The 144,179-nt window shown below is 39.8% G+C and overlaps 1 protein-coding gene across 1 annotated transcript; it reads right to left on the reverse strand.

The window, feature by feature from the left end:
* Positions 1 to 12,024: 12,024 nt before the first annotated feature.
* CA8 (carbonic anhydrase 8) lies at positions 12,025 to 107,276 on the reverse strand. The gene is made up of 9 exons (XM_046642689.1): positions 106,921 to 107,276; positions 105,558 to 105,749; positions 92,042 to 92,166; positions 56,787 to 56,882; positions 49,523 to 49,585; positions 46,303 to 46,351; positions 44,803 to 44,915; positions 33,224 to 33,393; positions 12,025 to 13,036 (listed from the first exon to the last, which is right to left on the reverse strand). Exons 1-8 carry the CDS (start codon positions 107,018 to 107,020, stop codon positions 33,259 to 33,261), a joined length of 873 nt encoding a protein of 290 aa, XP_046498645.1. The 5' UTR covers positions 107,021 to 107,276; the 3' UTR covers positions 12,025 to 13,036; positions 33,224 to 33,258.
* Between the last annotated feature and the right edge of the window lie 36,903 nt (positions 107,277 to 144,179).

The following is a 144,179-nucleotide window of genomic DNA, read 5'->3' on the forward strand; positions in this document are numbered from 1 at the left end:
CTATTTTATACCTCTTGGAGTTGAGGAGCAATGTAGAAAATTTTCAAATGACTCCCCCCAAAAAGTAAGCTGAGGCGCAGCAGCTTACTTACATCTGGACACACCTACTTGTTAGATGAGTGACTCATGAAGTGGAGAAGAGCTTGGGGGAGGAGAAGGAGCCAGCCTTAGACACCAGCTCTCAAGCCAGGAGGCAGAGCAGGCACCTCTCCTCCCCCACCTGCTTCCCCTGAGCTCTCCCCGCCTGCCCACCCCTCTGGATGACAGGCTTGCCAGCCCCTGGTTTTCATGCATTCCAAGGCGCCATGAATGATGTGTGGGGCTCATCTCCAGAAAACATCAATCTCATGTTCAAAACTCTTCTGGGCCTTGTTGCTGCCTGTCTGAGCAAGTGGCTCTGTCTTATTTATCCTCCAATATCTCCAGTGTCTGTTGCAGTACCTGCTCCTTCAGTGCTCAATGATTAACTCGTATAATGATCCATTATCTCCTGTCAATAGATAAAGGTCAAATTTCATAATCTAGCTCTCAAAGTACCCAGGCTGATTCCTTCACCCTGTCTTTCATCTCAACATCTCTCCACTTTTTTGTATATGTTTAGATTCAGCTAAAACGCTCCATTCATCAACCCTGTGTCAGGACCCCTGTCTCACCCTCCTCTCACTCTTTCTCCTCCTGGTCTACATATCTGGATCCCTTCTCCTCACCCACCTCTCTAACTTTCCTCTCGAACTTTCCAGTCCTATGCCACCCCTCTGTGAAGCATTCCCGATTCACCTCAGGATGGTTTTTTTCTTTTTGGAACATATAATTTGTCCCATCCACATGGCTTTTAGAAGATTCTCTCAATTGTAATTAGGTATGTTTCAGACAAGAATTGAGTTTTTCCCACCACCAGGGGAAATCTCTACATCTCCAGAAAAAGCTAATGCATCAATTAGAAGCATTCATGAAAATAATTTCCTTCAGGAATAGTTTCATAATATTATATAAGGATATTTGTTAAGTATTTCTGATGGGTAGAAATTGAAAGGCATATAACAATATGTTACTACTTAAATTTCACTGCTCCTGACTAAAGAGTGGGCCTGGAAATAAATAGAATGTGTACACTGAGAAAACTTATCAATGATAACACCATCATTTTGTGATATAAATAAATGTATAAAGGAACAAAATAAGGCAGTGGTTCAATAGGGTGGGATTAATTAGGAATGTGAGGGAATAGAATTCACAGGACTGCTGTTAACTCACACTTATATTCTGGATCTCCTCCCATAAACCAACATCCTGTCCAAGTAGTGACTTGTCCATTGTGTAAGTGAAGGAGAGCTTCAGTCCCAGAGTGACCCTCAAGTGTCCTTGTCACTTAACTCTGTACTCATTGTGCTGCTGCAAAGGCCCTGTCCATTTCCTCACTATGCAATTCAATAATTCAGTAATTGCTGATGTTTTTTGGAACCTTGTTTAAAATCCGGTTAAAATAAAACTATTAAAATTTTAATGTACTAGAACTGGATCAAATTCAGTAGCTTATGGTTAATATTAATCAAATGACCACCTATTTTATCTGCTTCAGATTCTCTTGCTAGACTGTTTTCAGACAGAAACATTGGAAAGTTCTGTTCTTGTTGTATAATTGCTTGGTGGCTAAAGGGCGGCTGACAATCTACCTCTGCACAGGTTTAAGAGTTTTTTGCATACACCAAGATGGAGCAAATAGTCCATCCATTGCATTTGTTTGCCTTTGATGCTCTATCATTATGAAAAAGTCTGGATTATCAATGTAGACAGGCAATAGAGGAGCTTCCTTTCGGTCACTCATCTGGCCCTAAGAGATGCCTCATTGATGTGGGCATTGTACAGACCACAGACAAAGTCCAAATGCTGACCCTCCATTAGAGTCAAAGCAATGAGTGCTGACAGTTAGGGAATATAAATTCTCCAGATAGCAACAATTCCACCTACCTTCACAGTGTTTTCAACTCTTTCTTATCTAAGTGGCTCTTGGAAACTAAATATTCTATTTCCATTCAAGATAAGAAAAGCTAGGAATTCTTAACCTAATTATCTAGCACACACAAAACTGGAAATAATTGATTAAAAAATATTGTCCCATGTTATCCAGATTTCATGTTACCAGATAGGAAGTCTGGTGTATTATGAGGGAACATGGGAGACTTTTCCAGTCCGGTTACAAACAGAAAGTAGCTTTTTCCAATCAGAGAGGTGATAAGCGTGACATCTATCATTACACAAGGGAGAATGCTGATATCTCCCGAGAGAAAGAAGTGCCATAGGGGACAGTGATGCAGCCTATGGAACAGGGGAAGGCAGACAGCTATGGCCTCATGCGTCTGTTTCCATTAACAAGTCCACACAGCAGCGATCATCTCACAGAACACGATGGAGGAAAGGGAGCTTCCTGAAGGAATCCACTGAAAAAGACTCAGGACTTCAAGACTGCACTTTGAGCAAGTACATAAGCAAAAACCTAAAAATTATCAGTGCTGAGAAAAAATTATAATAAGGAAAAAAGCAGTTGGCTTAGAAGAGAACAATCTGTCACGCAAGGAAACGATCCAGAGAGAACCACATTTGTTCCCTTTGCCACATCGCTTAAGGGCTAATAGCACTTCCTTAGTGAGGAGGAACTGGAGATTTACATCTGAATCTACTGTGTCTTTTTTATAGTTTGTTGTGTGTAAATAATGAATATGACTTCCTTTACCAGCTTGGGCAACAAAAATGGTCACACAACTCTTATTTTTTTTAGTGAGGCACTTGTACCTCCACATATCTTTATTAGTAGGAATTCTAAGCACCTTTTTGGGAGAGTTTCTCTCCCCGAGGCTGTCCAAGCATCCAAGATTTTTGTTCAAAGGGAGCCAGTGCAGTCACTCCAGGATCATTGCTCCCACAGCCTTCAGGATCACTCACATTCAGCATTGTTATCCAAAGCTGTGAATGGTAGAGATCTTGACAAGATTCCAGCCTCAGCCCCCAAATACTGGAAGCAGTCTTGGCCCACAATCCTTAGGCTTTAGCATCAATCAGGTGTCACCAGATTGCCCTGCCCCTCCCCACATCGTGCACTGCTTTGCCAGACCTTGGCATACCCTTCCCAAGCAGTTAGCTCCAATAGGTTTCCCTAACTTTAAAACTCACTTAAGACTCTTAGTTTTTCCCTCCCAGAAAGACTCTAGCTCCTTACAGAAATAGCTTCAACTCCACCCCAGAGCTCTCATTTTCCAAGAGAGATTCCCTTTGTCAAGGTCAAAACATTCCTCTGAGCCCATTCTCCCAGCAATGAGTGCCTAGTTGCCCACATTTGTATGTTTAAGAGAGGTCCCTCAGCAACTCTGAAACACAAGAAAGTCATACCTTTGGGTGACTATCTCTAGCTAACTATCGAAGAGGCGGGCAGAGTCAACGTTCTAAATTATTTGTCTGCATCAACAGACAATAGCACACAAAATTACAGATAGTAAACACATATTGACTCCTCATTTCAGAGTATGGTTTCACTCATCCTTCATGAATTATTTTATCATCTTCCTTCAAGTATTTTGATATTCAGTCACCTACATGAGGTTGATCCTTTCTAAGGAATATAGCTATTTTTAGTTACTAGTATGTGGGAAGAATAAAAAGGATGAGAAGCACCTCAGGAGGCTGCCTTGGGGAGTGATATTCCTGTTTTGGTACTTGAGCATGTACTAATGTAGGCATATGCTGCAGAGAGATATCCATGACTGTCCATGCAGAGGGCCCTGGTGGAGCCAATGGCACAGGAATGATTATCCTTGCAAAAAGGGAAAAGAGAATGAGAAAGAAAAGAAGCAAGGTGACTATGTTGGGCAATTCTGCTCTAACATCCCAGAGCTCTTGGCCACTGGTGGTGTGAAGTGCCTCCTTCTTCCGCAAACACATGGACCTGCCAACCATCACTAGGAAAGCACAGAACCATACGGATGATCCATTCCAATCTCGTGACAGAGTTAACACACGTCATAACATGGTGAGGCAATGAAAAAATGAGACAGTTCTGGTTCTTCAGTCTTTATATCTTACTCAATGTTGTGAGAATTTCTAACGTTTACTATTTGGTCATATCTCTAATAAAGCTTAGAGAAAACCTACCTCTCAGTGTTCTGAGGAATGAAAACCTGTAACTGGATGTCATCACTATCAATCATCTTGGATCTGAAATGAGATCTGGGGAGTTCAGTGTGGCTCTGGTATGCTGAGAGGTTGAGCACAGAGACATGTACACTGTAAAGTCTCCAGGAAAAGTGGGGAATGGGTCAGCAAGCTGAGGTCACCAGGCAGCCTGCCCACTTAATGCCTGTCAATTCCACAAGGACAGAGATTGCTTCTGCCCCAGTCAGCACTATGTCACTATTGCCTAGCACAGTGCCTGGAACTTTTAAGAATGCTCAATAAACAGTTATTGAATAAGTGAATGCACTCTTTTATAAACTATTAAAACATAACTATATAGTAAAAGGGCTTCTCCAATGTTTTAGTCATTCCTATAAGCGATGGCACAATAATAGCAAACACATTCAGATATTCCCATGAATACTAAAATAATAAAAACAAACGTCTTAAGATTTGTCTTGAGATTAAAGATAAAGAAACTGAGGCCCAATGAGATTAAGTATATTGCCTAAGGTCACACACCATTGGCAAGAGTCAGATCCAGGATTCAAATCAAGGATATGCCTTGAAGCTCTATAATGCTGCGCTCTGATCACATGACATGATATGAACACATACGCTGGAGTTAGTCATAAGACTGCCCAGAGAACAGTGTTATGAATACCACTTTGATTCACCTAAGATATTGGCCTGTATCTACTACAGTCATTACTCCACTGGAGGTCTGGCTTCACTGAAATTCTCTGCTCCTTTTGTGAAGTCTTCATGGCTTCTTTCATTTCTGCACCTACCCCAGGTACATTCTCTTATTATATATCAGTTTCTGCTTGGAGGCACTGTTTGCCCTCCACTGGGCTGTGTTGTGGCACTGTTTCCACATTTCAACTGCAGAAGATATGCCATAGCTTCCTATGACTTATTTCCCTGCCTCCCAAGGTGATAGTGGGAACTAATGCTGTTGGGGAAAGTTTGTTTTGTTAAGAGTATTGTGAAATCAATTGGAAATATTCTAAGGAAATTCAAAATAAAAATAATTCTTCATCAGATGCATAAGTTTGACCACATACATTCACGACACATTTTTCTTTCTGGTCAAAAAAAAGGAAAGAAGGTTTCCCTTCGCTAAATCAGAGACAGAATTAAGAAACTCCAGATCAGTTACGTTATCCTATCTGGCCAGAGGTTTTGAAAAGGTGATTGAAAAAGAAAGAAGTTTCTCCTGGCTTAAACATTGTCTGCCTCCTTTGAGCTAACTCTCATAATATAGTGATTATGATGATTAAAATGTACTTCATACAAATGCATGAGATGGTAAAACTACAGACCAATGGTCAGTAATCCCGAAGTAGGAAAAGGCCTCCAAGGATAGTATTGAAAGTAGTATTCTCCTGCCGAAGATGTCTAAGCTAGCGACAATGGATCATATTGTCTTCTCAGGGAGGCCCTGAAACAGAGGCACGCAAGCTGGCCCAAAGGTCGGAACTGCACTGAGAAATAACAGGTGTAATCAATGTCCATAAAATGTTTTCAAATACATAGTTTTGTGCAAGGACTAACAGTAATAATGGTCCTAACCCAGGTGAGATGTACTGCTCTTAGAGTTACCTGCTCACCTGCCACTTGTCTCTCACAACAGAGTACCACTTAGGACATTTTCTCACACTTCCATAAATGAGAAAATCACGGCCTTGGTGCTCTATAAGTATTAGTTCCTGAGAAGACCAACTTACCCACAAGAACTGTATTCACATTGCCTTTCTGTGGACTTACAAAATAAAACTCTGTGGAATTACAGGCTTTTTTACCTGGTCCCTGTTTTCTCCAAATTGCTTTGGGTTTCTGGTTATGTATGAAGGTTAAGCTTGGCCGTCGTAACTGCTGAGCCTAAGAGCGGAGGCAGTTCTCTTTCTGCAAAACCATCGCAAGGGACTTCACTAGACTTGCATGTGAATTTTTTCTAATTGGGCCCAAAATTTATTTACTGAAAATTGGAAACTATTTCATATGAAGATAACTTCTAAATATAAGTAGAAAAAAATGGAAAAGAAACCACGTGTACTATAGGGTTTTTTGGTATTATTTAATTCAGATGAGATTTGTTCAAAAAAGTACTTGTAAGGAAATTTATTTAATATGACTAAAATGTCAAGGGGTCGATTTTCATCCCATCTTGTGCTGTTATAACAACGTAGATTTCCTTTATGCCATAAAGAAGTGTCTCCATGTTATAAAAGACAAAATGTTTTTCATGCATGTATAGACTTTAATCTGCATTTTTAAAAAAATTCCTTTGAGCCAAATTCTAATAAAACTTCACAGGAAAATTCCTACTGAGGCTGATCGAATTCCAATATAATTTGAAAGCAATTAAAGTTTATCAAAGGAATTGTGCAGTAGAGTTATCCTGGAAATGAATCCGGCCCAAAGGGAGTAAAACAAGCATACCTAGGTCTGGAGCAGCCCTAAGATATTCCTTAAGTTCCATTGACTCACTAAGACTGTGGTGTTCCAGGGCGGGGAGCGGGGAGGTAAAGCACTACAAGGCAGTAGTTTATGCAGATTCATTTACATCTCAGAAATTGAAGTTTCTTAAAACTCAATAGCTTCATTTCCAAACGGGCATTCCTGTACAACCTGTAGTATAAAACTTCTAGAACGCTTTATTACAATGTCCTCTAAGTCTGATACAACACAAAATTTCCAGTTTAAAATCCTTTCTTCTGTGTTGTTTTTATCTTTCTTAAAAATGTCCAAAGGGCCATTATCTCACACCTCACTCCCTCAGTAAGTACCAGTTAAGAGCTTATTGCAGAAGCAGCACAAGAAACAACTCTACACAAAGGCAGGGAACATGTTTAAAATAAGGAAAGAGTGTTTCTGTGTGCATATCCTTAGGAGTTGCCTTACATCATCAGTGTATAATGCTTCATGTCTTTTTATAATACTCAATACTAAGACCCAAGATAATATTCTGCATTAAATTACTATAGGTTGCTTATTGTATCAATATTTGCTATACTAATATGTTCCAATAGAAGTGGATGGATTCTAAGAAAAATGAGGTTTATTGAATGTCTATCTATGCACATGCCATCTTGGGGTTAAGTTTGTAAAGTTAAGACTTGAAAATCATTAATCAGCAAATACTAATTAATCACTTTTAATTAATAAGTTAGAAGAGAGAAATTGGAGAAATAAAATTTCAGAGCAATTAACTCAATAAGTTAATAACTAATATTGTTATGTCAATTTCATTGTCATTTTAAGAAACTTTATCAAACAGCATGAGTCTGCCCTCAATCACAATGATGATATTTGACATAAAATTTTGAAAAATATGCTTACCCAAGTGAAAAATTCCAAAAGGGAACTGATTGCCTGACATTTTGAATAATGCACTACCTTAAATAACAGAGAATTACATCCAGAATGGCAATGTGAGGAACTCCACAGCCCTGCTGCTCCCCAAAGAAACAACCATAACTGGCAGAATAAAAAAGAAGAAGAAGAGGAAATTTAAAGTACGAAATTAAAATATTAAAGACTGTTAGCTGTATGAGGGTAACTAGGTCAACCACCAGCTATTTTATAAGCAAGAGCCAGGGAAAGAGATAGCTAAGAATTATTATCCTGGGGTCAGAACAAACATCGAAGCTGACCTCCAAACTACTCCTGCAAAGAGGCCTGGATTTTTTTTCAATTATTTTATTGAGGTCATAATGGTTTATAACGTGTAATTTCAGGTGTACATTATTATCTATCACTTTCTGTATAGAATGCATCATGCTTACCACCAATAGTCTAATTTTTATCTGTCACCATACATATGTGCCCCTTTAACCCTTATGCCCAATCCCCAATCCCCTTCCTCTCTGGTAACCACTAATCTGTCCCAAAGAGGCCTAAATTTAACTGAATTCTATATGGAGTAATTTATGCCCCAAGGCATTGTCAAAAACAATAGAGCAGAGCAATCAGCTAACAATTAGTGGACCTAACAGCTAGGTGTGATACCAATGGAGGCAAAGAGCTTAGTGACAGACCAAGGAAAGGGACAATCAAAGAAAACCCGGTTAAATCATTCTCATCTGAGGGTGACTGGGCACATGCCCAGAGCTGCAGCTCTCTGAGGAGCCACATCATAGGCTTCACATCACATGGAAGAGTAGATATGATGAAAACAGTCCAGCCAAACCACTAAACAAATAAACAAGCAAGCAACCACCAAAATAAGCCCCAGAGGGGGCAAGGGGAGGAAGAGGGTAAAATGAACAGACACTAGAGAAATATGGAACACTATTAAGTGCACTAACATAGGCATAATAGGAGTACCAGAAGGAAAGGAGAGAAAGCAGCAAGAAAAATGACTTGTCACGCAGAAAGGAACCCCATTAAATTTAATAGTTGACATCTCATTAGGAAGAAGAGGCCAGAAGGCAGTAGGATGTCATACTCCAAGCACTAAAAGAAAAACTGTCAACCAAGAACCTAATATCCAGCAAAACTATCTTTCACAAGTAAAGCTGAAATAAAGACATTCCCATATAAACAAAAACTAAAAGAATTTGTTGCTAGCAGACTTGCCCTACAAGAAATATTAAAGAAAGATCTTCAGCCTGAAACCAAGTAAGCCCAAACAGTAATCTGAATCCACACCAAAAAACAAAGAGCATTGGTATAGGTAACTATGTAACTGTAAAAGATAGTATAAATCCATATTCTTTCCTTTTTTCTCTTAATTAAAAAATAACTGTATAAAACAATGTTATATAGTTGTACTGTTAGGCTTAGAACATATAGAAATGTAACATATTTGACCATAACAGCACAAAGGAGGTAGGTAAGAACAAAGCAATATTGGAGTAAGAAAATGACACCAGATGGTAACTTGAATCCATAGACTCAAATTTAAAAAATAAGAAATGGTAAATAATAAGGTTAATATAAGAAATTTTATAAATATATACTTGTTCTCCTTTCTTTTCTTAGCTTTTTAAATAGACATGCAATTATATAAAGTAATAATTATAACAATATATTGATAGGTTTGTAGCATATATAAATGCAGTATGTGGAATAATAATAGCACAAAAAAGGGGAATGAGGGAATAGAAAAATATAGGGGAAGCATTTCCAATATCTCACTGTAATGAAGTTAATACAAATCTGAAGTAGCTTCTGATAAATTAACATATAGGTGGTAAGCCCTCAAGCAACTACTAAGAAAATAAACTGAAAAAAAGTTAAATAAAAATCATTAAAGCAACTAAAACAGTACACTAGAAAATATTCACCTAATGCAAAAGAAGGCAATAGAAGAAGAATAGAGGAACCAAAAGAAAAAAAGACATGAGACAACAAAAAGTAAAATGGCAGACATAAATCCAATTATATCAACAACAGCATTAAATGTGAATGGGTTAAACAATCCAATCAAAGGCAGAGAGATTGTCAGGCTGAACGAAAAAAAAGAACTAACTTTAACCTGTCTACCAAGATGTACTTTAGATTCAAAAATACAAATAGGGTAAATGTAAAAGGATGGAAAAAGATGTATCATGCAAACAGAAAGCTGGAGTGGCTATACTATCTGACAAAGTATTTTTTAAAGTGAAAATATTGCTAGAGATAGAGGCATTTTATAATGATGAAAGGGTGACTCCATCAGGAGGATATGAAAATTATAAACATATATACACCTAAACAACAGAGGCCCAAAATGCATGAAGAAAAAGCTGATGAATTGAAGCAAGAAACAAACAATTCAACAAGAATAATTGGAGACTTCAATATCCTACTTTCAATAACAGATAGAAATAGGAAGAAGATCAACAAGAAAAGAGAAGACTCGAACAACACCATAAGCCAACCAGACCTAACAGACATCTATAGAACACACCACCCAACAAGAGCAGAATACACATTCATCTTAAGTCTAAACAGAACATTCTCCAGGATGAACCATATGTTAGGCCATAAAACAAACCTCAATAAATTTAAAAGGGTTGAAATCATACAAAGTATGTTCTCTAACCACAATGGAGGGAAATTATAAATCAGTAACAGAAATCTGAGAATTCATAAATATGGGGAAATTAAGCAACACACTCCTAAATAACCATTAGGTCAAAGAAGAAAACACAAGGCCAATTAGAAACAAAAACGTAACAAACAGAACTTACAGGATGCAGCTAAAGCAATGCTTAGAGGAAAATTTATAACTGTAAATGCCCTTATTAAAACAGAAGATCTCAAATCAATAACTTAATCTTCCACCTTACGATACTGGAAAAAGCACAAATTAAACCCAAAGAAAGCAGAAGGAATAAAGATTAGAGCAGAACTAAATGAACAGAGAATACAAACACAGTAGAGAAAACCAACAAAATCAAATGCTGGTTCTTTGAAAGGATCAACAAAATCGGCAAGCCTTTAGCTAGACTGACCCACAAAAAAAGAGAAGACTCAAATTATCTTAACTGATAAACCTTCTGAGACAATATTACTTTACACATCATCAGGTACATTAATTACCAGAGGTGCTTATATATGTGTAAGCTATGTGGAAAAACACTCGTTTGTCACCTTTTTTTCCTGTGTTAGGTAAACAAAATCTACCCTAAATTAAATTTCAAGATCTGTGAAATTTGTCATTTGTCCCTAGTTAACTCCTCCCACACACACACTTTTGCTTTGAGAGGTTCCTTTCCCAACTTCAGGGCCCATCAAATACTTTTACTTTTCTTTCCCAGGCCACAATGAAAACTGGACAGATTTGAGATCAGTTACTTGCACTTCTGCTAACTGACAAAGTACCCTTTCAAATTCATTCCTACAAAAGCATCACTATAAACAGTATTCATATTCTGAGTCTGAGCTACCTGATTGTGGAATGAAGGGGCTTTCCATATTGAAGAATATTAAGTTTCTGCACAACCTGCCCAATGGACACCACAAGCTGAACCAAGTAGTTCATTTCAGTCTTTTGCCTCAGAAAATACACAGTAAATAAATTTGACTATTTCAATTAAAAAAAAAACATTTTGGAGGGGGAAATATGAGCAAATAGATAACAGCCTGAAAGTCATCGGAATTAGTGTTTCCTGTTATGCTTCTTTTGCATTTTTCAGGGACGGACAGTTGGAGACCACAAGAAGTGTTAGAAGTTAAGTCCAAGAACACTCTGGCTGCTCAGTGCCAACCCATTAGGAGCAGAGAAGCTGGGGGCCTGTGCACTGTTTCGTTCCATGGCCTGAACCCAGGGTCTACCAAAGGAAAGCCGGGACGCCATCTGATCGGCCTCTCAGTCACAAAAGGATTCAGATCTCATCTTTTGGTGTTAACTATAAATGAGGCTACACCTGCAGCCAATGGTCGGCAAGGGTGTGGTACCACTTTTTGTCTCTAAGTGTTTAAATATGCCACAGTTTTTGTAACCGTGATTGGCCATTTCTTCATTTTTGTATACACCACCAAAAAAAAGCATCCAGGGCCTCTCTCTGCCTCTCCAAGGCTCTGCCTGATGCTGCCCTGATGTGGCCCATGGTGATGGGCAGATCCCACCCCTTCACGAGCCTCGGCTTTCCTCACTCTGCTGCGGCTCTAGTCCTTTCTATCCCTGCCCAGGCCTCCACCAGGAGCCTCTTCACCTCCATTTTCAGGGGTACTTGGCGTGATACTTACTTGTATTTAAGACTTTCATTATTACAACTGCTACCTAACACATCCAAAACCTCTCAACACATACTTATTCCGCCTGTATTATTTCTATTTCCAACTTAGATATTTTGCATCACAAAAATCCCTCCCAATTTGGATTATGATGTTGAAGTCATTAGTTTTACAACAATAATTATAATAACAACAAATAACCTTTATTAAGCACTTGCTTTGTGCCAGGCACTCTTACATAAATTATCTCACTCTGTCACATCTAACTACATCTAAGCATATGCTGAAATTTTCCAGTAGCACTTAAAATTAATTAAAATAAGGACATTGTTGCTCATCTTTGAAAGAAACATCTCAATATATGAAGAAGTGAAATCCATAGAATAAAATATTTTAAATTCTTACAAAATACACCACACTAAATTATCATAGGATACTATTAAATTTATGTTTTTATCATGGAAAATAAAACTATTCTCAGTATGTCGTACCCACTTTCTTTTTATTCTATTTCTTACACCTTTCTCAAATCTCTAGAAACCACAGCTTCTAATACATCAAATAAATACAATTAGATCCACATGTTCAATTAAATCTTTTAACTATGAAAGTTATATAAATGAGTATTACGTTCTTGCATTAACTCCCCAATTGTTTTCTATAACAAACGAGCCTGACATTAACTGTCGTATGAGGGCTGAAAAATAACATGAGATACGATTTTTACCAATCCTTCACATTCCATTTTGAAGCTGTATGCTGTTCTTGATCACAACTCCTATTTTATTATCAAGAATTACATTGTCCTCCAAATGAGTGAATTTTCTGTTGGAGACAGGAAATGAAAGACCGGTAACGCTGAAAATGTATTTTTCCTGTTTCAATATTAATATACAATATATATTCATATTACTAACAAGTCTGAAAACTAGTTTCATTTCTTCTACACATAAGCAATAAACAGTATGTGCAAAAATATGAATACTAGCAGCAGTGATGAGGATATACAAGATGGGGTTTCTTTTGAAGGTACGGCCATTTCAAATATTTCACTAGAGCATGTGTACTGGCAGCTGTCACACACGTCCATCAAGTTGGATTAGATGAAGACAAACAATGCAGGCTTTGAGGATGAACCGAAGCTGCTGCTCAAAAGTTTCCATTTCTCATCCAAGGGCACCACAGGACCATTGTCTTCCTCCTTCAGGCAAAAAGAATGAATCAATTATGTTACTGACATTCCTCCCCAGCAGACTGAAAAGTCTTTTTACAGTCCAACGAGAGACAGGAAAAACTAAAAATTTCCTAAGAAAATGGGGCAATTCCAAAAATATCTTCATGCTCAAGTCTGTCATCTCTGCAATTTTTCCAGAAAGTCTACCATATTTTATTTCTATGGCAGAATCTATTAATGCAAAATTTCATAGAAACAAATATTTTCAACCAAAATAAACTACTGTTTGAATTTTCTAAACAAAAATGTCTATATCATGTTTTAATAAAGTTTTAAGTTATTGTCATTAATTTCATGTGTAATAAATATCACAGATGGTAATCGCTTGAACACAAAGACCACCTCTTCCTAGTCCTCAAATAACTTTACAATTCTATTAAATAAATGGGTAAGTAATATAGAATAATACATGAAACAATAGTACTTTTTGAGATAATGAATTTCCCTTTTAGTAAAATGATATTAGCTAAGATTTTAGTTCAATAACTTCTACTCGTGTTGCCAGAGATGGGAATGGTGAAACTGACACTTATACAGTTGCTAAATGTAAACTGGTCCAGTCTTTTGGACAACAAGTATCTATTAAAATTTAGAATGCATACACTTTTGGACCCAGAATTATGCATCTAGGAGCTTAACATACAGATACAACCATCTGATCATGCAAAGATCTTATGTGTAGGGATATTCACTGCAGCAAAAAACTGGACACAAACTAAATTACTTCCTTCCTTAATAAATTACGATGCAATGGAATACGCTTTAAAATGGTCCATATATGGTGTGGATGTGGATGTGCCTGAACATATATACATGTCCATGTATGTATGCATATGTGCATATAAATATATATATAATTTCCGGTACAATTTAATAGAAAATATTTATAATGCTGGGATATATATTTCCAAACTACATTTCAAAGAAGATAATGAGTCATGATCATGTCTTCAAGATTACGTCTCAAAGCTATGATTTCAAAGTTAAAATAAGACATTGTTTACATGTATATTTGACAATTATAACCTATGTAATGAGAAAACAGCCATTCTGAGTTGTGCCTAGGCATTTTACAGTATGACAACCCTGTTCTCATCCAGAGTCTAGACATTTAGACAAGGACCAAAGATTAGGATTTCTGCCACAAGTTCCCACCTTGCTTCTCCCAGGGCACCTTTTAAAATGACCACTCAGAGTTAAGCCCTCAAAAGCTAGTGACTGCCACCTCAATCACCTTATAAGTAATAGGTGCTTGCTACCCTGCTCTCCATCTCCTGATGACTCATGCATGACCTGGGATAGAGAACTGCCCTTCCCAAGGTTAATTGTGCCCCTGTTCTGGGACTTGTAATTAGCAAACCTTGTGACTTTACCTCCTTTGTGTCAGTGTAGTGAAACCGTGCCTTCAATCAAAATGGCCCCAGGGTTTCCACTTCCCCAAAGTGGAAGCTCAGATGCCAGGAAAGAGTTACCAGCCAACTCCTGTGGTTGGCTGGTGTCTCCTCATTCAGCAGTAAGAATCTACATATTCAACTTAACACACCAACTCTGAGTTTTGCAATAAATTATAAATCAAAGTGACTGACATGAAATTGACTGATGATTAAAATTGTAAAGCCACAGCATTTCAGAGCTAAAGGGAGCCTAAAGATCACAATGTATGAATTTTCTGCAAAAGGAAAATAACCCAGAATCCTCCGTTTCCTAAAATGTGTTCCACGTAACTCAAGAAGTTGATCAAAAAAATGAATCCACATTCAAAAGAAGTTTGGAAACTATGGTTACATATAGTAAATTATGGTTCTTTCATACAAAACTGTCTCAGAGTTCTTGTAAATCTCCAACGAGAGGATATTATATGCAGGCTTCTCCAAATTTATGTGGACAGTCATCTCTTGATTTGACAAACAAATGTCTTGATGGACGAAAGCTCTGCAGAACACATTTGGGAAAGGCTAGTCTAGAGGCAAATATTCCAAGTTTATGAAAGTAATGAAATTTCATTTTAAGAATATATCCAACCATTTTCAAAATTAAGCTGCCATGCTCCAGAACATCAATTAAGCCAAAGACAGGTAAGTAAATACACAATTGCTCTAATCAAACAAGGTCAGGTCTTGACCCAAGGCATTTTGACATTGAACATACATCCACATGTGCATGTGCTCATAGGTGTCTCACTCATTTTTGAAGCTCTAAGGCTTTGATTTAGAGGGTTCTCAATGAATGCTGAATGAACTCCAACTTACCTGAGTATGGATTCTGCTGGTGAATTTAAGTACTCACTCTGCTAAAATCTCCTTCACGGAAGAAAATAAAGGTAATAGCCTATGCTTATTGAGCTTTTTCTCCTCTATATTTTTCAAACAAAGAAAATGTCACCTTCTGATGCCAAGACACTCTGAGGATGATGTTTATATTAACTCCCTTCCAAGATGGATGTTTGATCTTGTTCACTGCAGATACCAGATTACCTGAGTGTCTTCACTTGATCTTTCAACTGATCACAATCTAGGGTACAGATTTGGAATCAGAGACCCAAATTCAAATCTCAGCTCTGCCACCAACTTGCTGCAAGATTTTAGGCAATCTGCTTGCCCCTCCCGAGCCTCAGATAACACCACCTCCTTTGCAGAGCTTGTGTGAGAAAGTACTATGACAACAGATATAATGTGACAACAGTGCCTCCCAGGCATATAACTGAGCTACTATTGACGATTTCAGTTGATTTTATAGACATTTCACTAGCTGAAAATTGAACTACTAAATGGCCTATTATTTTCCACAATGTGTTTGAAATTTACTTTTCAGTATTTCAGAGAAAGTTTTCATGGGATGGAATCATACTTGATCTCATCTGCACTGTGTTCCCAAGGTCCAGCATAATATCTGGCCCAAAGCAAACACTCCAAGAAAATGCAGGTATTTATGTATGTGTGTGTGTGTACATACACACATAAAAAAGTATAACAAAACGGCAGTAGCAATTGCTTTTTTTTTCTTGGTGAGGAAGATTGGCCCTGAGCTAAGATCTATGCCAATATTCCTCTATTTTTTGTATGTAGGAAGCCACCACAGCATGGCTTGATAACCAGTGCGTAAGTCCATGCCCTAGATCCAAACCCACAAACCCTGGGCTGCTGAAGCAGAGCATGCAAACTAACCACTATGCCATGGGCTGGCCCAAATTTGTACTTTTATTTGTATCAAAATTATACATGCACATAGTTTAAAGAGTTAAACAGTTCTAGAAGGTTTTTTATGAACACTATCAGTCCCCTGTCCCATGTGGCACAAATTTCCTCTTCCTCAACTCTTTTAGCCGATTATTTTATTAAAACCATAGAACAAGTAGTGTGATTGTATTGCTCCTTTTCAATTTTCTATTTTAGTACTGTCTGTAGACTTTCCCTATGGAAAATGAAGGTGTGACTCTTGCCTCCCATCAGGCCCCCACACCTCCCCACATCATCCATACACACATAAGCTCTTTCCTTCACTCATCCTTCCAATATGGTTATATAGTAACTTTGGCTGGATCAATCAATATTCAATTTCTATTACTGTGATGATGTCAATATTATTCAGAGCTCAACTACATGTATTAATCCAGTCACGTGCCACCTAACAATGTTTCGGTCAACAATGGACCACGTATATGATGGTGGTCCCATAAGATTAGTACCCCGTAGCTTAGGTGTGTATTAGGCTGTACCATCTAGATTTGTGGAAGCACACTCTGATGTTCACACAACGAAATCGCCTAATGACACATTTCTCAGAACATGTCCTCGTCATTAAGCAACGCATGACTGTATATCATTAGTTTTCTTTTCCTGCACAATTTTTTTTCTCTAGAGCGAATAATTACCTTGGGATTTTTCCACTTCAGTTTTCTACGTACTCTATCAAAAACTACCTATCAATTGCCTGACTCTCCTCTCAAGAAGTTAAGGCATATCCTGCAATCTATCAATTTCATCTTCCTGGAGAAAGCTCTTCTGGAACCTTCTCATCTGCTCACATCTGGACTGACATCCTCTATGCCTACAACTTCATTTCACTATCATTCTGGCAATCTCCATTGCCATTCTCCTTTATTAGATTTCCTATTTTCTAAATCCCACATCTGTTTTCTCAGCTTACTCCATTTTGGTGAAGCACATCTTTTAGTAGCTTCCTGGGAAATAAATTTTCAATGACCTTGATATCTGAAAATGACTTTGAAAAGTCATTTCACATTATTGAACGTTTGACAGGGGAAGAAATTCCAGGTAGGTTGTAATTTTGCCTAAGAATTCTAAAGGTCATGCTTCACTGACTTTTAGCCTCCAGTGTTGCTGTGGAGAAGTCTGATATTCAAATTCCACATCCTTTGATTTTGGCTGGCTTCTTTTCTCCCTGTAACTTCTCCCTCTGTGTTCAGAAATCCCACAACGGTAGTGCTTTGGTGTGGGTGCATTTTGATCTACTCTGCTGGAAATTCAGTGGGTCCTTACAATTTGTAAATTTATGTCCATGAGTTTGGAGAAAATCTTTTTAATGATTTTGTTGCTGCTTTCTCTCTCCATTTTCTCTGTTCTCTCTCTAGTCTTTCTATTATTTGGATAATGAGCCTCCTAGACTGGTCCTACGGTTTTATTATTTTATTCTCTCCTCTTTTTGCTCTAGTTTCTGAGAGATTTCTTTAATTCTGTGCTACTTCTATAAATATTTTTCATTTCTTCTATCATGTTTCAATTTCCAAAAGCTCTTTTTTTTTTTAATATTCCCTTTCTTAATAGCATCCTATTCCTGTTTCATGGTTGCAATTTCTTTCCTTACCACTCTGGAGATATGAATGATTACTTTTTTTGAAGTTTTTCTCTTCCTAAGTATTTAATTCTTATAGCCTGACTTCCTCTGTGTTTTGGGCTCTTATACATAATAGCCTCTCTTCAAATACTCTTAACTGCTCATACCTAAGAATGGGAACCACCACTACAAGAAAACCAGAGCGGAGCCTCCAAGCACACAGGAAGCGCTTGTCTGTCGTGCCCTCACCATAGGATGAGCCAGCTGGGTTATTTCAGTAGAAAACCCCTGGGTTTCAGATTCTCCAGAAAGACTCTTCCAGCCCTGGGTCTGAGTAGAGCCCTTTCTGCGAGTATACTGGAGGCCAAGTGGGGGAGGAGGGGAACATGAGGTATGAGGATGTTATTTACTCACCCTATTTTCAGTGAGGTATCTTGATCCTCAACTGTGCCCATGTCCCCTAATAGAGAGATTTTCTTCATCACCTCGGGAGGATAAGCATCTCCAGGTATCCAGCAAAGGCTGGGAGGGGATTTGGAGATGTAACTGCTTCTCAACCAGCTTTTAACCGATACAGAGGATTTTACTCTCGCTTCACTTCAACTTCTAGAGATAGCTGTTGTCACCAATTCCTGGGACTTTGAGAATTTCTGTCACGTAAGCAGGCTTGTTCCTCACATCTGCCAAATCCATTACCACACAACCATCTGCTTCCAGCTTCCAAAATATTATTGCTGTTGTCTCCTCTTTTGTTTTCTCTATCCTTGTAGGTTTGTGTACTTAAAAATAATCTCTTTCCTGTTATTTTACTGCAGTTTGTGGTAGAAACAAAATTAATCACCTATGTTCAATGGATTATCATTATTTGATACAAAAGTTCCTTTTTATACATTAAGTTCTAAAGTTTCTACAATAACTGTATTACTTGGTAATCAGAATATAAATTTATTTGGTAAAACAATCTAAAGAAATGACACTATGAATATACAACAACAATCAGGCTGACTTTCTCCCCTTTGGGACTTCCTCTAAATACCCATTTATCTATATATAAATAATAAGAAAGCTTAACTGCAAAAGGAAATCTTCTACTGCACAATGATCATTGTTCATAATGAGACCTTGAAGTATGGCCATATCCTAAGAAATCTTCTAAATCATCAGCTATTTCAATATAATTATAACAGATGCTATCTTTCATGTGACTATTTCTGAATCTTAAATTATCTTCTCTGAAGATACCCTAGGGAATGCGTGAAAATCAAATCGCTATTGTAGAATTTCCCAGAAAGCTATTAAAAATAAAAAAGGATGCATGCACACATGCCCTTCTCAAAGGCTGCTGCAGGGCCCAGGGCTGACCTCCGTGCCAGGGAGTCTGGCTCAGCTAACTGATAACCCAGCAAAGCAAAGCTCTCTAAGTAAGTTAATTCAGTGTAAAATCTCAAAAATGAGAGTCTTTTAAGAACTAGCAATATGCTAGACATGAGGACTCTCTCTTTCAGAACGGTCTCTTTCTCCTGGACACTTGTAGAACACCTTCTTGGGCAGCTGTCACATGCTGCTTTGATTTGGAGTTGGCTGTGTACCTGATTTACTCCCAGCACTAGGCTGGAAGCTCCTTCAGGGGAGAGCCTTTGTCTGATTATGTTCATATTTTCACAGAGCCCCTAGAATGCTGCCATACAAACAACAGAAGGTTAACAATTAATGTCCTTTCTTTTCAAGCAAGGGCATACAGCCACCTTATTTTTCAACATACCCACTAATAACAGTATCAGATCATGAGGAAGGAAAATAAGGACAGAAAGGAGAAAGAGAAAGGAAGAGGTCAAGAGCATCAAATGCCTCTGAAGATTCAAAGGGAAGAGAGTGGGAATGATATTACTGGATTTGGAAATAGAAATCCAAGTGTATCGGAAATAAGAAAGGAGTACCAGATATCACTGTTCATTATTTAACATTATTCTGGAGGTACTAGACGGTGCAATGAGATAAGAAGAATTAAAATTATAAAGGAGGAGATAAAATTGTCATTATTTACAGATGCGATCAACAGTCTATTTAGAAAACTCAATCAGCTAAAAGGTTATCGGGAACTATATGAAAGATTAGTAAGAAAGCTAAGGGCAAACTTAAGCAATATTCTTTCAATGAAAAAATATTAACAACATAATAGAAAACTACACTAATCAAAATTGTTAGTGATAATAGCAACAACAATAATAATAGTAATAGCTCACATTTATTGAATGCTAACCCTCTGCTAAGCACTCCACTGTGTATTTTACCATATTTCATTTAATCCTCACAACATCTCTAGGAGGCCTGACTCTTACTATCTCCACTTCATAGATGAGGATACTGAGGCTGAAAGAATATTAGTTATTTGCCCAACTTGTGGAGCAGCAAGTGGAGGTGCCACGGTCCCCATCAAGCCACATCCCAGCTGACTCCAGAGCCCTCCAGATATCTCATCGTACCTTCACAACCCCCCTGTGAAGTGGATACTATTCCGGCCTTCTTTTAAGTGATGAAAAAGGAGACTGAGAGATCTCAGTAACTTTTCAAGGTCACGGAACTAATCAGTGGCGGAGTCAGTTGGAACCCGAACCGTACCCCTCTGTGCTACAGAGCCTCCGGGTTCACCAGGGACCCCAGTGCTGGAGATGGCCAGCACTGAGAGAAGGGTTTGAGAGATGTTTGCTTCTTATTCATTTTGTTCTGCATTGCTTGGATTTTCTGCCATGAACATGTATTATATTTGGAGATACGGGAACAAAGAACAAAAACAGAAGGAAATCACAGGTGACTCTTGCCACAGCAATTTCAAAAGGGAGATGGAGAGCAACACATTTCAAGAAAGTGAGGAGTAAAAAGGAGATGAGAAAGAGGTGGAAAGTATACAAGAGTGACTGACTGAAAAAATGGCAAAAACACCTTCTATAAAATATTCAATCAATGGTGCAAGCATAAATAGTATAACCCTTAGAGAAGGTATTTTAGCAATATTTTACCAAAAATGAAAACATGCATGTGCTTTTGCCCAGAAATCTCACTCCCATGAACTTATCTAAAAGAGATAAGGAGGCAAAGATACACGAGGACTTCATAATTTCCTCCCTTTTGTTATTTGAAATGTGGTGGCTTGAAAAGAGCTCAAGGTTTGCAGTCAAACCTACGTGGGTCTGAATCCTTGCTTTGCCCTTTACTGGCTGTGACCTTGAGCAAGTTACTCAACGACTCCCAGCCTCAGTTTCTTTACCTCTAAAATAAAAAGGAAAACATATGCCTCACAGGATTGTTGTGAGGATTAACGAAATAAAATATAGCAGAATGTCTGAAACATAAAAAAGTGTTTGTTCTTTTCCTTCTCACCACTCACTAACATGTCTACCTTAGAGTGAATGTATAAATTTTTTAATCTAAACTCCAGGATAAATCATACAGCTTAGTCATTTCTACATCACTCTGCATCAAAGTGTCATAACATTAAACTTAGCTTTTAAAGTTATTCAGAAGTAAACCTATGTTACGATACCTTGACACTTTCTCAATCTCAATTAGAACTAAACTAATTAACAAAATTGTTCTATACACTAGAATGCATCACATTTTTCTTCCTTCTTCCCTAATCCCTGGTGTGTTGTAAGGGTGACTGAGTATCTAATTACTTCTTAATTGAATGCACATATTATACATTTTTCACTAGTTCAAGCTTAATGCTTTTAGTCCAGAAATCAAAGTCAATGAAATTAAGTTGAATTGGGATTTGGGCAACTATTATAATGAGAGAAGGTTTGTATTATGTCTAATTATAAGTAAATGTGGGTTTTAACATTATTTCCTATGGAAATATTTCAGGTATAAGAATGTGCCATAAATGACTAATTTAGATGATGAATAACATTGTTATTCTTATTTACAATCTTTTATTCCTCATTATAGTGATTTTATTGCTGGGACCCACTAAATATAATCATTCTTTAAAGAAAAGATATCATTAGAGAACCGTTGGTTGTACCCACACTAAAACCAGAATGAACATTCATATCTGTAAAAATTACATGAGTTTCTCTGCAGCAAAAAGGTTATAGGAATTCTCGCATGCTGCAAACCGAGGAAAAACATAAATCTTGTAATATTTGTAATATAACCAGTTACATTAATCAAAAACATTTACGGCAAACCATAAAAATATTAGTATCAAAATGGCATTCCAATTCAGTTAATATTTTACAGACAGTATTTCATGAGGGCTTTTCTTTTCCTTTTTGCATTATGCAGGAGTGAAAACACTCTGAAGTAGGTCTTCTCAGACAACAAAGGTTTGTTTGCTTGTTTGTTTCTAGCTATGGGGAGCAACCATCTGGAATAATTTAGTTGAAGACCTTCAGGCAGAAGACTAGATTAAATCACTTTTTGAGATCCAATTCAATGCCATGCTCCTGAGACATCTCTGAAAATATTTCCTGCAGACAAACCCTAAAGACCTTTATGAGCTTCTGACCACTAAAAGTACAACAAGGATTTAAAAATTTTGATAGAGTTTCAAGAAGTACTGTAACGGAAAACAGACTCATCCAAAACCAATGTGATTTTCTTATTTTAACCATTAATTTATTGTGAGACTGTGTTTCTTAGTGGGAAATTTCTTGATTGGGAAAACCTCCATATTATCTAACAAATATTTCCGATTCTGTCCAAGATATTGGGCATTGTCTAGATTATTTTAGCTTTGTATGTTATCAAAACAAGTTTTAACTGGAATGTTTCTTTAATTAAAACTAAAGTAGCCAAAAGAATATGGCAAATCTATTTGTACTAACACAGAAATACCTCCAAGACCTATATAGTTAAATGAACAAATTTTTTGTATGGTATATTTTTATTAAAAATATTTTAGCATTGGTCCGGTCGCACAATGGTTAAGTGTTCAGGTTCTGCTTCGGCGGCCCGGAGTTCGCCAGTTTGGATCCTGGATGCAGACGTGGCACCGCTTAGCAAGCCATGCTGTGGTAGGCATCCCACATATAAAATAGAGGAACGTGGACATGTATGTTAGCTCAGAGCTAATATATATATATATATTTTTTTTTTAATACACTGTTTCTCACCCTTGTGAGGGTCATGTAGTACCTACCTTTCTCTTACATGGTTTCTTCTCTAACTTACCCTTTTCCCTTCTTGAGGAGATGGCTTCCATTCCTATAAAGAGGTCTAGGCTAAGCTCCTCCATACTACCATGCCATAATCTTCTCCTCCTAGAGTTTTCTACATCTAAGTAATTTGCTATGTATAATCATCAGGACCGTAACTCCCATGTAATGAAATAAAAATATTAAAAAGGTAGATCAGGGGACTTCAGTCATTTCACCATGTTTCTGTACCCCCTGTAATTGTTAATACCAAGCTACATATCAGTAGATCTAATGCAGATCAATTTTCTAACTTTCATTTTCAAAAGTCTCTGCACCTTAATAGCTGAGACATTTACATCATATGCCAATAACACAAACTTCCATGTGGATGGCAATAACAAACTACCATACTACCACCATGCCCCAATGGAAGATGGTAAGAATTAGTCACGTCATTCTTTCCCACCATGCTCAGATGTGGATTCAGAATCCTTCTCAACACTCTCAAGACAGCTCATGTCAATCAATCAGAGTTGACACACAAGTTTGAGCTCTCTGTGCCACCCATGTCTTTTATTTTTATACATCTTCCTTAACAATCCTATGTAGAAGAGAGGGAGGATGTTCTTGCAACAGTCTAGATGAGAAATGATACTAACTTGATGGATTGTGATGATGGAAATGGAGACACACAGATGGATCTGGGGGCTCTCAGAGGCAAATCTGCAGAACTAAATGACAAATTGGACAGATGAGGTGAGATGAAGAAGAAAGGTGTCAAGCATGACTTGGGTTTCTAAGAAAACTGGAAGAGAGCCAGGTGTGTGAAGGAAGATCATAAGTTCAATCGTATATATTAAGTTTGAAACGCCTTTGACATATCCAAAAGAAAAGTCATACAGACACTTGGTCATTCAATTCCAGTACTTAATAGAGAGACCTGGTTCAGGAATATAAATGAAGGGTAACAGAAGGTAACAAAAGTTGCGGGCATAGATGAGTCACCTACAGAGTGAGCGGGCCCCCAGGCTGAGGTCCAAGGACCCCACCAGGAAGGGGCCTACTGGAAGGTCCATTGGGATACTGAGCTTTTATATTTTATAGTTCCCTGGGCTATGATGACTCTGCTTTCCTAAGTCTCTATGAACTTCATCATGGAAAAGAGAAACCAGAGAGAACAGATAGCAGGTAAATGAGAAGGAAATTGAAATGAATGCCTCTTTATAAGGTTTTCTTAATAAGTCTCAAAATGGAAGAATAAAGTTAAAAAATTGATTTGGGGAAATTACCAAAAATGAGCACCCATGAGGTAAAAGGCATTATACAACAAGTTTAGATGAGAGAACCTGGTCTCAATGATTTTTTTATGGAAAATAAATTCTTCAGGTTTAAAATCATGAAACTACTATATTTAAGGTATCAGAAAATATTAATGCTCAAAATACAAGTTGGCCCATGACAGCAAAATGTTCTCTTTTCTTCTTCCAAACACAATTTTGTTTAAATTCATGGGAGGAGAAAGAAACTAAATCATTCAGGAATTTTTATCCACAATAAATTATTAACATTTCTAAAACACAAAAAGTTAAAGACAGATTTGGAACCAGGGATTATTTTCCTTGTTCAATAATCCGGGGGAAAAAAGGCCTATACAGCATTGATATTTTTCATTCTTGGGTTAATAGCAATTTTTATATCACATAATCAAAACATAATAGCTAGGTTGAGCATCCTTGGCATTTTTGCATTTTCCTGAAATCATTTTGAAATCCCTTAGGAAATCCATTCCATTTTCAGGAAATTCTATATGCTACAGTAAATAGAAAACAGCTATATCCATCGAGCTTTCATTTCTCACCCTAATGCTGTGCAACATGTTAAATTATTAGAGTGAGGAGAGTCCAAGTTCTATTGACTGAAAATATGGCTTTGAGCTTTCCATTTATCCTGGAAGGATAATAGCTTTTACCTGCTTGGTCATTCAGAGTTGACATTCCCTCTTTCCCCACAAAGCCCCCTCCCTTTCTATAATGCCTTATCATTTTCTAACCTAGAACTCTTTTAGGTTATAAAGGAAAACTGATACGAAATTGATGTTAGCTATAGCTTTCTTAAAGCTAAGAAGACAATATTATTAATTACAAAAGCATATGTGGGGAAGAGTTCAACACAGTCAAGGATGACTCCAAAAACCCAGAAAAAAAAACAAGCGCAAGTTTGACAAAAAGATCATTCCGAGATGCTTGCTTCATAACCCCTCTTTTTCTTCTTCCCTTTTACTGTTTTTTTTTTCTGACCTATTTGGAGTATACCTATATTTTCACCTTATAAGGGGAAAAAAGAAACTATTTAAAGAGGCTTGTGGCATTGGCTTTACAGAAAATAATTATAATTAATTACAGTTACTATAAACATGTGTGCAGTTTAACAATATCTGAGTCACAGGGGAAAGACGCAAGTCTTTGAACAGACAGAATAACCTTTAAAAAAAAAGGCTAATACTTAATGAAACAAATAGGGAAATAATCGTGTTGTCAGAAGGTTAGTACCAATATTATGATGTCAAGAACGACAAGTAAACTGGACCTTTCACTTGGTCTTATTTCTTGTTTGTTGTTGTTAAGATTTGGTTCTCCAACATCATATAGAAAATTCAATGGGTAAAGGATCATTTAATGTCAGTTTGCTCCCGGGAATCTGAACTAGCACCACTGACCTAAAGAATTTCCAGCACCTGGGTGAGTGATATGCCAATTCTTCAAACAAGTACAAAACCATAGTTCATACTTTTAAGTGGTAATATAAAAAGTCACAGATTATTCATGGGAATAATACGTCTTGGTTATCAAAGCCCTCCAGATGTCTAGACATGTCATGCAAAAAAAAAAAAAGTCACTTTAAGTCCAAAAACTAAAGTTATTTTATAAAACATAGCTAAAATAAACCTGAATTATTTTAAACATTTTTTAGAGAACTATCAGAAAAAAAATTTTCTCCTTTTCGGTTCCAAGAGCTTAAATGAAACATTCATGCATTAAATTCAAAGTCAGACAGCCAAATCATTTCACTTTAATAAAAATTTGAATTACCTGCCTTAGGGCATTATTAAATATCAAATAAAAAGCACACATCCACAAGCCTGATTTCCCAATATAATTTTATGTAGAACTATGACTAGATTTGTATTACACATTTCAAGATAAAAGGATCAAAAATGTATTCATAAAAGGATGAAGTCAGAATTGGAGTTGCCTTTGAAAGAATTCCTGCACCATTCTTAGGAATTTTTGGAAAAGTGACTCCCTGTAAGTAATTTCAGCCACCAAGATAAGGACACAAATCCATCCTCCTTTTTAAAACACCTAAATTGTAATCAATTTAAAACTTTGAAAAATTACATATTATCCTCCTAATGAATATGAAGTATCTGAAATAGATGTAATCTCATAAACAACATTTTAGTCTTTGTGTGTGTGTGTGAAAGAGAGGGATAAAACAGTGACAGTTATTCAGCTATTTAGAGAGAGGCAACTCTGATCTAGGACCAGATATGGATCAAAAATTCAAGGCAACAATCTTGTTTCATAAAAAGTGTCACTTATAGTTGCTGATATTCACAGAGAGTATACTAAACCTAGACTGGAGACATTCATAAATTCATGTTCACCAAACCTCATCGCACCTCATTGCCTGCCCCTCCTTCTGGGTCACTGCTATAAGCCTACCCTTCCAGCCTTCACTCTGCTCCAATCTCCCATCTTCCCTGCTGCCCTCACCTCTCCTAGCTACTACCCCAATCTTCCTTAAATAATCAAAGTAAGTCATGGGAGCATCATGGTGGAGTGAGCTTTCCCCATAAACTCTCCCCTCTAAGATACAATGAAAAGGACATTCATATTAAAACAGAGGACACCCACACAACACAAAAGGCATCTGAGAGACCCACGCAGCCATACATCAGAAAGCAGAGGTGCTGGAGCTCCCTGCCCCAAGGAAGTGGAATGATGTAAGAGAAAGCTTCTGGACAGTGACCCAGGGATTGCATGTGGCTTGAAGAGGAAATGGGGGAGGAGATTTTGGCCCTCTACAGGAACACCATCAATCTCTGAGGTCCCTCACAGCCCAGGGGAAAAGCCCCACACAGAAGTGACTAGCTATCACAGGGGTTTCTTCATCAAGCTAACACCCCAGGAGAGCAGATAGCAAGGGCAGAGCAAGAAGGCCCCAAGATCACACAGGAGAAAGGAAGTGTCCTTCCCCACCGTCCAGCACCCCAGTGCAGCACCTGGGAGCTGTGGTATGGATCATAGCAGGCTCAGAACACACACCTCTTGACCCCCATCCAGTGTCAGCAGGTCAATTACAGAAGCAGCGATTAAATATTACCACAATGTGGAAGCACAAAGCCACACCATCTAGCAGTATGAAAAAATATATTAAATCTCCAGCTCAGAGGGAAAATTATGAGTACCCAAAACCAGTCCTGAAGGCACAGAAATCTATAATCTAAATGATAGAGAATTCAAAATAGCTATCATAAAAAAGTCAGTGAGTTACAAGAAAATGCAGATAGACAGTTCAATGAATTCAGGACCTACTTCACAAAAGAGATTGACACTATAAAGAAGAACCAATCAGAAATACTGGAGATGAAAGACAATGGATGAGATGAAGAACATGGATTCCCTGAACAATAGAGCTGATATTATGGAGGAACGAGTCAGTACTACTGAGGACAGAAATATAGAAATGCTTCAGATGGAAGAGGAGAGAGAATTAAGACTAAAAAAAAAAATGGATAAATTCTCCAAGAAATATCCAATTCAATTAGGAAATGCAACATAAGGATTATAGGCATTCTAGAAGGAGAAGAGAAGGAGAATGGAGCAGAAAGCTTGTTCAAAGAAATACATAGCAGAAAACTTCCCAAACCTGGGGAAGGAGATGGAAATGCAGGTGAAAGAGACAAACAGATCTCCTGACTATATCAGTGTAAAAAGACTTGCCGCAAGGCATACAGTAGTGAAGCTGGCAAAAGTCAATGACAAAGGAAAAATACTAAGGGCAACAAGGCAGAAGAAAATAACTTACATAGGAAACCCTATCAGGCTTTCAGTGGATTTCTCAGCAGAAACCTTACAGGCTAAGAGAGAGTGGAATGATATATTCACATCTTTGAAGAACAAAAAACTCACAGCCAAGGATACTCTATCTGGCAAAAATATCCTTCAGATACGATGGAGAAATAAAAACTTTCCCAGATAGACAAAACCTAACGGAGTTCATCGCCACAAGATGACCCCCTACAAGAAATCCTCAAGAAGGCCCCCATACCTGAAAAAGAAAGAAGAAAAAGATTAAAAAGCCCTGAGTAAGGAGATAAATAGGTAGACAAAATCAGAAAATTGTAGCTGTCCATCAGAATAGGTTAGCAAATATTCAAGTATAACATTAAAGATAAAGAGAAGGAAAAAAACAAAAGTAAACATAATCTTGTCATTTTAACCACAAACTCATGACACAAGATGGAGTAAGATGTGACAAAAACAACTTAGGAGGGGAAAAGGAAAGGATTGGATCAGCTTAGTCTAAAGAAATAGGAGGTTATCAGAAAATGGACTATCTATCTCATCTATGAGATTTTTCATACAAACTTCATAGTAACCACTAAACAAAAAAGTAGAACAGAGGCACAAATAATAAATAAGGAGAAAACTAAGAAAACCAGCATAGAAAACTACCTAACCAAATTGGTAGTCTGAAATACACGGGACAAGGAACAAAGGAAATGCAGGAGAACTGAAAACAAGTGATAAAATGGTGGCATTAATTAATTAAAAAATTAATTAATTAATATGGCCCTCACATATCAATAATCACTCTAAATGTAAATGGACTGAGTTCTCCAATAAAAAGACACAGAGTGATGGGATAGATTAAAAAACAAGACCCAAAAATATGCTCCCTCAAGGAAACACATCTCAGCTCCAATGACAAACACAGGCTCAGAGTAAAGGGATGGAAGACAATACTCCAAGCTAATGGTAAACAAAAGAAAGCAGATGTTGCCATAATTATATAAGACAAAGTAGACCCCAAGATAAAACAGGTAAACAGAGGCAAAGAGGAGCAATATATGATGATAAAAGGGACACTCCACCAAGAAAACATAACACAAATATATATGCACCCAACACAGGAGCACCAAAGTATATAAAGCAACTATTAAGAAACCTAAAAGGAGACATTAACAACAACACAATACTAGTAGGGGACCTCAACACTCCACCCATATCAGTGGATAGATCATCTAGACAGAAAGTCAACAAGGAAACAGTGGAATTAAATGAAAAACTAGACCAGAAGGACTTAATAGATATATATAGAATACTCCATCCAAAAACAGTAGAATACACATTCTTCTCAAGTGTGCATGGAACATTCTTATGGATAGATCATACACTGGGAAATAAGGCAAGCCTCAATAAATTTAAGAGGACTGAAATAATAACAAGCACTTTTTCTGACCATAATGCTATGAAACTAGAAATTAACTACAAGACAAAAGGTGAGAAAGGGACAAAGATATGGAGACTAAATAACATTACTGAGCAACTAATGGATCATTGAAGAAATTAAAGGAGAAATCAAAAAATACCTGGAGACAAATGAAAATGAAAACATACCATACTAACTCACATGGGATGCAGCAAAAGCAGTCCTAAGAGGGAAATTCATCACAATACAGGCTGACCTTAACAAATAAGAAAAATCCCAAATAAGCAATCTCAAATTATACCTAACAGAATTAGAAAAAGAACAAACAAAACTCAAAGTCAACAGAAGGGGGGAAATAATTAAAAACAGGGCAGAAATAAATGCAATTGAGACAAAAAAGACAGCAGAAAGATGAATGAAACAAAGAGCTAGTTCTTTGAGCAAATAAACAAAATTGACAAACCCTTAGCCAGACTCACAGAGATAAAAGGAGAGAAAGCTCAAATAAATAAGAGTAACTCATGGAAACACTAAATCTATAAACCACCACCTCCATCTTCATTCCTATTACAGCACAGAAAGTGTCCATTCTCTTAACAAAAGCCATTCTCCACATCTGCTTAGGATTTCATCCCCTTTCAACCTCTCAGAGATTTCATTGCTAGGATTAGTCCCACTGAGAAACAGCATCTTCAGCCTCTCCCATGTACTGGCTCATGCCCCCCAGCACACAGAAAAGATTTTGTATTTCTTTCATTTAAAAAAAGTCTCCCTCATTCCCATCCCATCTCTGTTGCCGCAGATTTCTGCTCCCCTACCAGCTCAGACTATGAAGACCTGCCATCACATGGTATCTCTACCTCCTCCTTTCACACTCATCTTCAGCCTGCTGCAACCTAACAAGCATCCCTCATTGTCATGCCACCCTGGCTGACAGTGCTGGGACACTCTCTGATCTCTGCAACGTAGTGGTTAAGAAAAAGGGCTCTGCCAGTCAGGCTCCCTGGGTCCAATTTCCAGCTCTGCTGCTCAACGACTGCACTACTTTGGGCAAGTGACCTAACTTCTCTGTGCTTCAATTAACTCTTCTATAAAGTCTCATATAAGATCTTGTGAACACTTAATGAGGTAATCTCTATGTGGCATTAGAACATTACGTATATACACATATTATATTTTATTTATATATTATATATATTAAATATATATATATATACACACACACACAAAATCTCTATGCCAATGACTCCCATCTTCAGTTCACACCTCTTTTCTGATCCCCACTCCTGAAATTCCAGCTACCTTCACGATGGGTCCACTATTGTGATTGACAGGCATCTCTCTTTCAAATTGCTCCCAGTCAACTCTTTATCTTTCCATCCCAAACAGAGCCTCCTCCAGCTTTCCTTCTGTCACTCAATGGCACTCTATCCACAGTTTCTAAAGCCCCAAACCCCAGAAGTTATCTTTGATATTTCCATCTTCCTCCACCCTCATCCACTTGATCAGTAGATACCACTTTCAATGTATATTTCACATACATTAACTTCTCTCCATCTCCACTACTATTCTAGTATCTGAGCCTCCATATCTTTCACCTTGGCATACTGGCAGACTTCCAAAGTATCTTTCTACTCCTGCCCTAGCCCACTGTAACCCTATCCATTCATTCTCCAGCCACTGTGATCTATTAAAAACATTCATGCGATCAGGCCACTCCCCTGAGTAGAAGTCTTACAGGTTCTCAATGCATCAACAACAAAATACAGATGCCTTAACATGGCTGACAAGGCCCCTAAAATATGGGCCCTGCCTAACTCTCCCCTTTGATTTCTACACCCAAGACTCATAGGGCCTTCTTTCAGGCACCTCAGTGCATCAAATTCTTACCTCCTCCACAGGGAGTAGCCCCGCAGGGCCTTTGAAGAAGAAATTTCCTCGATCTGAAATCTCCTTCAGTACATTTCTTTGTTCTTCTCATTCATGGAACTTATTACAATTTGTATATCTTTGAAGTATTTCTTTTTCCATTATCAGGCTCCCTACCTCAGACTCTAAGTTTTAGGAATACAGAGACCACATCTGTTCTCACTTCTGGTATATTCAGAACCAATCACAAAGTAGGCACTCAGTAATAATTTTTGATTAAATATTATTTTAATTTTTTAGCTCATCCATGATAAGGCCTAGCTTGAAGCACTCTTGGATTTTCTCCACTGTTACCATATATGAATTACTGGAAGCTTCCACTCATTCCTACCAAAGTCAAGTTAGAAGAAGGGGGAGATGAGCCGTGCTGGCTAACTTAGACACTGAGAACGAATGAGAAACATGGCCGGCTGATCCAGGACACGTGTAGTTCTAAGAGACTTCTAATTTGTCTAAAGACATTCAAGACACACAGTGTTACATGTCATGATCGAGTCAAAGAAAATAAATGTTTGAACTCTTAAGAAGCTTGAAATTAATGGAGAAAATAAATACACAAACAGCAAACGGACAAAAGAACGTGAAATGAGGGGTACGATTGAAGGAAGAAGCAGAGAGCTCATGCTGAGAGCAGTATTTGAGCTGGGCTTGTAGGGCAGCTAGGATTTTAAGAAGCAAAAGGAAGGGCAGGAAGGGCTATGTGAGCAAAGCACGTTCACAGAAGAAAACAGATAGTTTGGCTGGAGTCCTGGGTATGTACAGTATAGTAAAATGGAGAGGCAGGAAAAACGGATTTGGAAACATGGACTAAATGGTCACCTTTAAAAATTCCCATGTCAACTGTCCAGCTCATGAGACTGTGAGCAGCAGGAGGTCAGAGGCTTCTGCTCATCTGTGACTCTCCAGCCCACTGGACCACTCACACATTATGTGAGCACGTACTCACAAGGGTCCATCAAACAGTCAGAGCTCTGTCCTGCTCGCCTAGGAAGCTGTTCCAATAGCTGCCTTCCTCTACGGGAAGCCTTGTTGGCCAGTGATGTGCACCGACCTATGTAGGCGCTCTTAAGCAATTTGCAAGGTAAAGAAAGAACCCAGTGTACAGTCATTTACGTATATTTTATCTTCTCCACGTTTGTGACACATTATTTGGTTAGCTCCTTAAGGGTAAGGAATACATAGACTGAATTCAATATATTGAAATGTATAGGTTATGTTTCAATCAATAAAGAAATATACCATATTCAGATAATTAATAAGTGCTTCTTGATCTATCAAATAAAAGCACTTCCATAGGACAAGCATTTTCATTCATGCCAGATCTGCCCTCACCTACCCCGATAAACAAGACCATCAAAACTGCATGAGACAGCGAGGGTCAGCTCTGGGGCTCCCATACTCCTCTAACCCCGTCGTTTACATTCCTCAGTCATCAGGCGGTGATTGCTGCAGCTTCAAGGGTGCAACACAGTAAAGTACTAAAGAGGAACTGGCATACCACTGTTTCTCTGCCTCAGGGTGACTTTCCTTATGAAAGCCAATATTAAAGCAAAACTTGGAATTAAAGGCTGCTGTGGTAGGAAAATATAAGGATTGTAGATCTTTTCATCACTACATGAAATTTTTGAAAACCATCTCACTTGTAATTAATGGCGCTTGAGAATGTGTCACAAATTTTATCAAAATAAAGTAGACTCATACTGCTAAATTATCAGTATCGCCAGGAAAGTAACTTTGGCATGACAGGTTTACATAACTATGTGCCCATTTTCCTTACTTAATCTGCACATACCCAGACAAAGATGGACTTGTTCCTATTCTCTTTGGCTACTGAAATGCAGCTCTAATGACTCTGTCACTAAGTGGCTGAGTGGGTCTAAAATTGTCCCCAAGAATCCCATCACAGCCTTCCACAAGTTCTGCCCCCTTAACGTGTGTCCTCAGCCTTCGAAATTCTTCAATCTGAAAATAAAAGCAGAACAAAATAGATTAGTCATTTACCAGACATTAACAAAACTGGAGTTTCATAAATGACTTAAAACATGCATAAATTACAACTAAAAGAGAAAATTAAAATTAAATTTCCAAAAAGAGAAAAACAGACTTAATTCTTCCAGACCAGAGACATTAGACAAGATAAGATCCCTGCAAGAGAAAGGAAGACAGAAGAAGTAGAGAAGTCAAGGTATCTAGACAACCCCACTACCCATAGAAACCTGCTGGATTTGTTAACGCAAAAATGGTATACACCGCTCTCAAAAAGCTTTTATGCCTGTCTGTAACATAAAAAGACAGAATGAACAAATGAATGGGTTCTTAAATGCTTCCCAAATATATCTTTAATTAATGAATTCTGACATCACTGTATTATAATACTGACTAGCTGTTAGACTTATTAGATGGAGGTTTTGTTCATCAAAAGATTCTCTTTGCTGCCCATCTAGCCCTTTGGAGGGCACAGGTCCAAAGAATACCTCTAATTTTCCAAAAGTTTAAGCCCGACTTCTCTTAGCAATATCGATTTCCAAGTTCATCTCCCTTTCTCAGCTGTCCTCTCCAGGCCCGGTGGCTTCCCATTATGTGAGAAGAGGCTCCCATAGTCCCGAGGGATCTTTCCCAACAGCCGCACTGCAGTTTCTCTGACTTGCCAGGTCTGCATCTCCTAAGAACCCAGAGCCTTCCAGACACGACCCTCTGAGAAGTATTTAAGCAACGAGCAAACATATGATAAACATTCGTCAGACTCATTCCCTATCTATTAGTTGATCTGCCTACGGGGCTCCTCATCTGTTATTTCATCTAAATGCCACATAGTCACATGACACAGACATTCTTCATTCCTTGCAAAAAAGGAGAAACTGAGGCTACAGAGGTTAAGAAAATTTCTAAATTAGCTAGGTCTGACAATTCCAAGTCCACCTGCTCTTTTCCCAGCTCCACAGCCGCCTCTTCAGAACTTCTAGTCAACTCAGTATAACCCAGATCCTGCATGTCTCAGAATGTTGAGCAAATGTGATCTGAGCAGCATCAATGCACCAAAAAGTTCATCATCTGTGTATCATATGGTTATGTCTACAAAGATTCATCATACAGCACAGCCACAGAGCTCTGCCATTCATAAAGTGAAAGGAAATACAAGAGGGCAACTAATTCAGGGTTCTAACAAAAGTCTACAAACCCCTAGAGACTTTAGGGGGGTGCATGAAACCCCTGAATGATACACAAAATTTTACATGTGCATTTTCCTAAGAAGAGGTTCTCTGACTCCAAAAGAGTTGGATCTCACAAGGCTCCAATTCAATCCACTCACACACATGTCAGGAAAAAGTTGGGGGAAAACCAAACGGCCTGTTAGATTAGAACCCTGGTTAGAAATCTGACTTCTAATGTTTCATTTTTCCATGTCTCCAAGTCCTGTTTGATTTCCCTAAATGTGATAAGTCTGACTCAACTGGCACTGTCCTATTTTGTTAATAATAACTACAGGCTGTATTTACATAGAAGCGTCAGTCAGATAAACAATTAGCTGTTTAATCTACCTAATGGTTTTTCACTAGACCTTCTTAAGGTCTTAGAGTGGGAATATGGGTACCATGTACTGCTTGCCACATCCGGAAAATTTCTAGAGCCAAGGCTGCATGAGAATTCCCTGTAATTATCTGTGGAATGTATTTTTACTCAGTTCTCCCTAAGCTTGGAGTGGAAAGGAAGTTGGTCAGTCAGAGGATCCCGTGCTTTTTCAAAAAGGAGAATATGAAGGTGAAGGCAGTGGGCTCAGCATCAAAAGGCCAGTTCTCATCCTGGCTCTGCCAGCTAAGCCCCAAATGACCATATTACTTCACCTCTTTAGCCTCAGCTTCCACATGTGTACATGGAAATGAAATAACAGCATTCACAAGGATGGTATAAGAAGTAAACAAGGGAATATAAGAAAATCCTCCAAGATAGTTCCAAGCACATGGAGAGTATTCAATCAATACTAGCACAACTTCTTTTGAAGTCAAACCTTTAGCATTTTGAGATAAATATTTAGCTATGATTTTATATGCAAAAAATAGACTGGAAATAATAAACCAATTGACTGAGAAAATAGAAAGTCATCTCTCTTTATATTCACTTTACATGTCTGTAAAAGCTGCAACTAGAATCTATAAATCATGGACAGGGGACTGATGAGCAATGTGGACTAGAAACTTTACTGCCTAAACATCTTGTAAGAAATATTCCATTTTTTTACTGACTTTGAAGCTTATTTTAAAGCTAGGTTAATTTTGTATTTACATATTCTGAACTGAAGATAAATCTTTTAAGCCTCAGGCCTCAGCCTCAAGCACATTCTGTGAAAACAGCTTCTCCTAGAAGAGAGATCTGAATGAACTGCCAGCCAGTCTCAAATCACCACATTCTTGGAGAGAACTATTTCACAAGAAATGTTTTTCTCTGATCATAGCAACACTTTGAAGACTTCAAACATCAACAGAGATCTAGGGAAAAACACACGTCTTTCTGAAATGCCAATTTTTCTGCAATAACCACCCCTCAAAACCCTTTAGTTACTTCAAATGGTTTCAAGTGCACACTGCGTTATCCCACACTGAAAGGAGAGAGAGTGAGAATGAGCAGAATAATATTGCAGGATAAAAGTCTTCAACAAATTCAAATGTCAGGGCAGTACAGAGACTATGATTATCACACATACCAGGACGTATGATTTCGTCAAGTTTTAATGCTACTCTGCTTAAGCACAGTATTTGTTTTTAACCAACTTAAGAGAGAGATAGGACAGAGATCCAACACTTGAGAGACAAACTCTCGTCTTCTGAAGGTAGCAGAGTTGAAGAGCCACTGTTCTCCGAACACAGGTTGCACTCCAATTGATTTAAGACATTTATTCCAACCTTCACTGACTCGTGAACCAGGTCATTCACTCCAAGTTCAGCTTTAAAACTGCTTTCTTTATGAGTGCATTTAAAGGGCTAATTTGCGGGGTTTGATGTTTGGCACCAATTAATTTTAGGAGTTCCCAGGTTCCTATGCACATCCTCTAACACTTATTTTGACTTACATCTCGTGAGTCATCGTGTTAAAAGAGAAAACACACAAAAATTGTTGTTCTTATTTTCTTTTATCATTAGGCAACGACAATACATGAATTGGAGTAATATAATTCCTTATAGTAGCAATCAAATAAAAGTCAAAAACAAACAGTTCTTATATAGCCCACATATATGTATATATAGTGAGATTACATATATCTATCCATCTGTCTATCTCCACCTTTCATGTAATGCAGTCTTCTTGGTTTTGTTTCATTTTCTTCTACCTCATTATCTAACTCTCTTCCTAAAATCATTGCTCACTCTTACTGACCTATTAATCAGCTCTCATTCTGTCACTGACTCCTTAATCTAATCTTTCTAATTTTTTGAGGAAGAGCTTAGAGAAGAGAACATCGTTTCCTCGGTAACACTGATGTAAACCTTCCTTATTCCAATCCCCAGCCCTGGTTTCGGCCACTGTCTTCCCATCACCACTCTAGGATGGTCACTGATGAGCCACACATATTGAAACTTACTCAAGAATTACAGATTGGAGTTCATGACCGCAGGGAAAGTGCTATCGTGGAAGACACTGAGGAAATACATCCAAAATTTGCCACAAGAGCCTAAAAATGACACATTTTAAGAAAGGAAAGAGGGAGTCTCCAGGAGAGAGAGAAGATCCTAGAGATGCACTGTCTAATAGAGTAGCCACCAGCCCCACGTGGCCACTGAGCATTTGAAATGTGGCTAGTCTGAACTGAGATGTGTGGTATTACAGGATACACACCGAAAGTCAGACCTAGTATGAAAATAAGAATGTAAAAAAATCTCATCAATGATGTTGTATGTTGATTACCTGTCAAAATGTTGTTTTTCGATATATTGTGTTAAAATATACTACTTGAACTAATTTCACCTTTTATTTTGACTTTTTTACTGTGGCTACTAGAAAATGTAATCTTACATATTTGACTCTCATTGTGTTTCCTCTGGATAGGGCTGGTGTAGCCCTTCAGAAACTTAGCATTCTGGTGTTAGAGTGCTGACCTAAGTTATACATGGAGGTAAATGCAGGTAGCTAAGAAACAGTGTGCTTCGGGAAGAAGTTCCTGCCCCAGACCCACTGAGTCAGCAACTCTGGGGTGGGCCCCAGCAATCTGTGTTTTAACAAACCCTCCAGGGGATTGTGTTGCACACTGAAGTTTGAGAATCACAGATACAGAAGAAAATTTACAACAAACATTCCAAATCACTTAAGATCATTTTCAAACATGACCATGCTGTGGCCTTGCAACAACCTGCTCATTAGGGTTAAAAGCTCCTCGAATTCCACAGGGAGCATGAAGACAAGAAAAGCCTGCTGCTGAGTCCTTGGATGTCGTCAGACCCACTCGGCTGCCCAGGACCAGATCTGCTCCTAGATCCCACAGGCCGAGCACACACGGTGCCCTAACTCGGGCTGTCAGGGCTTTGCAATCCAGAGGACAGATGGGATGGGGAAGGATGAAAAGGAGGCAAAACTGAGAAGAGAAGAAAATTAAAAATGGTTTTCCAAGTTCCAGCAGACACATATCCACAGAGGGAAAAACAAACACATTCATATTCCTTTGTTTCACTGATGTTACTTGAAGTTGAAAGAGACAGGAAAAAACAAACATAGACCCATCTAATTTGAGAAAGTAGGTAAGTTAAGAAATAGAAAAAGATACGTAAGGGAAAAAGGCAGAAAAAGCAGGGAGGAAAAAGCAGGAAAAGGAGCGTAAAACAATGATTAATCATTTCTCTGTGAGTGTGTTGTGTGCACACATATTTGTACATATGCCATTATATCAAAATGCCACATTTTATCAATTTGGAGTATTTTTCATATTTTAATGTCTCTGTGAAATCAAAATGTGTCTTACAATTTCTGTTGTCAGATTTGATGAAATTTGGTATTTTTATTCTGCTGTTGGAATCTCAATTCCACACAAAACAATATAGCTGAAAAAAGGTTTTTTTACTTCGGGGGCTTTCCAATGCTTAGACCATTGTTTATCTTAAAGTAATTTAATGGTTATAGATGCTTAAAAAAAAGAAAATTACAATCATTCAAATCCATTTAATTGTGTCTATGTTTTTCCCCTAGCATATGGTATGCTAACCAGGAATAATACGAAAAATTCAACTAAGGAAGGGCTTCCAGTTCTATATTCTAGAATCCTTAGTACTCAGGAAGATTAAGTGTTCCATGACAGGCTTAACCATCAAAACTATGCTTCAGCAGAAGCCGACTCTTCCTTGAATGGAGTTGATGTGAATTTCCTAGGAAAGCATTATGATTTAGAGCTTTTTCTTTAATGTTGCTATTGCAGACATGATTATCCTGTGGCAGATGATATATTTCAAGATCCCAATTGTTTCCATAAAAATACCCAGCAGTTTAATTATATATGTTAATCCTATGATATGAGGAAACGTTTTTTTCAGCACAAAGTTTTATATTTCTCAACATAATCAGCTGTGTAGAGACTCCACCTGCCACTCACTATTCCTTTTGTTACTTTATATGTAAATCCTCCCAACCTTTCTCTCTTCTTCTTTAAGTGCAATGATACAAGGCTTCTCGATTTTTCCTGGTCTAGATTCTAGAATTACGTCCTCGCCCTTTGCTTTCTCTCATTTTTACTGCCTTCTCTGGACTTTTTAAAATTTTTACTCTACTTTGAAATCATATGAGCAGTAACAGTGAAACTGTACAAGGACAGATTGATTTATACTCTTCTAAGACTATAATTTTTTTCAGAATCACTCTAAATTGCATTTTAATATATATGCAAGTGTGTATGTGTACATGTTAACATTGCTGCTCTCAGAACAAATGCTGTAATGAGTTTTGCTCTAAGAACACCTAAATCTTCTTTCTTGAAAACCTACGGCTAATTGGAAAGTCATCTATGTTCAAGAGCAGTTGAGATTATTCCTTCTAATACACATTCCTTTGGCTTTGGCTTCCCATTAGGAAGATACAGCTTATTTCTCCATTACCAAGGAGCATGAATTAGTGAGTTAGGGTTAAACTTTGCCATGGCCTTACTCGGAGGACAGTACAAAGAAAGGTTCCCTTTGAAACCAGTAAGACCCAAAGATATAATGATTTTCCCTGGATCTTTGCTTAACATACCGGTCAACATGGTAGTAAAACCTTATAGCTCCATTTACAGAACATTCACAATACAGTTCAACATTAACATTCCCAATGCCATGCTAGCAAGGGAATCCTTAATGGAATTCTAAGCGGAATTGAGAATATTCCTTGTTGTGGTTTAATAAGATTAATCCTACCTGACTTTCAATAAATAGAAATTTTGTGGTTAGAGAAAAATGTTGCTTTTCACTGAAAGGTTTAATCTATTTTTAGAAATTTACCCCTAAACAAAGATCACAGGGTACTGAACAACTGAACAAATGAGACTACAGACCCTCAGCTTCCTCTACTTCATCTCTAAGTCTGAGACTTCTTGTGGCTAAATCCAATTAATACTTTTTAGTCCTTAATTTAATGACTGTGCATAATCTGATGCTTTTCATCTCTCTACTCCCTCTTTCTTGAAGACCACACCTCCCTTGGCTTCCAGACAGCAATCACATCAACCTCCTGACTTTTCCCACTTCTTAAATCACTTCCCGGGGACGAGTCTTTCAATGCATGCCCATTATCAGCTGCCACTCCCCAGTTCTCTGCATCACTTCTTTTGTCTCCCTGAAGGATCTCTTCTTCTAAACTTAAGGCTTCAATCACCACCTGTATATTGTTAGCCTTTCCTGGATGTCTCAAAGGCATTTCAAACTCTCAATATTTACAACCATAAACTCATAATATTCTCATGAAGCCTTCTCTTCCTTCTTTATTCCCTATATGGTGAAGAGCCACATCTTATACTCACCCAAGTCACCAGTCACCCAAGCCAAAATTCAGGGAGCAATGTGTGGGTCCTTCCTCCCTGAAATCCTGCCTATGTCATCAGTCACCAAATTCTACTCATGCTACTTCTCTGTTATTTCTAAAATCAGTCCCTCCCTTTCATCTCACTTTTTTTCAACTCACAATCTTAACTCAGATCTACATCTTCATACTGTAGCTACAGAGACATTTCTCAAATTCAAACTTGGCCATGTCTCTCTCTTTCTCACAACGTTCCAGGGGTTCCTTGCTGCCTTCAGGAGAAAGTCCACTCTCCACAGTACGAAATCAAAGCTCTTTGATGAAGGTGGGTCCCTCTCCAATCTCAGCTCATGCCACTGGCCCTTTACACTAACAGTGTGCATCCACAAAGACACTGTGCTCTTGCCTCCACGCCTCTGCTTCTTCCCCTGTTGGCAGTACCCCCTAACACCCATGCCACACCGCACTACGTGGCCCAAGGAATGTCTATAAGATGGCTAAATCTCATCCAGACACTTCTCCTATGTGAAACCACAAGGCCATATTCATGTCATACTATGGCACTGTTCACATGAAATTATTGTTTTTTAAATGTGAACATATTTGCCTTTCCTCCCACATGGTGAATTCCTTGAGGATAGAACCTTGTCTTATTGGCCCTCTACTTTCAGTGACTACGACAGTGACTGGCACATAGAAAATGTCAAATAATTACCAAATAAATCAATAAATGCATGAATTAATGAATAAATTATCCACATCAGTCTCAAAGGAGCAATTCCACATGTTAACATCTCTCTGTAACAAGGATAAAGGGAGACAGGAGTATGACATATATTACCTTATTATATCAGTAAATTGCTTGTATTAATAGAGTCACAGACACGTAAAGGCCAATGAATACACCACCAGTATCACAACATACTGTATATTAAGCCTCAGTGCTTTGAAACTTAGTCATCTAAGATTTTATGCTACCTGCAGCAAGAATAAGGCAGAATCTATCACAGTCCTAGAGTCACACTAAAGGAAAAGAAATGAAGAGGGATGTTTGATCTTTTAGAGATATTTCATCCACAGAACAATAGCAGCTGTACCACCCCAGCTCAGGACAGCTCAGGTTGCAGTCTCTCACGGTCTGACCTGGACAGGCAGCCAACAGCAAGCATGGCCTTCACATACCTGCCCACTGATCCCAGAACTTCTTCCCTGCTTCAGAAATACAGTGTCAGTGGGAGAAGTGACTTGGAGTCACCAGATGGCAAAAGGAGGATACTAAGTCCCACGGGATCCTACTAGCTTAGAAGGGTTTTCTTATAAAGGAAAGGTTACCCTCGGGAGAATGTCCCAGAAAACTGTCTCTTTCCGTCTTCTCTACTCTACTTTTTTGGTCCATTTCTTTTCTTGGGCATCTGTCTGTGTCATTCAGCTCCTTCTTTTATGTCAATGATCCCTAACTCTGTACGCCTGGGCCTCAGCCTCTGACAGTGTTGTTTTTTGCTTCTAACTCTTTGAAAGAAATCAAACTCCTCCAACCGGGGACATAAAACATATGGATGAAAAGGTAGAAACCTTCTCTAATACTATTGAGATTTTCCTCACAAAGTCTCATTCAGAAACAGAGTCTCAAAAAATTGTAACACCAAAAAGGGCAGGAGTTGAAAGGGGCTAGTGGTTAAGCACCCAGCACTGAAATGACACAGAACTGAGCTCGATCCCTAATCTACCCTTGCTACCTGTGTGACCTAGACAAAGATTTCTTAATCCCTACCAGCCTCAGTCTCTTCATCTAAAAACCAGGAATGATAACGGCAGTCACTATATCACGAGACTGAGTGTTCTACTCTCCGGCTCCTTCCACCATGCCTACAAAGCTTTTGTCTCCCAAGACTTAATTAAAAAATAAACAAATAAAACACTTTGCTATTCTCTAACTCTTGTCCCTAAATCCCTCATTGCCTTTCCCATAAAATTTCTTGAAAGATAGCCTATGGTCTGTATTTATGCTTGGTCCCATTCTCCTTTCAGCTCAACGTTCTATGAACTTCTTACTTCAGCTAACAATGACTTAATTGGCAATTACAGTCCTTGTTCATGCCCCTTGCTCGCAATGATGAGACAAATCTGAAAAGAAATGAAAGCTTTCTCCATGGTAGGTGCGTCAAGACAAACTGGGTGGATGGGCTAGAGTGTTTACTTGGAGCAACCAGAAGCAGTATAATGGAAGGGATGATAGAGGAGTGCACTGGAGAAGGGGAGCCAAAGATCAGTGACAGACGAGAAGTACTAATACCAGGATCAAGCAGTGGACACACATGGCCAAGGAAAACAAGAGTGAAGGGTGTGGACCCAGCAGTGGCATCTGGGCCCATTTTTATAAGGTGCAGTTATTTGCCACCTGGGTGGGCAGCACTCATACTACTTAAATTCTGTGTGGCATCTGTCACTATAGTTCCCTCCTCCACATTTTGGAAATACTCTCTTCTGTCCTGGATCCCAGGACATCACTCCCTCTTGGCTCTCCTCAAGCCCCTTGGGCAAATCTTCTTAGTTCTCTGCCTGGTGCCATCTCCTCTACCTGCAATGAGGTTCTACACTCAACTGGGCTCTCTTGTCTCCTCTCAGCTTGGGCTTTCTGATCATCAAATCCATTTCTGCCTCTTCTTCTTGGACAGGAAGCTAGAATACAGTTCCCAGCCGCCCCTGCAGTCAGGCGTGGCCACATGACTGAGTTCTAGCCAACAGAAAGCAAGCATAAGTGATGTTCACCATCTCTAGGACTGGCCCTTAAAAACTCTCCCTTGAGATCCTGCACACTCTTCCCCTTCTTGCTGGCTACATGTCCACACCGAGGACAACCTTGGAATGGAGGCAATGAAGATGGCAGAATGTCTTTCTACCTGGTCCCCTGAATGACTGCACAGAGAAAAGCCCTCACTGTGAATCAGAAACACATGTTGGAGTTTATGTGAATAAGAAATAAATTTCTACTGTGACAAATCACTGAAATTTTGAGGTTTATCTGTAACAGCGGCTACCATCTTTGCTGTTAAATCCCAAATCTGTATATCATTAGTCCAAACTTGTATTCTTAACACTAGACTCAAATTTCTAATTTCTTCCCTCTTCTTTACCAGACTAACTCCTAACGCTTTTCAAGAATGATTCCTTGGACCTGCCAGCTTGGCTTGGGTTTCTTTCCTCTGTGTTTCCACAGTGCCTTACTTATCACAGTTAACGTAACTGTCTGTATAATCATCTGCCAACTCTATGGTGAACTTTTTGAGGTGAAAGACAGTGTTTTAATCTCTGTATACTCTGTGACCAGTTGGAATGCAGGAATAGTTTGTAAGAACAAATAGACTAATGAACAAATAAAGCAATTAGGATTTGTCATATTAAAAACATGAAGGCCCAAAGCTGATGTGATCAAAGTTTATAAAATAATGAAAGGGTGGAGAAGCTGAATGGGAAACTTTTAAAATGAATCCTCAGAAAAAGAGAAAGAAGAAGAAATGGCTAAAGGTTGAAAGAGGGATTTTAAAGATTTGAGGAAAAACAAAAGACGGCTTTACTGAGTAGCTAGTAAACCTGAACTTCTTATAAAATGATAGGAGATATGATAAAAGTTTGTACAACGTCACGAAAGGAACCTTGGTTTATCTAGAGTATTGCCCAAGCCTTTGGAGTTGATCGCAAAGAGAAAATACAGGCTTCCAGAACACATTCCTTAGGTCCCTGGAGGAGAGGAGACATTTAAAGCCCCTCTTTCATAATAATATCAAAATCATTGTTTAAATATATTACAGTGATGTTGCCTCATGTTCCACCGGCTAATATCCCAGTGACAATTCACCACGGTACCCCCACCCTTTGTGCATTAGCACTTAAAGCATCTAAGCTGAGCCCAAGGTGAGAGGCAGGTGACCAAAAGTGGGACTAGAGAACAATCCAGAACTTTCCAGGGCATTCTTTCTCGCTCCCTCACCCCTCTGCATACAGAATTTCCCTGTGCAAGCCAAGGAGGAACTATTACAAAGCCCAGGTGTGACTTACAGAAGCAACCAGCATTCTCACTCTACTTCCACGACTTTTCCCCTCTCCGTGCCTGGGAAAATCCACACAAAGGAATGACTAGACTAATCAAAAGTTTGACTATTTCAGTGACTTCTATTTACTCTATGAAAACTGACTTTTAAAATACAGATCATAAACGATAGCTGGGTCTTGTTCATCCTTGACCTTTCAATTGCTTGCACTGGTCGAGACATTTACCTTTCATCTGCAAAGACGTGACTGATCTAAAGGGAGCTGAAACATAAAACAGACACTTCCCTTTTACAGAAACAATATTTAACCTTTAACTCAGAACTTCATTCTGAAAGATTGAAAGTATGCACTCACCTGTAGCTGGGATATAGTTAAAGGGTATCGGAATAATATCCAAGTAACACCTTCACTGCAAGGCGGAATAGTAAGAGAGCCTTCGTACACCCAATAATCACGCAGCAGGGGGTCTGTGCAACCACGTGGCCACGTCACGGAAAGGCAAGTTAGTTAATAAGAATTTTGAAGATCCGACAATAATTTTCAAAATTATAAATTGTCCAAACAACACTGCTTAGACTGATGTCATTTTTAAACTAGAACCTCACATGTGTATTCTTAAACCAATCATCATGGAGAAAAAAACCAATGAAAAACATGATAAATTCTTTTTCTATTATTAATAGTGATTTCTATCAATGGATTACATATATTATACATACCCGAATATGGCTAAATAAATTTTAGATATTTAAACTTGATATATATGTATATCAAGTTTAGTCACTCTAGGAGATGTGTACCTATGGTTTTCTTTTTACTTTATTGGAGGATTTACCTGATTGATTATTCCTAATATTTACTGAATGCTTACTACGTATGAGGCACTATTCTAAGTATTTTACCTTAACTCACTCAATTCCCAAAACAAATCAATGAGACAGGTACTATTACTAGCCCCATTTTTCAGATGGGGAAATTGAATTACAGGGGGTTACGTAATTTGCCTAAGGTCACTCAGCTAATAACAGGCAGAGCCGAGATTTGAACCAAAGCAGTCTGGCTTCACAGTCTGTGTTTTTAATCATTCTGTTCTAGCTACCTCTACCTTGCTTTTCAACAGAAAAATATTAAAATCTTATTATGATAGGACAAAAGAAAACATTCCTATGAAATCTTTTAGCTCTGCACTAGAGGAACTCATGATTGAATACGATACGTAAATATTCATCATATGGCAAAAACTGGTTTGTTGGAGAGCAATGAAATGTAGAAAGTAGAAGATTCAATGCATCAACCTATTCGCTTTTGTTTGAAACACTAAGAAATTTCACATAATTTAGGCAGAGAAAAGTGAAGACCCAAATTCTGTACAAAACAACCTGAAATAACTACAGACTATATTCTGAGTAATTTATACACAATTCTTACCTTTTGGGGCATACTTAAATATGTAGAATAATAGCTAAATAACAGTACCATTGCAAAGAGATAAGTTACCTTAGAAAATTAGATATACTCACTCTAGAGATTAATAAGAACTTCACTGATCAATCTGAGAAGCTCATCAAGGTTATGTTATTATGCTACTGCTGGACACAGAAGTAGCAATTTTTACAAATGAAAATCCAAAGAAAACTCTTCATGGATTAATGGAACTAGTGGCAAAGTATTTATTATTTTAAAAGGTTTACTCCCATGTTTAGAGCAATTTGAAACTGGTACCTACTACAGAGAAGATAAATTGTAAAGAAACTTTATCAACTAATAATATATAGTTATCTACACTCTGACGGACACAACACAGTCATATCAACCCAGCTAAAATTGACCTTATGCAATCAGATGAATACTTACCTGGTAATAAAGTGTTAGGATTAAAGCAGGGTATGGTTTTGGACTTCCCCTGAAAAAGAAAAAAATTTACCCCAAGTTACCGTAAAATTTAGAAATTTTAGAATAAAAGCTTTATTAGCACTAAAAATCCAAGTTGAAGTCTTGTCTGAAAGGCATCACTGGACCCCAAAGATTTGTGGGTATCTCATTCTGTCTTCTCACTGGAGCAACAGTGTCTGGATCCAACAAGATACTCCTGCTCTGTGTCTATGGCTATTTTCTTTGCTACTGCAGTTCAATTTTCCCTGTAATTCCTGGTGTGAAAGTTACAACTGTCCGTCTAGTGTCTGTTTGTCCCACGTCAGCTACTTTTCCTGCTCCTAGCGCTCCATCCCAGAGATTGGGCCTTGAGGTAAAACACCTGAACGCTGGCTCGGAATTCTTTTGAAAGGGCTTTCCTCCAGTTGCACTGACCTCAGCTCCTAACTTGCTTGGCATTACCACCAGGCTCCCAAAATTCTGTTTGGTCCCACTTGGATATGGTAACTCAGCTCTGGGATTGACTCCAAATGGTCTCCTCCAGAGAGAGAGAAAGGATGTTCGGATGAAAACATTTAATTTCAATCAACTTCTATCAAAGCTAGATTTAAATTTCAATAAAATATTTGTGCCATTATTCAACAATTCACGTTTATGATCACTATTTTAAGTAGTGCCATTTAAATTACTGTGGCTTTAGAGGAAAACAGACCCGGCATGGCAGTGGGATGTCTCTTATAAGATTTCTAACGCAGACATAATGGAGAGAGTTAATGCATAATCTCGAAGTTTCTTTCTTACTTTTAGGGACTATTTGACACACTAAAGAATCCAGCTTTCTTGTCTCCAATCTTCCTCCTGCATTTCAGAATGACTGATGTCCTATTAGCTGAAGAAATAAAGAAAAATTTCTCGACCCATTTCTATTGGACAAATGTCAGTCAAAATGTGTGCTGGACCCCTTTCTACCAGCTTCTTTGACTAGCCTGTGCTTTCGCTTGGTAGCTGGATTCATTCTGAGCCTGCTCAAGACATCTCCAATAGAGATTCTTGCCTGGTTCAAGGTGCCCTGGGCTTGTGCTAGTGTAGAGCTAATCAGACTTCCTTCCCAGATTGGTTTTAGAATTGGCCTTGGGTCTTTGGGTCCCTGTGCTGCATCTCCAGTAGCCATACAAGATCAAACTACTTCCCCACCAAGACCACTCAGATTCAACTGACTCAGTGTGAGCATAAAAGGCTTATACTGTTAAGACCTGAAACCATAAAACTCCTAGAAGAAAATATAGGCAGTACACTCTTTGACATTGGTCTTAGAAGGATCTTTTTGAATACCATTTTTACTAGGACAAGGGAAACAAAAGACAAAATAAACTAATGGGACTTCATCAGACTAAAGAGCTTCTGCAAAGCAAGGAAACTAGGATCAAAATGAAAAGACAACCCAGCAACTGGGAGAAAATATTTGCAAATCATACATCCGACAAGGGGTTAATCTCCATAATATATAAAGAATTCATACAACTGAACAACAAAAAAACAAATAACCTGATCAAAAAATGGGCAGAGGATATGAACAGACATTTTTCCATTGGACAGATGGCCAACAGGCACATGAAAAGATGTTCAACATCATTAATCATCAGGGAAACGCAAATCAAAACTACGATAAGATACCACTTTACACCCATTAGAATGGCGATAAACACCAAGACAAAAAAAAAAACAAATGTTGGAGACGCTGTGGAGAAAAGGGAGCACTCATATACTGCTGGTGGGAATGCAAACTGGTGCAGCCACTGTAGAAAACAGTATGGCGATTTCTCAAGAAATGAAAAATAGAAATACCATATGACCCAGTTATCCCACTACTGAGTATTTATCCAAAGAACTTGAAGTCAATAATTCAAAGAGATTTATGCACCGCTATGTTCATTGCAGCATTATTCACAATAGCCAAGATGGGAAAGCAACCCAAGGGCCCACTGACTGATGACTGGATAAAGAAGACATGGTAAATATATATATACACACAACGGAATACTACTCAGCTATTAAAAAAATACAAAATCATCCCATTCACAACAACATGGAGGACCTTGAGGATATGATGTTAAGCAAAATAAGCCAGACAGAGAAAGACAAACACGGTATGATTTCACTCATATGTGGAAGATAAAGAAACACACAGACAAAGAGAATAGTTTAGTGGTTACCACAAGGGAAGGGGGTTGGGAGGCGAGCATAAGGGGTAAAGGGGCACATATATATAGTAATGAGCAAATAATAACGTACAACTGAAATTTCACAATGTTATAAACTATTATGACCTCAATTTAAAAAAAAGGTGTATATTGTATATAACAGAATTTGGCTTCCCATCAATACTGGGCCAAATCACTACAAGGTCAGAGCAAGCTAAACCACCTTATCTTGAATATATTACCTTATGGCTTATGTGCACTGTCTTTTTTTGTTTTACATAAATACTGTCAAGTATGGTTGCCACAATTTTTGTTTCATTTACACAATTTTCCTATAACCAATGCGTGGAAAGGGTTAACTCAGCAGGCCTGGGTTGCTCAAATCCTGCACATTCCAAAATAAGGTCTGTCTTCAAGAATGGTCCTTGGCTGGCTCCTGGTAAATAGTCCCTGAGTCCTTGAACCACACTAGATTTATGGTGAACACTTGTGTTTGTATGCCTAAGGCCTTGTGCCATACTGTGCAAGTTCAACCAGATAAAATTTATCCTGACAATGTGACTGATAGTGAATGCCTGGTGTTGCTCAGGGTGAGGGTGGGAGGACTGGAAGCAGAGTAGCTGAGGTCAGTCACACAGGCACTGCATGCTTACATAACTGACCCCTAATAAAACCCCTGGACACCAAGGCTCAAGTGAGCTTCCCTGGTTGGCAACCCCTCGCACATGCTGTGACATGCTGCTGGGAGAATTAGGTGCATCTCCATGGGACTCTGCTTGGACGGAACACCTGGAAGCTCATGCCTGGTTTCTCCTGGACTTTGCCTCATGCATCTTTTCACTGTGCTGATTTTTGACCTGTATCCTTCTACTGTAAGAAACCACAACCACGAGAAGAATGGCTTTTCTGTGAGTCCTTTTAGTGAATCACCGAGCCTGAGGGTGGTCTTGGGGAGCTCTGATACAACCAGTAATTTTATTTTCTCTTAAGTAACGACTTACCTTATACTGAATATCCTGGAGGATTTCAGTCACAGCCTTCAGGCCTGCGTGCTCTTTTCCTATCTGAAATATGTAAAGCATGATCCATAACCACAAAATTGTTAAATGCTTAGCTTTTACTCAAAATAACTAACAGAAGCAAGGCTCAAGTCCACCTGAATGCCTTTCTTGGGGAGTAATTAAATGACCTTTTTATTAATAACCAGGTCAACATCTACTTAATGCAATGAAAGTTGTAACAGAAGCTAGTAAATAAAGGATTAGATATGCTCTTGGACATTTCCAAGAATCCATTCTAAATTCATCTTGCTGTGTACAGGTATCACCCACTGTGCTATATATATCAAATGATATAATACTGCAATGTAAACATTTCAAGGATATTTCTGAATTAAAATTACTCATCACCTGCCCAAACCCTCCTCTTTTTACCTTTGGCATTTCTAGATCACTGTTATAAAGATTTTATCAATGTTGAAAAAATTTTATTAACTCAGAAAAGTGAGCATGTAATTTCATGTTAACATCACCAAAATCAGGAAATTCCTTGATTGCCACTGGACACAATTCTATAATCACCTTTTCATTAAGTAAATCACAATAAGCTGTTCATAGCTTTCTATTTTAAAACATTATATATCATTACATATTTTTAGTGTATAAAATGCTCCAAAGAATTTGAGACTTCAAAAAAGTCTGATATTAAGTATTCTTGACTTTAAAAATTATTAACACAATCTGATTTCCACTTTTCAACCAAGTTTCGACAGTCCATGATAATGGAGGACCAGTAATAGAGAGAATTTATAACCTCAGACAAACAATCATTGTTATCATTCACTTTTTCTCTTCCAATAAATTTTCGGAGAATGACCAATAAGGAGCTAGAGTAGCTGTCAGCATGTTCACAGTTTCTGTTTCTGTTTCTCTCCAGGTGAACCAACTGTGAAACAGACTAGGAGAAAGGGCACCAAAGAGGAAGGAAGAGAGACAAGAAACTTACGTCATCTAAGTTGGTCAGTCAGTTCAAAATAATCAAGACTTTAACTATTTTCCAAGTGGCTGTAATTCCCTAGATAGGCTGTAAAAACAGAAAATGAATTCTCTAAAGTTAAAAAAAAATGCCTAAGGCAAATGTACTCATGAGTGCAAAAGCCTGGCCCTTTAGGCAGAAGCCCTCACCTGATCTTCAGGGGAAATGGACCTCTCTTGGTTTTATCGGTTTAACCATGATGCAGCATTTGAATGCCTAGGCCAACAGCTGGGGTCTGTTTTCATTTCGTGCATCTCCTGTCAGATGATAACTCTTTGAAGAGTCCACATGTGAACACAATGTGGTAGTGCAGGAGCAAGGGCATTTGCATTGGCTGCCTGAGTTCTGAGTGTGACTTTTTAGTTTTGGGCAAGTTTACTTAACTTGTATGTCCTTCAGCTTCCTCATCTATACAGTGAGGAGGATAAAAATGATACAGTTGAAGATAAGACTCAGTCAAACAAAGAACTTAGAATCGGACATGGTGTGTTGTAATTCAATTAACATCACCCATTGTAATTCTTACTCAGAATGCCATACGGCATCAAATACAGTTTTTACGTATAGTAGCACTTAATAACTATTATTGGCTCTTTCCATCTATAAAGATTCTTTACTTTGTGTGTAAAACTTTACATCTTGCAACAAACTCCAGTTATTGCTCTATCTCTTTCCTTTCCTGGTAATTAATTTCTAGCTTTATAGCATTATAATCAGAAAAGATGCTTGTTATTATTTCAATTTTTTTAAATTTATAGAGGCTTGCCTTGTTTCCCAACACATGGTCTATCCTTGAGAATGTTCCAGGCGCACGGGAGAAGAATGTGTATTCTGCTGTTTTTGGATGGAGTATTGTATATATGTCTATTAAGTCCAACTGGTTTAGCTTTTTGTTTAATTCCACTGTTTCCTTGCTGATTTTCTGTCTGAATGATCTATCCATTGATGTGAGTGGGGTGTTGAGTTCGCCTACTATTACTGTGTTATTTTTAATATCTTCTTTTAAGTTTGTTAATAGGTCTTATGAACTTTGGTGTGCCTGTGTTGGGTGCATAGATATTTATGAGCGTTATTTCTTCTTGATAGAGTGTCCCTTTGATCATTACACACTGCCCCTCTTTGTCTCTCTTTACCTGCTTATCTTGAAGTCTACTTTGTCTGATATAAGTATTGAGACACCTGCTTTCTTTTGTTTGCCATTAGCTTGGAGTATTGTCTTCCACCCCTTCACTCTGAGCCTGTATTTGTCATTGGAGCTGAGGTGTGTTTCCTAGAGGCAGCAAATTGTTGGATCTTGTTCTTTAAGCCATCTTGCCACTCTGTGTCTTTTTATTGGAGAATTCAATCCATTTATGTTTAGGATGATTATTGACATATGAGGGCTTAATGCTGTCATTATATCACCCATTTTCTGGTTTACCTGCATGCATTTCCTGTGTTTTTTGTCCTGTGTGTTTTGGTCTACCCATTGAATTATGTAGTTTTTTATGATGTGTTTCTCCATTTTTTCCTTATTTATTTTTTGTCTCTGTTCTGCTTTTTGTTTAGTGGCTACCCCGAAGCTTGAATTCAGAATCTTGTGTATAAGATAGTCATTTTCTGGGGCCAGCCCAGTGGCGGAGTGGTTAAGTTTGCACGTTCCACTTCGGCAGCCCGGGGTTCGCCAATTTGGATCCCAGGTGCAGACATGGCACTGCTTGGCAAGCCATGCTGTGGTAGGCATCCCACATAGAAAGTAGAGGAAGATGGGCATGGATGTTAGCTCAGGGCCAGTCTTCCTCAGCAAAAAGAGGAAGATTGGCAGCAGTAAGCTTAGGGCTAATCTTCCTCAAAAAAAAAAAAAAAAAAAAGGTAGTCCATTTTCTGATGGCCTCTTATTTCCTTAGTCTGAACTGATTCAATCCCTTTCCTCTTCCCCTCCTAAGTTGTTTTTCTCATATCTTATTACAACTTGTGTTGTGAGTTTGTGGTTAAAGTGACAAGACTGTCTTTGTTTTTGGTGTTTTCCTTCCCTTTAGCCTAATGCTGTAGTTGAATATTTGCTATCCTATTCTGATTCTGTCTACCTATTTATCTCCTTACTCTGTGTTTTGTGACCCCTTTTTTTCTTTTTTCAGGTACAAGGGCCTTCTTGAGGATTTCTTGGGCGGGGAGGGGGGTGGGGCGGGCATCTCATGGCTATGAAGTCCCTTAGCTTTGGTTTGTCTGGGAAAGATTTAATTTCTCCCTCAAATCTGAAGGATATTTTTGCTGGATAGAGTATTCTGGGCTGAAGATTCTTGTCTTTTAAAGTTTTGAATTGTCATTCCATTCTCTCCTAACTTGTAAGGTTTCTGCAGAGAAATCTGCTGAAAGCCTGATAGGATTTCCTTTGCAGGTTATTTTCTTCTGCCTTGCTGCCCTGATTATTCTTTCTTTGTCATTCATTTTTTCCAGTTTTACTACTATATGCCTTGCAGTAGGTCTTTTTACATTGACAAATCTAGGAGATCTGGAACCTTCTTCCACACATATTTCCCTCTCTTTCCCTAGATTTGGGAAGTTCTCTGCTGTGATTTCTTTGAACATGCTTTCTGCTCCATTCTTCTCTTCACCTTCTTGAATACCTATAATTCTTGTTGCATTTCCTCATTCAGTCAGATATTTCTCAGAGACTTTCTTCATTTCTTCTTAGTCTCAGTTCTCTCTCCTCCTCTGTCTGGAGCATCTCAACATGTCTGTCTTCAATTATGCCGATTCGCTCCTCTATGATGTCCACACGAGCATTCAGGGAATCCGTATTTTGTTTTATCTCTTCCATTGTGTCTTTCATCTCTAATATTTCTGATTGATTCTTCTTTATAGTTTCAATCTGTCTTGCGAAGTAGCTCCTGAACTCGTTGAATTGTTTCTCTACATTTTCTTTTACCTCGTTTTTTGATGATAGCTGTTTTGAATTCGCTGTCATTTAGCTTACATATTTCTGTGTCCTCAGGACTGAGTTCTGGGTGCTTGTCGTTTTCTCTCTGGTCAGGAGATTTGATGTAGTGTCTGATGTTGGAAGGTCGGCTTTTTCTCATTCTGATATTATTCAGTTGCAGGTACAGCCTATTGCCACTGGGTGGGGGTCGAGAGCCACATATTCTGAGCCCTCCACCTTTAGCCGAGATGGTGCAGGGCAAGTAGGGGGAGGGGCGCTTTCTCCCATGTGCAGTGCAGGATTTATCGATCAGCTCTCACTATCTAGTCTCCTGGGGTCTTGGCTTGATGAGGTCACCCCACATGAAAACTTTCGCCCCATTAGAGGGCTTCCCTCTAGGCTACAAGAGCCGGTGGGAGTCCTGGGTGATCCTGCGGACACACAACCCCTCCCCCACTCCTTCTCTCATGGATCCTCCCGCAGCAGCGATCCACAGTCTTCACAGGAGGAAGTAAAGTTCTCTCGTACCCCATTCCAGCTCCTCCGAGGGGGGAATCCAGCCTCTCCGCCCTCTGTGGTGTGGCTGCATGTCTCTTCGAGGTTTTTGTGTTGTTAGGATGTCTTCTGTTGGAGAATGGTTGCCCCTTTTTGTTGTATGTTGGAGAGGAGAGAGTCCCGGGCAAGTTCACTCTGCCATGATGCTGACGTCAGCCCTCATTCCTTTCCTTCTTTGCCAAACTTCTACATGAAGAGGTTGCAACAACCAAAAAGCAAGTATAGATGATACTCTGCACATCCCAGCCCCTAAAATCCTCTAGCAATCCAGGTGGTAACACAACCTGGTGCCAAGAGTCCACTAGGAATCATCAGACCAATTAAGTTCTTATCTCTCACATTTGCCACTTTTTCACCATCACCCAAAATGCAAACCTTCTGGGTAGTTTCCTCTCCTGGAACCTCAGCCCTGCACGGCCCTGTATTTTTCCATTTCTAACTCTAATCTCCTCTCATTTTCCACTGTGCCCTCCAGAACATGGGGATGACTCCCCATCTTTGACAAGCTCTCCCATCACCTCCTGGTCTGTGTGAACTCCCTCAGGTTTGCCCAGGGCCACATCTCTCCCAGGCCTTTCAAGTGGACACTGTGCATCCTCCCTCAGAGACAAGACTGAAAGCTGTTGTCAGAGCCCTGCTGTTCCCTTCAGTTGGGTACTCTGACCCACATGCATTAGGCCTACTCTGATACTATCATGCTCTACTTGTTGCAAAGTTAAACTGTTGCAAAGTTTTAAAAAAAATAACCCATTGGTCATTCCCTCGTAGTCATCATCTCCTGCTGTCACTCTGGAGGATTTCAACATCCCTATGGGTGACCTGTCCCCTGCCTGGCCTGTTTACCCTTCAGTCTATGGCTTTCAGCCCCATTCCATCTCAGCAAACCAATCCTGAGAACAGACTCTAGATTTGTGTTCCCAGCTCCAAAAGACCATTCCCTCTGACCATAACTTCTCATCCATCCTGGTCTGCCTCTCTTTTCTCTCTTCCCATTCACTGACCACAAGGGGCCAAGGCTCTTAAGAGTCTCTTGGCTTTGTCTCTTTCCCTTCCTGCCTATACTGAATGGCATCTCTTCAACCACTCTCAATTCTCTAAGCCTTTTGTCCTCCTAAATCATCTGTTCTTCAATGGGTCAATGCAACAATTTTCTAGAATTCTCTACTCCTCTACCTGGATAGAGAACAATCCACAATACATTGTCCTGTACCATCTGGGATGTCCAATCTGAAGTGAGTCTCCCACAGTGACTGTAAAGTCTATTATCACTCCCCCCAGGCTATTTCACAACCCAATCCCACACCCATGTTTCCCTTGCTCTATAAATAATTTTGCTTCGTGTGTCTCAGAGATAATAAAGGTCATCAAGCATGAAGTCCCCCCATTTCCTGTCTTTCTTCACCTACTAATTTGCCCCATTTGTACCCACCCTTTCCTCCCAGCCCTCTATTTCGGAGAAAGGGTGTGTCCCCTCCTATCCGAGGTTAGTCCAACCACAAAACCTCTCCATCCTCTGCCCTCCTGGCTCCTCTAGGACTTTCCTACATCAATTATCCCCTTTCTTTCCGATATTTTTAAACTCTACCTCTGCACTAGTTCTTTTTGCTCAGAATAAAAACATAGGCAGATCTCAGATCTCAAAATAAAACAAACAGACCCTTGCTGCACATCACCACTAGCCATTACCCTGTCTCCCTTTCCTCCAGTTTCTTGAAGGGAAGTCTACCCTCACTGCCTTCCGCTTCCTCTGCTCCATTCTCCCTCTCCTCTTGCCTAAGTGCAAGACCCCCAGGGAGACTTCCTCTCCTCTCTGCTTCAGCTGGTACTCCTGATCAGTCCTACTTTCCTTCGTGAACTTTTGCTCTTATACTTTCTGCAATTCTATTCTCTCCTGAGGAAGGCATTTTCACACAGATATCCTGAATTTTTCCCCACAGCAAATTTATGGAAAGTTAAAACAAGTATGCATGCTTTCAAGCTTCCCTTGCCTACAATAACGAGTTGGTTTCAGGAAATACTGATGCTCATTCCAAGAGTCTTGGCTTCCAATCCAGTGCTCTCTCAGTCCACGTCACCTTTTATATGCTAATAATCAGTAAGTGAAAATGTTGTTACCACATTTAATTCCACTCACAAGTATTTATTGAGTACCAACTCCAAAGATGAAACTAACATGTCCTCTTCCTTTCTATATATGACTACTCAGTTATTTGTATGCTTATTTTATTTTATTGTATTATTATTTTTATTATTTTTTTATTTTTTTGAGGAAGATTAGCCCTTAGCTAACATCTGCCACCAATCCTCCTCTTTTTGCTGAGAAAGACTGGCCCCGACCTAACATCCATGCCCATCTTCCTCTACTTTATATGTGGGACACCTGCCACAGCATGGCTTGCCAAGCAGTGCTAGGTCCGCACCCGGGATCTGAACTGGTAAACTCCAGGCTGCCAAAGCAGAATATGCAAACTTAACCACTGTGCCACCAGGCTGGCCCCAGGAGACATTTTCTAAATCATTTCTCCAAAGACCTTGAATGCCTCTCTTAAGAAAATTTCTAATGAGTAAATGAATGATGTTCTACCAATGAATATTGCTGCTCTCTCATGACCCACAAAGATCCAGTTTTCTATTTCGAAATTATCAGTGTTCTCTGTATATGTGTTTAATGTCACCTGTAAGTAATAAAACTGAGAGAGAACAAAAAACATTCTGTAAAATGAATGTGAAATAAGCACCTCTAAAAAATACAACAATTAGAGCTGGAGACCATTTACCTGAACAAACAAAGCAATGATGGCGATCCCATGGGGCTTCCCAACAGCCTCATCAATACTGCTGAACAGGGTGGAGTTCCAGTGGATCAGATGGAGCTGGGTAAGCAATAGACAGGTCACCTCATTACTTAATATACTTCTGTTTCGAAAAACAACAACATATCAACTTCTCCTTAACTGTATCTATACTTTATCATATGCAACAAGAGTATCAGAAAGACACAAATAGATAACTGCTTTAATACCAGTTTTCTGTAGGAATGCCTTCCTTCTTTTTTTATTGGGATCAGATTGGTTTACAACATTATGTAAATTTCAGGTGTACATCATTATATTTAAACTTGTGCATAGACTACATCGTGTTCACCACCAAAAGTCTAGTTACCATCCATCACCATACACATGTGTCCCTTTACCCTTTTCACCCTTCCTCCACCTGCTTCTCCTCTGGTAACCACCAATCTGTTCTCTGTATGTCTGTGTTTGTTTATTTATCTTTCACATATGAGTGAAGTCAAATTGTAGTTGTCTTTCTCTGTATGACTTATTTCACTTAGAATAATATCCTCAAGGTCTATCTGTGTTGTCCTAAATAACAAGATTTCATCTTTTTTTTAGGCTGCGTAGTATTCCATTGCATACACATATATATATATATATATATATGTATGTATGTATACCACATCTTCTTTAGCCACTCATCCATTGATGGGCACTTAGGCTGTTTCCAAGTCTTGGCTATTGTGAATAATGCTGCAATGATCCTAGGGGTACATATATATTTTTGAATGTGTTTTCATGTTCTTTGGAGAAATACCCAGAAGTGGAATAGCTGAATTGTATGGCAGTTCTATTTTTAATTTTTTGAGGAATTTCCATACTGTTTTCCATATTGGCTGAACCAATTTACATTCCCACCAGCAGTGTATGAGGGTTCCCTATTCTCTACATTCTCTCCAACACTTGTTATTTCTTGTCTTCTTAATAATAGCCATTCTGACAGGCATGAAGTAATATCTCATTGGGGTTTTAATTTGCATTTCCCTAATCATTAGCAATTTTGAACATCTTTTCACGTGCCCATAAGGCCTTCCTTCTTATTTCTGAACAGAAGCAATGCTTAGAGGATCGCTGCCTCTCACATTCTGCTTTAGTCCTACAGGAGCACATTTAAGGAGACTTGCAGATTTCATATTGATTTAGTTGTCTTTCCTTAAATGTCATCCCCTCTGGATCGCAGTGGAACAAAACTCCGGACCTGGGCACAAACACTAGAACTCATTCAAAGAATTAGTTCCTGCATAATCAAGTACCAGTATTTCCACTAAGAATAGTACAAAGCCAGTCTCAAATTCTGGTCAATTATTTCAACTCTCTAAGAACATCCAGAGATCGCACCCTATACAAAATGCTGCATCTTTTTAAAGCCATGGTAAATTAATGAATGCTGACGTGGCTCTAAAAGAAGGCCATTTTCTGCACTAGAGATAAAATTTTATCTGTGAAGGAATCATAACCAATGCTCTAGAGGACTCCTCATTCCTAGCCTCATAAAGCTTTGTAGCTTTCAAGTTTGTCTAGAATATGCACTTGCTCCTACGGCACTGATAAAACACTAGCAAGAGGCCAAATGCAATCCCTTGGTTAAAATCAAATGGCCACTGAGGTTCTTAGCGTAAAAGTGGCTACGTAAACCTTCTCCCTGGCATACTATCTTCATCACTATAGCTTTTAATCAAGTTATAATTACTCAAAACACTGCCTCAGTTAAAACTTAGTTCTAACCCAAAAAGATACAGCTAAAATTCAATCCCCATGTCATTTTAGCATCCACATTAAAATATTAAGGAAAATTATCACGAGGATGGCCACAAATTTGATTCTTCAACTGCTGAATTTGTGCAACTAGAATTCAAGATTATAAGGCTGACCACTAGAGGGAGTAAGGAAGTCCTCTGTCTAGAAGACAAAGGCTAAGTCAGGATAGGCCAGGCTATGAAACACCCACCCAGACTGTGACCGCCCAGCAAACGCAACAGTCAAGGCACTGCCTTTAGGAAAACAATGTTCTACAATCTTTCAATTACTAACGAAGGACAGACCAATTTTAATCTTTCCTTTTCTGGCTGCAACAATAGCATAGGTATCCCAGTGGTACACACAAGGGTACAGTGATACAGATAAGTGTACAGTGGTACAGATAAGAACTGATTGCTTCGATTAAGTCAACAAATAAGGCCCAAGGTTGAAATCTATTTTTATCCAACAGATTACAAAGTTCAAATCAACATTTTTCTTACTTCTCCTAGCAAAATTATGGGGTATTTTTTCTGAAACAAAACAAACTGAAAAAGCTTGGTTGGTTTGGTGTTTTTTTGACACTCCTCATAATTCAGCATCATCACACACACCTACTCCTCAAACACAGCTTCACATTTTTTTGCATTTACAAAACTGAGGGTTCCCCCTCCCTGAGTGTGTGCTGCACATGGTGACCTCGTTTCAAGGAGGACAGGATGGAAAAGTAACTGCACAGCGGGGAAACCTGACGAACACCACCTGAGCCAGGTGCTCAAGGTCAGCAGCAACAGTCACAGACGTGTTTACAGTCCGGACCCTTGACATGGTGTGAGGAAAATGACATTCCACCTCTGCGGTCTTCTTCCCAATAATCCACAACTCCAGTCTAATCCTGAGAAAAACAGCAGACGGATCTCAATAGAGGGACATTCTACAAAATGCCTGACCAGTTGTCCTCAAAACTGTCAAGGGCGGGGCAGCCCGGTGGCATGGTGGTTAAGTTCACACACTCTGCTTCAGTGGCCTGGGGTCCGCCGGTTCAGATCCCAGATGTGGATCTACACAGCGTTCATCAAGTCATGCTGTGGCAGTGTCCCACATACAAAAAATAGAGGAAGATTGGCAAGTGTTAGCTCAGTGACAATCTTCCTCAAGCAAAATGAGGAAGACTGGCAACAGATGTTAGCTCTGGGCCAATCTTCCTCACCAAGAAAAAAAAAAGAAAGAAAACACCTGTCAAGGTCATCAAAAACAAAGAAAGCCTGAGAAAACGTCACAGCAAAGAGAAGCCTAGAGAAACACAAGAGCTGATGTAAAGTGGTATCACAGGTACAAGAGCTCTTGGAACAGAAAAAGGGCATCAGGTCAAAACCAAAGAAATTGAACAAAATAAAGAATTCATGTATCAATACTGGTCCACTAATTATAACAAATGCACCATACTAATGTAAGATGTTAACCACAGGGAAAATTGGTTGTGGGTTATATGGGAACTTTCTGTACTATTCTCATAATTTTCCTGTAAATCTAAAACAGCTCTAAAAAATACACACTATTTAAAAAAGAAAGAAAGAAAAGAAAAGAAAAATTAAGGAAAATGCTGGCACTTCCACAAACCCACACTAAGAAGGATAAAAGAAGATAACCATGACTTTTGTGTGACTCGCACAAAAACACAAAATGAAAATAGCAAAAGAAGTTCCACCACCTGGTGCGCATTCTACCATCTGGGTCTTAATCACTTGAGACGGCGGCTCAGGGGCAGAAAGAGTCTTCTCTCACAGTCAACAAGGGACCCAAGCTTCAAAGCAAAGCTCTACCCTGGTACTTACAGAGAAATCCTCTTCTCCTGGAAGCGCTTTCTCTCATTTTAAGACCAAACAAAACATCATTAGAGATCCCCTTTCCACATCACTAAAGGATGGTTAATGCAAGTACCAGGCAAATTTCCAATACAATCCGGAAATCAGTTGTAACTTCGTAGAAGTAGCTTAGATGCACAACCCACAAACATAACACACTTGACACTTCTATTGCCTCTCGGCTTGAGCTCACTCTGTGCTCCCGAGCCCTCCCTGGCTCCACCTGTACTAGTTTGCTAAAGCTGCCATAACAAAGTGCCACAGACTGAGTGGCTTAAATCATAGAAATTTACTTCCTCACCGTTCTGGGGGCTTGAAGTCTGAGATCAAGGTGTCGGCAGGGTTGGTTTCTCCTGCAGCCTCTTTCCTTGGCTTGTACACGGCCACCTTCTCCCTGTGTCCTCACATCGTCTTTCCTCTGTGCATGTCTGTGTCCAAATTCGTTCCTCTTATAAGGGACCAGTCATGCTGGATTAGGACCTGCCCCAATGACCTCATTTTCACCTAATTACTTCTGCAAAGATCCTGTCTCCAAATATGGTCACATTCTGATGTCCTGGGGGGTTAAGACTTCAACATATGAATTGGCCGGGGTAGGGCGGTGGCAAACACAATTCTGCCCCTAACACCATCTATCTCACCCTTTTCCTTTCTTTCCTCCTGAATGAAGTTTTTTTTTCAGATCTCAAAAGCTAGAGCTATTCACATCGACTTCTGTTTCCCCCGTAGCCTTTTTTATTCCTATCATCTTATATTTTGCCTTCTATTAGTGTTGGCTCAGTTCCCTAAAGCAAAGCCATAGAGACAGGAAAATTATCAGTGCATCTGAAGAACCAAGAGAACCTCTGCGCACAGCTCGAGGCTATATATGTCTGACAGGGCAGGAGAGATGACTCTGGAGAGTCAGTCAGGTTCCAAGTGCACAGCTTTAAATTTTTCCATAACTGTATTTTGGGAAACATTAAAGCAATATGTTATTGCAGTGAATATTATTATTACTTATACTGCTTTAAATCAATCAAACTCCCCTATCAACATCTTTCCTTCAAAGGTCCTTTTGGCAGTATGGGGATGGACTGGATGCGTCAGACATGGGAAGACATGGGAAGATAAGCTAGGAGCCTACCACAAAAGTTCCAGCTGAAAAGTTATGACAGGGCTGTGAGATGGCTCATTTTATGTGTCACCATGGCTGGGCTATGGTGCCCAGTTTTCCGGTCAAACACCCATCTAGATGTTGCTGTGAATGTATTTTTTAGATGTGCTTCGAGTAAAGCAGATACCCTCCACAATGTGGGTGGGCCTCATCCAACTAGTTGAAGGCCTTACAAGCATAAGCTGAGGCCCCTGAAGGAGAAGCAATTCTACTTCCAAATTATAACATAAAAATTCTACCTGAGTTTCCAGCCTTTGGCCTACTCTATGGATTTCAGACTTGCCAGTTCTTACAATAAATCTTAATTCTTCTTTCTCTCTCAATCTCTCTCTCAACAGATAGTGGGAGCAATATTCTCTCTCTCTCTCTCTCTCTCTCTCTCTATATATATATATACATACATACAAAAAAAACAAAAACAAAGTGTGGAAAGGAAAGGAGGTTCAAATCCAAACAAGACTAGTAGCAATACGAATAATGACAAAGGGCTCTAACAACTAAAGTGACAATATTTGGAATTTATTCTCCTAAGACTAAACACACTTCCTTTGGCCGGGGGGGGTGGGGGATTGGGGGTGGGAGAAAGAGAAAGCAATCCAGTGATGATCAGAAAGAACATATTAGAACTTCAACTCACATTTATTTTTATCCAATGCCTCTTTTTTATTTCAATTTTCCTATGCTTTCATAAAATAAATTTTATATAGATAGATAGATATAAAATATATATTAGTGCATGAATGTAATTTATTAATACATATGCACAAATTAAGGATCTGTGTGCCAGAATTGTCTGGGACAAGTGGGTTTGAATGGAAAGGCACATGATACTAAAGACATGGTTTAGAAAATGACGAAGCAGCCCATCAAGTCCAAGGGAGGCTTAGCAGAGGTCCACACAGACAGTTACTATCACTCAAGGGGACTCGGAAGATGGACTTCAAAGCCTGACGGTACAGATGGGCTGTGGGGGGTGACTGGTCCTCAGTGGAGTACAGAACGGAGAGGTGGGAACAGCGTGCACTTTCGCAACTCTGTTGATAAACCCTTAGATGCAACATGCTCTCGTAAAAGATCTCTGAGCTGGGATCACAAGTCTTAGATTCTTGTTTCAGTTCTTCCACTCTCTAGCTCTGTGAACTTCATAAGTCACTAACTTCTTTGAGCATCAGCCTCTCTGTAACACAAGGAGAGCTATTTCTTAAAAGCTTGGCTTCTTTGCACCTTTCTCTGTCCTCACCTGGCACTCTCTTTATTCCTATTTTCCTGCCACATTTTGCTGTCATTAGCATTAGTTATATGTAGCCAGCAAAGGCATGGAAGCAGGATGAATTTTGAGAATGGAGAGCAGCTTACCAATTCATAGCAAAGCCCCAGTGTCTAAGTGCCCTTACCATTTCTAAGGAGTATAAGGATGACCTAGTAAGATTACTACATCTGCTGCCTTGACTCAGACCGTCTCACTCTTCCTCACCTCCCTCCTTCCAGGTCCACTGGACTAAAGGTGACCACAGGCAGCACTCAGCGCCCTGAGGTCTTCTGGCGCCCAGTGCCTGGAAACACACAGTACAGCAGGTGGCAGAGGGGCTGCCTCTCGCAGTTGGAACCCAAACACCTACTGTGGCCGACAACAACAGTAGTTGGAAAACAAGGAGACGAGAACTCTACTGACACAACGGGCAGTTCTCTGCTCTGCCTTCAGTGACTCTCCCTCAAAAGGCAAAAGGTTTGGGCTTCCTCCCAACCTGGGTATGTCAGAGTACAAGAAAGTGGTTTTCTATAACAATTAAAGTGGAGTGTTTCTTCCCTTCTTCCTGTTCTCGCCCCTAACCTCAGCACTCCCCAACCACCAAGGCCTCAATATATGTGGCCTCGTGTGTATCAGCATATGTATTACAAAGAAATAAAAAAGCAAAGATCCATTCTTACTCTATCAGCATCATGACCATCATTCCTTCCTATTAAAAAATCTGACGGTAGGGTGACAACTGTAAAGCATCCTTTCACAGTTTGAGAGAAAATCTTTGACTGAGCTTCTGCTATAGGCTCACAAATTCAAATTTCCTGCAATTGACTGTGCCGCTTTGCCATTAGTACCTGTGAAATGTTAATCTTAATGTACTTAACTCACAGTAATAGATAAATTTGTCCGAAGTTATGAAACTGTGACAAGCCGTAGCCTTATAATCATTTATTTGTCACCAAGAAAAATAAGTTTGAAGATTTCATGGCAGCCTAACAGAAAGCTATCTTCAAGATAAATGAGGTTTACTATTAACATAAATAACATGACAGCATTAAAGTACAAAAGAATGAATCATGAGGAATGGAAAAAGCAGTAAAAACTGAAAAGGCAATTATGACTCACAAATTTCTTCCCCCAGCCCTGTGCACTCACACAAGTTCTGTGAAGTCTCTCTTATCTTCAGATGCCTAATGGACATTTCCTTTCAAATGGCTTCATGTCACCTCAAGCTGAATGCTTCCAGAACTGACATCAGTTCCCTTCACAGACACCCTATCACTGTCTCTCAGTGGAGCCCCGAACGTCCCAGGCTTGAGACCTCGGACCTACCCCCCTTTATCTCCAACTCACCAAGGCCTCTCCTGGCCCCCAATTGTTTGCACAAAGCCCAACTAATCTCTCTTTCATGCAGCTTTCACCACATTTTCTCTGTCCAAAAATGTCTATTTCGTTTATTTCCTACCCATAGCAGGCTTAAATTTCTCTAACCCTATCCTTCCCATCTTATCCCCAAAATACTCAAATAAAGTGTGGCTCCTGACCCCGGAAAACACCCTCCCCATATGTTCCACTCACTTGGAATGCTGTTCCCCATCCTGTCCTGCCATTTATCCAAATTCTACCTATCCTCCTAGGCCTTGACAGGCATTTGATGGACAGATGGACAGACTGGATATGGAGACAGAGATAAAACTTGAACCAACAGACATGAAGGAAATGGGATAGCTGGGGTTTCCATCCGAAATGACTTAGAAAAGTAGAATGAGTGCAGTTGTAGATAAGAGTTGAAAGTGACATCGGAACAGTCACACTGGTCTCCCATAAGTAAGAGATGCAGCACTAGAACTGCCTGAAGAAGAAGGAGCTAGAGGTGCAGATTGCAGACGTCCCGAGATATCTAGAGAAATGGCCTTATAGAGTCAGTCAGTTCAACTCGGGGATCCAGTCACAGGAGACCGACAGAAGGCAAGGACGGAGCTTTGGGAAACGGTGAGATGAGAAAAAGGAGAATATCAAATAAGCAGGAGGAAACCCAGAAAACTCCAAAATCCTGTTAGGACAAAAGAGAAAAGAACTTTCTAGAAGAAAGTGTGGTGCACCGTATCAAGGCTCTATCAGCAACAAAGCTACAAAGAAACAAAAGAAAACGAGGACAGAAAGAGATTTGGGATCTATTTTTTTTAAAGATTATTGAGAAGGTGGTTGTAAGACAATGAAAGGAGCAGAGGCAGAACATAAAGGTGTCAGGATAAAATGAGTGGGGCAAAGCCACTCATCCGAGAAGGTGGGCAGTGAGAACCAGAATACTGAAATCAAAAGATAGCTGAAGTGAGTGCTAAATGATTTTCTTTTTTGTTTTTTGGCAGGGAAAGATTCGCCCTGAGGGAACATCTGTTGCAATCTTCCTCTTTTTTTTCTCCCCAAAGCCCCACTGCATGGTTGTATATCCTAGCTGTAAGTCATTCTAATTCTTCTGTGTGAGCCGCCACTACAGCCTGGCAACTGACAGACGGCTGGTGTGGTTCTGCGACCAGGAAATGAACCCAGGCCGCCAAAGCGGTGAGCGCCAAACTTTAACCACTAGGCCATGAGGGCTGGCTCTGATTTTTTTTTTTTTTTAATGAGGAGAATCAGTATGCTTGAGTTTAAGCAAAATTCATTTTTCACTTTTAGTAGTTTTTTAATCTATTCTTTTAATGAGCAAAAGTAAAATCTGAAAGAATCACAGGCTGCTATAAATTTTGATAGCTCAGACATATTCAATGCACCTGTGAACTCAGACGCAACTGAAACTGAAAACCATTTTTCTGCCAAACTGCAGTCATCAAGAACTTTCCTCTGAGGCAGGCCACAAAAGGGTACAGATTCACGGAGGAAAAGGAGTCATCAAGAGCAGGCCCTGGTTTCTGCATCCTGACTTGGCTTAATCGCTTCCTTCCCTCAGTCCCCAAAAAGTTCAACTATGGAGAGTTGAGCAGCTCCCCAAGTGTATTTTGAGTTTCAGAAGCCAAGTCTCTCGGCTCACCCATGCTCGATCTCACCCAAAATACCCATTCTCAGAGCATTTGGAAAGACCTATGATATGAGAAAAAGGAAAAATAAAGTTAATGTCTCAACTAACGATACTGAGGGTTGAAAGAAAGAAGATATTAAGTATTAGAATTTAAAAAAAGAAAAGGAAACTGGAAGTGAAATGTTTGAGTAACAAAATGAGAACATTAACTGAAAAACAGCAGAGAAAGCACCCTCTCTCTCCAGAACCACTCGTAATCATACGAAGCAGCCATTCATCGGCAGACAAATTGAGATTTAGTGTATACTATTTTCAGGTGCTGCTGCACTTTAAGATGTCATTGTCAATATATTATGCAGCTATTACTCAGAGAAGGACATTCAAGGTGTAGACAGATATAATAGTGACAAAGCGCTGGACAGCATGGAATGGAAAATAAATTGCCTGAAATTCTATCTCTAACTGTCACCTCCGTGTTGTGTTTGCCTAAACTTAATTGAGTATCTTCTTAGATAGGTAAAAGAGAAATAGGAGGATGTGTTAGAGCATTTCAGAGCAACTTCATCTATTAATATATTAATACCAAAAGGTATTTATAGTGTTCTTAGGGTTCAGGATCCTCAATTCAAAAAATTTATAAAAGGATTTATTTCAAAGCAGAATGATTTCCTCTTTGAATGCTAATTTCCTGTTATTTACTCTGATATCGCTGCCCTCTTAGGAACAGGACGCTGGATCACTGTTAGGGCTCTTCTCCCAAAAAATGAAGCTTCCTTTAGGAAATTCACTATTAAAGTTTGGAAAAGGCTTGTTGGATCAGTCATGTGAATCAAAGAAAAACACTATATCATCTTGAAATATTTTTTATTTAATGTAAGATTAGAAGCAATTAAAACTGATTCTTTGACACTGGTTTCTTGGTTTTCCAAGAAATATCTTCTGTCTTATTTTCTGAAAAAGAAAATCTCAATTGTGGGTTATGGCTGAAATTAAATTGCCGTAACTTAAATTCTCTATATTTCATTTGTTATTCTATAAAATAAAGAAGGGAAAGAGATTGTCAAAGGGTCTTGGTATTACAGAACATGCCATTTACAGATTGCATCTGTTCGGTCTGTACAGTGAATCAGTGAATAATGGCTGTATTCTCTCCCCTTCTGCCCCTCACTGAGAACTACATTTCACAAAAGAGTTCTGAAATGACAGCAGCATTCATCAAAACATTTATTGAGCACCGATAATATCTAGGGTTTTAGCGTTCACTGCTTCCAACATTAAAAACACAAAGACCTCAAATCTTTTTATAAAAGAATTCAAGATGTGAATAACTAAAAATATAAAATTGATAATTCAACAGAAAAAAAGATGAGTGAGATGGGTTAGCATGCAATAAAAATGATAGCAGATGCTTTGGATATTTGTATTGATTTAATGAGCACTGATGTCACACTCTCTGCCAGGTACTGTTCTTTATATTTTAATATTACCTCACTCAACCCACACTGTCATCTTCATAACAGCAGAGGCTGTGAGTGTCACCAACACCCCATCTTAACAAGAAGGGAATGGAGGCACAGAAGGTGAAGTAGTCTGCCCAAGGTCACACAGCTAAGAAGCAACAAAGCCAGGACACGGACCAGGCAGTGTGGCTCCATTACCTGCATGCCAGCTCTCTTCTCCAAAGATGGGGGGTGGAAGAAGACTGATCAGGGTGGAATTCAGTGTGAATATTCACAGAATACGTGCAGAAATGACAAACAGTGTTCTCCATAGACAAGGAAAACCAGAGAAAAGGAATGGAGAGTGTGCAGCCAACAAAATAGCCAGTAATCCAGTTGGGCTGTGCCCGATGCCAATAGCACACGGTGCTGAGTGCACACCTGGTGTGAATGAACACTCTTACTCACTACGAGCTCCTGGGAAAGCAAATTGAGCTCTCAGAGTCTCAGCTGTAAAAGAGAGATCACACTATCTAATGTCTAAGGCCATTACAAGGCCAAGAGATACTATCTGGAAAGCTCCTGGTAAATATCAAGTAAGCGCTGGCTGGAGCCAATCAAGAGTGGAGAGAAGCAGGAGGTGCCAGTGGAAAGTTAGGCAGGGTTGTATTTCAAGAGTGTGGTCTTTGAAAACAAAGTTGTGCTCATCTACCTTCAGTTTGGTCATTTTCTCATCATGCTGCCTGAACTCACCTACTTATTTTCTTAAGGTTTAAAGATAAGTAATAATGCCTTCCCTTATAAAAAGCCAGATGACTTTCATCAGAAGCACAAATCAAAAGGACTCCAGGAATTAGGCTGATAAACGAGGGAAAGTATAGGATGAAGCAAGGAGAGGGAGAGCTGTGAAAACCAGAAATCGGCACCCTACCCAACGGTGATTAAATTCCAAAATTTAAAAAACACAGTTCCAGCTGGATCCATCCCTAAATCCAGCCACGAAGGCCACCAGTTTGCAACCCCCATGTACATAGTTTATATTCTAACACCAAGATCTCCTGCCTGGAAGAGAAAATAAAACCATCAGCAAGGAATGGTCTCTTCTTCCTGCCAGGACATCCCGCCATCCTTTCCTCCTTCCTCCTGACATGATGGTTGAATTGTCAGTCTTCTTGTCTAGCAGCCCACACCTGCCTCTGCTCTGCTCCAGTCTCCCCCCCCCCAGTCGAGGGTCTTTGGTCCATCAGTTCCTTACTCTCCAGAGCCTTTGACTTGATGTCTCCCTCTCTATTAGTTCCTTCTCATCATTATTTAAATACGTGCAGATTTTTCTCATCTTAAAAAAAAAGCAAACCCTTCTTGACCTCGCATACCCTCCTACTACTTTCTCTTGGCAGACTTTTTCAAAAACTTATCTACACTCCCCATAACCACTTCCTCCCTGCCCTTTTCCTCCACAATCCACTGAAATCCATCTCTCGTCCCCATCACTTTAGTGAAACTGCTCTCCCCAAGTTCACCAGGAACCTTCTTCTGCTAAATCAACCTTTCTGGCGTTGGCTTACTTGACAACTCTACAGCATCTGAGACCATGTGCATTCTTCTCGAACTGCCCCCTTCCTGTGGATTCCATGGCATCACACTCTCTAGGGTTCCTCCTCCTCGATAGCTATTTCATCTCATGCTCCTTTACTGATTCCTTTCCCCTGACACCCCCTGAATGGTGGTTCTATCCTCTCATCTCCTCTATTCTCATTAAGCATATTCTTGTTAGGTGAGCTTATCCACTCCCATGTCTTCAATTGTCATCTCTATGCCCGTGATTCCAAAGTAAACATCTTTAACCAAAATTTCTGTACTGAATCGAGATCCCTTTACTAAACTGCCTACTGAAATATTCTGAAATTAGCATTTCATAACTGAAGTCTCTCCGCCACCCCTCAGACCTATGTCCCCCTCTTTGCTGCTAGCTCTGTTTATAAACCCAAGCTAGAAATCTCTTCCTTCATCCTCTTCCCTTACAAACAACCAAGAGCTGTGTCCTGCCATTTTCTACCTCCCTAAAATCTCCCAAATCCATTCACTTGGCTTATTCCTATGGGCAATTCCTTAGTTTAGATATCCATAATCTATTGATAGAATTATGGCTCAGGTCTCTTAACTAGTCATCATGCCTCCAAAGTTGGCTTTTCAAATTCATTCTTCATCTCGTAGTTATAGAGTGCAAATCTGATCATGTCACCCTCCTGGGACAGGTCACCCGAGGCTTCTTACCGTCTGCAGAGTACAGTCCAAACTTCTTAATACACAATGCACTAAAACAACATGTCTTTCTATAATCTTTGAAAGTGTGGCAAATTTGGTTTGTGTTTTAACTGTTTCAGGTAAATTGGTGCTAAGTATAGTAATAAGTTCTTTTTAGTAATAAGAATGCAGATAAAGCAATTTTTAAGTGAACTCAAAATTCAGCACTATTTCACTTCTCTGTGAAATACCATTGTCAATTTCATACTCCAACTTTCTACAATTAATACATTATCTAATAACCTAATTTTCAGGAACAATACTTTTTAAATCCAATTACAGTATCCAAAATATTACAATTTACAATAAAATGCATTTATCTGAAAATGTTAAAGAAAATCCATTTTAATCCTCCGTGTACCTGAAAAGGGACTTTGTAAACACAGCACACTCAGAGGCTTTCACTTTTTGAATAGCAATTATCTGGAGCAAAAATCAGAACGATTTTATTAGAAATATGAGAAGGCACATATTGTAGAGGGGAAAGAATGGTTAGTTGGTCTGAGTCGCCGTCATTACCAGTGTGACCTGGGGCAACTTACCCAACACCTCTTGACCTGATTATTCAGCTGAAAAATAGACATAACATCTTCCTCTAAGGGATGTTTTAGTGATTAAATAAGATATGGCATGTGCCTGGCACAAAGATGGTCTTCATGGGCATTAATGCTGTCCCCACAATTCCCTGAGGATTGAGGTAAAATGAATCTTGCATTAACTCCACGGCCATAAGATAATGCAAAGACACAAACCTTCCCAACAATATAAACGTTCTGCATCTTCAAAATATTGTAAAAAGAGTGAACTATGACAGGCTAAACAAAGAAATGTAAACATATAGACATATGTAACAGAATTTCACCAAAACCATTCCCCATGGAATGGAGGAATCTGCCCCCATGGACAACTAAATGGAAACAGAGGAGGGCTGCCCTAATCGTAAGGACAAAAAGCCCTAAAAATCTACACCTATTTTTCCCTCAAAGTACTGCCTTATTTACCTAAGTTTTGTAATTTACTTTAAAATCATAACAAACTAATCCAACTCACTTCTCGCTCAAGAGAGTTGCACAAAGAACCCTTCTTTAGCAAACTCTCCATCAACCACATCACTTCTACTGCTAATTTAAGGGAACCAAGCTGGAGAGTGAAGAAGGCCGACAGGAAAAACAAACTGATTCATCTGAAATATGGTGTTGGAGGAGAGCTCTATGGATACCCTGGACTGCCCGAAAGAAGAACAAGTGGCTCCTAGAGCAACTTAAGCCTGAACTATCACTGGAGACAAAAAGGACAAAACAAAAGGTGTCCTAATTTGGGCATGTCATAAGAAAGCAGGATTCTCTGGAAAAGACAGTAATGCTGGGAAGAGCAGAAGGCAGCAGGAAAAGAGGAAGATCAAACATGAGGTAGAGTGAGTCAACAAAGGAAGCCATGGGCATGAGCCTACAGGAGCTGAGGAGGTCTGCTGAAGAGGACATTGCCGACATCACTCATTCACAGGGTCGCCCAGGAGTCCGAGTCGAGGACAGGTAACAACAAATGCTTCCCTGAGATTTCTGTAAGACTTTCCTGCTAACACTGGAGCAGGGCAATAGGGAACCAAATATGAATCAAATTATTTTAAAGGACATTCTAGAAAACTGGATTTTAACCTACTACTGACCTAAAACAGAGTTCAAGTTTCTTTTCAATGCTGTGACAAGGTAAAGTATCCCTTTCCTTGAGTGAGGTAGAATTTGTACCAAAATAGCTTGGGTTAAAAAAAAAATCAACTAGGAACAGGAAAGGCATCAATGGGTGTGAACCAGAAAAAGCACAACAATTCAGATAGGAAACTTAACTGCGTTTATATGACAATGCACTTCAATTTTGTACAGCTCATACAGGCTTAAAGGAAAAAACATACCTAAAACAGGATGCTTACATTTTATACATAATCCAAAATGTATAATCATTAATGATGAAAGCACTTTAGATGTTCAAAAGGCAGATATGGGAACACTTATTAGGAAATGAGGACTTCACTTACGCCTGATCCTGCCCACACTGGGCCTGCCTCTGCAGGACTGGTTAGTGTCTGCTTACAACACTTCTCATTCCTCTAATCTACATAGTCCTGGCTGTCTAACGAGTATATACACTGCACTAGTCAACATCGTTATCACCTTGGCCAACCAAACCATTCTCCAAAAACCTACATAAATTAATACAAACAAAAGTATTGTTTTCTAAAAGTCTTTATGATAGATAGCATATGTTTTAGACAGATGAAATATATCAATGAGCAAACTGTATTTTAATATGTATATGTCCTCACTGAGATGGACCCTTAGAAAAGCAAGAATCTTCCTCGCTCTACAGTAACATAAGTCAGCAGACAATTTGGGTATCTAAAATTATTATAGAGGTGTACAGTTATTTTATTATCCTTGCTTTTATATAACAGTATTATAGACTTTTAATTAATTTCTATTAAGCCTTTGACAGGAATGAAAGTTTAATAAAAACATTGTTTCTGTGGTAAAATAGTAGCCACTTTATCAGTCAGCACTTCATAGCATATTTCCAATAAGGCACTGTGATGAAAATAAAAGTGACAACTATTAGCTGTAGTGTACAAAGGTGGATTCAATTTATAATGGCAGGCCTAATGAAAATATAATGTTATAAAAATGTAAATTAAGATCAAAGAATCCTTAAATTTATATGAACAACAAAAGGCCCCAAATAGCCAAAGGAATCCCGAGAAAAAAGAACAAAGTGGAGGTATCACACCTCGTGATTTCAAAATATACTACAAAGCTATAGTAATCAAGACAGCATGGTACTGGCACAAAAACAGACACACAGATCAATGGAACAGAATCGAGAGCCCAGAAATACACCGACACATCTATGGACAGCTAGTTTTTGACAAAGGAGCCAAGAACATACAATGGAAAAAGGAAAGTCTCTTCAATAAATGGTGCTGGGAAAACTGGATAGCCACATGCAGAAAAACGAAAGTACACCATTATCTTACACTATACACAAAAATTAACTCAAAATGGATTAAAGATTTGAATGTAAGACCTGAAACCATAAAACTCCTAGAAGAAAATATAGGCAGTACACTCTTTGGCATCAGACTTAGCAGTATCTTTTTGAATACCATGTCTCTTCAGGCAAGGGAAACAAATAAAAAAATAAACAAATGGGACTACGGCGAACTAAAAAGCATCTGCACAGCAAAGGAAATCATCAACAAAATGAAAAGACAACCCACCAACCAAAACAAAATATTTGCAAATCATGTATCCAATAAGGGGTTAATATCCAAAGTATATAAAGAACTCATAAAACACAACAACAAAAAAACTAACAACTTGATCAAAAAACAGGCAGAGGATATGAACAGACATTTATCCAAAGAAGATATATAGAGAGCCAATAGGTAGATGAAAAGATGTTCAACAACACTAATTATTAGGGAAATTCAAATCAACCACAATGAGATATCACCTCACACCAGTCAGAATGGCTATTATTAAAAAGACAAGAAATAACCAGTGTTGGAGAAGACATGGGGAAAAAGGAACCCTCATAGACTGCTAGTGGGAGTGTAAACTGGCACAGCCACAATGGAAAACAGTATGGAGTTTCCTCAAAAAATTAAAAATAGAAATACAATATGATTCAGCTATTCCAGTTCTGGGTATTTATCCAAAGAAGATGAAAATAATAATTTGAAAAGACATACGCACCCAATGTTCACTGCAGCATTATTCACATTAGCCAAGAATTGGAAGCAACCTAACTGCCCATCAATGGATGAATGGATAAAGATGACGTGGTGTATGTAAACATATATATATGTATATACACAAACACACACACACACATATATATGATGGAATACTACTCAGCCATAAAAAAGATGAAATCTTGCCATTTGTGACAACATGGATGGACCTTGAGGGTATTACATTAGTGAACTAAGTCAGATGGAGAAAGACAATTACCATATGACTTCACTCACATGTAGAAGATAAACAAACAACAAATATATAGATACAAGACCAGACTGGTGGTTACCAGAGGGGAAGGGAGTCAGGGGAGGGCGAAAGGAGTAAACAGGCACATATGTACGGTGACGGATGGCAAACTAGACTTTTGGTGGTGAACATGATGCAGCCTATATCAAAGTCAAAATATAATGATGTACCCTTGAAATTTACATAATGTTATAAACCAATGGGACTGCAGTAAAATAAATAAATAGAAAGAGGTTCATACTACGCAAATGACAAATGAGAAACAGGTGCCAGATAAATTGATAAGGTCTTGAGGACACCACATATCTAAATGGGATCAGCATACCCACTGTACTGGAAGTTTGCCACATTTGTGGCCGCTCAGCATCTTCTGAACACCCTCCCTGTACCTTGGGAGTTTCTCATGTTTTGAGTCCACCTCCCTCTCCCAGTGTCCCTTGGTTCTAGGGCACAGACATGTGACCCAGCTGTGCCAATCAGATGCCCCTCTATCAGACTGGGGCTCTGGCAGTACTGATCCAAGAAGGGAGGGGAGGAGACTTGCTTTGTCTGGAGGGTGGGGGTCAATGAGGATGTTGAGAAGGCAGTGGCTACAATGTAGTGTCTGGGGCTCAGAAATGGCAGTGGTGCCAACTGTAGAGTCTAGTGCAAAGTGGCCCAAGCAGGGGTGTCCTCATAGATCAGTTTTGCAGTGTAGTTTGGACATTGTTTCTGGAACCTGAGCCCTAGCTGGGCCCTCCATCCCTCCCAATGAAGCTACTTAATATCCTTATAATAAACTCATTTTCTGCTTAATCAGAAAAAATAATTTTAATTAAAATGAGAAAAACGATCACTATAGAAAACATTTATTCAGCAATTATTTACTATATTTAGCTACCCTGAAACTAAAAGACCCAGTAAATTCAAAATAATTCCAGAAAAGAAAATTACTGGAATAAAAAGTCACTTTTTCAGATAAGCATTTAATTGGTTTAACTGGATGTTCCTTTCTTGAGCAGACACAGTTGACTTCCACCCACCACCCAGTCCCCTTCCCTTTCCTCCACTCGAACAGAAGCACAACTACATATATCAGGAGGCCAAGTGCTTGTGGGAAGGCTAGACCCCTCCTCAGCTCAACAGGGTAAATCTTGCTGATTAAGCTAAGAAAAGTACAAATTACAGCCTTCTCATTTCCCTGGAATGACCCTTTCAGGTACAGAGATTCTGGCCAATGATACATGAGGGGAATTCTGCTGGAGGGTAGGGGTGACGACGGCTTTTGGGAAAACATTTCCTAATTCATAAAACCTGTAACAGCCTGGATCAGTGCGACCACTTTGGTTAACTCCTTGGCAGTATCCACAAGAGCTGAACTATGCCTATCCTATAACTCAGCCTACACTTCTATGTACATGTTCACCAAAAGGCTAGAATATTCACAAAAGCTCTATTCCAACAGACCAGATCTGAAAGCAATCCAAATGCCTATCAACAGTAGAAAAAATATACTGTGTAAAATTCACATAATGAAATATTACACGTGAAAACAAACAAAAAATACACACCACAAAGTACATGAGCCTCTAAACATAATGCTGAATGAATAAAAGCTAGACACAAAATAACACGTGCTCTATGATTCAATTTATATAAAATCCCAAAATAGGCAAAACTTATCTATGACGTTAGAAGTCAAGATCATGGCCAACCCTAGAAGAGCCACGAAGGGAGCTTCTGGGACATTGGTTATGTTCTGTTTATTAATCTGAATGCCGGTTTCACGGGTATACTCACTTTCTGAAAATGTAATGAATTGTACACTTGTGATTTGGGCACTTTTCTGTATGTATTTATCTATAAAAATTTTACTTTAAAAAATAGAGATGGTACCAAAAGCACAGCCAATAAGAGAAAAAATGACAGATTAGACTTCATCCAAATCAAAAACTTTTGGACTTCAAGTAACACCATCAAGAAGATGAAAAGACAACCCACAGAATGAGAGGAAATATTTTCAAATCATGTCTGATAAAGCACTTGTATCTAAAAGAAAGAATTCACACAATTCAATAATAAGACAAATAACCCAATTTTTTAAATGAGCAAAGGATTTGAAGAGAAGGATATGTGAACAGCCAATAACTACATGAAAAGATGCTCAACATAATTTATTGTTAGGAAAATGCAAATCAAAACCACAATGATTGGGGCTGGCCCAGTAACAATGTAGTTAAGTCCGTGCGTTCTGCTTTGGCAGCCCAGGGGTTTGCAGATTCAGATCCCAGGCATGGACCTACTACCACTCATCAAACCATGCTGTGGCAGCATCTCATACAAAATAGAGGAAGACTGGCACAGATGCTAGCTCAGTGACAATCTTCCTCAAGGGAAAAGAGGAAGATTGGCAACAGATGTTAGCTCAGGGCCAATCTTCCTCACCCAAAAAAAAAAACCCACAAGGAGTTACTACTTCAAACCCACTAGAATGGCTATAATCAAAAAGATAGACAATAAGAAGTGTTGGTCAGGATGTGGAAAAATTGGAACCTTCATACTCCGCTGGTGGGATTGTAAAATGGTGCAGCCACTTTAGAAAACATATTAGCAATTCCTAAAAAGTTAAAGAAAGGGTTGTCATATGACACAGCAATTCCACATCTAGGTATACACTCAAAAGAAATGAAAATATATATCCACACAAAAACTTGTACACAAATGTTCACAGCCACATCATTCATAATAGCCAAAAGTAGAAACAAACCAAACATCCATCAACTGATGAATAGTTACACAAAATATGGTCTATCCATACAATGGAATACTCTCCAGCAATAAAATGAATTGAAGTACTGATACAGGTCACAACATAGATGAATGAACCTTGCAAACTTTATGCTAAGTCAAAGAAGCAGTCAGAACAGACCACATATTGCATGAGTCCATTTATATGAAATGTCTAGAAAATCCTTAGAGACAGAGAGCAGACAGTGGTTGCCTAGGGCTGCAGGGAGAGGAGACAGATGGGGAACAACTGCTTCTTTTGGGGTGACAAAAGTGTTCTAAAATTAAATTGTGGTGATGGTGCACAACGCTGTAAAGATACTAAAGCCATTGACTTGCACACTTTAAATGGGTGAATGTTATGGTATGTAAACTATTTTTAAATGCAACAGAACAAAGTCTCTCCTCTTACAACATTTAACAATTAATTTGTGAGGATTTGATGCTTAAAGGTGATACAGCCATCCTGTGACCACAAGTGAACAAATCAAAGGGGAAAAGCTCAACTCTTGAAGTGACTTAGCAGAAAAAGGCAATGAAACTGGCCCTCGGAAATGGCTGAGCAGCTGCATTAACCAAGCATGGAGCTGCCCTTTGGGGCTTATTGTAATTTGGAAGGAAAAACTTCTTCTTATTTCTTGGTTGTGTCTTCCATTACTTGTCTGAAAGCGAGGCACTCCTAGGAAAGAGATGTAGGATGCTAAGCAAGAGCAGTCCTTTTACTTCCTACATCAAATCTTTTATATGTACGCATAGCATAAATAACAATAAATAAAAGAGAATTTTATTACAATCCAAACTGGGGCTTCTGATAGACAAAACGTAACATTTGCTGAAAATAAAGTTATATCTAAGAGCAGACAAGAGTGAGTTAACTCACAGAGTGAGTTGCTCTGATATAGAGCTTTTCACAGACATATTCTGAAGCATTTTCTGTATTATCATTGTATAATACTCTGAAAAATAAAGACATGAAGAATTTAAACCAGTTATTAATGAGCATAAAATGTACAATCAACAAAGGCAATTTTAGGAGTATAAAGCTAATACTGAATCGCTTACACTCACATTAATATTTCTTAATAATAAGCAGTGGATTTTATTATTATTGAAGTGAGTAGCTTAATAAGTTTCAGGAATGGATTAATTATTGATGTAGATAAGGATAACGTATGCTACTATTATAGCAACAATCATAATATGTAAACTAAGGGCATAAAATAGCCATTACCTAGGATCAGGAACATAATTTCCCCTTGGTAAAGTACTGCATGATCAGGCTTCCTCAGGAACATTACATATTCCTGTGATACCGATAAGCACTGGGGATGCGATACCAAATTAAAATTGCAACCGTTATCCCCTGACACTGGATGAAGAAAACATACCATGTGTTCTTATACAAACTCATTTACCTAGAGCCCTATTCAAATAGATACATAAGTAAATAACATCAGCTGCTGCAATAAATCCTGTCTGGGACCTCTCTTCTGAGTTACAGACCTGCATTTCCAGCCCGTTACTGGGCACTTCCATTTCTATGAACAGCCACTGTCAAATCCAAAACATATCGAAGTATGCATCACAATTTCCCACCAAAACAGTCCCCCTCTCTGGCATTCCTTGAGAGCTCCACCGTTCTCCCAGTGACTGGAAGAGGTTCCAATCTTAGAGGGATCATGGACTCCTCTTTTCCTCGAATCTCCAATCAAAGCCCCAGGAAGCTCTGAACGTTCTCTCTCCACATCGTTTCTAACACTCCCTGCTTTCCTCTGTCAAGGCCGTCATCCAGCTGATGTCATGTGAACATCACGCCTGGTCTTTAAAATGATTTCTTAAAGGGCATCATCTCTACTCATCAATGAAATTGATTACATTTTACTAGAAATGCTTTAGAAGGGAAGCGGTTTTTGCATATTTTGTCACTGGTGTGTTCCCAGTACCTAAAACTGCCTGGAACGTACATAGTAGATGCTCAATAAATATTTTGTGAATGAGTGAAAAATTCATAACTGTGAAATATAGAACAGTGATACCCGCTTCTCTCGGCAAAATTCTACATATTCATCATACATCTGTCAAAAGAAAAGCTTCTTGATGAAAACCTGACATTCAAGAGCTTGCATTCTTTGTCCTCAGCCTGCCATTCTAAATCTATCTCCAGCTACTTAATTTCCAGATTTCCTAACTCTAGCTGGAACAGATTACCATAAAATAGCTATAGTTATATGTTTATACATAGACAGCATATATGTATAAATAGCTATATATATGTATTCAACTGCTATGAAACGCCACAGAGAAAAACAAATTAGACAAGAAGGACATGGACTGCAAGCAGGTTAAGGTTAGCCTCACTGATTACACGACATTTGAATAGAGACCCAAAGGTGCTGAAGGAGCAAGCCATGTGGGGAGAATTCTAGGGGGAGAATATACCAGACAGAGGAGAAAGTAAGGCAAAAGTCCCCTAGCACGGAGAAGGACATCTCTGTCCTACTGACATCCTCAGCACCTGGCATCACGCCTAGAACTTTCCATCTACTCCTCCACCCACTTGTTTATATTTATTTAAAGCCCACTATATGCCAGGAACTGAAATTCTATTAGAAGCCAAACCAAACTTCAAACATGAAAATTCCTATCCTAGAATTTGTCTTTCAGTTTAATTACATAAAAATCTCAACCAATCTCAAATTCAGCATGACTACGGTTGACCTTGACATCTTTCCTCCAATTCCTTCTCCCTCCTGGCATCCCCATGTCATTTCACAACACACAGTGTCCCCAAGCCTCCCACTCAACATCTCCGTTCATTTGTGACAAGCGTAGCATTACGTACCTGCTTAGTGAATATTATTCCAAAGAAAAATTATAGTAGTTGTTCAGCCCAAATTTATACCTACTATTTTCTCCAAGACCCCAAAAAAAAGGGTTGAGGAGAGAAAGGCAAAATCATCTGCCATTCTCTCAAATCTTTGTCCCCACAGAATTCGGCATTTACTCAATAAGAAATACAACCAACATGTTTCTGACATTAGACTCAAACAATCAAGGAGAAGAATTATCCTTGGGATAACTCCCAAGAGAGGGCTCAAATTTAACCAGAGTCAAGAAGCAAAAAGTCGGGGCCAGCCCTGTGGCCAAGTGGTTAAGATCGCATGCTCCATTTGGGGAGCCCGGGGTTTCGCCGGTTCGAATCCTGGGCACGGACATGGCACCGCTCATCATGGCACCCACATGCCATAACTAGAAGGACCCACAACTAAAATACACAACTATGTACCGGGGGGTTCTGGGGGGAAAAATAAAATAAAAAATAAAGCTTTAAAAGAAGCAAAAAGTCTAGTTCTCCAGAGCCCTTTAGCTCACCCAGATCTGTAAGGCCCATGAGAGAAATTCTAATAATCTAAAACAAAATTCTGTGTTACTTGTGCAAATATGGTTTTCATACGAAATTCAAAATAAAGTCTCTACTAAACTTTAGATATTTGTAAATACCCATGTGATTTTATGTATCTTCATTTGTTGCTTTCACAGTCAATATCGTTTTTTATTTCTGCCACTTTCTTTAATTTTTAACATACAGAAGCTTGTAAGAGGCATCAGGCACACTGACAGGATATGGACATCTATGTGGAAAAATACACGGGCCACAGGAAGAGTGTGACAGAAGAGAAAGACTCTGGGAACAGCAATTGACAACAACAAGTTGTAGCAAGTCCAAGGAGTAGAGATATCAAGAAAAATCTCCTCAAGGCCAGCCCGGTGGCATAGTGGTCGAGTTCGGGTGCCCTGCTTCGGTGGCCCGAGGTTCGCAGGTTCAGACCCCAGACATGGACCTACACACCACTCACCAAGCCATGCTGTGGCGGCATCCCACACACAAGATAGAGGAAGACTGGCACAGATGTTAGCTCAGGGACAATCCTCTTCAAGCAAAAAGAGGAAGGTTGGCAATGGAGGTTAGCTCAGGGCCAATTTTCCTCACAAAAAACAAAAAAAAGAAAAATCCTCTCAGAAAACACCACAAAGAGGAGACGTTCTGCCGGGTGTCGTCTAGGAAGCCCAGGCAGAAATACACATTACCCTGTAAATATGAATAAATTCAGACCATTAGACTAAAAAGGGGATGAAAATTCCAAAGCTGAAAATGTTTTCCCTTGAGAACACAAATCAACTCCAATTAACAATAAATAAAAACTAAAATCTATTAATCCTTAGTTTAATTCACTCCTCTGTTGTGTGCAAAAAGATTAGAACTGCTCCAATTAAGACTCAAAGTATACAAGTCTTAGTAAGACATTTCTTAAAATAGTATCATTTATTAACCCAAATTCATCAGCTTCTCCCCACCATGGTACCTCACTTTCTGATTCCCTTTTTTTCCTACTAATTGTTTCATCACTGTTCAAGTTACTCAAGCTCCATCTCTCAGCATCATATTGGCCTTTTCTCATCCCTCATCAAGCCCTATCCATTTGTCCTCTACTACGCTCTCAGATTCATCTCTTCTTTTTCCACGTCATTTTCATCCAGCAAACTCCTTCTCAGTCATTAAGCCCCAGCTCCCATATCCATTCCTTTCCACAGTTTTCTCTGAGCCCAGCAGAAATCTATTATTCTGTGATGTGTGTTTCCCTTTATATTTCATCCCCTAAAAGCTTTTTCTAGATCTAGATTATTTCCCATTTATTGACACATGTTCAGCCCCAACCACAGCAGCAAATACACAGTAGTTGCTTCCTAAGTGTGTTCTGAATTTATTTACATTGTCATTTAACTCTTCAGTTATTATCTTTTCAGGTTTGTCTTAATTCTACCTCTTCCAAACTGACTGGGGAATCATTAGAAAAAGATGTTGTTTTCTTATATTTCACATTTCTCACGGGGTTCGCCTTTAAATACAGATACTTAACAAAGGTTTGTTAACTGACTGGGATATACTCCACCATCTTGCCTCTCTAAGAGAAACAAAATTCAGTAATATTTTTCTTTTCATTTGCTCATGGGGAAAACAGCCTCTGGAAGAGAGCTACAAAGAAAGCAGCCCACTGGAGCTCAGCTGAGGAAAAGGTAAGAGGCATTACTAACGGTACAGCCTTTATTCCACCGTGACCCAAGCCACTGACTGAACATAGTCAAGCTCTTTACTATAGTCAAGCCTTAGATCAGTTATAAAACAGCAAGATTTGGAACACAGTTAAGGCATGTTAGGGCTGATAAGTTAATTAGGAACAATGCCTGCTGATAAAAATCTATATTTGTTCTCCATAAGAAGGAGGATGTGATATTTGCTTTTTTAAATTATTGCAAAATATTCCCACTGCCATACAACCCAAATTCAGACTAGGATTAATGGTTTAAGCCCTGGACCCAGGTCACAATTTTTGAAAACTGAAACATCCATAAGTCACCTTTAGTTATATCTCTGGTTTAGACAATGATCAGCCCAAGCTGAGAGGATGAACTGGACAAAAACCTATCCAAGTAAATTAGAAAGAAGAAAAAAATAAAATCCTACACGCTTCCAAACCCTTGTTCACTCTACTGCCCAATGTGTTGTAGAAAATGGAAAATTCTGTGACGATCTTAGGGACAGTGGAGCAGCAAGCAAAAAGGGACGTGGTCCCAGATGGTAAACAGATGCAGAAGAAACTTGCAATAAAAGGAAATGGGACTTCCTTCACTGATTCCCAGATGTGGCTGGTCTCCTGCTAGTGTCCTGTGCCATAGAATTTTAAAGGTACGTGGGAAAATTTTGAAGAGTTGGTCTTATTAACAGGAAATGCCTGTTCCCTGGTTCCTGGTTCCTACAAAGAGGGATTTTCCCTAAACAAGATAAGCCTTCCTTTCCATTCCTCCAACTAACTCCTCCCTCTTTTTTGAGCTGCCCTTAGAGAGCAGGCTAACCATCCTACCTAGAGCCTGACTCCCTCCCGCCCCCTCGCCCACCACTGCCTACAGCCAAGTAGGCAGACCCTTTCCTCTCTCACACAGAGCAATGTCTCCTCCTATCTAGTTCTCTCCACAGTAGAAGTGATGTTTTGTCTTCCATCTGACTTCTCTAATAAAGTCTTATTTCTTATTTGTTCAGAACTCAGGCTAGGGAGAAGGGAATCTCCTTATGGGATCTCCTCGGAGAACTCACCAATTTATAGAAGAGAAGTCACCAAGGGATATTCATGGGAAGTACATTAACTCTGAAATCAAATAACTTGGTTCCACCAAATAAACTCTCATCCAGAGCTCTACGTGATTCATTAAGCTGGGTTTAGAGAATGTGCTTGTCTTTGGGTCCCTAAGTGAAACATCAATTGATGAAAAAAGGTCCCTCTTTAATTTATAAGGTCTTACAAGCATAAATGTCTTCCTTTGATACTTCATGTTTATATTCAACAGTTTAAAATCTGGATTTCTGGGGCCGACCCAGTGGTGCAGTGGTTAAAGTTCATGCACTCCACTTTGGCACCCTGGGGTTCACAGGTTCAGATCCTGGGCCAGACCTACACACGACTCATCAAGCCATGCCATGGTGGCGTTCCATATACAAAATAGAGGAAGACTGGCACAGGTGTTAGCTCAGCAACAATCTTCCTCAACGAAAAAGAGGAAGACTGGCAACAGATGTTAGCTCAGGGCCAACCTTCTTCACCAATAAATAAACAAATAAATAAAATCTGGTTTTCTTTTTTTTCTACTCATTTCTTCCAAAAAAAACAAAAAACAACTATATTGTCCTAAGTTACAACATTTTCATCCAATACAGCTAATTATGCCCTTAAAATGCTTTTAGAAAGCACTTTAAGTGAATACCAGATTGTGTTTACTAACAGTATTTTCCACCACTATACAAGATATTCCATATATGGTGCCTCCAATATTACACCATTAATCTTCATAGCCTCTCCCTAAGTTTCATGAGGGTAGGTACAATTGAATTATCCTTAAGGACCAATGAAAGAATTGATGTTAGACAACTACTCAGATGTCCGGTAGCAAACACCATGGTGAACTGAATCAGAGTGCACCTCTCCCCGACTAATAGTTTACATCAGCAGAGCAGGCTGCCTCCTAGCGAGCCAGGGCATCAAAGAGCCCAGTGTCCCAGAATAGGCAGGGTATGATGTTTTAATAGTCCATAAGGAGTTTTTGTTGAGTTGAGCTCTAAGAAGCTAAAAGAAAAAATGTACTAAAGCACAGCAAAGTAGCGGCCAGAGCACAATTATCTTACTAACATCACTGTGCCATTTTAAGCTGTCATTCTTAAACACACACACACAGAAAAATATATATACACACACACACACACACACATAGCTTTTATACTGGTTAAGATCTTACGGAATAGAAAAATCTCTTTAACAGCCTTCTTCTCTTCAATTAGACGTTTTGTCTTACTCTTACCCAACTATCTTACCCAGGAAACAGTTACTTGATTTTCACTACAAAATAAGCTGATAATATAAATTCTACTGCATATACATGCATAATAATCACAAAAAGATGTGTCAGCAAAAATAGCCAGAAAAAGTGTCATATTGATTAGATTTATAAATGAAAATATATTCAACTAAAGAGGGAACAGGAGTCCTAAGGATAAACAAAAGACTTCAAAATTTTTCTCCATTCATATTCTCCGCATTTATTTGTAGTAACAAAAAGGCTTTTGGTTTCCCCCTGAGGATATTTCCACTAGATATTTATCATCACAACCACATCACCTCTTTGATTTCCTCCCATCTTTTCCTAATAACAGGAAGTACATACTGAAGGGTTTACTCTCTGTCGGCTTCTGAGCTCATTTCTAGCCCTTATATAGACAGGAACATTGAGGCTGCAAGAGTTTTACTAGCTCGCCCAAGGTTGCAGAGCTCGGATTTCAATTCTGGTTTTTGTGACTTCAGATCCTAAACTCTTACCAACTATACCCATGGGACTCCCTCCCACACAGTGCCCTATTCATCGAGGCAGCAGCACTGGTCCTGTGCTCTGTAGCGGCTTTCCAGAACCTAGACCCTTCTTAACTCCTCCCGACCAGCAAAACTTTCCTACCCTGTGTCTCATTGATTCTAATTTTGTAGTATTGTAGTCGTTAATCTAGCCACAACCACCCTTAACAAGGTTATCCCTAGCACAGTACCTTTCACATACTAGCTGATAAATTGTATGTTTGGTTGACAATCATTTGCACGTCAAATAACATATTTACTTTCTAATAAGTGTCTTCAAAATTTTCTTCTAATTAGCTTCTCATGGCTGGAATTTGCATACTACACAGGTAGGGTAGAGGGGGTGAGGCCCTTTCAAGGCGACAGAAACAATTATATCTTCTAAACGCTCATCAAGTTAAGGGGGGAGGAGACAAATCATATCCCGCATTTGAACTGCCCCAACGTAATAAAAACTCCATGAGTTCTCTGTTGCACTCAGTGCTGCAGCCCTGGCACCGAGCCCAGGGCCCAAACAGTCGGTTCCCAAGAAATACTTGTTGACTGGATGGATGGATGGATGGATGGATGGATGGATGGATGGATGGAAGGATGGAAGGATAGATGGATAGATAGATGGATGGATGGACGGACAGACAGACAAATAGATGAATGGGTGGAAATGAGTTATTTAAAGATGAACACTTTGTTGGTTACAGACTATATGGTTAAATCAGAGTCTCTTTTTTATCTGAAGGTATATTAAGAGGAGACATATTTTACTGTAGAATTTAGATCTGTTAGAACCCAATTTAAGATATTTTCTATACACAGCAAGTCTATAACCACCTATAAATCAATTATGTATCATATTCATTTATAGGAACTAATTTTTCATTTTGCACAAATTTGCCTTACATCGTAAAAGCAGCTATATTATAAATGCTTCTAGTTTGCCAAAAAACCTTTTATACATCTTCAAGCAATGACAAAGAAAAATCTACTAAAAGAAATACTTACAGATGCAAAATCAAAACTAGGTTCAGAGTGACCACTCAAAGCTCAGGTTGCCTTACACGCTTCTCTTTCAAAGTGGGAATCATGCCACACCACGTGGTACAGCTAAAAGAACATTTCTGTTTGTTCAACACTAATTTATTTTCTATTCAGTAAACTGTGAAGTTTCTGCACTAAATACATTTTAATGAATGAAAAAATAAACATGCTGAATCAAAGCAGGAACTATGATTTTTATGGCGTAAAAAGCCAAGAGTTCATTAGAATTCAGGAAACACAAAATTTGTTACTATTTTTTTTATCCAACGTGCAAGGGAGTTTCTGCAATGATGACCACTGAAGAGGCCGTAGCACAAGGTTCAAATTCCTTCATCTGTTTATCCAGACGCTCAATCTGCTAGCCCTGTGGAAGATTCCAGGATGCCAAATCATAATAATCATTATATTTAGAGACAAGATGTTCCTTTTACTGGTCAAAATAATAAAACTTCCCAGAGAAGCTGAACACTCAAATTTCAAATTGTTTCCTTTAGAATCAGTCTTAACATCTCTTAACGGCAAGTTTTCTTTTTTTCCCATAAAGCAACTGATTTCAACCCAAAGTATTAACTACCATTAAAACAAATCTCAAACTAGAGTTGATTTTCCTAGGAATTGGCTTTGGAAAACGAAAACAAGCACTCCTTGGAGCAGAAGTCAGTTCCCAGGTCTGCATGTGCCCTGCCGTTTCCCAGGTGTGCGACCCTGAGCTAGTTCCCTTCCCCTCCAGACCCTGATGAGCACCTCAGCAAAGCAGGTGGGACTAGATGATCCATTAAATCCACCCCCATTCTCAGGGAGCAGCAAGAGTTCCACACTCCTATACCTTCACAAAGCCACGCTGACTTTTGTCTTCATAGCCTGTAAGGCCAGGGCACAATGCCACAACTTCACTACAATCCTCCTACGCAAGGATAAACCATGCCCGCCTCTGAACGGGGCTGCATGCAGACAGAAAAGCCCCTCACAGGGCCAGGGGCCAGGACAAAGACTGTTGGGTTGTCTCTTTCAAGCTAAACCATTACAGCAAAGACCAATAGCAAGGATAATTCTTTCTTAAATGGCATATTGAACCAAAATACACTCTTCTTCATTCAGGTCATACATCATGGCTTCCTATAAGTTGCCCTGTGATCCTTAATGTTTTGGAGCCTCAGAGTTCTGCTATGTTAAACAGGAGTTTGGACCAAGTGATCTCTAAAGTTCCTTTTAAAAATAAATTCTTTAATTATATATCTTATAGGTCTAATCCTCATCATGTTGTGTCTCACTAGAGTCATCCTATTACATTTCCTTGGAAAGTCAACGGAAGTCTCTATTTTTGGAGAGATTCACATACATGAAGCTCTAATTGAGATGTCCTTGGAAGTACAATAATGAAAAGATCATCACTTCACTATTAACCAGGCGAACTCTTCCCAGTATCTCTTCAGAGTAGTCAAATAAATGAATAAAAATAAATGTCTATCTGTCAGGTGAATATGTCAATGACTTAGGAGGCAGCAAGCCCAAAAGCCAGGTCATTTTTACTAAAAGAACACTTAAATGGTAGACATTACCATTTGTCTGAAAAGAAAAGAAAAAATGTAGGATATCTGAAGACCTGGGGTACTGGGGGAGCGGGGTATAACGTTCATGGACTGGCAGTATATGATGAGATACATCCTTCATAATGTTTTATTGGTCTATTTTGCAACCAAGGCCTGGACTCTTCACAATCATAGAATCCTGCTCTACACAATGAAACTCACTTCCTTTTTTTTTTTTCTGTTTACCTAATGTACTCAACTTTCCATAAACAGCTGGTATGTGGTGTAATTATCACCGAGCCCTTTCCAAGCACACATAGTAACAGCTGCTCTTTAAATACAACTATAAATAAAGATAAGGGTCTGCCCTACAGTATGGCTGTGCCTCTTTCTCAGTAATTCACTCTCAAATCACAAACATTCAGGCCCAAAGATCAAGAAAGTCACACCCACCACACACGATCTCCTGCTGGTCTGTGGGCAGGATCAGTGCCCAGCCTGACAAGACCATCCCTCATCTGTAGTGAAACGCGAAAAAGGGAAATAATGTAGTGAGTTCTTTAAAAGCTAAATCTATTCAATTTATAGGTTTGTGCTTCATTCTGAGACCACATCCTTCCATTTGGCTACTAAGGATCCTCTCTTTATAAAACGATGGGGCCTGCAGAGATCTAGCAATGCTCTTATTTGGAAGAAGTAAAACCTGGCCACATTGTTGGTCTCCCCCTCTCTAATTATGTTATTTAATTTTACTGAAACAGCATAAAATCTAAATGCCATGGAAGTACTCTCCCATGGAAGTATGAAAGTAGCAATTCATGTAAAGACTAATTATAATTTACCAAGAGTTACACAGACTACAGCATTAGGCTACCTTAAAGTGGCAAAGAAGATGATGGTCTCCACAGATAAACCATGAAAATAGAATACAGAGCCTGAAAGTTGAATGTGAACCTAAATACCTAGAAGTTCCTCCATCAGTTAGATTTGTAACAAAAATTAATATGAATGGAACAAAGAATTCTAGTGGAGTGTTGGATGCACAGAGTATACCGGAGTTAGTAAAATGGCAAAATTCATATAGCAACAAAGTTGGACTCTAAAAGAGTTGACGTCTAATGACATCCAAAGAAAAGATGAAGCTTCCACAGCCACCAGAAGGACAAACATACAGGAATTAATTTGATTGGATCTCAAGTTTGTCTTAAATCAACAGCCTTCCACTCACGTTGCTGTCTTGATTAAATATCACGATGCAAAACGCCCACACTTTAAAAAAAGAATTCCAGCTCGCAGACGTGACCCAGACATCTGTAAGAATATAGTTAATACATGCAAACCATGATGTTTCCAGGTAACAGGAAGAAAAACGCAGCACAATTTTTTTTCTCTTGTTAAGGCACTGTCCTTTAAGCATAAACCTGGAGTTTTCATAATAGAATTCAGGTTTACAAGCTGAAAGCATGGCAAGAAATGTCAGATAGGCGTAGAAGAACGTGTTTCTGAAAACTAAAAATCTCAAGAAGGAAAAACAGAAATGGCAGGCTTTTTTCATCTTGCTTAGCAAAAGGGCCGCTGTTTAAATTGTTTAAAGTCCCAAATTGTCTTAATTTTTGAAGCAATATGGGTGTTGGCTACCAGTAGATCAACAATGTATTCAAGAATGTTTTTATATCCGCACTTATCACTTTAAAAAGTCAAAAGGGGAGGTTGATGAATTTCTATTAAAAGCCATTGCTGCATTACATGTAACAGACATGGTAAATAGCTCTTTATGGTGTTTGTTTAATAAACCATCCATTTAAGCGAAATCAACAAAAAGGAAATATAGATAGATATGTGATTTGGAAATTGAAGTTAGTCATAAATGTAAATAAATATAGAAAGTGTCCTAAAAAAATATTTTTTTAATTATGTACTCAAAAGTTTACCTGGTCTCCTAACTCTCTGCTGTCCTATTGGTCACGCCCTTGTGTTCAAGGTGGCCCTTGATGGCAGCTCAGGACCTGATGACCAGTGGCAAGTTATCTACCTAACTCCACATTAGCATCTCACTCCCACACCTGGACTGTTCTGCATGGACTCTCTCTCTCCTCTCTTTCACCACACCACACAAGCCCTCTCCTCCTTACAACTCAGCTCACTACTCAAAGCCTCCATTTAAAAAAAACTAGGGTCTGGGCCGGTGGCACAGCGGTTAAGTTCACGTGCTCCATTTTGGCAGCTCGGGGTTTGCTGCTTCAGATCCTGGGAGCAGACCTATGCACCGCTGCTCAAGCCACACTGTGGCAGGTGTCCCACATATAAAGTAGAGGAAGATGGGCATGGATGTTAGCTCAGGGCCAATCTTCCTGAGGGAAAAAAAAAAAAAAAAAGGACTAGCAGTGGATGTTAGCTCAGGACTAATCTTCCTCAAAAAAAAAAAACAACTAAAAACTAAAAACCTGGCTTGTAGAGATGGTCCTCTAATTCCACACACTTACAGTCCATCTAGGATGGAGTATTAAGTAAATGTCAGATGCCTGACACAAGTATTTTCTCTAGGGCTGGATCAGGGATAATCTGTGATAACAAAGAACATAAATATCATTCATCACCTATTTTGGAAAAATTACAGTCAGTAATTCCATTATCCTAAATATAAACATTTCTGCAGAAACAAAGCCTTACTACAAGAATTTGCTCTTTGCTCGGAACAAACCCTTACCTGTGCCTAAGGGCCCAGAGCAGTTAAAACATCACCAGGCAGCAGGACCAGTCTGAACATTCGGTCTGGAAATTCTATTCGACTGCAGAGCAAAGAGCACACACATCACGGGCTCACCTAAGCTCATTAAACTTCCCCAAGGCTGTAAATTCTGTGTGTCACAAGCAATGCCACTGAATTCCCATCCAGAAATTGTTGCCTATCCCATTATTCCAGCTCTCCCTAAAATTTTTTTTAAAGATTTTATTTTCCTTTTTTCTCCCCAAAGCCCCCTGGTACATAGTTGTATATTTTTAATTGTGGGTTCTTCTAGTTGTGGCATGTGGGACGCTGCCTCAGTATGGCCTGATGAGCGGTGCCGTGTCCACACCCAGGATCTGAATCAGCGAAACCCTGGGCTGCTGAAGCGGACCACGCGAACTTAACTACTCGGCCACAGGGCTGGCCCTTCCCTAAAATTTTTGATCATTAGAGTACGCCTTTGAGGGCTGGGTGACATGAAATGATGAAATGGCCTTTCAAACCCAAAGAAGAGGGCAGGGCGGAGACCCTGACAGCCCAGGGGTGCTTTCCCCTGCCCCTCACTTTGCCCCTCCACCACCCATTGGGTTTAATTGTTCGAGATTGTTTTGTGTCCTCTCTCCTCTTTGATACATTCTGGTGTGAACTTTTCCTTCTCAGGATGGGTGAAGATAAGGCAGTAGTGGCGACAGGGCAGAATTGTTTTAAGGCCATAAAAGTGAGAGGAAGTCTGTAGACATTGAGAAAAAAGCCCCTGGAAACATTTGAAACGTTTGAAAACAACCTTCCCCATCATGGCGTGAAAGAAGCTGTCTTCTCTCACTGTCCTCGCTAGCACTCCCCTCCCATACTCTTCAACATACCACAACTTGGTTTTTTTCCCTCCATCCTTAAAACATCTAATATTTCTCTTTGAAGACTTGAGTCTTTTTCAAAGAAAGGGATATCTGAACTTCCAGAGGGACTTTTTTAAAAATTCTAATTAAAGCAATGTTGAGAAATACTTTCTCTACCATCATTTTCTAAGGTACATACATCATTCATATAAATTATACAGTAGTGCTTTCCAGGCACTGAGACAGGCCTGTATGTGGAATCTGACCATGAGCAATTCCATACTTCATTAACTATACGTGCAATTGGGAACGCAAGGAAAGAAGACAGGCATTCCAGCAGCCCCAAAAATATAGCACTACATGCCGCTGCAGGCTACTTCCTGCAGAGAACTGCAGATTATCAGGGAAGGAAATACAAACAAGACCAGGCCAACAGGGACGTCTCAATCTCCCCGCCGTGGATTGTTTGTCTGATGTACCTAGCAGCGGACTAGAGGATGTGAGTGAAAAGGAGAATAAGAGGGAGTCTGTCTTCAGGACGTGGTTTAGCTTGGGCTGCTATAACAAATTACCATAGACAGGAGCTTAAACAACAAACACTTCGTTCTCACAGTTCTGGAGGCTGGGAAGTCCATGACCAAGATGCCGGCAGATCTGGGGTCTAGGGAGAGCCCACTCCCTGACTGTGGATGGCTGTCTTCTCCTTGCTCTTCACATGGCAGAGAGCAGAGAAGCAAGCTCTCTCTGGACTCTTCTAAGACCACTAATTCCTTTCCTGAGGGCTCCACCCTCATGACCTCATCTAATCTTAATTACCTCCCAAAGGCCCCACCTTCTGATACCACCACATTGAGGGGCAGAGTTTCAATATATGAATTTGGGGGGGACACAAACACTTCAGTCCATAACGGGAGCCCACAATCAGGGAGAAAGACACTTTAGACACTAAGGTTACAATCCATGAGATCAGTGGCACGACAGCAATCTAACAAGTACACTGGGAGCACAAAAGAGGGAGAAAAAGTCCCATAGAGGAAATGACACTTCAACTGGACATTGAAGAAAGAGCAGAAGTTGACTAAGAAGATAACCGGCGAGGGAATTCATCAGACAAAAGAAGGACGCTCTTTCTAACTGCTTGGGGTAAATAAAAGCAGCCTACCAATTTTAATCAGAGCTAAACTAGACTTTTAATTACCGTTGAGGTTTTCTGAAAAGTTACTTGTTTTCAGTTTATCTTCTATTCATAGCATCTAAAAAAAGTGACCTACTGAATTTGAAGAGGCAGCATATTTACAAGACTAATGACACTAGGATGAAACTTAATAGCATAGATTACCTTCATGGCCAATAGCCCACGTGCATTCCTCCAAGCCCAGTAACATGGACAGGAGGCTTCATTTGCTGCCCCAAGCTCACATTTCATTAAGCACTTTTTTATTTTAATATAAATTGATAATGCATCTACTTTTAAACTAAACCATTTTCAGTAAACCACTGAATACTTTATATGAAAAACCAGAGTTTTCATGAGATGCTCTCTTATTCTTACCTCCATGGGAAAAGCTTTGAAATTAACCGTGTGCTCAGAACCACGCTGGTTTTCTCTTCCCCAGTGAAATCTAACTTCATACAGTTCAAATTCGTGCCCTTGAGGCAATGGACCTCCCAATAGAACTGAAAAAAGAAAATAAATTCTATTTAATTACATCTCAAACACAATCATCAGTACAGCATTATAAACACTGGGGACGTTTTTTTGCCAAAAAGCTCTCATGAGCTCTACAAATTAAATTCATGTACCCAAATGAAAAATATAGCACAACTGTGACATGGACTGACACTACCTCAAGTGTAGCTGAAATTCTTGTACTGGCCATTCAGATACAGTAGAAGTTCAAAAACTCTGAAATACGTGGCAATGATATGTACATGTTAACGTCTTGTGTGTTGCAGGTATAGGAGTACACAAGGAATACAAATGCAGAATATGGTCTGAGCCTCAGACTGACCAATAATTCACTGCAGACCTATCAGTAAATTAAACCTAGTTTACAGATCATCCATTTGAACTACCAGGCCTACAATTTAAAGAAGAGGTGTAAGCTAACAAAATTATCCATGAAGAGAATTATTATTAAGCCACTCTGATTTTTCAACAATGAAATCCCACTTAAAAGGCAATTTACCATTCAGTGTCACATACAATGCAAACAAAAGAAAACTGTGATAAAATATTAACAATCCTTAAAATATTAACATTAGTTCTACAGGGTTTTGTCTTTATCATTTCTAGATATGACCCAGAACTTTTATTTTATGTCCCAGACAAGGGCACTTTAAAGGATGATAAAAAGTACATCTGTATGAGAACCTGTCTGGAAGCAATAAAATACTTTCTTTAGTTAAACACTCCCTGATATTATATGTAAAAACCTAAAATAAAGTCTATTACAATTAACTAACTTCAACACAAAGCTTGTTTGCATTTTTCCTGTAAAAATTGTTAATTCTAGGGGCCAGCCTGGTGGTGTAGCAGTTAACTTTGCATGCTCCACTTCAGCAACATGGGTTTGTGGGTTCAGATCCCAGGTGCAAACCTACACACCACTTGTCAAGCCTGCTGTGGTGGCATCCCACATACAAAATAGAGGAAGACTGGCACATATATTAGCTCAGGGACCATCTTCCTCAGGCAAAAGGAGGAAGTCTGGCAACAGACGTTAACTCAGGGCCAATCTTCCTCACCAAAAAAAAAAAAAAAAAAAAAAATTTGCTAATTCTAAATAGTATCAGCTAAGAATTACAGGTTATTTTTAGTCATGGAACCGAAAAAATTCACCTCCACGCCCCAGAAGTGGCCTCTTTGAAAGACACTTGGGTGCCACTGTGGAGGAAGAAACAGCATCCAAGCCTCTCTCTTAAGGAAAAGTTTTGTTGTTCATCCTTATTCTAGGACTCAAAGGAGAAGAAAAGGACCTGATGCAGCAATATTTATTTGGTTGGTTGGTTCTCCACCTAATAACTTTTTCCAAAAAGAATTTAAGGCTGCTTACAAAAGGCACATATAATACAGCCAGTCAGCATCAATTAGAAATAAGAGCAAAGGCAAAACAAAGAGAGAGGAAGAAAATAGATGGAGAAATGACTCTCACACAAAATGAAGGTCATGAAGTCCTTGCTAAAAGTGCCCTATAAATTTGGTTCTAAGCTTTCTACCAGCTCAAACAAAGAAGAAAAAGAACGCCAATAGTAAAAACCAATTTTAGTTTTTCAAGCGCATAAACCTCCCATCAAGGGGGCAAAGGGAACGAGACACATGGCCCCTAGGATAATACTACCTCACACCATCTTAATGTTCATCCTCCTGCTTGGGCTTAAGTCTCACACCAAATTTGAGGGGTCAGCATTATCATCCACAGGGACAGGGGAGAAGAGTGACCGAGAGGGGCTACGTGTGACCTGCCCTCGTCATGCAGCGAGCAAGCTCCAGCACCTGGACTCGAAACTTCTGACCCACATCCCAGGGCAAGACAGGGATGGGGAAACCCAAATTCCAGTATCTGTGAGCACGAACCAAAAAGCAGTGAGTTCTTGAAGCCTAGATTTCTCAACTGCAGTCCTCTTTGAGTATACATCTCATCCTCTTTCCGGAGACAAGCAAAAAAAATTTTTTTAATCAGTCAAAAAGGTTTACAGATATCCAGAGCTGCAGGGCAGGCTCATTGCATCTCCTTCAATAACCATCCGTGCTGTGGAAAGCAGAAGGTATGAAATGTTTTTATTCCAACCAGAGTACCACAGTTTCTGAATAACCTCAAGCGGGCTCCTTTCCCTCCACTGTCCAAACTCAGTCTTAAGAAAAAGCAGGAAGGAAGCCTGAGTCTACCCACTGTGGACCCACCTCCCAAACCAAAAAGAGGAAAAAGCTTCTTGGAAGTCTCGTCCTGCACTCAGCCTGCATCATCAGAACCAGAAAACACATCCCTCACATGTGCAGCATGACCTGACCCGAGGTTCTGGAACACTCTACTTTTAAAAGAAGGCAAAAAATTGTCTCGGAGGAGGCTTAGCTCCACATTGCTAAGGGAAAAGAAAGAAGCATTGCGAAACCAAGCACATGTGAAATGGGAAAAAAGATTTTAAAAAATCTTTCCCCAAAACCTCTTCATCACATACACTCAGAACACACACACACACACACAGTCTTTCTGAAACTGATACCGACCGGTCCACTGGTACTTTCTTACGATAATGGATACAGCAACTGATACTGACAGTGATTTCAGGGGACCAAAAAGAGAGCCATAATTCAAAAATACACCCCCCCACCTGATCTATGCCCATTATTTCCTGGGCACGATAACAGAAATTAAGATGATAACAGAAATGAAGCCGTTAGTTTAAAACTGGAGGACTGAGCCTATGTTTTAAATGCCCTGGAAACTCAAACTGCACAGACCTGTGTTTGACTGAAAGGCCCACAGGGGTCCATTTACTCTTCCTTTCAACAAATGCTTTTTGATCACCTACATAGTACCAAGCACTGTATTATGTGCTCAAGATACACTGATTTTGACAAAACAGACAAAATTCCCTGGTCTCGTGGATCTCACATTCTTTAAGGATGAAATGTAAATTCATACATTTATGAAGACCAAATTTTTGCTGAGTGATATTTGGTCATTATGTGGCAGGTTTGTTAGCTGTGATATCATTATGTTCAATACAATTATAATGAAACAAGAACGTCGTGTATCTTACATTCTATTAGACTGAAAATGAGGACAAAGAAGGGAAGCATTTTGCCCAGGCCTGGTCCCCAGGGACAGGTGACAAAGGAGCAGCCTTCAGCCAGGAATTAGACTCTGGGTACCTTTCATTTCTGCTGCAGATGAACAATTCAAAGTTAAACCACACTAAAATCACACGGCTGTACAAAGCCATAAAACATGACAAAATGCCAAATTCAGAATTTTATGAAGTGCCAGGGAAAAGCATTACCTGTTCATCCCCCAAGAATGATTGCATTTATAGACTAAAGATAAATAGTAGCTCTGTTTTGCCCATATGGCAACATCCTCTTAAGGCACTATTCTCCCTTTTTTTTAAATAAGGAAACCAATCATACCAAAAGGGGTACACTTTTCATACATTTATGAATATCAAATTTTGCTGAGTGATATTTTGTCACTGTATGGCAGGTTTATTAGTTGTGAGGTCATTATGTTCAATAACATTACAATGAAACTCTTGCCGATGACATGCTGCATTTCCTTAGAAAAACAAACTTGTAGAAAGAATATAGAATAAACTGATGCCATTGCTACTGCCTCCGTTTTCTTTAATGTTCTTTAATAGGCATGGCCATTACATTTACGAGACATCAAAAGAGCTCCTTGCAGAAGCTGCTGCAAAATTTGAGAACCCCATGAAGACGTGATATATACACATTTGCCTAAATCTATTTAAGCTGCTATAACCCTTTGCGGAAAACAAATTTGCCAGATAGTCCAAAGGCTGTTGATCAAAGCTTATTCCCTCTCTTTTCATTTGAGTTCAACACACACGTTTTGAGAAGGACTCCATGCCCAGCCCTGTGCTGAACACTGAGTATATAAAAAGAAGGACATATTGTCTCAACGCTGGCAAGACATTCTCAGGCCTTAAGGAACCAAACTTAACAGTTTGCATCAGCAGCAGTAAGAGAAAAGTGCACGAGGCACCAGGAAGGCATCCAGCTAGGGTCAAGCCAAAACAAAGAGGCCATCAGAAAGTCAGGGAAGACTTCTGGAGAAGATGACAGCTAAGCAGAATCCTGAAGACTAAGCTAAGAGAAGAAGAGAGAAAGTACTTTCCAAGCAAAGAGAAGAGGCTAAGAAAGGCTCAGAGATATGAAACAGCCTGAGCGTGTTCCAAGAGAATAAAGCTGGAGGTGACCAATGGCAGCCTTCGACATGTAAGCATCAGGAGGGACCTGCACCCTATGGTTAGGGGCTAGAGTTTATCCTGGAGGGAATCACAGCTTTTAAGTAGGGGACTGATACTTTTGCATTTTAAAATATTATTCCCGGGGCTGGCTCCGTGGCCGAGTGGTTAAGTTTGCGCGCTCCGCTGCAGCAGCCCAGGGTTCGGATCCTGGGCGCGGACTGGCACCGCTGTCAGGCCACGTTGAGGCAGCGTCCCACGTCCCACAGCTAGAAGGACCTGTAGCTAAGATATACAACTATGTACAGAGGGTTTGGGAAGATAAAGCAGAAAAAAAAAAAAAGAAGATTGGCAACAGTTGTTAGTTCAGGCGCCAATCTTTAAAAAAAATAAATAAATAAATAAATAAAATATTATTCCCACATATGCATGGACGGTAGACCAGCAAAGGGCAAGCCTAACTGGTTAGAAAGCTGCTATCATAGCCCAGGCAGAGACAGAGAGGCCAGAAGACAGACAGAGCCTGCTAGAGCCACATTTCCAATGTGGAAGGAGATTAAAGCCAATGGGCCCTCATGCGTACCCGCCAGAGACTCCAAAGGCCCAAAGAGTTCATTCTCAACAGGTTTAAAGATTTTATAACCTGTTTAACTTTTAAGGAATCCCAAATGTGTCCATAAAACATTCCCAAAATAGTATTAATTAGTTCTTTTCTAACATTTGAAGTCTTAAAAGCAAAAATCACTATTTTTTACTGTCTTAGCTGTTAACCTACAGCTTTATTTCATATTAAAGAACAAATATCATCCGCTCTTAAGGTCAGAGACAACACCAACAGTACGGAGAGGAGGCCAGTGAACTGGGTCTGTATAACCAAAGTGAAGCACATTAAGGTAACTGTCCAGGTAATTCAACTCCCCTAAAGTTAGCTAATAATAAATATGATAATACAGGAATTTGGGGGCTGGCCCAGTGGTGCAGTGGTTAAGTTCGCACACTGGGCTTCAGCAGCCTGGGGTTAGCCGGTTCGCATCCTGGGCATGGACCTCCACGCCACTTGTCAAGCCATGCTGTGGTGGCGTCCCACATAGAAGAACTAGACAGACCTACATCTAGGATGTACAACTATGTACTGGGGCTTTTGGGAGAAAAACAAACAAAAAACCCCACCATATTTAACTGAGTAGTGAAGATCTAACTGACTTTAAAAAATAATAACTATTATAATACTCCAGAAATTCTACCGTAACATTTCATACAAATAAACAATATAGAGCCTCTTCTTAAGTGAAAATAATTTTAAAACATTTTGACAATTTCATCTCTAAATCAGCAAGGTTGCTAAGAAGTACTATAAAAAATTGTCATGCTTTTGAAAAACAAAGTATGAATCGTAATAATAATAATCTACCCTAAATTTAATATTGAGAATTATAAAAGACCCAGAGTAAAATTTTCTAACTAAGATTTCCATAATAAGTTACAGTGAAGGGCACAAATGACTTATCCTGATTAGCAATTTCTCCCATACCGATGGTCCATTAAAAATGTCATTACCTGTAACACACTGCTTGTCACCAGATGGAATGACATTCTACTGCACAAGCTTGGGCAGTCTCACATTTTTTCACAACTTAAGTATCAAACCATTCAGGCTAGAAATCTATAGTTATATTTTCATACTTCAGTTACTCTTTATACCACTGTAAGTATATTCGATTTTAATTTGCCTGTGTGAACTAAAATGTTAAGATTCCTGTGGTACAGTGATTCATGTGTCCTACAGAGAAATGAAATGACTTATGTGGCAGCCTTAATAAACTTCTCCATACTCAAGGACATAACAGGACCGACAGTCTGGTCAGGCCACACCTGGAACGTGATGCTTGGCTCAAGTCCTCTTTAGTTTGCCCTCTGCCACCTTGAAATATGCTCAGAGCAGAGGTCAAGGAAGGGTAACAGGATCCAAAATGTGATCCAGTCACAGGGGCTCCACACCAGCCCATCCCTCAGATGATTCCCTCCTTCCTCCTTTTCCACATAATCGATCACTGAAGTTCCTCAGATGGCATCTCAGAAATCCCTCTTGTGTCGTCTCTCTCTTTCCCCCCACTGTCAACTTAACAGCTGGAGTCTTGGTTAACTGAACCTCTTTCAATAACCTTCAAACTGGCTCCCAGTCTCTCCCAGATCCCATCTTATTCAGTATGGCCAGGTTAATTTTCCTAAAGCAACATGCTAATTATGACTTTATCCTATAGGAAAAAAAAAGGTCATACCCTTTAGACATGGCTCAGGATCCTTCATGAATTTGCTCCAACATGGCCTCTCCATTATATTCTCTATTAACCTCATTTAACATGAATCAATCTTTTCTTCCAGATATACTGAACGATTTTCTTTTCCTCATACACTCTCTAGACTTTCCCATATCCATGTCTTTTTCGCATACTGCCCTCTCTTCCCACACATCCCAATCTTCCCAATCCAAATGCTATTCACACTTCAACATTAACTGCAAAGGCTACTTCCTCCACAAATGCTTCCCTAATAATTTCAACCAAAAATAACCTCTGCCTGTATACCTATCTTTCACAACCTATCACTGAGGGCAGGCTTTGGGTCTGATGTATATTTACCTGATCCAAAGTGTGTAACACCTTGCGTAAGGTAAAATAAAGACTGCCAACTGACCTTGCAGGCCAGATAAAACCAGTGAATGTGTGTTTGGTTCACACATCCAATCTCCAGCTTCTCCTGACACATTAAACATCTGGCAAACTAGGCAGTTGGCTGATTTCCCAGCCCCCACCAGTCCCTATTGCCTCCCAACACTTCAGATAAAGCAGAGGGTCAGTAGCTATTTACAAGTTTGCTCTCCTGCCTGCGCACATCTATAGTACCCACCTGGCTCTCAGAGACAAATGAGTTTGTAATTCCCATTGTAAATGATCAATAAATATTGATGAATGAAGGACTATCATATGAGGAACAGTTGAAGGAACTAAATATGTCTGAAAGGAAAAATGGCAACTGCATGATAAGTTGATGGAGGTCGATATTTTAAAAGATGCCATGTGAAAGTACAATTTTATTTGTACTGTCTTGGTCCAGAATCCCAAAACAGAAACAATGAGGGAGATCACAGAACGTTTGATCTTTGGAATTACTCAAAAGCAAAAAGGATTTCCTCAAAGAGGAATGAACGTTCTCTCCTGAGCTGTTCAAGCTGAGGCTGCCCAGCCAATTGCCAGAGGATCTGAGGCAGCAGGCTGGACGGGGCCAGCCAGGGGCCCATTCCGCTCAGTGAGTCTCTGACTCCAGTCCTTTCCAAAACTCATTCGCTTACTGGAAAACTCATCTGCTCCTCCTCTTACTGGAAAACAGAACATTGAACAAAGTAGCATGTAGTCTGTACGGGTGCAATGCTTACCGGGTGCATGTAGTACAAGAGAAGAGGGTTGAGGAGGAAACTTTGAGAAATCCCACTTTTTTAAGGATAACGGAGAATGGCAGAGAAAAGACAGTCGAAATTAAGAAGAAACATCAAGAGGTGATGTGTCACTGAGACCAACAGGACAGAGAGTTTCCATTGCAAATGTGGCAGAATTAAAGTATTTTAAGAATTTTAAAGTGCCCATTTGATTGTAGGATGAGAAGCTCGTAATGACCTTGGTTTGGGGACTTTCAACAGACGGATGGGGGATAGACGGCTCATGCTCATGACATCTCTCAAATTTAAATTAAGGCAATATATTGGGCTGGCCCCACAGCCGAGTGGTTAAGTTCACGTGCTCCACTTCAGTGGCCCAGGGTTTCACCAGTTTGCATCCTGGGCGCAGACATGGCACCGCTCGTCAGGCCAGGCTGAGGCAGCGTCCCACATGACACAACCGGAAGGACCTACAACTAGAATATACAACTATGTACTGGGGGGCTTTGAGGGGAAGAAGGAAAAGGAAAAATAAAAAATAAATTAAGGCAATATATCGAGATGAGAATATATATAGAAACTATATCATTAGGATTCCGTTAGAAGTTTTAATTTAATAACAGCAAGCATTTGAATCATGCTACAATTGTTGTAACTCTTTTCAGAAATTCTTCATTATTTTTTAACATAAACAAAGCAAAAAAAAGAAGAAAAAACAACCAAGTAGCCCAAGCCACTGACAGCCTCTGTGAGGCCTCAGGTTCCTGTGGAGCGGTGCGTATGAAGTGAGCTTTTAACAAAAGTGTGCTTATTCTGTGAATATTTCTATTTAAAAGGACAGCATCCAAGGGAACTTAAACACATATTACTAAGTGAAAGAAGCCAATCTTTAAAGATATTATATAAATCTTGATAAAGATACTATATTATATAAATGCCATAAATATATAACATTCTGGAAAAGGCAAAACTACGGAGACGGTAAAAAGATCAGGGATTGGCAGACAGGAAGGGATGAACAGCGAGCACAGAGGATTTTTAGGGCAGTGAAACTACTCTGTGTGACACTATGACGGGGGAGACGTCATTATATATTCGTTCAAACTCACAGAATGTACAACACCAAGAGAGAACCCTAAGGTAAACGATGGACTTTAGGTGACAATGGCATGTCACTACAGGTTGCTCCACTGTAACAAATGCACCAGTCTGGTTATACTCCCTTGCCGGTGGTCAACAACCAGCTGCTGACAGCCAGGTGTGAGCCACCACGCCCCCTCCTCCAGACAAACTGACAAAACCTACAACGCCTCCTCCAGCTACGTGGCCAGGTCGGTGCCTGATCCTATGACTGTGAAGTTCACCAGACCTCAACCCCTGCCCATGTGCAGAGCTTCTAATTCTCTTTTTAGAGCCATTTTTAAATATAAACAAAGAGCCAAAGATCACTCGACATAGGAGGAGAACCTCCACCATAAAAGAGAGAGGCCAAAACAAACAGGAGGAGGAACCCAGAATAAACAGAGCCATGCAGGGAAGAGAAAAAAGCAGTATAGAAAAGAACAAGGAGAGAGTGTGCATTTGTGCATTCATGAAATAAAGAGTGGATGCTGTATTTTACAAAATTTTTTAAATTCATAGAATAAGCAAAATTTTTTACAAATGAAAAATATAACAGCAGAAGTTAAAAGTTCAATAGAAAGTCTGAAAGATATAAGTTGAGGAAATTTACAGAAAGTAGAGGAAAAAGACAAAGAGAAAACAAGAATCACTGGAAAAAGAAAAAAAGAAAACCATGGGGCCGGCCCTGTAGCTGAGTGGTTAAGTTCATGCCCTCCGCTTCGGTGGCCCAGGGTTTTGCTGGTTCAGATTCTAGGAGCGGACATGGTACCACTTGTCAGGCCACGCTGAGGTGGCGTCCCATGTGCCACAACTAGAGGGACCCACAATTAAAATATACAACTATATACTGGGGAGTTTGGGGAGAAAAAGCAGAAAAAAAAAAAAGATTGGAAACAGTTGTTAGCTCAGGTGCCAATCTTTAAAAAAAGGAAAAACAGAAAACTTATCTATAAAATAATATAAGAAAATTTCTAAGAAACAAAAGACACAATTATCCTAATTGAAAGGGCCAACAGAGTACCCAGCACAGAGTGCAAAAAGACCCACAGCAAGGCATGTGGTTGCAAAATATTCCCATCAAAGCGATGGGAATAAAGAGGAAATTAGAAAAGTTTCCAGAGAGGGAAAAAGAAAACAGCCACATGATGTCGAAAAGGGAGGGAAGGAGGTTGAAAAGCAGGATGTCATGAGATTTGTTTGCTAAATCGTTCAACCACAACCCTGGAAGCCAGGAGGTAACGTAGCGATGCCACCAAATATCTGAGGGAGAACACTTCCAGCCTGGACTGCTCTGCCCAGGCAAACAGCAAACAAGTATGAAGAGTACTAAAGACACCTGCAGACACACAAGGTATCTAAACAGGTACCATCACGTGCCCTTCTTCTCAAGAAGTTAGTGCAAGATGAACTGTAGGAGGGAATAAACCAAAAAACTCCCTGAAATGAGGGAACCCCACAAAAGGATGTCACAGCATCCAGGAAACAGGGAACTGGACACAGGAGACAAGCAAAGGGACTTCCTAGGCTCAAGGTCCAAGGAGCTGCAGGTGATGGCTACACAGTAAGGATGGAGAACAAGTGGTCGAGACCAGGGCGAGAAGAAACGAAGAGATGCCTCCAAGGGCGGGAGGGAAGGACAAGGATGGCCAAGAGAGAAGGAAGGACAACCCACGTGTTGAATGCCCTGGGAGAAGATTTGCCATCCATCCGAGTTTTGAAATGAAATCATGAAAGATAAATAAAAAAACTAAATAAAAAATTAACTCCAGGAAAAAAAACATTATTCAGTGAAGGAAATAGAATACAATCTCAGCCACAAACAACAGTTACACTGTCATAACAATAAAAACGCTGAGTATTAATTTAAATAAAAAGTACAATTAAAAAAAAAAAAAAGTGGGCCGGCCAGGTGGCCCAGTGGTTAAGTTCGCACGTTCCGCTTCTCGGAGGCCCAGGGTTCGCTGGTTCGGATCCCGGGTGCGGACATGGCACTGCTTGGCACATCATGCTGTGGTGGGCATCCCACATATAAAGTAGAGGAAGATGGGCACGGATGTTAGCTCAGGGCCAGTCTACCCAGCAAAAACAGGAGGACTGGCGGTAGTTAGCTGAGGGTCAATCTTCCTCAAAAAAAAAAAATTACAATTTAAGTACACAGGGACATTAAGGGAACAAAACCAGGATGGGAGAGGGCAATAAGAGAACTAGCCTCATATTCCATAGTAGGGAATTCCTAGCTACCTTAAATATCAAAGCACGACAGTACAAACACGTTACTAAGAAGTATGGAGGTGACAGCAGAAGAAACAGCTAAGAGTTGGAAGAGACTGTTATCTGGGCAAAAAGCTCCAGGTGGGGACAGCTTGGGGGCTAACCAGAGGCACAGAGAAATACAGTACTAGTCAAGTGATTAAAGTATGTTTATGTTCTGTTTTGCTAAAGATAAAACTTGAATTAAATAAATGAATGACAGGGTGTTCAGAGCTTGCAGACTATTCCTTTGAGAAGCTTAAATATCCTAGAAAAAAAATAAACTGGTCCAGATATGGTACTTTTCTTTTGTGAGGAAGATTGTCCCTGAGCTAACATCTGTGCCAATCTTTCTCTGTTGTGTACGTGAGACGCTGCCACACAGCATGGCTTTATGAGAGGTGCATAGGTCCACGCCCAGGATCCGAACCTGCGAACCCTGGGCCACCAAAGTGAAGCATGCAAACTTAACCACTACACCACCAGGTCGGGACTTTTTATTACATATTTTTAAGTTTGGAGAAACATCAAAAGGGAAGAAACAACAAAGAAGAAATGATTTAGTAGCAGAAAGGAGACAGGGCGTCTGAAGGAGCAAGGTCTCCAAGGAGGCAGGGGCAAGGGGTCTGGGCCATGTGTAGCCAAATTAGGCCTCAACAGAAAGAGAGACAGCTCATCTCCCATGCTCAGGGGTGGAGGATGGAAGAGAAGCCAAGAGCAAAAAAAAAGCTATGTGAGGAAGAAAGACACCTTGTGGTTAGAGAGTAGAGACATTGCTTGACGATCTCTATTTTGGGGTGAGGTAGGAGGTGAAGGAAAATTGCAAACGTTTGAGAAGATACCAGAAGAAAATGTTAAATTCAATTTGATCAATTAAGTATGATCTTAGAGCAGGAATGGACACACACTGTCTTAACTGACAGGATTTGTACTCAGTCCTTCCTGTGTGCTCCCATAATACTTTTAACACTTACCATATCATATTCACACTAACACTTTAAAGGATTGTGCTTTCACTAAACTATGAATTCTCAAGAACCGTCTTATCCATTTGTATACAACCAACACTCACTCACCACGGTGCCTGATGTGAAACGCATTTGTGTTTTATAGATATACAAATATTCTATTTCCAGAAGTACAAAAGCATGTCAACATACCAATACACACGTTTCTTATATGCCAGAAGTCAGCATCCAAGAATTTTACTACATATTTAAAAAACAGTACATAATGTCCCATCATAGATAACCCCCCGCAAAAATTCCAATTTAAGTTCAAATGTATACTTGAAGCTGACTCTTTGACTAAGTACATATAAAACCCAGAATCTGTTTGGGGTGATGCCCATACTTTAAATTAGAACAGCAGGGAAGACCACATGAATCTAGGACTAGCTCATAGATTCTAAATCAATGCTCAAGAACACTCACAATGAATAAAAAATCCATAGTTGGTCATCAATACCTGCTCTGCCTAATAATATACCTCAAGAGTTTATGGTTTTAATTATCAAACTTATCAATTCAGAATTAATTTGAGCAGTCTCTAATTATTAAGCACTTCCTAATATTTCAACATACTCTAATTTTGAATTCTTTCCAAGAGGGAAATACAGCTATTATTCACTATGGAAAGCATGATATTAATGCTAATTTTTTAAATTCTGCTTTCCTCTCCCACACATTTAAGCCAAAAACCAATTTCTTTGATAATTACCCAACACTTTTTCCACAAAACCTTTGAGATCCATCTCAAATAGGTTCAGAGGGGAGGAGAGGAGTTTAAAAGTAAACAAAAGCAAGAGTTTTGCTCACCATTTAAGTCTTTTGCTGAATTTAGAGAATGTTTTGATTGATATTAAAATTCTCCTTGTGAGATTAACAGAGTAGAGAAAATTAATTTGAAAAGTCTATCTTGAATGCCAGATTATCTCAATAAATTCTAATCTTTAGTTTTACAATGCAGTAAAACAGAGAATTATGATTATTTAAATGATTTAAGCTCATCAACAATTTAGGACAAAATGCGCATTGGTCCACCTGCGTATACCTTTTCTCAAATTCCACAAAGCGTAAGTTGACCAACTGAGATTGTTCCAGATACATCATACAACATAGAACAACCGAACTGACATCTTCATAGTTTCATCTTTTTATCCTTTCAAAAACGTTTCAGAAAATAATTCCAAAAAATGTATTTTATAATATATAAAGGTATCCTGCCAATAGAGCTATGCCATTGCTACCTTTAAGGTCATACAAGCTAAACAAGAGTTCACTAGCTCCAAGATGACTTCTTTTGCAAGAACCCGCAAAAGCATCTTCTAAAATACCTGATTTTGACTTCAGGATAACCTGAATGGTGTGTCCATCATTGGTGACTTCACAGTCTCGGCAGACCACATAATTGGGTGAGAGGCGGACATCCAGCAGAGAGGGGTCATATCTAGCTTCTCTTGAGTTTAGGTTAATGGGAGACTGGTATTCCCCGTTAGCATCAGGAAACACCAAGCCCCACTCGACACCTAAGGACAAAATGAAGCAAATTTACAACAGGTTAAAAAAAATAAGTTATAATGAAATTTAACAAGTAAAAACTAAACACTGTTACGACCTTTGACATTATTAAGGGAGTTATGACTACTGTCTCTATACAGATGAAGTATGGTAAACATGTGTGAATTTTTGCATTCATATTTTCAGTGATCTAATATTACTCAATACCACAAACAAAATCTCAGACTAACAAAATATTCCATTTGTATTTGTCCACATAGATGTATATTATTGCATATTATAATTTATGACGCTAGGAAATTTAGGTCATCTTTAAGTGATTAGAAAAAAAAAAATACCACAAAAATTTCCTCTGCTCCTTAGTTCAATTATGTGCCGTACTTGGAAAATACTTATAACTCTCAACATGCTTGGTGAGAGGCAAAAACCATAAATCCGATGCTAGTGAATAAACACTTCTTATCAGAAATGCAAATACAGCAAAGTGTGCATATGGACATACACATACCTATATATTCAGACATATATAGTCCTCCATAGTTTTATAATTAAAATTATACATTTTTTTTCAATATATGTAGTCAACCTCAGCAACAGTGGTCAGCTCTATCAGGAGACTTACCTCCTCAGGGTTAAACTTAGGAAATTCAACTTTTTAAAAAGTCAACCCTCTTCCCGCCAAGCTCCCCGCTTCAGCCTGAAATTTAGGACACGTTTTGAAGGTGAGCCTTGTTAGTATCCTTCAGGAAAAGAGTAGTGCAGAAATACTTTCTCCCCCCAAGGTCCTCACTGCAAGCAAGAAACTAATAGTTTCACTAGAGTGTTGAGTAAAATGTAACGCTGCTCTTCTTAGCGGCTCAGAAGACAGGAGTGTCGCAGCCGCAGCTCTAAGGCTGGCCCTGCGGAAGGCGGCAGGTGCCAACTGCGGCCCGGCAGGAAGGCCAGGCTCCCCAACGCGATCGCAGGCGGCGGGCACGCCCGTTCTCCCTGCAGCGCCTTCTGCCCTGAACCCGGCCAGGGGACGGGCAAAGCGACAGAGCCCCACGTGGGGAAGAGGGGACGCGGGGGTGCTCGGAGCGCGCGAGGGCAGTGGGGCGCAGACGGGACACAGGCAGCGCGCAGCATCCCGACGCGCCGTCCCGGGACCCGGGACACCGCGACACTCGCGCGGCGAGTTACCTTCTTCGTAGCCCCACTCCACACCCTCTTCCTCTTCTTCCTCATCCTCCTCCTTCTCCGGGAAGGCGACGGAATCTTCGATGAAGCTCAGGTCAGCCATGGGAAGGCCGTGGGTCCCCTCGGCTGACTGGCCGACGGTGCCTGCGCCTCTGCAGGTCAAGCGGGCTGGAGTGGTGTGTGAGCGCGCGTGTGCGAGGGTGAGCGCGTCGGAGTGAGAGTGGGTGCGCGTGACAGTGCGCTTGTGAGCGCGAGGGGCTGCGAGCGCGCGAGTGTGAGTTTGAACGCGCGCGTGTGAGTGTGGGCGCGCGTGCAAGGGCGAGCGGGCGGGAGGCGGACGGCGGGCGCGGGGCGCGAGGAGCCGCAGCTCCGGGAACCCGAGCCCGGCGGATTATAAACCCGGCCGGGGCGTGTCTGGCACCGCAAGACCCGCCCCCTTCGCTCGGTGGCCCGGGGGCCAGAGCTTGGGCTGCAGGAAAAGGCACTGGGGCACCCGCCGAAACCACACAAACAGCAGAAATCCCCCAGCTCTGCCTGATGGGGCGACTCGCCGTCTCACCCTCCCACCCTGGCTGCCCCGCTGGGCCGCGCGCGCCTCGCGTCGGGAACCTCGCGAGTCACCTAAGGTCACCTCAGGACCCCTGTGCGCAGGGTCCAGGCCACGGCCTTTCTACTCTTATTTCTTTTCATCCTTACTCGAGGAAATACCAAAAAGAAAGAGAGGGGCTCGGGAGGAGAGAGATGGATTGTCTTGGGCAGGAGAAAAGAGAGGGATGGGAGACTCCCTAACAAGATAAAAAGTTTCCCCGCTCCTAATCTTTATGACTCAGTTCTATTTGCTGCTTACTTCGTCCTTGGAGCACAGTGGAAACGAGTACGGAGAAATTTCCAAGAAATTTGTAGTTCCTAAAAACATTTAAGAAAAAAAATTGTTTTAATCTAGAGAAGTGAGTATAGTTTAGGAAAAATTTTCCCTTGAAAAAATATTCTTTCAAAGGCAGGAGTTATGAAAGGCAGTAAAGAAAGAGTGTTTGGTTTTAGTTTCAGACTCTGCGGTTCTCCTGCAGGCGCAGCTTGCTGTGTAAACAGCTCCCAATCGACTATTGAAATCCGTGTAAATAATGAAATGCACACATTGCATAACAAACAGGAACTTTCCTGATCCAAAGCGGTCGTATTATTACCTCTTAAACACGCTTCCCAATCCAGTGTTAATGACTTCAGCCGCCTGTTCCAACGCCTTTTAAAAGCTTTAACCAATAACCCCTAAGCAGGTTAATTCCACATTTTTAGAAGGTGTGTGTGCATAATAAGCTCAGATTTGGACCTTAAGTAAAATTTGCTTTTATATGATCTGTGCATGGACCAAAATGTCTGTTGGCAGTTTGAGTAGCCGGTTCCTAAATCATACCGTCCTTATGGATGCTTAATTGCTCACGTAAGGGTGGAGATGGGGGTCAGCTCCGGGACTTTTAGATTCTGTGCTCCCAGCCTTCACTACCGGCTCAGCCCTCCACTTTTTAAAAAAGCCGCTTCACAGGCTGTTAGAAATTTCTCCAGAAGGTGAATCAGGACTGAAAGAGGGAAAAAAATCAAATCAATCCATCTACCACTTTCTGGAACGTTTAGCAAAATAAGTGAAAACTATTGGTCAACTTGAGATTTGAGGCTAACCTGTGGATTTCATGTAATTTGTGTAATTTCTCTCTCTCCTTAACACAGAGACCAGAAAGTCCACCATTCAGAAGATTGAACCCCAGTGTGAGAGGGACGAAATTCATTCTTCACGCACTGCCTTCTGGGTGTTTTTGGTGGATTGTCTCTCTCCTCTGCACATTAGTAAGCCTGGGCTTGCCGGAAGCAGAAGGCTACCCCAAAGCTATAGCTATTAAAAATAATAAATACTACCCAAAATATTAACCACTTTCCCCTGAAGTTATTCTAAAAGGAACATTTCATTTCTTTTTTCTTTCTTGAAAACTTTCTCACAATCGAAATTTTTATTAAACTTTGTTTTTAGAAGTATGTTCACGCATTAATCCCATACTGTAGCTAATGGATCCCATGGAAGGTGCCACAATAAAATCATTTTGCCACCCCAAGCTCATTAGCAATGTTCATTTCCCTGTGCCCCCAGATGTACAGAAATGCCACACCATAGCCATTGTGTGACCACTGATTGCATTGAAAGTAGCGCATGAATTATAGAGATGTTTACCAAACCAGAGGACAGCAAAATCACCATGGCAAAAAACTCAGTTTTCCTTGAATAAATGGTGTGTCATATTTACAGCAGCTAGGCTGAAAGGTTGAATTGTTAATATTGAATTTTTCAGCTAACAGACAATTTTGTGTATAGCCAACAATATATCACCATTTGTAAATGCAGTTAACCACTAGACAACCATGTTTACGCATATTTGTTCTTTCTGAATTTTTCAACGTCATGTATACAGTATAACTCTTCTCCGCAAGCCTAGCATAGCCTGTCCAGCAACATATGAGCCATTCCACTGTGCATCCAGATATTCAATTAACGGCCTTAATTGCTTTGAGACTGTGTGCTTCAGATTTCTGCTAATTAACAGCACCTTAAGACCTTCTCTTCTCAAGTCCCTGTACTATATTATCACTAAAGATGGAACTTCTATTTCTAGTTGTTATAAAGTATCTGTCGCCATAAAACCTAAACACACAGATCAAAGATATAGGCCAATTCTTTGATTTACAAAATAGAGCAAGCACATCTAAATCTAATATCAGAGAATCTAAAAATATTCATGCTCTATATTATAAACATAAGTACTCCACATATCCCTCTATATAATTTTAATGCATTTCAACCTAATGTCATATTTGATTCCTTAAATTAACCTTTTATTACTCACTTTTCGTGTTTGCATAACTGAGGTCAAACCACATCAGTAGGACAGTTTATTAAAACTAAGACCTCTATAATTAATTACTATTTGATACTAAAAGAATATAAACAGAAATACCTAGAAGGGACAAGCTAATCTCGATGTCAAAAGGGCCAAGAGATATCAAGAGTGCTTCACAGCAACCTGAACCTACCCAACTCTCTCCTCCCAATCTTTTCTCACCCTTTGCTTATCTTACCAAGCTTTCTTGTTGGATTGGTGAGTTTGGGCCCTAGAATACTCATAAGCAATTATTACCTTCTTCTTGTGTGCTCTGGGAACGCCAAGGATACAGCTAAATATGTATGTCAACTGGCTTCTAACCAGAGTGTAAATTTCTGAACTTCAACAGTGAATTGTGCTCCTTCATGTATACTGCTCTGCACTAGACGTTGGGGGAGACCCAAAAATGAATAAAACACTGTTTCTGCCCACAAGGAATTTACAGTTCTCTTGGAGGAAAAGTAAATCATATTAACTATAATAAAGGCAATATGTTAAATAGAGAGGGAAGTACCATTACATCCAAGGAAGATGCAATTCATACACACAGGAATGACCAAGGAATGTTTCTTGGAAAAGATGTCATTTGAGGCAAACCAAAAAAGAAGAACAGGATTTTGGTGAACAATGAGTGAGCATATAGCGTTCCAGGCAGGAGCAATGATGCTGAATAATGCAAGTGCTCGTTGTAGATCCATTTTCTCCTCGAAGCATCTTCTGTGACCTGCCAAAACCTATCCAGATTACTCAAAAAATGTGGTTTCAATGGGCTCATGTCTAAAGTAAGACACTTCTCTAGTTGTTTAGTTTATTAGCCTGATTTTTGTTTTGTCCATAAAGACACCAAAATTTTCCTCAATAAATACATTTTGATTTCTGAAGGTTTCAGTCTTTGTTTATAAGGCAAGAAATTCTGATTCTTTCATTCATATCTCTTTCTTCAACAGATTAATCTTTTATTTTGCCTGTTTAAAGTTGCATTTATAAACCTACATTTGTTTGACCCCTTCTTGGTCTTTTGTCGTCAGAACCATCAGCTTTTAGTCTAAGAGTTCAGTGTAGCTATGGCAGATCGTATTATTGTTGCTGTCATTTGCTGCACCCCTCTGTGAGATTATACCTCACTACTTTGAGCAATTAAATAAGAGTAGGAATGCATGCACCACTTCCTAATAGAAGTTTTAGGAGTTATCATGTGGTTCCACCATCATTTTTGTCCCTCTGCCCCAAAATTGCACAATCCAAGAAAGACACCATTCCTTCAGTCTGGATCCTGGAATGAAGGAGAAGACCCATACATCAGAGCCATAGCCAACCAGAAGTCGACATGTCATGTCAGTGGGAAATAAACCTCTGTTTTATAAGCCACTGAGATTTGGGGATCATTTGTTACAGCAGCATAACCTAGCAAATGCTGACTGTTACAGTTGCCCTCAGGTAAAGGCAAGTTCAAGGGTTATTTTCATTTGCTCAAATGCTTTTTTGCATGCCTTTTTCTTCAAAGTAAAAAGTGCCTCTCTGGCCTACAGGGAAACTAAACCGTCTAAAACAGTGCCCTTATCAACACCTTGCAAATTTCTTGGAAGTCCTGGCCCTGACTAGGATCCTCACAACCCCAGCACTCAGTGAGAAAGCCCTTATCCATAGAAAATCCCTGTCTCCTCTAAGTAGACATGGGGCGTAGCTCTCTTCACTTCTCTGAGATCATGCCAGTTATGCCTGGGTCCCTACATCTACTTCGGCACCAAAATGACAGCAGCTAAAGTGATGTTTGGGATCATTATACTGATGACTCAGAAATCTACCTTCTCTAGGGAACCTTCCTAGTATTCTGCCAAATGAAACCCCAAGTGGTTAAAAGACTTCCATGATCCCTGTGCTGATCTCTAGCCCTGAAATGAAGATTGTGCTTTAAGTATGGATTTTGTTCTTATTCAATAGACACTGAGCTCTCCAAGAGCAAGGGTTCATCGTATTCCTGTCTGTATCCCCCCGTGTAGCACATGGTAGACACTTAAGAATTGGTTTCTTTGTGCCACCAGCCATACAGTGATCTGATTAGCCTTTATCGATAAATTAGTGCAATAAAATTCTGATTACTAAGATAGAAGCTTTCAAGGTGCAGTGGGGCCACAAAAAAGGTAATGATCAAGTTTACTTGGTGGCTGGTGTGTTAATAGGGGCTTCATAAAGGAAGTGACATGTGAGCGTGTCTTGAAAGATGTGTAAGTGCCCTTTTGCCCATAGAAGGGAGGAGGAAAGGAGGTGAGAAGAACATACCAGTCAAAGACAAAAAACAAAGAGCAAAAACTCAAATCTAGAAGCTCCTGTAGGTTCACCTTTTGATGAAGATTATTTTCTTTCTCTGTGGCATGAATAAAGTACAAAATGACGCATTTAAATTGTGTCTATATTTGTTTTAATTTTTTTTGAAACATTCAAAATAATCACATGAAATAAAATACAAAGTAGATGATATGCTTAGATGAACACATGCTGTTGACAGACAACAATACTAAAGATATATTTGGCCCTTTCTGACCTTAAGAGAAGATGCAATGGCCCCTTGGCCACACCCATACTTCAGTTCCCACAGCAGCTGGGACAGCTCACTCCTCTCTACAACATGCTGTTGGCTGTAGGAGATGCAGGAATGCCTGTTATGCAGAATGGCAAACCAAGTCACAGGAAAATAATAATTTGAGCACTGTGGTTTTCTCCAAAGATGGCTGCCATAATTCCTGCCCTCTTGTAGGCACATGTTGCTCTTCCTTTTGAGAGGGGCGGCTACTTCCCCTCCCCTTGAATTAGTGCTGACTTTGTGACTTGTTTTGTCCGATAGACAGTGGTAGAGTGACCCAGTGCCAGTTTCAGGCTTAGCTTATAAGAAGGCTGGCCAATTCCTCTTTTGTTCTCCCAAATGCGTCATCGTGTAAAGCCTACTACTCTGAGCCTGCCATGCTGTGAGGAAGCCCAAGTAGCCACATGGGGACACCCAGGGGAGCACAGAGGCACGGGTAAGTGAGCAAAGCCCTCTCAGACCTGCCAGCCACACTTGGCCACCAGCTGAATGCAGCCAAGTGAGTGATCCCAGCTGATGGTATGCAGAGCAAAAAAATGCACATCTGAGTCCTGCCTGAACTCCTGGCCCACAGAATCATCAGAAATCAGAAATCGTTTTGAGCCACTAAGCTTTGGAGTGGTTTATTATGCAGCATAGACAACTGAAACAAGCGCTTGCTATGTACCAGACACTATGCCAAGCGTTTCCCATAGATTGTTTCCCTTCATTCTCATAAGAGCCTTAATTATATCATCCCATTTTCAGATGAGACAATGAAGGAGCAGACTTGTCCATGGCCGCATAGGTGGTGAGTGAGCTGAAGTCTGTCTCTCCCCAGAACCTGTGCTCTGAACCACCAAACCTACTGCCCTCAAAGTCAGTGAACTCAGCAAATGTGCTCTGTCTCCACCAGCAGGAGAACGTGAGTTGAGGGAACACTGTTAGGAACCAAACACCAACTCAAATGCACACTCCAGCCGTATTATGCCCTGCCTCCAGGCAAACCAGGAGATATGCTGGACCAGTCTTAACAGCTGGGCTCAGAGGGGTCTAAAAGGGAAGAGTAAAGGAAATCAAGTTGGAAAAAGAGACATACGACAATTGAAACGCTTTTTCAATTAATAGACTTCATTTTTTTTGAGCAGTTTTTTGTTGCAGAAAATTGAGCAGAAAGTACAGACAATTGCCATATACTCCCCACCTCAGCCCAGTTTCCCCTATTATGAACACCTTGCATTTGTGTGGTACATTTATCATAATTGATGAGCCTATAATAATACGTTATTAACTAAAGTCCAAAGTTTACCTTAAGGTTCACTCTTTGTGTTGTACACTCTTTGTATAACTTTAAGACTCTGCTTAGGTGTAGAAAAGGGAATGGTGGCTGGAATCCCACGTTGAAGAGATTTGCTGCTAAACCAGTCCTATTCTGCAGCCATGGCTTAGTCCCTCTCTGCTTGCTCCAGCTCTGACCTCCACCCTCTCTGTCCTTCTGGCCCCTTTTTGTTTGGCCCATTCTCTATGCTTTGATGCCTTGTGGAATGCCACTCCCATTCCACAGCTTTTCTTCAACCTCTGGCTTGTCCCGCTCAGACTAACAACCTAGGAATTGATGTCTTTCCCCCACCCTCCCCCCCGAGGAAGATTAACCCTAAGCTAACATCTGCCAATCCTCCTCTTTTTTCCAAGGAAGGCTGGCCCTGAGCTAACATCCATGCCCATCTTACTCTACTTTATATGTGGGACACCCACCACAGCATGGCTTGCCACATGGTGCCATGTCCACGCCGGGGATCCGAACCAGCGAACCCCGGGCTGCCGAAGCAGAACGTGTGCACTTAACCACTGCGCCACGGGGCCAGCCCTGGAGTTGATGTCTTGATGGACTGCAGAGTCCTCTCTCATTGTCTGGTAATTTACTAATAGCTTCTTACTATTATGTGTGTAATGTGATTTGGCTTTTTTAATAGATGAAGCAGCTGAAACTCAGAGAGTTAAGTACTTTACTCATGATCACACAGCTAACAAATGGAGGAGTTGAGATTAGAACCAGATCCAACCAGCTCTACAGCCAGTGCTCATTCTGCAACCCTTGCCCACCCCTCACCTCAGTCAGGTTTTAGCCCCTGTTGTACCAAAAAGCCCATTCGAAGCGTCGTTAGTTATTCATCCATTCGCATTTGCAGCCAGCTCTCTATGGGATACGCATTAAGTGCCTGTTTAGCAATCTAAAATGCTACTCCTCAAAAACAGAAAACATTCAAGATGTTTTATATTAAATATTTCTATTCCTTAAAGAATCTGTGTAATGAGGAGGAACCAGGGACACTAATGAAATACACAAAGCAATAAACATTTTTAATACTAATGGAGCACAACATGTTTACATTGGGATTGGAACCCCATTGATTAGGCGTCACTGAATATTACTTTTAGTGTAATTATCAGTGATGGAAGAGAAGGCTGGCTTGGTGCTGGGTACATTCTGGGCACCAAATAAGACTGACTGCACCAGTTTCAGCTGGGCCTTAATTATTTAAGGGGCAGTAACATACCACATTATAGCTTGGTCTTCCCCACCTTGACAGGGGAGATAACAGAAAAATGGACTAAAACTACAGCCTGGCAGAGTAAGGTGAGACACTGTCAGATATTAAGAATTATTTAAAGTGGTGCACTTCTAAAGCCGGATGGAAACATATTATTAAATGTATTATTATCATTAGCATAATATAATATGTTGAAAGGCATGTCATTTAATGTTTTGATCATGATCATTTGCCTCAATTAGCTGAAGGTTTCCACAGACTATGCATAATTATTGGCTCTACTTTTCTTATGGTCTGCTCGCTACCCAAGTATTTCCTCATCCATAAAACGAGGACAATAAGAGTACCAAACCAAAGGGTGTTGGAAAGATTAAATGAGTTAATAGAGATGAAGCGCTTAAACTAGAACAGTCAGTTCTACTAGAATATTTGTTTTGAAAATGCAAATTCGTTCCGATGCAGGTGATATGTTAGGGAACAGTTTGAGCATAACAAGACTTCCCTGTTTGCTCATGTCACTTTTGTCTGTAAGAAACGCTAGACAAATGAAGAAAACTGCACCCAGTTGAACTGAGTCACGTCGGGAATACACAGAAGGCGTACAGGCACACACCTCCAACAGCCACCAGCGACCTCAGTTCCCCGTGTGTTAGGAGCTGAGCCCCCCTCGTAGCTGTTACAGCTGTCCCTCAGATTTCAGCCACCCCTCCTTCCACCCCATCACAGTAACTCACAAGCTGCAATCTTTCTAACACTCACTTCCAAGCAAACGTTAGGTCTTTTCCGAGTTAAAATGCCACAATTATTTCAACATTTATGTATTTCTTAACCTTTGAGCATGTGTAAAAAAAACTGCTACCATTTCACTAGATTTTTTTAACATGTAACTGATGAAGGTTTTGAGTGTTGTGCCCCTAAAACCATTTTCCCCGTAAACCCTCTAATTGTTATTGCCAGTTTTACATACATGGCACAGTGGTTTTTAGGAACATGTGTGACATGGCAGCAAAACTGTATCTGGCACGTAATAAGCACTCAAATAATGTGATTATTATTGTAATTATTAAAAACTGATGTTTGGTGTATATGACCTGCATATTTTCTTAGATCATTTTATATTTGAGTTAATTTGCTTATTATCATTATTAGTTTGAATACCGTCCATGTTTTTCTCATTATGATTATTATATTCAGGATTGTCTTTATGATTTGCACATTTGTGAGACTGCTCAAAGTTTTTAAAACAATGTGGCCACAGTCCATCACTTAAGCATTTCAAATGTATTGCGGATCCCAGTAACATCACTGTATCCCTTTGAGACCATAAATAAAAATAGGACCTGCTGGTAATCAACAGGCAACTCTAGGTATCTGACTTCAGGATAGTTTGGTTTTAGACAACCACATGTATTCTGGACTAGTTATCCATAAGCATCTTTAAACAACGATCATATAGATAGGGGGATGACATTTACATTTTGGGTATGAGGGAAGTAAACAGCAAGTCCACCAGAGGAACTGAGGTCATGGGAATAAAGCAAGAAGATTGTTTGAGTTGCGAACTTTCTCCACTCTTCCTGGCCTACTTCTTATGCACTTTCAAAAGCCCAAGTCACTTGTGAACTACCCTTGAGGACACGATGAGAATACAAACACCAAGTCCTAAGATTCTTTCAGGCAGTCTGTCGGTATGCAACTGTACTGCTCTCCCTAAGCTTTGATCTCTTGAACGTCCTCTTTCACACACCCATCCATTCATCCGGGAAACATTTATTGATTAAGCACTCTGTGGTAGATACTGTCCTAAAGGCTTGGGATACCATGATGAATAAACCTGGTCTTTGCCATCAAGGAGCTTACAATATTGAAAATGGTGTACCCACACTCAGAATGCCTCAAGTAATGACCTTGAGAAACAGGCTTTACAAATCACGGTATAGCCATTGGAAAGGATCCCAGAGATGAGGAGCTTCTTAGGTTTCCTACAGAGCCATCAACAGGGAAAGCCTGATTTACAAAAGCTCTGCCCAAAAACTAAAGGACAACTTGTGTACCTTCACTGTGAAACAAACCACACAAACACACCCACACACACACATACATCCACATTCATGGACTTTGCTTTATTCATATTTATACATTAATGACCATTCATCCGATGTAGAAAGCTTGGGATCAACCTGCACTACTTTCCTTGTCACAACTCCATTCCTCTCTAATTCTATCTTGTTAATCCCATTTTAAAACATGTCTCTCAACCTGTACCTTCCTTTTCATCCTCACAGCCACCGTCATAGTTCACAAATCTGTCAGCTTTCACCTGGACAATGCTGCCCCCACTCTCTTTCCTCTATTGCTCATCTTCCATATCAATGGTGAAGGTAACATCTTGTCACTTTCCTATTAAATGTCCCTACTGACTTCCTGCCACATACAGTATATAAGATTCATTTCCTTCAGTACAGAATACAAGGCCCTTAAAAAGCTGGAGAAATCTTACCATTTAACCTCATTAAATTCACTCTCTATGATTAACTCAAAACTCTAACCACACAAAACTTATTAACTACAAAATAATCAAGATTCTTTTCATATCCACCATGTCTTTTTTGCATCACATTCCTTCTTTGACCCATTCCCTACTCATGGGTAGACTTCAGGATGTGGGAGCTTATAGGAGCACAGGTAAAGGAAGATTCAATATCAGTGAGTGTATGTGTCTCTTCTTCTAGGCTAGAAACTGATTGAAAACCTATCTCAGCTATCTATCTTTGCATTGCTAGGACCTAGTAGGTTCCCAACCTATAGTAGCAGCTCAATAAATTTATAAACTAATGACTTTAAGGCACCCTTTCTATCTCTACAGAGTTGCAAAATAAATCGGTCAAAGACAATCAAAGACTTACAGCCCCAAAGAATCAGACTATCCTGGGAGGGTCCCTAGGACAACCCCAGATTTCCATTGAAATCTCTTTTGCTGATTTCAAATGTCTTTCACAACTTTTCCTAACAGAAGAGATCTTGCAGATCCCTTAAATTTTAAAGGCAAAGTTCAGAGAGGTTACGTGATTCTCACAAGTTTACATCCCTAGTTGATGGAAAGCTAAGACTAGAATCAAGTTTCAGGTGTCTTTTTGACACTTAATATTCTTTCCACTCTCCATACTCTTTCAACATTTCTCTTCAGCTAGAAATTCTCAACCTAGAACTCTAGCAAGCTTCTCTTTTCTAATTGATGCTCTCTGCGTTTCCAAGTTTCTCTCTGACAACACACTTTCTTGAATTCTCTTAGTAGGGACTTCGTAAAAGTTCCCTCATAATTGATGGCAGTATCCTAGATATTTATAACACAATGAAAATCCAAACACTTTCAGCAATGACTTTAGTAGTTTCACCATCTGTCTTACACAGTTTACACTGTTATACACAGAGGAGTGTCAGGATTCTGCATTTGGCTACTTGCTGTTCTCCCACCCTCTAGATTCTCTCCAGCTTGAATGTCCTCTGCTCTCAAAACTTCCATGTGCTCCACACAGGATCTATCTCAACTGGATTGAATCAACCTCTTCTATAACTCCTACAACACAAGATACTTTCTGGTCCCCAGGCATGCCATGTATTTCCAACCGCACGTATTGCCTATGCTGTTCCTTCTACCCAAATGAAAAGCATCTGTCTCTCATCATCCTGTTCTCCCCTCTTTAGCCCCTTTTAGTCCCTTACTGCCTGCAAAAGTCTGCTCACATTCTTTTTCCCTATGAAGCCTTCCCCAAGTCCCACAGTTTGCAAAAGCAGGCAAACTCATTTTTGAGGCATTTGCGCCGTAATCATTGCTTACATGTCATTCTAGCGCTTGAGCATAAGCTGTCAGTGGCTACACTTTATTCATCTTTGAATCCCCAAGACCTAGTAAGAGTTAGGCTCAGAGGAGGTACTCAAAATAAATTCTTGTTGACTAATTCACATGACCAGATTTTAATCTTTTTTTAATAATCTTTAACAAATGTTTTGGGAACTCAATAAGTTTGACTCTAAAAATGGAAACCTTGGGTCTGCTGAGAATGATTCAGAACACTTCCAAGCAAAAATAACTGAAATATATTGTTTCACATGCTACACACTTTGATGGTCCAAATCCTGTGCCTGCACGGCATCTCTGAGCCAGAATACATCTGAATTCATTCTTTTTCATGGAAACCTTCATAAAATTTTAATCTACATTTCAAAACTGTCTATATTGTATGTTTCTAATCCATTGGTTCTTGTCCTCTTGGGGCTTGTCCGGGCTTGAATAAGCTTCCCTCCTATAACAGAAACCTGATGGGAACCTGGTGTCGCTGACCAGCAAGCACATCCAAGCCGATTTATATTTGGAGTTGATGAAAACCTTGTGCATTTGTGATGACTGTGAGAAAATGGCCCCTGCTGTATTCCAGAACTTCCTAAGAAGGAGAAAAACGTTTGTTTCTTGGTTACATGAAAATAAAGATCTGCGTTAATTTGTTCTACTGAGAAGAAACTTTTGTCTTCTTGGCTACCAAGACTCACCCGGCCTGTCTCCTTTTCCAGTAGACTGAAATGCAATTCCCCCTCCCTTCTTTTTCTTTTCATAAAGGCTTTGGTATTAACTGATCATTTTTAAGGGGCCAAACCAAAAAACTTGTGCAAGAAATGTGGGTTTTGATAGCATACGTTAAAAAAGGAATTCCTGATAGATATAAATGGATATAGCCAATGGATGAGCACCAATGGGTAAGACTCTAACTAAACTTCCTAAGGAGAGATCTAGACACATTTCTAGTTGAGAAGTGACATAGTGTCAGTAAATTAGATATGTGTTCTCCAAGTTTTGGAATAAGAAAACTCCTCTTGGAGATGGAAAGATGTAATTTTAGGAAAAATAAAAAGAAAGTCTACTTTATACAATTAATGAACTTCAAAAAATTATCACATAGTTTGGCAAATTCATAGTTTCAAGAAAGATTTAGATAAATTCATGAGATCAGAAGCCAATGGACACGTTATAAAAGAGAAACAGGGATATTTATGCCTCTGAGGTCTAACACATTGGGAAATTGTGTCCCATCACAAAATGCCCTTTAAGAAAATACAAGAAATTTTGACTCTACCTTTAACTTACTCGTACATTAATGTTTGTGCATTCTCAGTGAAATTTGTAAAAGTACTTGGTTGAAAGTCAAATGCAAATAAAACTTTAGGAGCTCAAGAATAAGATAATTATGTAGTAGAGGAAACTCTCAATAAAGACTGACAAAGGCAGAACCATTTGGAATCAACCCAGAAAGTTTCGATTTCACTGCAAAAGACCATCGTCTCACAAAAATAAAAGGCAAATGTCTAAAATGTATACCCACTGTCAAGAAAAGCATTTCTCACCTTATGTGAAAAGATCTTAGGTTCGTTCATCTAAATCAGTGGTTTTTAAAGTGGGGTCCCTGGAAAAGCAGTATCTGCTTTATCTGACACATTATTAGACATGCAAATTCTTGGGCCCCACTCTAGACTCACTGAATCAGAAACCTGGGGCATGGAGCCCAGCAATTGTGTTTTTTTGTTTTTTGTTTTTTTTTATTAAGGTTATAAAAGTTAACATCTTTGTGAAATTACAGTTGTACATTATAATTAGTCATGTTGTAGGTACACCACTTCACCCCTAGTGCCCTCCCACCACCCCTCTTGCCCCTGGCAACCACCAATCAGTTCTCTTTGTCCATATGTTAACTACCACCTATGAGTGGAGTCATACAGAGTTCGTCTTTCTCTGTCTGGCTTATTTCACTCAACATAATACTCTCAAGGTCTATGCATTTTGTTGTGAATGGGACAACTTTGTCCTTTTTTATGGCTGAGTAGTATTCCATTGTATATCCAGCAATTGTGTTTTAACAGATTCTCCAGGCTAAAGTTTGAGAACCAGTGGCCTAGACCTGTTTTGTCCAGTAAGAGAATTATTAGCTACATGTTACTATTGAGCATTTGAAATGTGGATAGTTCAAACTGAGACGTGCTGGTCAATGTAAAATACACACTGGATTTCAGAAACTTAGTAGAAAAATAAATAAATAAAAGATGTCATTAATATTTTTATATTGATTACACGTTGAAATAATAATAATTTGGATGTATCAGTTTAAATGAGGTAGTTTATAAAAATCAATTTAACCTGTTTCTTTTTTTTTTTAAAGACTGGCACCTGAGCTAACAACTGTTGCCAATCTTCTTTTTTTTTTTTTTCTGCGTTTTCTCCCCTAATCCCTCAAATACATAGTTGTATATTTTAGTTGTGGATCCTTCTAGTTGTGGTATGTAGGATGCTGCCTCAGCGTGGCCTAATGAGCGGTGCCATGTCTGCGCCCAGAATCCAAACCGGCGAAACCCTGGGCAGTTGAAGCAGGGCGCGCGAACTTAACCACTCAGCCACGGGGCCGGCCCCCTAACCTGTTTCTTTTTTTAAAAAAATCTGGCTACAAGAAAATTTTAAATTACATAGGGTTGCATTATATTTCTATAGGATAACACTGCTCTCAAGCAAACATCTTAAAAATGTAAAAATTTGTTCCACAAAGTTCCTATAGAAAATTTTATAACTTCTGCTTGACTATTTTCACTGCTAAGCAACCCAAAAATCAGTACTTTCACTGCTGAACAGATCTTTCATACATTGAATTAAGATTCGCTTTGCTGTAACTTCCTATTTTGTTTTTGTTTTCTTTTTTTTTTCCTTATCCTAGTTCTAACTTCCAGAACTACACAGAATAAGGACAGAATAAGGGCAACCCTTTGTTTCCTATTGTACAAATCTGTCAGGACAGAGTTTAAGTGACAGAAAATGAGTAACAATGCAAATGTTGTATGCCCATAGCAATGCAAATGATTCCTGTTGGTGACAGTGCAAATGAATTCTGTCTAGCAGTGAATATAAATCCCTGTAAGTCAAAATCTCGTTTTAAGTGGATTTTTATTAATGAGTTAATAAAATATTTGACATGTTTATTTTATTTTTGTGATTTTTACCTTTTTGAAAATGGTGCTTTAACACTCCTGAACTAGGAGTTCCGGAACCAAGTATGACAGACAAAATGTGATCTGAGCACAGTGGACTCCTCCTTCTTTGCTCCACATCTCATAATTCTAGAGCTTTCTAATAATTTCGTTAGCACTACTGACACATTGAGGTTATGGTGAAACAAAACACCAAATTCTTTTCTTCATGGATGATACTCTCGCCAAGTTTCCAAATCCTGTACCTTTTATTCTATAACTCAAATGCTAGATTTTTTCTTACATTTATGCCTTTTAAATTTAATGTTGAGAATCTGAGCACATTATGCCAGCCGAAATGTCATGTCATTTATATCTTCATCAAAGTGCAAACTGGACTCCAAAACCACTCAGAACTCGGGGAGGCTTACGGTAAGAAGGATCTGCTTCCTCAGTTGGGATGGGAGACAGGAAGGAGGGAAAGGATTTCTCTCCAGAAGCAAGGTCAAGCAGAGGCTGATGCGGGCGTTGTAGGGCCTGACACTTAGACAATTTGAGAGTGGGTATCCTCTTCAGGAAGAATAGTGCAAAATTGTCCACTCTTCTTTGTGTAATGTTATACTTCAATAAAGTACTCTCCTCAAATAATATAAAATTAGCAATATAAAATTGCTACAGCCCCTTTAAGGGCCTTGAAAGGGACCCCATGAAGGGGAGGAACCCTGAGTCCAAGCTTCCCAGCTTCCCCATAAGTCTGCTCTGACGTCAGCTAACTTGCCGGCAAAGAAAGTCTTCAGTACCCGGCCATGCTAATTTTAGGCCCATGTCACGATTTTTATGTTACTCATTTCTGTGACTCCCTATCTCTTATGAAAGATATGTGCAGGATTCCTTCCGCTTGTTTTTTAGAATCATTTAAAAGTTACTCTGAGCTTATTCTGTTTTCCCTTTTAGATGTCTCATAGGTAGATATTTCCAAGTGCCTAAAGTTTACTTGGACTTTTCCCAAAGTAAAACAATGGGAAAATTGCTCTGAAATCAACAGGTAGGTGAAATTGAGGATTAAATTTATAAAAACAAGATGACTTACTTTTGTAATTAAAAACCACTAATAGGAATTTTCAAAGAAATCAATTCAGGGCCCTCAGGGGGCGAGTAGTACCATCTTAGCTCCCTGGGAGGCCACATTCCCATGCAACTGTGGGTGGTGACGAGCCCAGCAAACTGAGATTTCTCACCCTGTCCTACCTGTTTGTACCTTCAACGTTTTTAAACACATTAAAAGAAATGTCCTAGGGCCCTGAAAGTAAGGACAGGTCGCAAAAGGGAGGCTGGAGAGAATAAGTGAGGGTGAAAGATTTCCCCTTTGCCTCCGTGGAAGAAGAGACCAGAAGTACTGAGTCTCCTGTCTTGTTGTAACACAAGGGGAAACCTTCTCCCATGGTCCTTTTCCACTTGCTATAGTCCCATCCCGTCCCATCCCTTCATCACAAATGCTTACTCTCCATGGGAGAGATCACTTTGCAAGAGGTAGAATGTGATGCTACGAATCCCTCTGTGTTGTTTTCCCAGGAGTGGAAGGAAGAGAATGGTCTTACCATTATGCATGTGTGTGTTGATTTCTTGGGTATTGTTATCATTGCTGTAGGGTAAATGAAAGGTATGTGATCTCACCACGCCTGAATCTGTGTTTCAGCTCAGCCCACTTCTGGAACGTTTTATGACTCAGATGAGCCCCCCTCTTCCAAGTCTAGGCCCTCATTTCATACCAAGGGAAGTGGCCTGTTAAGTCCACAGAATTGTAATGGCATAATTATTTAATAATCAGAGCATGAGTTCAGTAACAGTAGAATTTGTAATGTCCTTCTCCCTTCCTCTCACTGTACATTGTAGCCTGGCAATATTTAGAACTAAATTACAGCTCCACCACTTGCCAGCTGTGCAACCTTGGCAGGTCACTTGAACTTTCTAAGCCTCAGTTTCCCCAACTGTAAAAAGCTGTGAAATGTAATAGCAACATTTACCTTATATGTTATAATGGAGGTAAGTATTTAAAGAGTTTCGCATACTGCCCAGCACACCCTCAGTGCTTAGAAAATGGTTAGCAGCTATTATAACATTTATCATTTTTCATTTTGTATTGTAATGACTTTTTAACAGTTATATTGAAATATAATTTACATAACATATAGTTTACCTGTTTAAAGTGTACAATTCAGTAGGTTTTAGTATATTTACAGAGTTGTGCAACCATCCCCATAATCTAAGTTGAGAACATTTTTGTCATCCCAGAAAGAAACCTTGTACCCATTAGCGGTCACCCCGACTCCCCCTGCCTGGGTGAACCTCCAGTGTGATGTTGAATAAAAGTGGTGAGTGGACATCTTTGCCTTGTTCCCAGTCTTAAGGGGAAAGTATTCAGTCTTCACCATTTAGTGTGATCCTTGTTGACAGTTTTTTGTAGATTGTCTCTATCAGTTTGAGGAAGTTTCCTTCTATTCTTAGTTTGTTGAGTGTTTTTAGCGTGAGAGGGTGGTAGATTTTGTCAAATATTTTTCTGTGTCTATTGAGATGATCATGTAGTTTTTTGTCTTTTATTTTATTAATATGGTGTATTATGTTAATTGATTTTCTCATATTAAACCAACCTTACACTCCTGGAGTAAATCCCGCTTTCTCATGGTATATAATCATTTTTATATATTGCTGGATTCGGTTTCCTAGTATTTTGTTGAGTATTCAAAGACAAGATTGTATGCCTTGATTAGGTCCAAATAGCTAGGTGCATAAAACATGCTGTAATGAGTGTCAAAATGGGCTAAAGCTAGCTGAAGTCACATCTTCCTGTTAGCGAAAGATACAGGGGTTAAACCTACTTAAAGCAGAAATTCCTCCCTGGAATAATCATGTCATAGAAATCCACTGGGTTTTGCATTATCAGGACTACCAAGCATCACTTTCAAATATGATATAAATAATGTGAAAATGTGTTTAGTAAACCTAAACATATATAGAGCTACATACAATAGGTTCTCCATAAATACCTATTGATGGTGTTAAAATGATGTAAAGAGAAAAATTCATGAGAAAAACAAAGAAATGTCTGGGCCTTGAGAAAGATTAAGAAATAGTGACCAATCAAACATCCATTCATTCATTTTAAAAGCATTTGTTGATCACCTACTTGTGCCAGACTCTAGAGGGTTACCAAAAAGACCAAGATACAGTGCTTGTTCCCAGGGGCTCGTAGTCTGGTGCAGAAGGCAGAGCAATAAACAGATAATTGCACTGAAGAGTAATAAGCAGAGTAGAACTATGTGCAAGGCTCAGAGGCCGCCCAGAAGAGGGAGTGAGGAAGTAGCAGGTGAGAATGTGGAGAAATTGGCAACAAGGGCTTGGGAATCATCCCATCAGTTTACTGTTTAAAGAAGTTCTAGAACATTTTTATTATATTACACTGAACTTTAGAAAAATGCATCTAACCAACAATCATATGGCACTTAATTGCTATGTGCCAGTCACTGTTCTAAGCATTCTACCATTGTTCATCCAAGTGACAATCCAGTGAGGTAGTACCGTTATCATTCCCATTTTATAGACAAGAAAACTGAGTCTCTGAGGTTAAGATAGTTGTATGATTCAGACAGTAGGTGGTGGAGACTGGATTTGACCCAGGTGTTCTAGCTTCAGGTTCCACGCTTTTACTGCTATGCCATGCCACTATAAGAACCTGAGTTTTAACCAAATATGTTCCTCAGGAAGTGCTTCTAAAACTTTAATTTACCTATGAATCCCTGGGATCTTGTTAAAAAGCAATTTGGATCCAATGGGTCAGTTTTGGGGTCTGATATTCTGCATTTCTAACAAGCTCCCAGGTGGTGCCAACACGGGTGGTCCAAGGACCACACTTTGAGTTTCAAAGGTCTACAATCTGCTGTGAGTTTAGATATATACTCATTCATAGATTTTTTTCTCCACGTCTCCTCCTGTGCTTGTGGGAAAATTATGTGCAGACTTCACATTCTCATCACCACAATAGTACTTTGGCTGCAACCCATACCCTCTAGCAGCTGTACATCCTGAGAATGTACTGAGCATGCAAATGGAGCAAGGGCGTCAGCTGTGGGATAGATTGCATAGACTCAGGTGAAGCAGCAAGCAGGAAGGCAGAGAGTGGGGACAGAATCATGGAACCAAGAAGGAAGAAAGTCTGGGAGCAGATACACTCAAGCCTCTTGTGAAAGTTGCAATATTTCTGTGGGTAGCTGGGTGGATTTCAATTCCAAAACCGATAATCCATTTCTAGGCCTTATAAACAAAGCATTCGATACGTACATCTTAGTCCACTGAAACTATTGTTATTAACAACATCTACGAAATGAGGTCATTGTGAATATCTGTGCATCGTCACCGGATCCATATTCATCTCCTCTATATGGAATACTGAAATTTAAATCGCATTCTCCTTTGACTAACAGAACTGACTTTTCCACAATAGCCTCACTCATTTTACAAATTTCAGTTCTTTGAAAGTTCCATGAACCATTCTGTAGTGTCCTCATCTCACCTAATAAATAGGCATTTTGTCTTTTCTTGGAGTAATTCAAGACTTATCCCCACTCTTTGAACACGAATGACTTCTAAAGGCTTCGCTGAGAGAGGTCTTATTTCTTTTGCAGAGTCTGAGTCGTGGACCACTCTCTAAGCCAGTGGGTTATTTCACAAGCCATGGCAAATTACAAAAACTTAAATTAGAGAAAGTAGTCCCAGCTCGAGAAAGCATTTTGATTTTAAAAATGATTGCTTTATATTTGTGCCAAATGATATTGTCATAGTGTAGCTGGAGTCACCGAGTGCTCGCTCTGTAAGCACTTTGCACACATTGACTCCCTCATGCCCAAGCATTCTGCAAGACTGTCCTCCATGTGTTCCTGATTGGTTGTCATTCTAAAACAGCTAACCATTTCTAGTCCTTATAAATCAGGGATACGTGTTCATTGGTACACAATAACAGTTATTATTATCCAATTTTTGTTTGAGTAAATGGATGCACAGAGAGGTGAAGCAAATTACCCAAGGTCACACAGCTGGCAAGCTTGAAAGCCAGAACCTGAAGTCAGGGAGTCAAGACCCAGAGTCAAGCTCTGAAACAACTATGTTTTGTTGCCTCTCAAGAGTGAACAAAACCACAGAAGAGCCCTTACCAAAAAGGGAAATGGTGGCCTCATGGATAGGTAAGCTGTGCTTTAAAACCAGCCAAGCAAAATGTGTAACAAGTCAGCCAGAAGTTTTAATCGTCAGCTGCAGGAAATGGAGCCATTGCTTTTCAAACAGTAAGAGCAAGAGCCCCACGAGCCTGGCCTCTGCCTCTGCCCCAGTGAAGGGACCGGAAAAGCTGGGGTCTCCAGTGGAGAAACTGGAAATGGAACCAGATGCATCTGAGGGGTCTAGACGGGGTCTTTATATGAACAATGAGCTACAAGAGTTGGAGATTTTAGATGTGAGTAAGGCGAGGTCTGCCCTGGGTAAATTCACCAAGATGAAGCCTCTCCTGCATATAAGTCCTCTCACAGTCGCCATTTCCCTCATAAACTCTTTTGAATTCTGACCCTCCTACTAAATAGTAGGCATTCAGTTAATGTTCATTGACAGCCTGTTGTAGGATCTTGCTTTGGTCAGGTTTGGTCGGTGGGAGGGAAAGAAGCCAATCCATGACCCTTGCAAGGGGACAAAATGGTGCTTGTTTTAGTTATCTGTTGCTGTGTAATAAATCACTCCAAAATATAGGGGCTTAAAAAACATTTATTGTCTCTCCATTTCTGTGGGTCAGGAATCTGGGCGCAGCCTGGATGCCCACCTCTGCCTCTCACAAGGCTGCAGTCAGGGTGTGGGCTGGGCTGCTATCATCTCAAGGCTCAACTGGGGCGGGATCTGCATCCAGGCTCACTCATGTGGCTGTTGGCAGCCTCAGTCCTCGGTAACTGTTGACCCGAGACATCAATTCCTTTCCATGTGGGCCTCTCCACAGGGCAGCTCACAACATGGCTGCAGGTTTCTGAGAAAGAGAGACAGAGAGAAAGAATCAAGATGAATCCAGAGTCTTTTTATAACTTAATCTTGGAAGAAGTCTTCCATCCCCTCTGCCTCATTCTACTTGCTAGAAGCAAGTCTACACTCAAGGGGAGGGGATAAGACAAGGGTATGAACACCACTGGGACTGTCTTGGAGACAAAAAGAAGACAGAGACAACGTCAGCAATGATATGAGAGAAAAGTCTTATTGAACTTGGAGATTATAATTTTTGATACAAAACACTTCTCCGCACATCTAAGCTGCAGGAAGTCTATCAATCAAATTATACAACTATGCAAGAAAAATGCAGTAACATTTTCTCCCCTCTTGTCCAAGTTGATCTGCAAATCCTCAGCAATTTTCCTTCCTTGGCTGCACCACTTGACCCTTTAGAGTCCCAGGACTGGTAATCTATCATTAGTTATGCTACCAGCATTTGGGGCACATATATAGGTTAACAATTTATCATCTACATCGGGACACTCTTCGAGTGAAGGGACACTATTTCTAATTATACAGGGACAAGAGACAAACCAAGAACCATAGTCACCCTCCTCTTAGGCCAGGTCAACGCTTTAAGGAGTGCCTTTCTCCCCTCCCTCAATTTTTCTCTCTCCCTCACCCTCCATCTCACTTCTTTTTCTTCCCTCATTCTCTCTCCATTGTCTCTCTCCATATCCAGTAAGCTGGAGGCAGAGACATCATCCATGAGCAGCCTGCTGACGATGCTGCCTGGTTTGTACCCGCTTGTTGCTTTCTCCACTCCTGGGCACCTTTTTCTACAGCTGCCTTTGAAGATGAAGGCGCAGCACACACAGTGCTCCCTGCCATGGCTTGGTTTCCAAGCCACACTCAATCCTTTCCCTGAGGCATTTACTGGATACTTCTGCCTCTGCAGGGTGTGTCCTCCTTTCCCACTGTCAACAGTTCAAGGGGAGCGTGTGTGTGGGGGGGGGGGGGGGGGGGGTTGTGTGAATGTGTGGGAGGGGTGTATCCACACATGTGGTGTGTGTGCATGTGTGTCTGTGCACACGTGTGTGATGCATGTGTATGTATATGTGTGTGTGTCTGTGTCTGTGTGTGTAAGGAGTGTTCCCGGACAGGGTCTCAGAAATTAGACAGGATTAAGAATAATACTGTCAATATTGATGGGTTCATTTTTGTTTTCAAAAAGCATTTCTTAAGCATCTCTATGTGCAGAATTTTTATTGGCTAATGTACCATCATCTTGTGGTATTTTTTTAAGTATGCATTTAGAAGTTAACATATCATTAAAAATACGTACTCTGGTGTTTGCCCCTAACCTAGGGGTAGGAACTTTGTTACTAAAATTGAACATAAAGATGAGGAAGCATTGACATCACTTACCGAATATGTCCAGTCTTCTCCCTCTCAAGGGAAATGAATTTTTACAACCTCTTTTTTTTGGGAGGTGGGGGGAAGATTAGCCCTGAGCTAACATCTGCTGCCAGTCGTCCTCTTTTTGCTGAGGAAGACCAGCCCTGAGCTAACATCTGCGTCCATCTTCCTCTACTTTACATGTGTGACGCCTGCCACAGCATGGCTTGCCAAGCGGTGCCATGTCTGCACCCGGGATCCAAACCAGCGAACCCCAGACCGCCGAAGCGGAGGTGCACACTTAAGCACTGCGCCACCGGGTCAGCCCCTACAACCTCTTTTAACTATCACCAATGGGTAGACATTAGCCAGATTGTTGTTAGATAGATGAAATTCAGGAAACTACATCTGGGAACTGAATTATTCATTAAAATAATGCTACTTCCTAATTATTCAGTTATTCTCTTGTCTTTGTTAGCAAATATCCTGTAACTTATTCTAAGAAAGCAAGATATGAACACAAGAATATTTTCTTAGAACTAAAAAAGAAATTTCTTATGATCTTAATAGCCATCATTTCTGGATCATAAACACAAGAGCAATCCACATTGAAATTAACAGTTATAATTTTTAATGATCTGGAGAAACCATATATCTTTCTAAATGTTCAGTAGTTCAGGACAGATGAGCACAAAAGTGAATTGTCTCCTTTTTCTCAACTCATCCAAATTGAATTGGCAACAAATATGAAATCACTTTTCAAAGCTATTACAGAGTGCATATATAGTATTATCAAATATAGTCTAGACTGCTATTAGTTTTGCAGCAAAGAAATGCTTCTATCATACAGTCCTAATCAAGAAAATTAAATAACGGATTGATAACTGGTGGATAATATTCTCTCATGAGCTAGCTTTTAAATGGGTCACATTGTTCTCCATTTCATTGGAAACTGAAAATAGATGCTATATCAGCGATGTTTGTGAAAAATAGCACATTATCTGGAACTGATGGTGGGGAGGAGGCAGCATATTCCTTTATAAATTAAGCCTCTAGCAGAACCATAAAGTTTTAAAATCTGACAGGGGTTTTATAGCTCATCCATTCCAAGCCCCTCATTTTCTGAGGAAGCAGACATCCAGAAATATTAAGGGACCAAACTAAAACAACTATTTAGTATCAGAATTATGATTTCAGCTGTAAAAATCCATTTCAACTTAAATACATTGTGTGTCCTTTTTTCTGAATAAAGACAGAGTGGCGAGAAAGAGAATTTATCCTTAGATTGTTTTCTGTAATAAATATCCTCTAAGAGTCTGTAGATTTTACCCCTTGATGAGTCTTAACTATAATAAAAGGTAATGAGTTGAAACAGAGAAAAACAAGTCAGAGAAACAATTTTCTCCCCAAATGAATTGGAAGTAGCCCTTTTCTCCCCAATCTCACCAAAAGGACCTGCCCTGCAGTGGGATGGGCCACACCCTGTCCTCTGAGCACTAACAGAGCTTGTGCCCCCACCCCTGCCCCCCAGCACCACAGGCTGCACCGCAATTGTCCCTTCTGCGTGGACCCACTGAGAACTGTGGCCTCAGCTACAGCCACTTCAGTCGGAGATACAGAGCATCAGGAAGGGCTTTTTCTCTCGCTGCCCCAAAGGGGCCAATATTAACCTCCCTGTTCCTGCCTTCCCAGAATCAGGGTGACAATCAAGCGCATCCAGTCTGGAGCCAGCCAGCAAGAGCAACGTTTGAACAATTCCGGATTTCCCCTAGAGCCAGGTTGCCTTTGACCTCTGGGACACTCGCCACTTACTAAATACGTTACAGGTTGTATTTCATGCATTTGAAGCTTGATGGGGCTGAAAGTGAAAGTTTTGTGTCCAGAACACATTAAATCAAGTTCCAATTTAGAATAGCCTTTTTCCTGGCTCCTGCCTGCTGCTAGGAGTCATTTTGCAAAACAAGAAAATGAGCAGCTGAAAGGCTAAGCAATTAGTATTTTTTTCCCTGCGTACTTCATCTCCTACATCTCTGCTCAAGGACGTGTCGGGGGACTCTGGGCTCTGCTAAATTAGTAGCTAGTGGAAGTCCCTTGATAAATTAAAAAGAAACGAATTAATATCAGCGCTCTGCGAGGTGAGGCCTGAAGCACCTCTCTGGCTGAAACAACTTAGGATGACCCAGTTATGATTATAATGAAGGGCTGAATAGGATGGTATTCCCGATAGAATTTTAAAAATTAGAAGATTGTGCAGTAATGGTAACCCACATATAAACAGAAGCTAACATTTTTGGAGTACAAACTATCTGGCAGACAGGGTACTAAGCTATTTACAAACATGAGCTCACTTATCCTCATAACAACCCTAGGAGATAGGCTCGATTGTTATCTCCACTTTAGAGATAATGAAACAGAAGCTTGGAGAGGTGAAGTCACCTGCCATAGGTCACACAGCCAGTAAGTAGTGGGATCAGGCTTTGAGTCTAGGCAGCCTGACTCCAGAATCCCCACTTGTAACTGCTATTCTCTGACTACGATAAGGAAGATATGTATCAAGTTAGGATATATTCAAGCATTTTTAACATACACAAAATTATTTAAGGACCAGAGTCAAAAGACTTATAATGGCTCCAAAGTTGGAAAGGAGAGGATTTGCAAAAATGGCCAACACACAGAGAGATAGGAGAGAAAGTGGAAAAGCCTGTGCAAGGCCAGAGAGGATGGTATTGTTAGATTGTTTAGGAGAGAAGGAAGCAAGTACAATAGTCCCTCCTGTGTTTTATCGTTCTCATAGATAGCATAGAGTAAATTTTTCCTTTCCCCAAATGGCTTCAATTCCAAGTAAATAAATAAAACAAAATAAATTCATCCAACCAGCCTGATGGCATTTCAACCTCATTGTTCTTTCTTGGAAAATGTAAGAAGTGATTATGAAAGAATTAGAAAGGGGAAGTCTATGGGGCTTCCCCTCCAGAATTTAAAATATTCACTTGGGCATAGAAAATCTCTGGATTTGTGTATTTTCGCTAGAGTGACGAAGTCTGGATCTTTAGTTTCTAAGAACATTCCAAAGATGTTCAGCAGCTGGGAGAATGTTGAACAAATATTAGGAATAAATAGCAATCTTAAATTAAAATGAACCAAATTGTAACTTAGGAAAAAAATCATCTATCGTATGTCCATGAAAAAGCCTATTTTAGAAAATCTAAAAGCCTTTTCCCCCAGTGTGTCATTCATGTTGTTTAAACTGAGGTTTGCACATCTGAGAAGTTCTAAGATTTAGTGTTATTCTACGTAAACAGTTTCTAAGCTTGGGTACCAGGGTGTCACTGTGGCCGAGGAGATGGAACTCCCCACACTTCTGCCATTCGGTTGAAGGATTCCAAAATTCCATTTTCGTCTGCAGAACAGCTATTTAGTTGATGCAGCAGTGTTTGGACTAAAACATTTTGCCAACTCTTATACCAAATCCCAACTGTTTTATTACAAATTACAAAACTAGAAAACCAAAGGTATAAGTTTTACACATTTCTAATGTATTTAGTTTAGCATATGATAGTTTTCAGTTTGCTAAATTCCTTATTTTTACATGTTGACAAGTTATAGAAATATACATTGGATTACAAGCTGCTTTCCAATGATCCCTTTGTTAAAGGAAAAGTTGCAACATTGGAAATGTACCCTGTGTTCATTAGCCTACCTTCCTTTTGATCGTATATTGTGGCTTTTGCTGACTTAAGAGAGGCCAAGTTCCTCCAGAAATTCAGTCTCAGCTGTATAAACAGTCTGGTAATCTTCGAAAGCATTTCTTAAGTCATTAATAACAGTGCCTGAACTATGCTTTAGAGGGACTGAACTGAGCTTAGACAATAATAATATTATTTCATCTCCAAAAGCCCTTGACAGACTGGAAAGATTTATCAATACATTCAATTGGGCCCAAATGAAAAAATTTATTAATTTTAATGCTTTATGAGAGAAAATATACAGGGATAAAGCAGTAACAAATATATGTTACATGTTTTTTGTGGGCGAGGCACTCTTCAAATGATTTGGACACTGGATACAATGGCTCTCAAGATATTTCTAGAACAATCGCCGCCCCCCCCCCCCCACAAGTTTACAGTCTAGCTGAGGGATGAAGAGGGGGCAGACAATTAAGCTCTTAGTGGCAAGGGTCTGTGTTAAGCGTTGTGACACGTGAAGCACAGGTCTGCACAGGCTGTGTGCATGGCAGGGAAGGGGAAAGAGGAGAGAGGAGGCAGTCCCTGAGTCAGCTTGTGATGTGGAGAAGGAGAGACACGCGTACTAAATAGGTTTTGTTAACACAACTGAACATGATAAATTCTTAGTGATCTTAGCAAGGAGAGACTGATCGCGGTTGTGGGGACCAGAGAAGGTTTCTTCAAGGAAGTGATCTTTGAACTAAACCTTAAGGAACAGGTAGGATTTCAAGAGGCAGGGATGACAGGGGATTTCCGGCAGAGCAAAGACTTGGAAGCAGGGAGTCACAGGGAGAATTTAGGACACAACAGGCAGCACAGTTAGAGAGCCGAGAGCATGCTGAGAAGCGGAACTGGCAGGCAGGTGTACAAAGTTCTCAGGAGGGCACAGGAGCCCCGGGAAATGGAAAGCTCAGTTTTCCCTAAAGCAAAGGTGTAAGTTCCTAATATTACTTAGCTTAATTTTAAACCGTTAATTCACTAGGAGAAAAATTGATTATTTTGCTCCTGAAATCTCTAAAATCCAAGATCTCCCAAAGGCACAATTGGTATGTGGAAAAGGCCCGAGGGAATTCCTGTCCTCTTTAAAGTGCCAGTTGCCATTGGGTCATTTCTTAGGCCTCCAGAGTCCTCTTGTTCTCTTCCAGTTCCCAGGGAAAGAGTAGACACCTATGCTGCCGTTAGCTTACAATATTACAAGACGAGCATTTTCTACTGTAGAAAAGAGGAGAAGCCTTTGTCATATGTGGTAGCTACACCACACCCCAAGAGGTCAATGTCAGATGCAGTCTCTCTAGGGCAATCCTATAGAGACGTTTTTGGCTGTCAGTCACTTGAATAAAGTTCAGAATACAAGGCAGGGCAAAGTTTTGCAAATCTTAAAACCCCAAAGCAAATCTATCCCAAATAAGTAGGATGCTGAATGCTGGATGCTGAAACTCCAGAAAATTCCTTAACTGGTTCAAGGATTACTTTTCCCAATTGAAATTACTCTGCTGCCAAGAAAAGATTTCTCAAAAGCTAGACTTTTATGTATTCACCACCTTGACAGATTACGGACATTACAAATGTCTGTTCTTACGTTTTCCCAGGTATAGAATTGATCTTTTATATGACCGATGGCTTCTGTGAAATGGCACTTTTTTTCTCTCTCAAAAAAAGAGTCTTTTAAAGCATATCCTATAATATTTTAACCCATTATTATGAGATACTGTGAATAGATAAAAAGTAATATTAATGCTTTTGAGTTTTCCTATAGTAACTGAGATACATTTGATTTAAAAGACTGGGAAGTAGAGGGTCTGGACCCGTGGTATAGTGGCTTGGTGGCCTGGCGTTGGCGGTTCAGATCCTGGGCACAGACCAACACACTGTTCATCAAGCCATGTTGTGGCGACATCCTACATACAAAATTGAGGAAGATTGGCACAGATGTTAGCTCAAGGCCAATCTTCCTCACCAAAAAATAAAAAAATTAAAAAAATAAGATGGGGAAGTGGAGTTTTAAAGAAATTCAACTTTTCACTCATAGCACTTGGCAAGAGCCCTCCATCTTTTCTGATAGATTTCTGTGATGCTGCTTTACTGCTGTTAAAGCCAACCTCTTCCATAATTGTCAACTTACTAAGTGTCTAAAGACAACCAAAAGAATTTTAAGTCAAATCATATTTCTACTAGAACTAAAACTGGACTTGTCCAGCTTAGCAGCTGATACACATGAAAAGTTTCAAGAGTTCTAAGTATTGTGGTAATATTTCTAAAGTGATCAATTGCTCAGAGTTAGGCATTCTATGGTGGCAGTAACTAGATGGTTCTCAGTAAGTGGGAGGCCATGCTGTTGGGCTCATGCATCACCCCCACAGCCACTGCATTCATGGGCTCCTCAAGTCAGCACTAGGGTGGTTAATAATAGATGCTGGCAGGTATCAACTGGCTGGGTCATCCTATCTGCTCAGTTGTTTAGTGCCTCTTCCACGGATACTCTCATGGGTCTTAACATGTGATACAAGGGTCTTCACATTCAGGCTTACTCCATGTGTCCATCCACGTGCATCTGTGACCTTCTAATCTTTTTCCTTCTAGACTCCTGACCAGCTGGCCAAGCCATTCACTATTTCCCATGATTCTCATTATTTCCTAACCACAGCCACTTCTCCTTCATTGTAAGGGGGGGTGACCAAGTACACTGCCCGTTGTGGGGATTTTCTCTCACCACACTCTATCAAGGCCACCTCTGAGAGAGCCTGCAGCATGGCTGCCATCCATTTGCAGTTTGCCCCACACACCAAGCTCACCCTCCATAAAGCACACTTGGGCTTTTTCTCCCTTCTGCAGGATCCTCTATACAGCCACAGGTATAAGGCAAGAGAGGACTGTACAACAGTTGTGGGTGCACTGGGATCTGGACTGCTGTCCATGACATTTTCTTGAGCCCACTAGTGCTCAATCCTGGAAGTACCCATTTCGTCTTATGGTGAATTGCTGCCAGTCCGACCTGACATTATGATTTACTAGGTCTGCACAGCTCATGATGGACAGATCCAGCTGAGTGGTCGCTTGGTATTTCATGGTCAGACATTCTGTCTCTACCAGAGCTCAGTCACACACCAGGAGATGCTTTTCAAAAAGCCTATAATTCTATGCTGCTAGTGAAGTGGCTTTACTCCAGAACTCCAGGGACCTGTTTTGAGATTCTCCCACTGAGGCTTGCCACAAATTCCACACTGAGGGCGTCTTTCCCCACCACTGGTACCTCCAACACCTGCTACAGAGTCCTTCCCTACTCTAGCCATGTTCAAAGCTAAGTAGCCTTTTGCTCCACTCCATTGGAGCTGGAGCAGTATTCCCAGCTGTGGAATCCACTGCTTCTAGAATCCAGAGAGGCCCAACAGATAACTGTGATTCCTTCTTGGTGGTAGAAAGTAAGATGCGGTACTTTGGAGGGCATATCCTGGCACATCCCTGACCACTGGACCCCTAAAACTTATACAAATATAGCAACCACTCAGTCTATCATATTCCCTGAAATGCCTGCAGAGAATCTCTACATTCCACTGTAGGATTGGTTTTTTCCAGGGAAAATCCAGAAATTCTTGTCTTTCTTCATGCCCATGGCTCTCAAACTGTAGAGTGCATAAGAATACATTTGAATGCTTGCCAAAATATAAATTCTCAGGCCCTGCCCACAGAGATTCTGATTCCAAATATACGTGCATGAGCCCGGGAATCTGCGCTGAGAAAGCTCCTCCAGGTGCCGTCGATGGACTTTGAGAAGTTCTGCTTTATGCCTTTGAACATGCTCTTCACTCTGCCTGTGACACCTCCTCTCTTCTCCACCTGGCCAACTGCTACTGATTCTTCAAGACTCAGCTCCAACAAATGTCACTCCTTTTGCAAAGCTTTACCGAACTCTCCCCAGGATGAAGTTAGTCCATCATGACACCACAGCAGTTTTCATGCCTCTTCTAATTTCCATAGTTGCTTAGGTGAAGTCTTATCTTTCCACAAGGCTGGAAGCTACTTCCATATAGAGATTTTCAGTCACCTTTTATCTCCAATGGTTATCCCAACACCAGGCACATGGTAGGCACTCACCGCACACTTCTTGGATTGATGAGTGCCCAAATCCTGGGGATGTCAGCATGAAAATTGTAACTGAATTGGTTGAGTTCTGCACTATAAAACATTCATATATAGACATTTGTTTCTTTCATTTTCTCAATAAATGAATACTACATGCTTTCTCCAGAAACCTCATCACATGTTGTGTTTAATCCCTTTGGGGAGCTACAAGATAAGGCCCTAATCTCTCAAGGACTGACATGTGATCAACTCTTAAAGTCTTTTTCCAAACAGAACATAGCTTTTTACCTGGACAGATCCAAGAACAATTTCCTATGAGTTTCCCATCATTTCAATAGTGAACTTCTTTTGCTAATTAATTAATAATTTGCTTGACCTGACCCATTTTTGAAGTGTTGCAAGTTCAGTCCTCTGTGGATCTATGTCTTTAATAAAACCACAGCATGACTGGGAGATACATCTCCACCCCACCTTCGTTCTGTGAAATCCCACAAAGATGAATTTGCTTCAGCCCAAGCCAGAATCAAGTTGTTGATGTTGGTGGCAATGATGGTGGTGGTGGTGGTAATGCCTTTTGTAAATGCTATAATTCATTTTAGAAAACAGCAGAAGGCCAACGTGTTAATCGAATTCCCCACTGTGAATGCTACTGGTATTTGGAGAAAATAAATCAAAGAAATTGAAACATCAGAGCAACATTTGTTGCAACTTGAGAAATTAAATGAATTCTTCAGAAACAGCCTAAGAAACTAAGAACCTCTGACCAGAGTCTTGGTCTTTTTGTGTGATATTTATTACCTTACCTGGATTTTAGCTACTGAATGGTGCTAGATAAACTCAAGAAAAGCTACAAGGCACATTCCGTTTTGTGGCGCTGAACTATTTTCCCGTATTGATGAAGATTACTCATAGTTTGATCCACCCAAAGAAAAGCTCCTGGTACATTGAAATAAAATAAAGTCATTAAACATTGGGTAACAAATAAAATGAAAGCATATGGAGCTTTTTCTGTACAATATGTACTAACAAATGTCCCAAAAGAACAAAGAAATTATTTTTAATTATTTTTTGAGAGTTTACTCCTCTAAACAAAATTAAAGACAAAAACACATGAAATGCTTCCTGTATACTCGACTGTATACTGCCCAGTACCAAAAGGATAAAGTAAAATTTTCTTCTTAATAAAAACACATAAAATAATTTAAAAATTATGTACCATAAAATCACACTTGAAAAGCTCCTGTTTGTTTGAACACAGTCTCTTCAATCTTCCCTTGCCTTTTACAAGTAGATATTTGTACCTTAAAAAGAAATGTGAGTTCTAAAAGAACAGGAAGTGCTGGAGTGTAAAGAGAGGACCAGGTACATTTGTCTTGTGTATCACATCTGAAATCCTGTATGTCCCGCTAATGACTAGGAATTGTAGCAAATATTTTCCTAGTTCAAAAAGAAAACAATGAGCTGTGGAAACATTTCCAATTTAATCATGCAGAAATTTGCTGAAATGAACCGTGAAGAATTTTTTTAACAATGGAAGAAAATAGTCAGTGATTTTAATAGTAATCAAATCTTTACAGCTTCTAAATTCTGCTCTTGTAATAGCAGGAGAACGGATGGAGTATACAGAACTATAAATGAAAAGGAATGACTCTTTCAACAACCACATGGCTGTTTACATTGACAATTTGTCAGATTAATCAGCAATCCTTCAGGTCAAATAAAAACAACTCCATTACAGAGACATATTCTCCTACTCTTGATTCTGACATTTCTCAACCTCTTACCACCAAAATAAATACACATCTCTATAAACATATACATACATGTGGCAATGACAGTGAAGCACACATTGGAAATTAGTTACTTTTTGGTTAAGGGCATCCTCCATCTTGTGGATCTGCTTTGAAATTAAAATATTCCTAGGAGGAGTAACATACACTATTATCATCTTATTGAAAATTTATCAGCTCCTTCTTCTCTGTGACCCAGGTTGCAAGAGAGGAAGTGGGAAGGACAGGAAGTGAAGAAAGTATGCAAGAAGGGGTGGTAGGGGCCTCAAAGACAGCCTACCACACAATTTTGCCCACTCTGACAACCAGCATTTGAATTGCTTGCCAGTGCATAAGTGAGTTTTAGTGCAAGCACAGTTCCCAGAGTAAACACCATTCGTTGCCACCACTGGCTACTCAGAAGACAAAAGGAAGGACCAAATTCTTGTCATTGAGACAAATGTGGGCATGCATAAACTATAGCTATGCACAATAAAAGTTTCCTTGATGAAAAGGAAGAATGCTATTGCTCTCTGCCATCTGACGTGTTCAGATTCCAAAGAGAAATTTTGGTCTGACGTATGAACCATGTATAATGCTTTCCTGGATCTAATTCATTTCACACTCACACCATGGGAGGGGGAGTTGAGTGGTCCTGACTGTTTCTTTATTGCTAGATATAAACAACATGTATCTTGTCCTAAGAATTTGATACCAGCTCAACACAAGGTTGACATAACGGAAGCCATATTGTTGAAAAGAAACCATATGTAACTTTAAATGAGCTCTGATTAACTAGCCCCGACATGCCCTGTAGATTTTATGGCCCGTCTCAGCTGCCATAAAGTGATAACTTTGTTCTTTTGAGTTCTCGAGGAATGTGATGATGCCCGGGCAGAGAGCCTATGCTGATAGCCATCATCTATGACAAGTGAAAGATCAGGATATAGGTCGCGTTGTTCTGGCCTCTGATGCATATCCAGCAAAACAAAAGAACTATCATGAACTAAGACCAAACGTCTGCCCCCGTCCAGAGACCAGCCGCCTCCCCTACTTGGAAACCAGGCCTGTATACAACTGGCCTGTAGTCTTTGTTCTGTAAGGTGGTTCTTTTGGACGTTAGTCAGCCATCTTCCCTCTTGCCAGCAAGCCGTAATAAAGAAACCCTTTCTCTCCTACCCCCTTGCTCCCCGACTGTTGGCATGTCTTGCTGGGAGCAAATGACCCCCCTTGGGCAGTAACAAATTGATCAGTAATTACTTTTTAGGCAGAAAGATTGATGTGGTGATGGTGGTGGTGGTGGCTCTCGCTAGAAATAATGGTCACAAGTTAGCCAATGATATGGAACACTGATGACACAATGTTATCTTTCCAAGAGATGGAAATAGATACTTGGAGCTGCAGATACAGACTTCCTGTACTAAATGATTCTTTTTCATCACCAAGGAGAACTCACCCAATGGAGCTCTACCCTGCAGCAACTACACCTGCAGAAGTTACTTTGTTCCAAGTGCTAGATGAGTATAGTTTGGGAATTTGGCCCAAACAATTAAAGGCCCTGCCAGTTAGGAGAGCTGACAGATTCTGAGCAGAAAATTATTATGAGGTATTTAAAAGTCACTATCCCATTACAGCAGCTATTCGAGGCAAGTTCAAGTAATCATCCTAAGTCGGGATGGTTTGGAACTCATTGTGGGAAAAAATGAACCCGTTATGACAGCCACCAAGCATAGTCCCCCACACACAGACACACATTTAGTCTGGTTCCAGCTTGCCCTTAACTTTCTACCATCAATACTTGAAAGATTTAAGAAGTAGTAATTTTTCTTCTAAAACACTGTCCTTGAAATAAATTTCTCTAAGCCTCACCCTGCCTGCCCACCATACCACTAATAATCCATTTTGGGGGCATTCAGGAAATTCAGTTAAAGAGTAAAAGACGTTTCGATGCTAACCAATATTTACACCGCAGCTGGGTGCAAGTCTTTCAAAGGCCTCAGAAATGTGCATATTGTTGATCTACCAATTTGGTTTCTAATAACTTTTCCAAAGAAAATAACTAGAGATTTGTGCAAGGATTTTGCTACAAGGACTCATATTATGGAGTTTTATAATATAAAAAAATAAGCAAATAACCTGAATATTCTGCTATATAAAATCTTTAGTTTGTGGTGAACCCATACGCTAGAATATTTTGCTATCATTTAATATTAATAACTATATCTCAACAAATAGAAAAATATTTATAGTATAGCATTAAGTGAAAAAGCTTGGAATGCAGTGTTTTGTACTGTATAAACTATAAGGGAGAAAAACTAAAAGGACACACACCCAAACACTAAGATGGATTATATGTAAGCGATGGGCCTAACAACTACCTTCTCTATTCTTCTCTTTGTTTGTTATATTTTCCAAATAATTTGCAATAAATATGTATTAGTTTAATATTCAGAAAAAAGTAATTTCCAAAACAACAAAGCAAATTCGAGAGTGCGTAGATAGATGTCAGTTGTTGGAAGCTCAGAGCTCTGGGAGAATAAAGGCTTGCAAATTAAGGTATGTGTGTTGACTTTTGTATTGTGTTAAGCGGAAATGTGTGCTGTTGCTAACAATTTTGTGTGAACAAATTATAATGCTTCAATTCCCTTACGTGGTTGCAAAGAGATAGGTTTTTTCAGGAAGTTTTGGATGAGCATTTAATGTTGCTGGCAGCTTGAAGCAAGGCGCCAAGGAATAAAATGTTGGCCCAGGAATAAAATGTGGGCAATAACACTACGTTTCCTGCGGGTGCTGTGCTCAGAATTCCTGGGGATAAGAACAAAGGTTGACAATTCCTTTGACCCTATACATGGACTGACTTTTCCTCTGCCCCCCACTTCCTGTTGCCCACACTTTTGGGTGCTGTAGACACTCATGTCCCATGGACTCAGGAGAGTGGGTGACATGGCAGCTGAGAAGTCCAGAATACCCAGCACCAGGCTGTTAAGAAGGGCCAGCCCCAATTCCTATGCAGGAGTGCAGACAGGAAACGAGACCTTTCAAACTCTAAGTGGAAGACATGTTCCTCAGAATTTGGATGGCTGAAGTAGAAAATATAAACAATGGAAGACTATAGGAAGGAGCAAAAGAACAATTTTAAAGCAGATTTTCAGAGACAACAGAGCATTCAAATCATTAAACTGAACCAAGTCAAATCCCAGCTCTGCCATTTACATTCTGAAAGCCTTGGAGCACGTGACTCTAGGTCTGAGCTTCCTCACCTACAAAGCGGAGATGCTAGCTGATTCTCGTGTTCACGGCAGTGATGTTCTATAAAGTTACTGCAGACACTGAATTGGTGAACACTGACTCATGGCTCCTACGGGAAATAGTTAGGTTAGGCTTCTGTGAGCCTCTAGTCACCATATTTTCATCAACCCATCGATACGTAACTTTGTTTTATGTGTGTTGCTGTTTAAAGGCACCTTATTTAACATATATGTTGTTGACTCCTTAACTCCGGACTCACAATCAACAGACTGCTCTGCACTCAGGCCTGCAGGAAGCTTGTCTAACTCACCTTGTTTTCTCCACGAGGCCCCTCCCAGCCTTCTTGCTCTTAGCAACAGCAGCCAGCACTTCAGCACTACGCTCAGGGACCTTTTTAAACAACGAGATCACCAACATAAAGCAAAAAAATGAGAAAAACATAGCACTACACAGACTGCAAAAACGACACCTGTTTACGGTTTGAGAGCTGAAACAAGAGGGCAGAGCGTTGCCTGGTTCGACTTCACCTGGGACCCTGTGCATCAAGCCATTCAAATTTTGTGCTGCTCTTCGGTATGTGCATGTCTGCCGGTGACAGTGAAGGGACCATGAGTATGGATTTGGGAGTTACAAATAAATTTTAGAAAGTTAGGTGAATTAGCCAAACAGAAGCCCCAAATAATGAAGATCAACGGTAGTAACAGTATCTACTTCAGCAAGTTGTTGTAGAGATAAGTGCAAGAACTCATGCCAAGCATTTAGCACAGCATTTAGTACATATGTGCCAAATATGTGCAGAACATGGAACTACTTTTGCAAAATATTTAAAGCACCAACAGGTTTGAAGTGTATAACTATACGTATTCCCACATCCTGGAAATGAATACTCTGGAAAGAGGACTACAAAAGCAGCCTAGTGTTAAAATCACCTGATGAACTGGTACTATTTTTTGCCATGACTTTCTTCAAATGAACTTAAAAGGAAAGACCCTTAAAATAAAACAACCTATATGTTTTCCATTGCAGGGTTGTTGAGTTATAATTAAGACCTCTGGGAGACCTGGAAGTGGGAGGAGCCAGCAAGTTAATTGTTTTGCAATAAAAACTGCTCTGGCAGAGATAATTAACCCTTACTCAGAAGTAAATAGTGCTGTTTCCTCAATAAAATATTAATAGGACTCACTAAAGAGTGCTTCAGTATAATTTTTTTTAACCTTAAAAACCACCTTGTTTGGCATTTATTTTTACTTCGTTGTCATAATAAACACAAGGGATCTTTATTTGGCCCAGAATTTCCCTGTCAGAAAGTAAATATTTGATGATTGTGTAAGGAGCTATAAACACAATTTCCTGAGAGATTTTCTAGAAAGAAGTTTACCTGGCTGAGCTCAAAAGATTAAGATGATTTAAAAACTAACCTTCCTTCCAAATGTGACAAAGTGGGCATTTTCTTCTAATTCCTTCTTCACAACTCTGTACAGTACTCGAACCCTCTTCTCCTTAGGCCAAACTTCTGTTGTCGTTGATGTTGCTGTGGTCTAAAATACTTGTCAGCCTCTGTCTATAGCGTCTCTAACTTCTCTCTCAAGTGTCTCAACTCCCAATCCCACTGCTCCTGCCTTCCTGGTTCCTGTTTATGGGATCACCATTCTTATAGTTGCCCAGGCTTATAACCTTGGACTCACCTCTTTTCTTCTTCCTCTTCTTTGCCACATGCCCATCCCATCCAACGACTTCATCCTGAAGAGATTACGCCTGTAGTGTTTGTCACATGCATCCCCATCTCTCCATGCCCATTGCCCTCTTCCTAGTTGAGTCCCTCAATTCTTATTGCCTGAGTCAAAGCAATAGCTTTGTAATCACCCCTCCATCATCTCTTCCCCAACCATCCTACCCACGTCTACTGAATTCATTTTTATAGAGGACCATTTATTATCATACCCCTGCTCAGAATTCTTCAGTGCTTCCCAGTGCCCACAGAATAAAGCACT

This window comes from Equus quagga, chromosome 16 (assembly GCF_021613505.1).
Source record: "Equus quagga isolate Etosha38 chromosome 16, UCLA_HA_Equagga_1.0, whole genome shotgun sequence".
NCBI lineage: Eukaryota > Metazoa > Chordata > Mammalia > Perissodactyla > Equidae > Equus > Equus quagga.

What these genes read in the sequence shown, in the direction of transcription:
- CA8 (XM_046642689.1), bottom strand. Translation starts at nt 107,020, where the DNA reads ATGGCTGACCTGAGCTTCATCGAAGATTCCGTCGCCTTCCCGGAGAAG. An exon ending in GGAGTGGGGCTACGAAGAAG is followed by an intron (nt 105,750 to 106,920) that starts GTAACTCGCCGC and finishes TTTTGTCCTTAG; the next exon opens with GTGTCGAGTGGGGCTTGGTG. An exon ending in TCAAAGCTTTTCCCATGGAG is followed by an intron (nt 56,883 to 92,041) that starts GTAAGAATAAGA and finishes TTGCTTACCCAG; the next exon opens with CTCCATCTGATCCACTGGAA.